General features: G+C 44.8%; 1 protein-coding gene across 1 annotated transcript; it reads left to right on the top strand.

Annotated features, from left to right (window-relative positions):
- The first annotated feature begins 32,108 nt into the window (after positions 1–32,108).
- On the top strand, positions 32,109–123,004 carry MECR (mitochondrial trans-2-enoyl-CoA reductase). Its single transcript, XM_069224185.1, has 10 exons — positions 32,109–32,263; positions 43,965–44,062; positions 44,321–44,452; positions 61,159–61,302; positions 87,550–87,652; positions 100,922–101,024; positions 101,667–101,740; positions 120,227–120,287; positions 120,757–120,829; positions 121,980–123,004. The coding sequence occupies exons 1-10, from the start codon at positions 32,133–32,135 to the stop codon at positions 122,141–122,143; spliced, it is 1,083 nt and encodes a 360-aa protein (XP_069080286.1). The 5' UTR covers positions 32,109–32,132; the 3' UTR covers positions 122,144–123,004.
- Positions 123,005–144,179: the final 21,175 nt, after the last annotated feature.

Genomic DNA, 144,179 nt, shown 5'->3' with positions numbered 1-144,179 from the left:
GTGATTCTTATCCAGCGTGCACGCAGACGCAGAGCCCAGCAGCAACAACAGCAGCTACAACAACACCAGCAGGGACCCCAAAGGCAGCGCAGAAGGCAGGAGAGGATATTCCGCCCAAGAACAACCCTTGAGGGCCTCAGGGAACACAACATCATACAGAGGTACCCATTGAACTGGCAGGCCATCCAGCAGCTGCTGTGAAACATTGAACAGCAGTTGGCCCCCACTTTGGTGACACCCGCACCATACCAACAGAAACAAAGCTGCTTGCCGTACTTCACATGCTGGCAAGTGGCTCATTTCAAACAACTGGTGCCCTGGTTGGCGGAATATCACAACCATCATTCTCTGCATTTCTGCCAAAAGTACTGTATGCCATCATTCAACTGACACCCCGCCACATCTGCTTCCCTAACACACTGCAGAAGCAGCAGGAAACTAAACAGGGGTTCTACGCAATCAGTGGCTTCCCACACGTCCTTGGTGCAATCGACTGCACACATGTACGCCTTGTGCCACCTGCTGCGACTGAACACCTCTACCGCAACAGGAAGCACACACATTCAATCAACGTGCAGGCCATAGTCGATCACCAGGGATTGATCACCAACATCGTGGCTAAATATCCTGGGAGTGTACATGACTCCTTCATCTTCCGTCACTCTACCATCAACCAGCACTTCCAGGATGGACGGTATGGCAATGGACTACTTGTTGGTAAGTACAAAAACCTACTTATATATACACTGCACAGCAACCCTCTAGGACACACAACACATACACCACAACTGCAACATCTAGACAGGAACACACTGAGGTCCTGACATCACTAGCCATGTTTCTTAACTCACCATTGAACCTGTCACACATCGGACATTACTGTACAGCCTAATGTGAAGATGTCAATGAGTGTGGTTGCCGAAATGTCACCTTGCAAATTGTAAGTCTCACAATGACCTTTACATTATTACATTGCCTAAGTCTAAAGGTATGGGATGTCCAGGGTACTTCCATATGAACGTGCTAACAACACTTATAAATTAAACTCTACATTGAACTATCTACTCACCCCAAGTGAAGACACAAGGGTACCTGTATCACCTGTATCACAAGTCACAATGTTAGGGAGGGCACACTGCACTGAAAATCACCAAACATACTGATGACAAACGGTTAGCAGACAAACATGTGCTCAGCCAAGGTAAAAACACAATGCAGATGGTATAGCCTACAAGTATAGGATGTCACATCAGTACACAAAAGAGTCACAGACAACACAAGACAACTACTGCCGTGGACGGTCTTTTCAATAATGCAAGCTACATCAACATGATCCCATTCTGTTTTTTTCTTTCAGCTGATCAGGGGTATGGCATCCAGCCATGGCTAATGACACCATTTGGGAACCCGAGTACTGCTGCAGAGCGGGCATACAACGACGCCCATAAGAGGACACGCAGCATTGTCGAGCGGACCTTCGGGATCCTCAAGTCAAGGTTCCGCTGCCTCGACATCACTGGTGGTAGCCTACTATATTCCCCCAAGATGGTCTGTAGGATCATACTCACATGTGCAATATTGCACAACATTTGTGTCAAAAGGAACATTCCCCTCCTCGAACCAGACCCATACATGCCTGAAGACGAGGAAGAGGAGGATGCTGGCCTGCAACAGGAGGGGGAACAACCAAACACGGCTGCTGGAGTGCGTAGGCGCCAACAGATTGTAAATAATGTCTTTTCATAATTATCACCATCACCACTTAATTCACTATTGTAAATAAACACTGATAACAAACACCACATTATGGTTTGGCCTATTCATTTCTGCCCACCTTTAGCTTGAAATATCAGAAGAAGAATGTCGTCTCATTGAGCAATAATGATATAACAATCAGGACACAGAAAAATACGCTACAAATGTAATGGCCACCATACAATGGTCACATACACACACAATGTAAATGACAGACATCCTGTACAGTTCACCTTTGAAGGGCAATAGCTGAGGACCACACATATGACACACATACATGTAGGAAACATGGATCATCGCAGCAGATGGCACACAACTAAAAAAACATCACTCAAGTAGGGGAAAACAGGCCTCATACATCAGCCAGTTCACATGCTTATGCTTCAGGAACAGGAATGTATTACCAGACTCTTGTCAACAGTAATTCCAACTAGTTACTATCTTTGCAATGACTATCTGTCACTAGAGTTACACATAAGCAGAACATACACAGCACAAGTGCTACACCAATGACAAGCATCCAGCACATCACTACCCATCTACATGTCAGCCCTTTTCTAAAAACATTACACACACCTGCGGCTGGTCACACCCCACCTGTCTGAAGAGGTCCCTGGAATGTTGATATGTGTACACTGAGATTCCCTCATCTACACACATACACTCACAAGAGTCATCCAGTGTGCCACACCCTTTCCTATGCCTACCATTGTCATAGTACCATCTCACTGCATGGAACTCAGCTCATATAATACACTGGCTTGGAGTTTTTAAGGCCCTGTATCACCTGTAGATTGAACCTCGTGTGAAAGGTACTGTAGGCTAATTTTCAGCAAATCTCATCTGACAGGACTAGTGAGACACTGATGGAGGCCACACCAGTGATCCCCTCCATGCACACCACCCAAATGTACATGCCCCGTCCCTGCTGATGCCTCCTACAGCATAGATATTGACATTTGGGCAATTACATCATTAAGCATTGCTTCTAATGTTGCCGTGTAACACTGTATATGGTTTCATGTGTCACCCTCAAAACAACACAGGACATACACAGTGTGACATGTCAACTGTCTACTGCTCCCTCTGACCAGTCCCAGTCAGAACACTGATCATGTAATTACTGAAAGAACTTGCTCCTGATTGACCCAGCATCCTGTCAGCCTGACTGGCACCTGTCCGTGGGTCACCCTAAAGATACCTGTGGTCCACCTATGGACCACACGTGCTGTCCAAAACCTCTTGTACCTCAGACACTAATTTGTCATTAGCCTCATCAATGTATACTCAAATACATAGTATTGCATCATCTGACTGTTATTTGTATCAGATTTGTGACAGTGCCCTTGAATAGCTAAATCATGGCCCTTCCGTTGTCTGGCCCTCATTAATGCCTAAACTACAAAGTGTGACAGTGGACCTGGACCATAGCGTTTGATGGTGTAAGTGGCCTCCATCCGAACCAGCAACCTCAGATAATGTCCATGAAAAGTCAACACATATGAGGACCCTGACAGTTCACACGCAGAGTTATATTGTTCAAATAATAAAGATGAGTCGTGTGTGCTGAATACCAGCCATTTACTTCTGCACAGAGGCTATGATGTTTCCCGATATATTACCATCCACAGAGGCCAACTGGAGTACAAATGTTGCAATGACACATGCCGGATCCAGACACCTGAGACATTCTCTCACTCAGCACACCAAGGTTGCCCAGTTGAAAGTCTCATTACACGTCTTCAGTGACAGGGTGGGACCATCCACGTGTAGGTGACCATGTCCTCAATGACTTTTCTCAAATTTTGCTACAAACGATACTCATTAGATACACGATTAGCTGCCAATAACTCATGAGGAGACCTGGACGTTACAGTGACAACATACACCTTGACAGTTGATACTGGATCAATATTGGACCACACACATGTACATGTACCATCCAATCAACAAAATGGTTGCAAGCAGCCGATCACAGTAGTGTCCCAGTTGTAACCTAGCAGGAAGAATGAAACATGCCTCTAAACCAGGTAATGCATAAAGGGCCACATACATCAACAACCTATTTGCTATCATGACATAAGGAACGTTGAGATTTTTCAAAAAAATCAATGCAAAATGGTATCTCAGAATTCTCCAAAGAATCAATAGGGCAAACGTCAAATGGGCAAATGGGATTACAGATTAGCAAACAGTGAATCATACCCAATTTGCTTCCATGGGCCTGCTGCTGATGGTTTTGCATTACTGAATTTGGGAAACCCTTGGATAAAGTTGCAAGTCTGGAAGAGCAAACCCTAGGGTGCTGGGGGGCCGAAGTCCACCTCTGCTGCCCCCCAAATATAAATTTTTTATGCACATGTGAAGCACACACATGCATAAGGCGCATGTGTGCCCTACATGTCAAAAGTGAAACACATTATAGATTAATTAACTAGTAAATAGGACATGGTTACCCCCCAAAAAAGTTTAGGCGACAATTGCACTACCGAATTGGCCTTTATTTAATTTTGAATAGCTTGATACATGTGGACACAATTTTTCTAAGGATTACATCCTGGTATCTCATTCATATTTTGAAATTAGCAATCAGCAATTACCTACATATGTGTACAATTATGAGTAATATCCATTCTGGCCAATCATTACTATTGCACTGTAATTACCTTCTATACATCCTATAAGGGACATTTGCTATAGCTAACCCCAAAGTTTATCACTTAGCACCGTTTGGTCATGACAAAATTCATTTCTCAATTTGACAAATGAAAGACATATTTGTCATAATGCGTCATATTTCCACGCATACAGCTTGTGCGTCATACTTTTTGACGCACAGGAGTGCAGATAATGCAGAGTCAAAAATATATTTCATAAATAGATATCATAATATCCTGCATAACATGGCCTCCGTTTTTTTCCATTATGCATCATATTTCCACGCATACAGATTGTGCGTCATTATTTCTGACGCACATGAGTGCATATAATGCAGAGTCAAATATATTTTTCAGAAATAGATATCATATTTAGCTGCGGCTTAATTTTCAACTCCAGAACTGTAAAATATGCCTCAAACAAATATTATCTACCAATGATGACAAAAATTTTGACTCTGCATTATTTGCACTCCTGTGCGTCAAAAAATATGACGCACAAGCTGTATGCGTGAAAATATGACGCATAGTGGAAAAAAATGGCGCCCATTTTATGCAGGATCTGATGTAATAGGATATCCTGTTTACAGAATCTGTACAGTGGGTGTACTTTCACTTTCACTTTGCAGTCTCAAGTTATTCTAGACTGTGTGGCTGTGTGCAAAGTGTTGTCCTGTGTATTAGTGCTTTTGTGTCCAGTGTGCCATTTCACTTGTGCTTTTGTCATCATTGTCTTGTTGTAGAATACTGTCTGAGTCTGTGTTGTCATAATTTGTCAAGTCCAGTGTTTTCTTTATTGTCTGTGGGAGTCTGTTGTGGGTACTGTAATATAGGGGATAGTTGGGCTCTTCTTCTTAAGTTTTCTTTGTATTTCCCCACTCTACCTTTCCCCATTTCCCCCTTTTCCATTTTCTACTACTTTTTCCCCTTTTTCAGTGCTGACATGTCTGGTAGGCCACGGCTTTCCAGGATGGGTGAGGAGGAATTGGGGGGGTTTATATGGCTTGTTTGCCATTTCCTCCCACTCATGCTGGAGGCTGGGGGTAGGGTGATACAAGGGTATCACACGGAGGCCCGTAAAGTCCAGTGGGGGAAGGTGTGCCATCACTTGGTTCGTCTATATGGCAGCCAAAGGAATGACCATCAATTGAAGCACCGCTGAGCTGATCTGATCTGCAGGGAGCAAGATCTGCTGGACCACCTGGGAATCAGTATTGGTGACCTGTTGGTGAGTACAGATCAATTAAATGTGCACAATTTAAAGCTGTGTAGTGACATGTGATGATTGTTACCCAATCTGCCAGATAAGTAGCTGACTGTGTGTAATGCTAGGGAAACATACTGGGTAATTGATACACAATGTGAACGATGACAAATGCTAGCAGTCAGGTAGTTCATGTTTTCTACACATACCGGTTGCCTGTAGCAGAATGTAATGTAGTTCCGCCTTTGTGTCAGACAAGCAACACTTTAATGACGCAATTAGGACTCTACAGGTCACAATAGCCAGTGAAAAATGGATGTTGAAACATCATACCTACATATGTAGACGCCATAGCTAGACTGACATTTGTAAACCCTACATGATGCTGAAAATGAGTGCTGCCTTCACGTCAATTGAAGTTAGCAATGTTGTCCACACATATGTCACATGTGTGTCTGGTTGGTGTGTAGGGAACATTTTCTTGGAAGTGCCATGCCTTGTTGTGATAAATATGCTCCTTCACATTTAATTGTTACATGCCTGATCTGAGCATGAACCATATTTGTTAAGGACTCAGGTGCCCTCAGCTAACATTTTAGACAGGTATTTATTGTCACTTGTGCCCAAATCAGAATAAGGATGGCAGTCCAAAGGTGTGGACTAGGGTATAAACATCTATGTTTGGTGCCAATCACTATTGTTTGGACACATCAATGTATAAAACTGTAACAACATGAGGTATTGCCAAAGTACCTGGCCCTCTGTACCATGTACCTATCAGTCACATATGTGTCATGACCACATAGGCTGTTTGAGAGGTCAGGCAGTCCTCAAGTAACCAGCTTTTGGATGTCTCTCTTGGATGCACATGATGAGATGAATGCACACCTATATTGTTGGTGCATACTAATGGAGGTGCATCTTTGCCACCACATGACTGTCCGGGCCACTGCATGTGTGTAGTAGGGTGTGTTACTGTAGCAGGAGACTCATCCGATGTAAATGTTGCGCATTAATAATTCCATGCAGTGTGGGCATGTGTGAAAGTGTTTCATTACTCATGTCATATTCTCACATTGTCTTTGTATTTGCAATTGTTCATCAGTGCACGGATTCTGAGTATATTCTTCCTTCCATGCTTTACAGGTGGACCTGCACCGTACACAGTGGGAGAGGCGGCTCATTTTGAGGACCCCGACACCTACAGTGAGTGTTGCATGTGTGGTATTTTTAATGATTGCTGGTGATGCATTATAGACTACTGTGTGTTCAACAGATTGCAAGGTTTGATGCGCTGCCCAATCATTAGTATTGTTCCATTATTGGGATTTCAGTTATCACTTCATTTTGAGTTGACCTATGCTTATCCATTTGTCCGATTTTGGGTCTGTACGTCATTCCTGTAGGGCCCGCTATGGGGAATGGGGTGAGTCATGTGGAATACACTAGTTAATGTAAGAGTTGCTCTGGGACTCATATCGGACTGAGTCTGCATTTCAGACTGACATTCTCCCAGATAGCTTCTGCAAATGGCTTGTCTGAAATCTGCTGCTTACCTAGTAAACGATGTACTGAGTACACTGTAGGTTGGATGTTCCGGGGGCATGTACTTCCACAAGTTGTACTAGAAGTGTGTGGGACTAGAGTGCAACGGCCTAGGTATACATGCTATTCATGATCATGGGTGTTCTTGCTCCTCTGTGTCTGTAGAAAAATATGCCTCACTGTTAGTATGTAATGTTGGCCTAGGTCAGTACTTTTTGACATGTGTGGACCTTGGATAAGACAAGGTTTAGCTGACTCCGATTTGTTGATAGCCCTTCACTGGTGGTGTGTGTGTGGAGGCAAAAACATGTTGAGCTTTCTATACACTCCTGGGTGTGCATCGATTTTGGGATTGTTGGATGTTCTTCCCACCCCCCCTCAAAGTCAGCCATGTGTTTGGGAATAGGGTACCTAGGACTGTAGCAACCAGTATGTTACACATACTTGTGACCATTTGAAACTTTGTTTTGAACCTAGTGTACACACTCGGTTATGGCACATGAGTTCTATACTAGCAAATCCAATTACAAATTGCAGATATTGAGGGTTGTGATTGTTATCACATACACTGACATATGGAGTCCAGGCAATAGGCGGAGGAGGTGCAGCATTAATGTAGGCTGCATTTGTAATTTTTATGATGAGAAGTTTAGGCTGATGTCACCCATGATGTAGATAATTGTATATGCTATGTGTGAGATGACCTTTGTATGCAGGCTTCCCATGTACTTCCTCTGAGACTTTCAATGATCTATATGGTGATATGAGCTGTTACAACTACAGTAAAAGTAATTTCCAATTGACCCATTGTGCTATTCCACACAATGCATTTCCTATGGTAAATAGTTGCCCTTTCTCTTCACAGCTGCAAACATGAGTGCCGCACAGAGGCATGAATTTGAGAGGCGGGCCATGAGGTACCGACACATCCTGCAGGTGCAGTCGGGGTTCCGACGGATGGCCCGAAAATACCAGGCGGATCGGGCCTCCGGAGCATGGTGGGCCTCACCACAGGGTGGCCCAACGTTGTCCACTACAGCCACCACCACCACAACCACCAGTTCTCCCCAAGTGGCCCCAGCAACGGCGGGGACAGTTGTCCCTGCCTCTGCAGCATGATCAGGACCCAGCAATATAAGAGCTGCAGGACACTCCAGTGGGCTACGCTCAACACCCACACAGAGCACCTCTGCCGGCACACAGACAGCAGCAGCACCTCCAATTGACCCTGCGGCATTCCAGGCTTTGGACCGCAAAATGGACAAGTTCATTAGGAAGGTGGACAAGCTGAGCCAGGATGTGGCCTACATAAAGAAGCGGGTCAGGTCCATCAGGCGGACCCTACGGAGGGCCAACCTCTAGGACTGATATGGTCTATTTAAATGTATCCCTCTCCTCTTTCCTTGTTATCCTGATTAGTGGGCTTGGGGGATTAGTGTTAGGTTAGTATAGGTTGTTAGCTTAGTTAGTGTTAGGGAGGAGGGTGGGGGGTCCTTATTCTTTCTACTTTTCATTATTAAGTGTGTCGGTGGGTGGGGATCAATGTCGAGGTCCCTGTCTGTTTAGAAAAAAAAAAAAAGAAAAAAAAAAAACACAAAAATATATGATTGTTTAGGATAGTATAGTATGTGTGTAGGTTAGTATGTGTTGTCCTGCATGGGTCCTGTCTCATAATGGTGGGTGGGGGGTTGATGTTTAGATCAATTCGTTATATGTGTAGAGTAAGTTTAGCTTAGGTTAGTTAGGGACAGTTGTGGGTTAAGAGTAGTCAGGTTAGATTAGTGTAGGTATGACTTTTCCCTTAGTTGCCTCTGGTGTGATTACTTATGAATAAATATATAGTTAACCCTTTGCATTATGTGTTAACTGCTACTTGATCATGGCCTTGCCATCAGTGTAGTGATTGTTGTTCTATGACATTTGTGTCCTATGCTACAAACCAAAGAAAAAAGAGGTTTCAAATGGCAGCTACCCCTGTGCTAACTTGGTAAGTATCCACTATTTGATAGAACCACCATTTGGAGTTTACATGGATCACAAAGGATTTGTGTTGATGAGTATGTTTTCTACATCACAAAGTGTGCTTCCAGAATTGGTATTGTGGGGAATTTTTTAGGTCGGACTGCAGTGTGATGTTCAGGGACATCTTTGTAGATGAGGTGTTGTTAACACTCTTGTGTTCTTGTCTTCATTACTGACATTGATCATGTGTGCAAAAAATCAGCATGAGTACCTATTTGGAAGTTTACTCAGAAAGGTTGATTGATGCTGTGTTTAGTTGTGTTTGCTTAGATTAGACTGCATAATTCAATGTATGAGTATTGCATGGTGACCACATTTATCAGCCACCATTAGTTGACTTTGATTTCTATTGATGGAGCATTATTCTGTCCAACACAGCATGATTGTGTGTGGTTTCTCCCTTCATCAGTTATTCTCCTCAGGATGGGCAGGCTATGATGCAATCATACTACATGATGTCAGGACAGTTGTATTGACAAGCTGCATGGTTGTCACACAGGCACTTTTGAGTTATCTACTGCACAGTTGATGTGTCAAATTACACAGAGACATATTAGGTGTTCAAGTGCTATTTATTGATAGGTGCTGTAGTGCAATATGTACATTGTCCAGGTTTGCCGAGTCAGTTCTAGTGCAATCTTACATGGTGATCCTACAGAAGGGGTGTGGATGATACTCCTCACATGCTGGGGTGATGTTACCGACAGTGCAGAGGGACAGGATTTGCCAATTAGTAGAAGAGAGACATTCACTGGCAATGCTGACAAGTTATACAGTGGTTAGCAGAACAGTCATTGAGTATAGTTGTAGTGAGACTGACAATTGACAAAACGTAGGACCTTGGTCAAAGTAGGCCATGGTGCAGGGACTAGTGCTTCTGGGTACTCTTCCGTATGAATGTGATCTATTCCATGTCTTCTTCTTCTGATGTGTGTGTTGCCTGCTTTGTCCTTGTTGTTGTTGGTTGTGAAGGGGCAACACACACCTCAGTGTTAGAAGACGTGGAGTCAGACATCCCGGTGGCTGCTCCCTGTGAAGGTCTTAAGGGCAGTACTGCAGCAAGGAGGGCCTGCTGGTTTTTGAGAATAGCAGCTACATCACGATGGTAGGCAGACAGGTCAGCCCTGAGGGAGTCATGATTGCATTTGTGCATGCAGTGGAAAGTTTGGGGTGCGAGGTGTTGTGGCAACTCCCTTACTGCAGTGGTAAATTCCTTTACAGTTTCTTGTAGTCCTTGCAGTATGGATGTTAGGGCTTGCATAGCTGCTGCCTGATCTGCAGATGACATCATGCACGAGCGCACCCCCTCAAGGCTGGCTGCCATAGTTTGCTTCCCCACCCGCACCTCCTTGGCCAGCTCCCGCTGTACTCCAACTACAGTTCTTTCAAAGCTGGTGCCAGTGTCGTCAGAGTCCTCAGCTGTGTAGGAGCTGGCAGGTCTTGCAATTGGGGTGGTGGGTGGTTCTTCTGTGATGGCTGCTTGTTCTGTGCTCCTCCTTGTGACTGAAGGTGGGGTCTGGAGGGTTTCAAGGGCCTTTTGGATGGTCTCCTGGGGAATGTTTATGGGCTCGTCATCCACGTCATCAGGGAAATCTGGGACAGGCATATCGGCAGGAGATCCATGTTCCTCTGCAATGAAACAGGGTACAATTAGTGTGTCTGTGTTGTGACAATTTTGACGTAACATGCCAGCCTTTTGATGAATTCACTTTGTGATCTTGTTTGGTATTGGTATCTGCTGTCCTTCATATGGGCATTGTTATAGGCCTATGGCCCACCTGTGTGTCACATGTATGATATTGAGTTATCAGACTTGTCTGCCTACTTGCCTCTAGGTGTTGCTTTATACCAAATAGAGAATAGCCAGCTTTTTGTCCTACTCAACCCTCCGTGTATATCCATTCTCATGGTGAGACCTTTCACTGGCTGTGGGTGTTCTGATGGTCCTGGCAGCACAATTGCCTCTCAGGACCTGCCCCAATCCCTGATTGTTCACATTGACTTAAATGTAATTGACATGTGGCATATCCTATGCATGGCAATGTTATGATGTGATATGGATGTAGACATTGTTAATGTGTCCTGCTGATGTTGGGTAATGTGTGTTACATCGGATTGCCCTGATTATCGTATCAGTGTCCTATTTGGTCCTCTGACTGTGCAGGTGTATTTCAGTGACCAGTTGCATGTGTCCCCTCCTCAATGCTGTTGTCTGAGCAGTATGACATTTGTGATGTTGCCTTGTTTGCCAGGCACGGGAAGGACCCTGACATATACAGCATGGGTGTGTCCTTAGTGCTGTGTCGCTCCTATTGCTGTTTACTTTGGCTGATGTATGTGACAACTATGGGCATTGACATATGAGTGTACTGGGGCCTTTGTCTTGTTTCAGGGGATTGTTGCAGATGTCATCCTCACCCCCTAATTTAGGTAGGTATGTTCCATGGGGAGGTTACTGCCATTGGCTACTATAGCTGCACAGAGATCAGAGGTGGTAGTGTCAACTGTTGTTGCAGTTACATTGCAGTTGTTGTTTTGGCTAGAGAATTGCTGATAGGGCCCTAGTTAATGTAGGAGATATTTTGGCTGACGAGTGACAGGATGTAAGTTTGACGTAGTGGCCTTCCCTCCTGTCGAGGCTTTCCCTTTGCTCCATTGTTGGCATGACAGGATGCCCCCATGGGACTGTTGTTGGTGTAGTGTTATGTTGTGCCCCAGCTTCTGTCTGTGCAGGCCATGCCCCTATGCCATACCCCTTTACCCATGCCACTCCATGTATATGATGACTTACATGCAATGTGCAATAGGTATTTCCCCCCCTGCTTACAGTCAACATTATTGTATTTTAAATCCCCATGCGACTTACCCTGCATGTGCGTTGTCTCGTGGTAGTCTGCACTGTCCTGTCCTTGAATCCCTGTGACGATCTCCTCGGGGATGACGGCTGCAACCATCTCCTCCATGTGGTCCAGGGCCTCCTGGTGTGCTGGACTCCCCCCTCCAGTCTGCAATGCTGCCTTCCTGTTCCTGGCCATTTTTTCCTTTGTCCTGCGTTTGCAGTCATGCCAGCGTTTCTTACACTCGGTGACTGTTCTGCGTACTTCAGCCACACTGTGGATCTTGTCAACAATTTGTTGCCATATGGCCTCTCTCCTACTGATTGGCAACTTAGAGGTGATGCACAATTGGTGCTGGTGTTCCGTCACCTCTTTAACCAGGATTTCCTGCTCCTCTGCACTGAAGCGATACTTTCTTTTTTTTCTACATATGTCCTGGTTCTTGTATGGATGATCCTGGCTGGTTCCTGGTCTGCTGTCATCTTCCTGGGGTCTGTAGTGGCATCTGGGATCCATTTTGGCTCTCCTCTGCTGAAGGGGCAGTGTTCGCGGGTATTTTTGACGCTATTGCGTTAAAAAAAACTGCGCATATCCAGGTTGCGGTGTCGTAAATCGACCCACAGTCATTTACGCCGCGTTAACGTCGTTTTCCTTTACGACTTGACGCCGCGATGTGCGTAAAAAAAAATTACTCCCACCTGTTGATTGCGCCACCGTGCGTCAAAGTATAAATTTGACGCCCGCACGGCGCAACGAAATGGCGTTAGCCGGCAGTAAACTTTTTGATGCAAAAGTCAAAAAGTATAAATATGGCCCTTAAAGCCTCTCTGTGGATTTATGTTGATGCTGCTGCCCTCTAGTAATGTTATATGGCAACTGCAGCATAATCACAGGATTAAGAAAGGGGCAGTCCTATGCAAATAATCTCCTCCCATGATTACTTCTCTGAGCTTCCGTAGTGGTACGATGATAGAACCTTCAACAAATGGTCTTCAGCAGATTTCTAAAGTTTCCAAATTGTCTTAGGCTAAGGATTGTTCCAGTCGAAGGCCTTCAGATAAGGACACCACCCTCACTTAGCAGGGTCCAGAATTACCTGCAGTAATCCTCTACACAGAACATGGGCGTTCATGGGCCTATTATTAAGGTTGCATGCTAAAACTGGGATGTTTAAAGTTCCAATCCTGATCTCACTGTGAGAGGCACAGTATAACATAGCATGCCAGACATGGCTATGCAATGCCATGCCAAACCAACTGCCCCTTCCCCCACACTTGCTGTATCATACATTTTCAAGGCATAGTCAATCAGAGGCCTGACTTTGTCCTTTTCTATCACTTCAGAATTGAACATGCTACCTTCTGACTGCAGCTAATAAGGGCTCTTTCACCTCCACAAAATTTTACTCTGCATTAAATCAACACCATTCAACCTATTTTATTATCTGCATGGCACCTTCCTCACATAATACAGCTCAATTCTGGCCCCCCTTAGGCCATATTTGTGGTCTCCAGAACACCAATTTGAAGAAAAAACAAATACATTCATAAATGAAGATAAGACAGTGCTCCTATTTAAAATACTTGAGCAAAAGGAGGGAGGTGGCAGGTGGTGGTGGGGGTGGCAAGATTTGTAAATGTGCCCAACTAATGCAATCAAAAAATGACTTAAATTGTTCCTGTATTTTATTTAAGTAAAAATAATCTCTTTACGTGCAAAAAATCAAATACTGGATTTTTTTTAATCTAAACATACTTTGATGGCAGTAGTTGGATTCAAACCACTGTCCAGGGGTATCTTCCTGCACCAAAGGAACTAGACTTTGCCACTGAGGTATAGGCTCTTGATGGGGTTCAGTTGTGCAAGAGACCCTATCAGCATCTGACAGGCCTTGGTGTCATTGATAATGGCTGCCTCTGCACAGGACACATCATAGCCATGATATAGGGAAGATTTGACGAACTAAAGGTAGGGAGTATCACCTGGTCCAGTGGGTAACTTCCTGCTTTTCACCCAAACAAGCAGGGTTCAATTCCTTGGCCTGACAGATGACACACTCAATCTCTCAGCAATCATCTGTGCGTTAACCACTTTTTTCTTGCAGTTTTCCTTCCAAATCCTGCAACCCCTTCACCACAAATACAGTACAATCATTCCTCGATACTCATTCACTCAGTCATTCCACTCCTCCATTCTACAGGCTCAACAAAAACCAACAAGAACAAGAGCTAGTTCAGCAAGCAGATTTAAAGCCTCTCTTTAGATTTATGTTGATGCTGCTGCCCTCTTGTAATGTTATATGGCAACTGCAGCATAATCACAGGATTGAGAAAGGGGCAATCCTATGCAAATAATCTCCTCCCATGATTACTTCTCTGAGCTTCCGTAGTGGTACGATGATAGGACCTTCAACAAATGGTCTTCAGCAGATTTCTAAAGTTGCCAAATTGTCTTAGGCTAAGGATTGTTCGAGTCGAAGGCCTCCAGATAAGGACCCCACCCTCACTTAGCAGAGTCCAGAATTACCTGCAGTAATTGTCTATACAGAACATGGGCGTTTGTGGGCCTACTGTAAAGGCTACATGCTAGAACTGGGATGTCTAAAGTCCCAGTTCTGGTCTCACGGTCAAAAGCACAGCACAGCACAGCACAGCACAGCACAGCACAGCATAGCACAGCATAACATAGCATACCAGACATGACCATGCAATGCCTTGCCAAGCCAAATGTTTCTTCCCCACCCTTGCTGCATCATGCATTTTCAAGACATAGTCAATCAGAGGCTTGACTTTGTTCTTTTCTATCACTTCAAAATTCAACATATTACCTTCTGACTCCAGCTAATAAGGGCTCTTTCACCTGCACAAACTTTTACCCTGCATTAAATCAACACCATTCAACCTATTTTATTATCTGCATGGCACCTTCCTCACATAATACAGCTCAATTCTGGCCCTCCTTAGGCCATATTTGTGCTCTCCAGAACACCAATTTGAAGAAAAAACGAAAACATTCATAAAAGAAGATAAGACATTGCTCCTATTTAATCTACTTGAGCAAAAGGGGGGAGGTGGCAGGTGGTGGGGGGGGGGGGGGGTGGCAAGATTTGTAAATGTGCCCAAATAATGCAATCAAAAAATGACTTAAATTGTTCATGTATTTTTTTTAAGTAAAAATAATTTTTTTACGTGTAAAAAATCAAATGCTGGATTTTTTTCCATCTAAACACAATTTAATAGCGGTGGCTGGATTCAAACCCCTGTCCAGGGGTAGCTTTCTGCACTTAATGTGCTAGATTTTGACACTGAGCTATAGGGTCTTCATGGAATTTAGTTGTGCAAGAGACCCTATCAGCTTCTGACAGGCCTTGGTGTCATTGCTAATGGCTGCCACTGCACAGGACACATCATAGCCATGATATAGGGAAGATTATTTCACAAGCTAGAGATAGGGAAGACTGTCGGGTCCAGTGGGTAAGTTCCTGACTTTCACCCAGACAAGCAGGGTTTTATTCCCGGGCCCGACAGATGACACACTCAATCTCTCAGCAATCATCTGTGCATTAACCACTTTTTTCTTGCAGTTTTCCTTCCAAATCCTGCAACCCCTTCACCACAAATACAGTCCAATCATTCTTCGAAACTCATTCACTCAGTCATTCCACTCCTCCATTCTACAGGCTCAACAAAAACCAACAAGAACAAGAGCTAGTTCAGCAGGCAGATTTAAAGTCTCTCTTTGGATTTATGTTGATGCTGCTGCCCTCTAGTAATGTTATAGGGCAACTGCAGCATAATCACAGGATTGAGAAAGGGGCAGTCCTATGAAAATAATCTCCTCCCATGATTACTTCTCTGAGCTTCCGTAGTGGTACGATGATAGGACCTTCAACAAATGGTCTTCAGAAGATTTCTAAAGTTGCCAAATTGTCTTAGGCTAAGGATTGTTCCAGTCGAAGGCCTCCAGATAAGGACCCCACCCTCACTTAGCAGGGGCCAGAATTACCTGCAGTAATCCTCTAAACAGAACATGGGCGTTCGTGGGCCTACTGTAAAAGCTGCATGCTTAAACTGGGATGTTTAAAGTCCCAGTCCTGGTCTCACTGTCAGAGGAACAGCATAACATAGCATGCCAGACATGGCCATTCAATGCCATGCAAAACCAAATGTCCCTTCCCCACACTTGCTACATCATGCATTTTCAAGACATAGACAATGGGAGGCCTGACTTTGTCCTTTTCTATCACTTCAAAATTCAACATACTACCTTCTGACTGCAGCTAGTAAGGGCTCTTTCACCTGCACAAAATTTTACCCTGCATTAAATCAACACCATTCAACCTATTTTATTATCTGCATGGCACCTTCCTCACATAATACAGCTCAATTCTTGCCCCCCTTAGGCCATATTTGTGTTCTCCAGAACACCAGTTTGAAGAACAAACGAATACATTCATAAATGAAGATAAGACCTTGCTCCTATTTAAACTACTTGAGCAAAAGGAGGGAGGTGGCAAGATCTGTAAATGTGCCCAACTAATGCAATCAAAAAATGACTTAAATTGTTCCTGTATTTTTTTTAAGTAAAAATAATCTTTTTACGTGCAAAAAATCAAATACTGGACTTTTTTCCATCTAAACATACTTTAATGGAAGTGGTAGGATTTGAACCCCTGTCTAGAGGAAGCTTCCTGTACCAAAGACACAAGACTTTGCCACAGAGCTATAGGATCTTGATGTGGTTCACTTGTGCAAGAGACCCTATCAGCATCTGACAGGCCTTGGTGTCACTGCTAATGGCTGCCACTGCACAGGACACATCATAGCCATGACATATAGAAGATTTGACAAGCTAGAGATCGGGAAGCCTGTCTGGTCCAGTGGGTAAGTTTCTGCCTTCCACCCAAACAAGCAGGGTTCAATTGCCAGGCCAGACAAATGACACACTTAATCTCTTAGCAAGCATCTGTCTATTAACCAATTTTTTCATGCAGTTTTCCTTCCAAATCCTGCAACCCCTTCACCACAAATACAGTCCAATCATTCCTCGATACTTGCTAACGCATCCTTTATGTTAAGACATTTATTAAAACTGTCGGCGCAACCATGACCTTCCAGTCATGAATAACCACACCTTATTGAAGTTTTGTGAATTTTATTCCCTATTGATTACAATCTAATAGCAGATGTATTAATCTCAAAACCAAGAAGCAAAAGAGCATAGTCACAGTATGGCAATTATAATCGGATTTAAACAATGTGAAGATGACAAACATTAAGCCACAAATCAAATGTGTTAAACAGCATATACGACGCAGTTCAGCATTTCACCATGTCAGTCGCGTTCGTCACTGCGGGTCAAAGTGAATCCTAACCTAACCACTAATTAGCATTGGCATGTTGGTCTTCATGCAAAAACAATTTAGAACATCAATTTAGAAAACATCTAGCTAAGGTCTCTAATCAAATTACACTGCAGTTGGTACCTAGAAAGGAAAAGCAAATAAGTGAGTTTCAATAGCATCTAATAATTACCTTCCTCGGGACAGGTCAGCATACAGGATCAGTCTTCGTCTTCAGGACATCATTTAGTTCGTCGTCAGACTATCTAATGTAGGAGCGGGGACACTTCCCTCATAAGGAGGAAACTGAGATTGGGCAACTAGGAATTTTATTAAGTCTCAAGTCACTAAACAGAGTGACAGAGTTTCTGGATGCAATCGATATCATTCCCTACCTAGGTCTCTCGAGTCTTCTGTGTCATGAGTTTTTATCCCTTTTTCATAATACATACCCCCAAAATTCTATTGGATGATCACTTCGCCCCACTATCTGTAACCTATCAAATTATACATTAAGTAATGCTCTTGTCATACTCCGATAATTCTCCAAACTTTGATTGGTTTTCATAATTAACATTTTTCGTAGGTGGCACATCCGGGGTTACTTCATTTTCTGGCACGTTCTTCGGGTCAAGAGTTCTCTTCACCGCGATTCAATGTCCTTGAAAGTATCTGTACTCTTGTTACAAGCTTACGATTTTATACTAAAGGCAACTAACATGCGGATGAGAACGCATTGGTTAAAGATACATTAAGCGGAGAAGAAAGAACAAATGCTGGGTCATGGCCTTTACGAATCAGCACACTGAAGAGACAAAAATATGCTTTAATATGAGAGTTACACAGCTAGTTTTCAACTCACGCTAACTTAAGGTCTATGAATTCTAATAAATGGAATCTTCGTATGTGTTAACACATTTAATTCGTAACTCAAACAATTATTTCTTATGTCGACATTAGTTTATGCATACATTTTCTTCTGTATAAAGCACGATTCTATGAATAAGTGTTGTTAATATAACGTCGCTAATATGAACATTTCACATCTAAATAGGTAACGTTTAAACTACACTCTCTCAGTCCCTCCTCTGATGACGCAAGTCATCACACAATTTTCTCTTTGTTTTCAATTCTTTACCTTGCGCATAATGCGCATTTCAACATCTTGTCCTTTATGTGAGCTTTCCCATATTTCATTAAACATTTTCTCTCTTTCACTTTCTTCATTTCTTCTGGTTCTTTTGGACCAATTTCTTTTCCCTTTGTCATGAATTTTACATGCCCCCCATAATCCTAATAGACAAATCAAAACAATTAATAGACCCATCATTATTTTTGCCAATACCCCATTCCAAATGTTGGTAAACCAGCTTCCCACTCGGGCAATTCCTTTCCCAAATTTCTCCCAAACACCAGATTCTTTCAGATCCTTCAAGTCTGCACTATCTCTAGTAAGGTTAGTAAGCATACTTCTAATTTTCTTACTATTATCAGGTATAAATGAACAACAATGACGTTCATTAAGCATTTTGCAGACACCTCCACTTTTTGCTAAAAGAATGTCTAAAGCAAGTCAATTTTGAAGAGTCATAGCTCTTTCTGCAGCAAGTTCAGTATCCATTAGGAGTATTGCTCCTGTAAAATTTGTCAACATGTTATCCACAATAGTAGACAACTTTTGAATTTTCATAGAATTTAAAATAACCCCTACTGACGGGATTATAGCCCCAAATATATCACCAATGACAGCCGCCACTGATTCTCGTTTTTGTCTAGGATGTTGTAATTCAGACGTTTTGAGTATTTGTTTTAAGTCATCAATCTGGTATATCTTTGGGAATACTATTCCCAAATAACATGTTCCATACCATCCCTTAGGGAGGAGGTAATATGCATTTAATCCACAAATGTAATAGATTCCAGGAATCGCTGGGTCTTGTCCATTCAACATAAAGGTCCATTTACTCTGAAACAAAAACACATGTCTACATTCACTCGTACCCACAAACAAATTGTCTTGATCAGACTTTGGCCTATATACACAAAGTTTTCCTACGTGTAGTGCATCTATAGCTAGTTTGCCTTGTGTTTTGATTAAGGTATAAGTATAATCATTTGCATAAGTGCGTTTCTCTAGTCCTTTTTCTAATCTTTCTTTCAGTGCTTTGCGTCTATAATCTGTGTGATCTAAGAAGCTTTTCTCTACAGGAGACAGTAAGCAAGTCAAAATTGTGATGTGCATAAGCAGTTCCAAATGTGAGTGTTGGCTCAAAAAATCCCCTAACTATCTTTATATCATGTTCTTTAGCTAATTTATTTAGGAATTCAATCACAGGCACAAAAGAGAACACAACATCTAAGTTTGATTAAAAGTATTGCATATGCTCTTGATTATAGAATCTTGTTAATAGTAAACTGCAACTGATGCCATAAGTAAGAGGGAGGCTATGATAAGTAACTCCCTCCTGCACAGATGAAGGAGTTTTAGTACACACATAACAATCTTTCGCATCCATAGTTTCCACATACTCATTTAATAAGCGATAGAAAACATTAGTAGAAAGTTCCCCCTTTGCATTAGTTCCCTCATGCATATGTCTTGCATCCTGCTCAAATTTCTCCCAAGGTGATAGTTTATTAGTAGTGGTAGTTTCAGGTTTTGCGGTTGTATTAATTGTTTCTTTCTCTCTCCATGGCATTCCCACGATCACTCCCACAATCATTACTGCACACACGACACCTATTATAAGACCTAACCAACCACACACTTTACTTCCTTTGCTACTGTAAGCCATGTTTGTATAGAATCAGAACAGTGGATTAACAATCAACTTGAGGAGAGAAAAAGAAAAAGGAAAGAAAAAAAAAAAACTTTTGCGTATATCACAGCGTATTCAATCACTTCCAGGACCCTTTTTCGTCAGATCAGGTTAGCAGCTTGTCACACTCAGGTTTCTTTTTAAATCAAATCCGGTTTTAATGTCACTTTCAGTAAGTTTCTAGAGTCTCTTTTCTTTAGTTTATAAGATTTTATAAATTTAGCCAAGTCTTCCTTGAGTTTTGTTCCGGTACCGTAGTACTGGCCTGGTACTTCTCGATCAAAGCAGAATGCTAAAAATTCTTGTTGCCATTCAGAGGTGGTAGCATATGCCCATTCAGGACCTGTATATCTTCTGTTTGCTATTCTCTTTCTTTTTAACCTTTGCTCACCTTGCTGCTCTCCTTCACTCAAATCATCAGCTTGTGAGGTATCACTTTCTTCTATTATTGTGTCATTTGATACTTCTCTTAATTTAAGATGTGACTTGTCTGGCCAATTGTCGCCTCTATGTGACCTTATTTGGCGATTTCCTTCAGGACGTTGGACAGCACCCTCCTCTTGTAATACAGTGTTTTCTCTTGACGAACCTACGACTGGTTCAGGAGATTCCAACACTCTTTGATTTGTATCTACGGTTCCTCCTTCCCTTTCGTCTTCTGGTTCTGTGTTGAGTTCGGACTCCAACCCGTACTCGTCTATTTCTGGGAGAACCTCTCCTTTACTTAGTTCTCCTGCTGCTTCAACTGAGATAGGCACTCTGTCACCTCTCTCGAACTCATTGACAGCTTGAGGGACAAGGCTGTTCTCAGTAGGCCCTTCAACAGCTTCAGTCCCGTTTTGACTGATCTCTGACTCTGTGACTTCTCTTCCTGAAGTTGCTGTACCGGAAGCTTCAAGTTCCTCTTCAACCGGACACGTTACCTTTTTCGTGTGACTGGCATGTATCCAGTTGGGAACCCCGGCACACTTCACTGCAGTGGTGGTCGTCAATATTACTTGATACGGCCCCTTCCAACGTGGCTCAAGACACGATTTTCTCACGTGCTTCTTGACAACCACCCAATCTCCAGCTTGCAGAGAGTGACCTGGTTCGCCAATCTGTGGCAATGTATTAGCTTCCACCTGGTGAGAGAAAGAGCGAAGCACGTCAGCCAAACCTTTGCAGTAATCCAACACCATATCATCTGTAATATTCACTAGTGCATTTGCAGGTACTGCTGGTAATCTCATTGCTCTGCCCATGAGGATTTCATGGGGCGATAGTCCCGTTTTCTTATCTGGGGTGTTTCTCATAGACATCAGTACTAGAGGCAAGGCATCTGGCCACTTCATGTTTGTTGCAGCACACATCTTTGCTATTCTTGATTTTAAGGTACCATTCATCTGTTCAACTAGTCCTGATGCTTCGGGGTGATAGCTACAATGCAGCTTTTGTTCAATGTTGAGTGCGGCACACAAAAGTTTAATCACCTCATTGTCGAAGTGTCTTCCCCTATCTGATTCTATAGAAACCGGAAACCCGAATCTTGGTATCAGCTCCCTGAGTAGTAATTTTGCAACGGTAAGACTGTCATTTCTACGTGTGGGATATGCCTCAATCCAGTGACTGAAAACACACACAATCACCAACACGTACTTCAATCCTCCACAAACAGGCATTTCAATAAAATCCATTTGCATTTTGTTGAATGGACCTCCAGCTCTCCCAATGTGGCTCAAAGTTACCACAGTTCCTTTTCCAGCGTTCATCTGTTGACAGATGACGCATCTGTGGCAAGTAATTTCTGCGGCATGTCTGAATTTTGGATTAAACCAATCAATCTTAAAAGATCTGATCATTGCATCTCTTCCCAGATGTGCCTGTCCATGATATAATCGAGCAAATTGTGATAAGAGACTATTTGGCAAGACCAATTTCCCTTCTTCCGAAACCCATATATCATCTTCCCTTTGTACGCACTGCATTCTCTGCCAGGAGCGTTTTTCTTCCTTGCTAGCACGTCCTTGTAATGTTTTCAGCTCGTCTAAGGTATCAACCACCCGTAATGCTAGAGTTAAACTCATGTCATTTTCAGGCTGTGGTAACAATTCCCACTTTTCCTTGAATGATATACAGTTCAATGCACAAAATCTTGCAACCTGATCGGCATAGCTATTTCCCATAGATACAAAATCTTGTGATCTGGTGTGAGCACTGCATTTCACCACAGCAATTTCAAGAGGTAACTGAATCGCATGTAACAAATCTCCTATTTGTTCACCATTTTTCACAGGAGAACCAGAGGAAGTCATGAAACCCCTCTGTGACCAAAGTTGGCCAAAATCATGCACGATTCCAAATCCATATCTGCTGTCAGTATAGATAGTAACTCTCAGATTTACAGCTGCGTGGCATACTTTTGTAAGAGCTACTAATTCTGCCACTTGTGCAGAAAAAACTTTATCGAGCCAGGAGGCTTCGACAATGCCAGTTATGGTACATACAGCGTAACCAGCTCTCAATGTTCCTGCTGAATCTCTTAGACAGGACCCATCAACGAACATAATGCAATCGTTTTCTTTCAGCTGGGTATCCTGTATGTTTTTGCGAGGTTTGGTACAGAGTTCAGTCACCTCAAGACAGTCATGCTCAAATTCTTCCACATCTTTGATCTCAGCATTTTCATTGGGAAGTAATGTTGCTGGGTTTAGCACTGTACATCTCTTTAGTGTGACATTTGGTGACCCCAGTATAATCGTTTCATATTTAGTGAGTCGTGCATTTGTCATGTGTTGTGTCTTGGTTCGAGTCAACAGGATTTCGACTGAATGTGGAACCATTACTGTCAGAGGGTATCCCATCACTATGCCTTCACATTGTGAAAGGCTTTGACCAACTGCTGCAACTGCTCGCAAACAACCCGGTAAGGCTGCTACGACAGGGTCCAAAGTAGCTGAAAAATATGCTACAGGGCGATTTGCATCCCCGTGGACCTGTGTCAAAACAGACAAAGAACAAGCATCACGTTCATGACAGAACAACAGAAAAGGTTTCTCATAATCAGGCATTCCTAAGGCTGGTGCCCTGCACATACATTCCTTCAGTTCCACAAATGATTCAAGCTCATCTTTTTTCAACGTTATTGTGTATGGCTCGTCCTTCACTTCCTTTCCTGTCAATTTTATTAAGGGCTTTGCGATGATTGAGAAGTTGGGTACCCACTGTCGACAATAACCCACCATTCCCAAAAACATCCTAATATCTCTTTTTGTTGTGGGAGGATTCATCTGCAAAACAGCTGTTATTCTTTCCTTTGATATTCTCCAGGATCCTTTCTCAATCAAATGCCCTAGGTATTTTACTTCTTTTTGACAGTATTGTAATTTTCTGGGTGACACCTTATGTCAATTCATTCCCAGATGATTCAACAATGCAATTGTATCATATCTACAACTGTCTCTGGTTTTGGATGCGATCAGCAAATCATCAATGTACTGCACTAGAGTTGAATTAAAAGGCAGCACAAGAGGTTCCAAATCCTTTTTCAATATCTGATTGAAGATGGATGGTGACTCAGAAAACCCTTGAGGAATTCTGCACCAACTGTACACCTTATCCAGGAATTTGAAACTGAACAAAAATTGGCTGTCTTCATGAAGGGGTATTGAAAAGAATGCCTGCGACAGATCTATCACAGTAAACCATTCAGCATCGCAAGGAACTTGGAACATTATCACTGCTGGATTAGGCACTACAGGGCAGCATTTTATCACAATTTCATTTATTTTTCTCAAATCCTGCACAATTCGAACTTTTCCACAGGGCTTCTTTAAACCCATTATGGGAGAATTGCACGGACTGCTCAAAACTTCTTTTAAGACTCCCTGTCTTAAAAAGTCTGCAATTATTTGTGACACCTCGATGAGGACATCCTGGGTCATGTGGTATTGCGGTACTTGTGGAAACACCGCATTTGGCTTTATCTGTACCTTGACTGGTTCTACCCCTTTTATCAACCCTACTTCTTTTCCAGTCAAATCCCACACTTTCTCTGTCACAGTTCCTCGTAGGTCGACAGGTAGATCGATCAAAGTATGCATTGGGAATAGAGTAATTAAAGGGTAATCTTCATTTGTTTCTGCTTCTTCCACTGCAAATTGACTCTCATCTCCCTCATTGTCACTGTTTGTGTGTACTTCTATTCCATCATTGGAACAGGTAATTTAATATTTTGTCTTACACAGTAAGTCCCTTCCTAGTAAGGATACTGGACTTGAATCACACACCACGAATCTATGCAGGCCTTGAAAGTTGCCAATTTCGACCTGTACCGGATCAGTAATTGGATTAGTCAGGTACTGGTTTGCTATCCCAACTACTCGTATAGTAAGTCCTGAGAGAGGCAATCTCGGGACTTCTGCACTTCGAACTGTAGATCGCGTAGCTCCTGTATCAACCAAAAATAAAACCTTATAGCCCATTACTTTACCCACTACATATGGGCCTCTTTGATCAACCTCTAAGGATGCTGCAAGCCTGCACTCCTCACTATCTGAACTGTCATCTGACCAATCCTCATTCATGCCACTTTCACCGCGCAATGGGAATTGTTGCACAGTGTTATTTTGATTGGTTACCTGACCTGTGACCTGCTGAGGAAGCATCACCTGTTGCTGTCCCATCGGAGCCATCGGTAATTGCATTTGCTGTCTAGGCACCATAGGAATCTGCTGCTGTACTGGTTGCATTGGTACTGACTGAAAACGCGGCATTTGCATCTGCTGCACGGGCTGTACCCCCTGCATTTGTACCGAATTATTCTGAAAATTCAGGTTCTGATGTCTTACTTTCGGACCTCGTGAATTTTGTAGTGGACAGACATTGATGCTCTGCTGAACTGCACCATCCTGCACCATATTTGGACAATCCCGTTTCCAATGCCCTACGCCTCCGCATGCGTGACATGGTGACATCTTTTTAACTCCTTGGCCGTCATTTTGAATAACAACACTATTCATGGCCAAACCGCGGTTCACAAACCCTCGGCCCCTGCCTCTCGGCTGTGCCTGAAACACACCATTCATTTGCGGTTGTTGTTGTATCATTTGCTGAACTCCGTTTCCCTGCATTCCAGCTTGTGCAGCTCTTATCTGCATCACCATCACTTTCTCCTTCAACTTTTTCTGCTTCAATTCAATCTCGTCACTACAGTATTTCGCATACTGTAACACCTCATCTATTGGTTTAGCTTGCCAACAAATCAAATGATTCTTAATCATCTGGCTTACCTCTGGTCTCAACCCTTCAACGAATCTAAACACAAGGTGATTCATGTCCTTCGGCTCGATAGTCTCTGTACCACTGTAATGTTTAAATGCTTTCAACAATCTCTCATAATAAGCATGTATTGATTCCTTAACCTCCTGCGAGGTCCGGTCTATTTTCTGCCAATCCGTCACCTTCGGCGACACCTTTTGTTTCAAAAACTCAATCACTTTATGATAATATTTCATCACCTCTTCTGAAGGTGCTCCGGTTACCTTATCTCTTGCTGGCTCCTTTGTCGGCCAATCTACCCCTCTTTTACACTCAAGCCACAAATCCGGCAGAACAATAATCTCAAACAAAGTATTTAGGTCTTCCCAGAGACACTTTGCAAGTTTTACGAATCTATCCGTTTGTTGATACTGAGAGAGTGTAGTTTAAACGTTACCTATTTAGATGTGAAATGTTCATATTAGCGACGTTATATTAATAACACTTATTCATAGAATCGTGCTTAATACAGAAGAAAATGTATGCATAAACTAATGTCGACATAAGAAATAATTGTTTGAGTTACGAATTAAATGTGTTAATACATACGAAGATTCCATTTATTAGAATTCATAGGTCTTAAGTTAGCGTGAGTTGAAAACTAGCTGTTTAACTCTCATATTAAAGCATATTTTTGTCTCTTCAGTGTGCTGATTCGTAAAGGCCATGACCCAGCATTTGTTCTTTCTTCTCCGCTTAATGTATCTTTAACCGATGCGTTCTCATCCGCATGTTAGTTGCCTTTAGTATAAAATCGTAGGCTTGTAACAAGAGTACAGATACTTTCAAGGACATTGAATCGCGGTGAATAGAACACTTGACCCGAAGAATGTGCCAGAAAATGAAGTAAACCCGGATGTGCCACCTACGAAAAATGTTAATTATGAAAACCAATCAAAGTTTGGAGAATTATCGTAGTATGACAAGAGCATTACTTAATGTATAATTTGATAGGTTACAGATAGTGGGGCGAAGTGATCATCCAATAGAATTTTGGGGGTATGTATTATGAAAAAGGGATAAAAACTCATGACACAGAAGACTCGAGAGACCTAGGTAGGGAATGATATTGATTGCATCCAGAAACTCTGTCACTCTGTTTAGTGACTTGAGCTTAATAAAATTCCTAGTTGCCCAATCTCACTTTCCTCCTTATGAGTGGAGTGTCCCCGCTCCTACATTAGATAGTCTGACGACGAACTAACTGATGTCCTGAAGACGAAGACTGATCCTGTATGCTGACCTGTCCCGAGGAGGGTAATTATTAGATGCTATTGAAACTCACTTATTTGCTTTTCCTTTCTAGGTACCAACTGCAGTGTAATTTGATTAGAGACCTTAGCTAGATGTTTTCTAAATTGATGTTCTAAATTGTTTTTGCATGAAGACCAACATGCCAATGCTAATTAGTGGTTAGGTTAGGATTCACTTTGACTGACGTGACGAACGCGACTGACATGGTGAAATGCTGAACTGCGTTGTATATGCTGTTTAACACATTTGATTTGTGGCTTAATGTTTGTCATCTTCACATTGTTTAAATCCGATTATAATTGCCACACCGTGACTATGCTCTTTTGCTTCTTGGTTTTGAGATTAATACATCTGCTATTAGATTGTAATCAATAGGGAATAAAATTCATAAAACTTCAATAAGGTGTGGTTATTCATGACTGAAAGTGCCTCACCACTGGGTCAAAAGATTCATCGGCCTAAAACGAGTCCTAAGTGTATAAATTAACATAAAGGACGCGTTAGCAGTTCTGGTAGCAGAGCGACGGTTTGGCCCTTGGGGGCCCTAAGACGGAGTTTCATTGTTTAATTTGTTTCTCTGTGAAAATGCAATTCGAAGAGATGATGGGTTGCTAAGTTTGCCATGGCTTTCCCGGGATCTCGGAGCCTGCCTATATGAGTTGGGAATGTTCTTGGCGCCATAGTATGTATAGTTAGGGATTTTGCTCTTGCCTTAGCTTATGCATTTTGCAACTGATTGTGAAAATTTGTGTGTGTATAGGTCAAATTAAGTGTTGTTTAGCAGGAGTGGGCGTACTCCACAGTATGAGAGTAGGGAAGTCGGCGTACTTCATGTGAATGTGGCGCTTGTTGCTCAAAATTATCCACGTGGTTGATTATTGTGTACGGACCTGTTGAGGTCTGAGACTCCGGAGTATGATGATAAATGTGGTTTATGTTGTAATCTGTGCGGTTTGATAGGTCAATCGGGCGTGGTTGACAAGTCGAGTTTGAGTCATGATGTATAAGTGAAAACCTTCGATGGAGATTTGACAAATTCTAAAGTGCACTAGAAGGAGTCATTGACAAGTCGAGAGTAGAATTTGCGGGTTGAATTCTGCTTGCGTATGCGGGAACTGAGAAGGAGCGAGTAGTGGCCGAGGCTTCAAGTGAAATCTCTGTAAAGTTCTGAAGCGAATGTGTTACCCTTCCTGTAGTAAACCGACAGATTTGTATTGTCATTTTAAGGTGCTCGCAATAATTTGCATTAGTTTGTGTGAATTGTAAGGATCGGTGAGGAGCGGACAAGCCGCAAGACTTTGTCAGCTGCTGTGTGTGAGGGTGTGATGTCAGTGGTGCCGCGCTGAGATAGGTCAGATGTCGAGAGGGGTCGCGCACGGATTGGCTGCCGTCCGTAAGAGGCAATAGGTTGAGAAAGGGCAGGTGAAGAGTGTCCTGGGAACCAAGCCATTTCTGATTAAACACGAAATAAGAAAATCGTAAAAATGAATTTTATCAAAGCATTCAAGAGCGCTCTAAAGGGAGATGTATATATTGTAGCTACCGATGGGGGACCTACACCACCTGAGGGTACTCCAGCTTACACAGTAATGGAAGAGAAAGGTGTTGCGCCTTGCTTATGGATGAAACAGTGGCGCAAATTGACTGAGAAAGTGGGATGTTTAGCGTTTCCAGAACATGGGACGTTCAATCCAAAAGTACTAGAGAATCTAAGGTGGATGTTAAGTACCCAACAACCACCTCCCAGACCGGCACAATACGAGGCTTTGGCGATCTGGGACCTAATGGGTCTTAAACATAGACAAGAAAGGTTTCAAAGAAGGCTGAAAAGGGCAGAAAAATCTTATGCAGAGGCTAGGTGGGACAATGAGAGCAAAATGTGGAGAAGGGGAATTGTAGACGGGTTGAAGTTATTCCCAGCAATAACTCAGGGAGAGGAGACACAGGGAAAGAAAGCTTCTTGCAAAACTGATAAAGACACAGGCAAGTCTAAGGAAAATAAAAGGTCCTGGGAAGAAGATGATGATTCAGACGACGAGGAGTTTATGGACAGATTGTTACACGATCGCCCGCCACCATATGCGGTGAGCAATAGCGCTCCAAGTACTAGCTTGGATCCTGGGAACCAGACACAGGAGAAGGGAGTTACTGATACGGTACAGACTAGCGACACGGCTTTGACACAAAACGGTGTCAGCGTACCCACTGCACCCGAGACGCCGATACAGTTGCAACCTCCTCCACAGATAAAAAGAATCTACCCTGATGTTCCCGTGCTTGAGACTACTACAAACTTGATAGTGCCGAAAGACCCGATATACACGAAGTCAAAGTTAATACAGATTGAATCGACTCCAAAACTAATGTCTCAACCTCCACAGTTAATACCAGGGTACAATCCTGTAGCAGGACCACCACTAGAACCTGTTCCGGGAGCGTTGGAACAGACCTATGGTGTTGCTGCTCCAAGAAGTCTAGGACCAGGTCAAACACCTGCTGCTATATCGTTACCTATTACTGTTGGTCCTCCAGTACCATTGTATGCGCAGGATAAAACAAGGATGTGTGATCAGGGAGTTATGACTCAGGAAGCGACAAGAGGAGGGCCTATGAGACTGCCACAGATAATGGCCCCGGGAGAACAAGTAAATGAACAAACGAGACCCTTGATGGACCTTAGTCCATTAGGGGCACCTCTTGAAGCGATGCGTCAAGCAGGATTGGGGGTTTTAACTCCTCAAACCATGAGTACAAATACCTCACTCACCCCAATGACACATGAAGGGAATACCTCACTACAAGGTTTCACCGTACAGCAGTTAAATGAGTGGTTAGAGAAAACCTATACTTCACAAAAGACTACAGTGGCCACAACAGTTGAACCTGAGAAAGAGAAACAAGATGAATATTTGAACTTTGTACGATTAGGGGCAGAAGCTGCCGAGTTAGTAGAAGGGACAATGGGAGTAAATAGATTGGAGTCATACACAGAAGCAGAATTAAGATACCTGTGTCCCAAAATTACTAAGGAGGTAGGAAAGGTACATCAGAGATTGGCAGACAGATACAATATCGATATCGGAAATACTAAACATTTGAAAAGAAGTTACAGATTAGATTTTGATTCCAAGGATTTTGAACACATGAGATCTGCAGGCATGAAGGCACATTTGAAAGAGCTGTTGCAAAGTGCACAGATTTGGGGTGCGTTAGAGAAGTGGGAAGGCCGATGGACAAAGAAAAGAGATAAGGGAAAGGGAAAGAGTCCAGTGACCAATGAAGTAAATACCTCACCTAATCTAGATTCAGTGAAAATCTTGCCTATGAGGGAGACAGCTGGTGGCGTTTTGGTACATGTGCCATGGTCCAGAGGAGATATTTTGTCCTTTACGAATGATTACCCTAGGCTAAGAGAGAAACCGATTGAGTGGTATTGCTAACGCGTCCTTTATGTTAATTTATACACATTAGGACTCGTTTTAGGCCGATGAATCTTTTGACCCAGTGGTGAGACACCGTAAGACGAGGTAACTGATCAATATGTCAAGCAATATGTCAATAATGTCATCAACATATATCACCACATATAATTCAGTTTAGACATTTATTAAAACTGTCGGCACAACCATGACCTTTCAGTCATGAATAACCACACCTTATTGAAGTTTTGTGAATTGTATTCCCTATTGATTACAATCTAATAGCAGATGTATTAATCTCAAAACCAAGAAGCAAAAGAGCATAGTCACGGTATGGCAATTATAATCGGATTTAAACAATGTGAAGATGACAAACATTAAGCCACAAATCAAATGTGTTAAACAGCATATACGATGCAGTTCAGCATTTCACCATGTCAGTCGCGTTCGCCACGTCAGTCAAAGTGAATCCTAACCTAACCACTAATTAGCATTGGCATGTTGGTCTTCATGCAAAAACAATTTAGAACATCAATTTAGAAAACATCTATCTAAGGTCTCTAATCAAATTACACAGCAGTTGGTACCTAGAAAGGAAAAGTAAATAAGTGAGTTTCAATAGCATCTAATAATTACCCTCCTCGGGACAGGTCAGCAAACAGGATCAGTCTTCGTCTTCAGGACATCAGTTAGTTCGTTGTCAGACTATCTAATGTAGGAGCGGGGACACTTCCCTCATAAGGAGGAAAGTGAGATTGGGCAACTAGGATTATTATTAAGTCTCAAGTCACTAAACAGAGTGACAGAGTTTCTGGATGCAATCGATATCATTCCCTACCTAGGTCTCTCGAGTCTTCTGTGTCATGAGTTTTTATCCCTTTTTCATAATACATACCCCCAAAATTCTATTGGATGATCACTTCGCCCCACTATCTGTAATCTATCAAATTATACATTAAGTAATGCTCTTGTCATACTACGATAATTCTCCAAACTTTGATTGGTTTTCATAATTAACATTTTTCGTAGGTGGCACATCCGGGGTTACTTCATTTTCTGGCACGTTCTTCGGGTCAAGAGTTCTCTTCACCGCGATTCAATGTCCTTGAAAGTATCTGTACTCGTTACAAGCCTACGATTTTATACTAAAGGCAACTAACATGCGGATGAGAACGCATCGGTTAAAGATATACGAATCAGCACACTGAAGAGACAAAAATATGCTTTAATATGAGAGTTAAACAGCTAGTTTTCAACTCACGCTAACTTAAGACCTATGAATTCTAATAAATGGAATCTTCGTATGTGTTAACACATTTAATTCGTAACTCAAACAATTATTTCTTATGTCGACATTAGTTTATGCATACATTTTCTTCTGTATTAAGCACGATTCTATGAATAAGTGTTGTTAATATAACGTCGCTAATATGAACATTTCACATCTAAATACGTAACGTTTAAACTACACTCTCTCACCAGCAAATGGTGTGAGTTACAATCTACAAAGTTAAAGAAAGGTAAGCAATGGGTTGAATGAATTCCCGGGGAAGCTTTCAGAATGCCCCCGAGAAGTCTTTACAAGCCAAAGCCACCTGAAAAGAGAAAGCCCCCTGCAGAAGGCAGGCAACGTGAGGGTGCTGCAGAATTATGTCCTGGAGTCGGAAAATAACACGAAGGCAAATTCATCATATTACACTTGGTAGACCGTATCCTAGACAGGGCCCAGAAATAGCGACCGGAACAGTATGATCCTCATACTTTCCAGCACTAAAATGAAGGGTGGGGCATAGGCCAATATGAGTCACTAACCCCAAATTAAACTAGCTGGCGAATTTACAACGTTTCTTCAATCTACCACCAGATGACGCCCGCTATCTACAAATGAAACGAACTACAAAAAAACACGTCGCACGTCACTTAACTGCCCGCCTCCTTCTACCTCTATGGTCTGACGTATTAGTGGCGCGTCGGCGAGAGTATGCGGTGGCTCGCAGTTGTGTCCTCAGGGAAATGGGGCCGTGTACCCGGGGGCTTAAAACGGCGCGGCCTGAGCAGCTGGTGCCAGGCACTTGTGTACGAGAAGCATGGGGACCCGCGGCTCAGTCTGCGGTGAGGGATACATTTTGATTCAGTCCACAAAACTTAGCGAGCTAAGAGGCGCCTTCAACTCACTTTGAGTCGATGTGTTTTTAGTGACAAGTGGTAAATGTTCCCGATCCAAGGTGGCCGCTGAGCCCAGCGTAGACATAGAAAATAGACTAGGCAGGACAAACAAATAGAACAATAGGCCTGAGCCTGATATGCTTTTTCATCCAATCAGAAACTTGATTTCATTCATATGGTCTGCATAGAATTCTAGTTGTCTGTGCCTTTAGAAATAAAACTTCGCTGTTGTTGCATGACTCATGGAGTTAAAAGTGACAAGTCCGAAATGTAACCACATAAATCCAGTAATAGGACTCAATGTGTCATGTGTGATGCCTTCTTACCCTGTCTTATCAAGAAAATGTTTCATTCTGAGGCGTGTGGTTTGTCTTTTACCACTGTAAGTTTTGATTTAAAAACTCCTGAGACCCAATCCAGTACTGTCTGGAGGAGGCAGAGGGAGCGGAGTCATTTAGAAAGTTTGGAATAGGACTACAATATCATTCAACGAGAGCTAAATCATCATACCATCAGCAATGGACTGTACTGCCACATTACAAATTGGACCGAACGGAATGCATGTAGGGAGATATGCAGGTAGTGGTGTGAGTTAACTAGTCATGGCAAGGTAAACTGCCAGGTGGGTGAGGCACTTTATCTAATTGTGAGGAAAAGTGAGAGGGTGTTGCATAGCGTTGTCAGATCATCACAAGTCATCAGTGACATGTTCCAATCCTTGGCGTTTCTTGTACAAATCATTGTTTTCAAGTGTTTAAGGTAAACTGAACCTCCCAGAACGCACTATGTTGTTACATTAAATATAAGGTGGATCATTGCGTCCTTGTTGACATGCAGTCATCTTGTAACCTGGTGATGCAGATCTGGATTGTGGGCTTTTGGCACTATATAAGAGGATACTGCATGTTAAGATTGCAGCACTTTGCTCATGGAACTTAATAACGAAAGGTTAGCTGTGTAGGTCAAGATTTTTTTTTAAATAGTTGTGAATATATGAGGTAATATTAAAACTACTGACTTGCCGTTAGATTCTACCCCAAAGTCTCTTCTATGGTAGCATGCGTCCTTGTTTACTTTTATCATAGAAAATGTTTGTACAAATATTTATATATTTGTATAGCACACCCTGCAAAAGTTCTTTTCATCTAGACGCAGTGCTGGCTGCCACCAATCTAAAGTGTTGGGGTGGGGGTTTTAGGGGCATAATATTTTTTTTTTAAATGTGCCGATCCCAGTATCGCTGCCGGCTGCCTCGGTGCTCCTTTCTGCAAGGCAGTCACTGGGGCATAAAGCACAGGCTCCCAATCCAGATGTTGCTCTCATGCTATACCAAGCATGAGAGAAGGGCTGGGATTCGCCTACGCGGGCTGGTCTGATGCTCACTCAGGCACAGGGAGCCTGTGTTGTTTCTCTTACGGGCTGTGTAACAGAGCTGGTTGTAGAAATGTAAGTGCACCTGTCAGTCTGGCAATCCTAACATGGCCGGCCAAACAGACATGCACAATTACAGTGCCCACCAGTCCTCCTTGCTATGGCCAGTCCCACCCTAGATTCTGTGGCTCAGTCAGACAGTGATTAAAATGATAATAACATTTTTTTATTATAATTTTCTTTTTCACTAACTGACTCTGAGCATGGGCTGGGAACGTTCCTCTGCTATTATGGAGGAGCAGTCGCTGTCTAGAAGCAATAGGTTTTCAAGTAATAAGGTGCAGGTCATTGTTGTGGGATTACAATTATGATGGCAGGTGATGTTGGTTACAATGACCACACAAATTCACGCAAAAATAGCCACAAAAGTCACAAGGTTTTTCTTAGTGTTGCATGTCAGAGTAACAAAGAGATATTGCTTACGTTTGGGATGCTCATGCTCCAGCAATGGAGCACTCAGAAAAGACGAGTTTTTAATCTTGCTTTGAATAGCATGAGGCTTGTAGCATTGCTGATATTCAGTAGGGTGTTATTCCAGAGGTAGGAGGCAGTAGTGAAGAAGCATCTATCTTTTTTTTTGTCTTCAAGGGTCATTTAGGAGGGTTGCTTTGTCGTAACAGAGTGAAAGGACTGATAGTGCTGACTCTTATCCTGAAGGTATGTGGATGCAGAGCGTTCTAAGCATTTGTATGAGATATATAGGCTTGAAAAAGATTACAGTTTCTGTGAGAAAATAAACAAATCTTATTCATTTCTCCATTATGAAGGCTTTGGTCCAGGCATCCCCAAGGGGTAGACGGTTAACTTGGCCCTAAGTAGTCTTGTTTTATTTTAAAGTGATTGTTGGACAGCTACACATTTTTACAGATCCTCATGGATCCTTATTTTTCAGCCCATTGAGACTTTTCACCCAAATACGAGATGAAGACTGTTCTAAATCTTTGTGATGCTACTTGAAGATTTGCAAGCAAAAGGCACGCTGTCTTGTTGATTATGGCAGCCCTTTGGCAACTTTTAGCTCTGGTCTTTATTATCCTAATCAATAAGTTGGCCAGTAGGGGTCACCCCCCCCCCCCGCTTAGTTGTTTGCTTCCTTGGAGTCGAGGTTCTATTTTTTATAGTCTCTCAAAGTTACTCCTCTAATTATATATAACTAAAGCAGTAGCAACATAAAGCTGTTTCCTTTTCCGTGTCAGTGATAAGAGTATCAGTTACTAAACATAGCTGTAAACCCTTCTATTAGAGATTAAAGACATTTAAAAGAAGTTTAAATATGGATGCATGAACTCTAGCTGCAACTCACCATATCCAAAGCAAAGGTATATTGTTATTTAAAAGGAGGGTGACCCCAAGGAGATTCGATTTTTAAAAAAAATATATATTAAAGGGTCAGCAAGTAAGCATGTAACTTTTTTGCATGTACCTTTGCTGTATTGAAAAAAGCTAACATCAGCTGGAAAATGCCTTAGAGAAACAAAATAGAGCACTGCTGAGTGACATAAGTCTTCATAAGGATAAATATGATACAGTAGCACAGTGAGACTGGACCAAATGCCCCATCCTGGCGGTGCATGATTCCGAGAACCACAATTCCCAAGTGATGGGAGAGGCTCACTATCTCAGTGAACACACTGAAAGAACCAGGAAACTGGCCCTCTGGTGGCAGAGGTGCTGATGCCTAGCAGTGGTGATTTTCCATCCTTCCTGATCAGCGGACTGCCCTGACTGCTGGAGGATCAGTGACCAGACTGACCCATTGCCAGAGGTGGAGGCAACGTTTTGTGGACCCCAGACTGGGGGATGAACCGAGTATAAGGTGTCTCTGGCCTCATTCTGAATCCCAGAGTGGGAGCACTGGTCCACTGATTCAACAGGGATTGCTGGACGCACTGGCCCTGTAGGGAAGGAGAGCCAAGCTGAAGGACATCTGGAGAGGCATGGAAAAGGTGCGAGAGCACTCACCTCAAAGCAGATGAAGTGTCTGATAGTGACAAGAAGATTCAAGGTGAGCAGGGGTTGCTCGTGCTGGCTGGGAGTGCGTGGTAAGCCCGTTGCAGGGGGTTTGGTTGGCACGGCAGCCCGAGCGTTGTCCCCTCTGCTCCTCCCCGCTGGGATGAGGGGGAGCCGGGGTGCTGCACGGCCGGCTCCACCCAGGGTTGGTGGTGACCCTTGAGTGCTAGGTGGCCCCCTGCATTCTTCATCGCTGCAACATGACATCCTGCAAACACCTGCTACTGCCTCTACATACATGATGGTGCACAACAAACACTTGTGGCCTGGTCCACAACCAGCGTAACAAGGGAATTCCGAGACTGTGGGAAAGGCCGCCGGTCCTGGGATGAGTGAGGGACTGGAGGCACTTACGGCGACAATGCTAGTTGCCATAGAGGATACCAAGGCAGCATGTGAGGGCAAGATCGACACAGTGGCCATAAACCACTTCACTCATGAGAGCGGGACACTGCAAATTGACAAGAGTGGGAGGAATTGAGAAAATAGTGCAAAAGATTCAACCCACACTATTGCACATGAATTTTCAAAATATCTAGAACAGCTCTACTAAAGCTGTGGCACCCATGGCCGAGGGGACCTAGAGGCTTTTGTGGGTGATCGCCTGACTCCATGACTGGATCCGGACCAGGTTCAGGCCCCGGAAGAAAAGATTACTGTGTGTGAGGTGTCGCTGGCTATCACACAGATGAACGGTGGTAAAACTGGCGGTCTAAACGGCTTCCCGGTAGAATTCTATAAATGTTTCACTTCGAAAGTGGTCATGCTGATGCTGACCATGTTTAATATGGCTAGGGAAGCTGCCATCTGACGTTTGAGAAGCCACAATTGTCTTGATTCATAATGAGGGAAAAGCGGCTGAAAATTGTGCCTCATACTGGCCAATCTCCCTGATCAATACAAAGACTAACATTTTCGCCAAGATTCTTACAAATCATCTAATACAAGTGATCGATTGCCTTGTTGCTCCAGACCAGTCCAAATTTATGCCATATAGAGCTACGGGCATAATCTGAGGAGATTGATGGGCTGTCTGGTGCATTGTGGGCGTCTGCAGGAGTTTGAGGTCCTCTTGGCCCTGGATGCTGAGAAGGCCTTCGACTCCCTAGAATGGGTGTAAATGATGGCCATCCTCCGGAAGATGAGCTTTGGTCTGTATTTTCTGTCTTGGATCAGCCTACTATAAACAGACCCATTGACGCAGGTCCAAGTGAATGGGGTAATATCAGATTGATTCGGCCTGTCCTGGGGTACCAGGCACGGCTGCCCGCTCTCCTCCCTACTATTTGCAGTGGCCCTCAAACCCTTGTCATCGTGGATCAGAGAGGACTCACAAATTAGGGGTCTTCGATGGGATCCTGGGTGAGATGACATCATCTCCCTTTACGCCGACGATGTACTCCTTTATCTGGCGGACTCCGAACACTCAGTACTGAGAATCATTAACATTTTAACATTTTTTGACTCCTATGCAGGTTTCCGAATCAGTTGACATAAGTCCGTCGCCTTTCCACTGGGGACTGATGCCCCGGCAATGGTGGGGAACTGCCCATTTAGCTGGGCAACCAATGGCTTCCGATATCTGGGCATTTTGTAACACCAAATGTAGCCCTGTTTATACTGGATAACCTTGAGAGCGTTTTGGAGGCCTACTGAAGGGATGTAGAGAGATGAAGAAAGCTGACACTTTCACTTTTAGGCACTGTGGCCCTCTTTAAGATGAAATACTTACCCAAATTCCTATACATCCTGCAGGATACTCCTATTCGATCCCAGATGCATTCCTCCACAAGGTTAATAAAACAACAAGAGTGTTGCTCTGGGATGGTGGGATACCCAGAATAGCCCTCTAAACAATGACCAGATGCCAAACAGATGAAGGCATTGCCCTGCTGAATCTCCAGCTCTACTACTGGGCTTCACAGTTTTTGATGGTCAATGACAAGGTCCTCACAGGAATGTTCCCTGTGTGCTGATCGCACAGCAATGGTCTCACAGGGATACTTCCGCAGACTTTATGGAGGGAATGCCCTCCCTGCTCTCCCCATCCCGACACAGACAGTGGTCCACATTTGGAGGAGGGCGATGGGTGTGCTGAGGTAGCGGAGCAGGGTGACACTGCAGGCTCTGCTTTAGGACACAGATCTTTTCCAGGGTTTAAGGAACATAGAGGGTTATTAAAAATGGGACCTGCTAGGGATCTCCCACTTGGAGGATGTTTGGAAGGACAGCGAAGTAATCCCATTCGATAAACTGTAGTCTGCGTATAAATGATCCGGTAGTCAGTTTTTGAGATACCAATAAATATGTTTTTTGCTCAGCAAATGTGAAGCACTACAGGCTGAGGTAGATAAGGAATCCCCCTTGTAGTGTAGGGTCTTGGGTTCCCCCGACAGAACACGCTGTGACCCAAATCTACTCCACGCACCTGAACAACAGATTTCCTCTCCTAGACCACTTGAACGAAAGGTGGGAGAGAGATACAGGTACCCTGGAGGATGACTGGAGCCAGGCATGGGTATATCCCAGAGAAGTTGCGATCCGGGGTTGTTTCTGCCAATACAACTGAAACTTCTGCATAGCGCCTACTACACCAGAACTAGGCTGTTCAGTATGGGTCGGACTTCTGACGACTGATGCCTCCAGGGCTGTGACATGAAGGGCACCTTGATCCACATGCTTTGGGGGTGCTCGAAGTTGCATACTGGAAAAGAGTGGGTGAAAAAAGTTCGGAGACAAGGTGAAGCTCACACCCCAGCTGGTGTCCCTGGGGATCTGGGGGTGACCAAATCTTGGACCGCTATAACTTGCTGTTCTGCAGCCTGGCCCTAATGGTGGCCCGCAGGGATATCCTGAAATACTGGGGGACTCCCACTTTGCCAACTATGAGAGAATAGGAGGAGGGTCTTGACTGGTTTATGAGGGCAGAGAAATTGGTATATCGGGCGCTGGGCTGTCCATGCAAATTTGAGAAAATCTGGGGCACATGGAGAGAGATTAGAGAACAAAAGGAGTCGGGGCAACTAGTGGAAGCCTGCCACACAGACAGATGGCTGAGGCCTCAACAGTGGATCGACTGAGCGGATCCCCCTGGCATGCTGGGACTATTGACTGGAAAGCATCTTATTTGTCCCATTATTATCCGGTCCTACCCACCCCTGGGTGGTTAATTGAAATTCTGAATGTATTATCTGCATGTCCTCGAAGTTGGGGGGTTGTGTTATGTTGTTTACCTTTATGTAAAACTCAATAAAGAGATTAAAAAAAAAAAGATTGGCATACACATAGCTGTGCAATATTCAAAACCAAACTGCATGTTTACAAGTGCCCCATTAATTTACGATCATTATGCAAACACCTGTTTGTGCAGGCATCTCAATTATGGGTGGTTTGTTCTTTGGCGTACCTGGTAATTGATTTATGGGATAATGTTTGCACACCTCATCCCATTTCAGCAGCTCAATCCTTCTGGAATTTAATAGGTTAACCCCTTCGTTGCTAGGCCTTTTACCCCTCAGGTGCCAGGCATATTTTTTGGCTTTTTCGGGCAGTTCACGCCTAGGCCCTCATAACTTTTTGTCCACATAAGCTACCCATGCCAAATTTGCGTCTTTTTTTTCCCAACATGCTAGAGATGCTAGAGGTACCCGGTGTTTGTGGGTTCCCCTGGAGGAGACCAAGAAATTAGCCAAAATACAGCGAAAAGTTTGTTTTTTTCAAAAGAATGAGGGGGAAAGAGCTGCAGAAGAAGGCTTGTGGTTTTTCCCTGAAAATGGCACCAACGAAGGGGTTGTGGGGCTCAAATCTCCATCTTCCCAGCTTTCAGGAACAGGTAGACTTGAATCAGAAAACCACATTTTTCAACATAATTTTGGCATTTTACTGGGACATACCCCATTTATACTATTTGTGTGCTTTTAGCCTCCTTCCAGTTAGTGACAGAAATGGGTGTGAAACCAATGCTGGATACCAGACAACTAAACATTTCAGAAAAGTAGAAAACAAAATTGAATTCAGCAAGGGGTCATTTGTACAGATCCTACAAGGTTTTCCTACAGAAAATAACAGCATAAATAACAAAAATATTGAAATTGAGGTGAAAAAAACAGCCATTTCTCTCCACGTTTTACTCTGTTACTTTTTCCTTCGATGTCAGATTTACGTCAGCTGGACTCTTCTGTTTCAGGGATATATGGAGCTTGTAGGTTCATCAAGAACCCTAGTTACCCAGAGCCAATAAAGGAGCTGCAACTTGCAATGGGTTTTCATTGTGTACAGGGTATACAGCAATTCATTTGCTGAAATATAAAGAGTGAAAAATAGGCATCAAGGAAACCTTTGTATTTCCAGAATGGGCACAAGATAAGGTGTGGTTATTTGCACATCTCTGAATTCTGGGGTCCGCATAATAGCATGTGAATTACAGGGCATTTCTCAAATAGTCGTCTTTTTTACACACTGTCTTACATTTGGAGGGAAAAAATGTAGAGAAAAACAAGGGGCAATAACACGTTTACATCACGTTTTTATATTGCAAAAAACACATCGGATTTCAAAGTGCCTAGCTGTGGATTTTGGTCTGTAACTCAGCCGGCACCCAGGAAAACCTACCAAACCTGTGCATTTTTCAGAACTAGACACCTAGGAGAATCCAGGATGGGGTGACTTGTGGGGCTCTCACCAGGGTCTGTTACCAATTAATCCTGTGCAAACCTCACAATTTGGCATAAAAACACTTTCCCCTCATATTTCGCTAACAGAAAGTTCTGAAATCTGAGAGGAGCCACCGATTTCCTTCCACCCAGCATTCCCCCATTCCTCCCGATGAAAATGGTACCTCACTTGTGTGTGTAGGCCTAGTGCTTGCTACAGGAAATGCCCCTAAGCAGAACATGGACACATCACATTTCCCCAAAGAAAATTTACCTGTTTTTTGCAAAGTGCCTAGCTGATGATTTTGGCCTCTAGCTCAGCCACCAAACCTGTGCATTTATGAAAACTAGACACCTAAGGGAATCCAAGATGGAGTGACTTGTGGGGCTCTCACCAGGATCTGTTACCCAGAATCCTTTGCAAACTTCAAAATTGGGCCAAAAAACACTTTTTCTCACATTTCTGTGACAGAAACCTCTGGAATCTGAGAGGAGCCACAAAGTTCCTTCCACCCAGCATCCCCCCCAAGACTCCCGAAAAAAATGGTACCACACTTGTGTGAGTAGGCCTAGTGCCAGTGACAGGAAATGCCCCAAAACACAACATGGACACATCACTTTTTCCCAAAGAAAACTGACCTGTTTTTTGCAAAGTGCCTCGCTGTGGGTTTTGGCTTCTAGCTCAGCCGGCACCTAAGGGAAACCTACCAAACCTGTGCATTTTTTTAAACTAGACACCTAGGGGAACCCAGAACGGGGTAACTTGTGGCGCTCTCACCAGGTTTTGTTACCCAGAATCCTTTGCAACCCTCAAGATTTGGCAAAAAACACTTTTCCCTCACATTTCGATGATAGAAAGTTCTGGAATCTGAGAGGAGCCACACATTTCCTTCCACCCAGCATTCCCCCAAGTCTCCTGATAAAAAAAGGTACCTCACTTGTGTGGGTAGGCCTAGTGCCCGCAACAGGATATACCCCACAACACTACGTAGGCACCTCAAAATTATCAAATACTAAACTACCTGTTTTTGCGGGGGCACCTGCGTTGTTGGTCCTAGGCTCAGCAGCCATCTAGGGAAACCCACCAAACCCAAACATTTCTGAAACCTAGACACCTGGGGGAGTCCAAGGAGGTGTGACTTGCGTGGATCCCCCAGTGTTTTCTTACCCAGAATCCTCAGCAAACCTCAAATCTAGCTAAAAAACAAACACATTTTTCCCACATTTCTGTGTGGGATCACTGCATGGGCACAAACTTCCTACCACCCAATGTTCCCTTCAGTCTCCTGATAAAAATGACACCTCACTTTTGTAGATGTTCCAAGTGCCTGTGACAGGGAAGAGCCAAAAGCATGTCGAAATTGAGGTGGAACCAAAGCAGTTCCAAAAGGGCAGTTGAAAAAAAAAATGTTTAAGCTAACAAGTGGGGCAGAATTGTTATCAGTATAGATGCAACTATGCTGGATGGTAGGAATTTTGTGGATTCCTGCAGATTCCAGAAGGTTCCATCACAAAAATGTAGGGAAAATGTGTGATTTCAAGCAAAGTTGGAGGTTTGCAGGGCACTGTGGGTAAGAAAATGGTGCAGGTGCATGTGAAGCACACCACCCTGGACTCACTCAGATGTTTAGTTTTCAGATGTGTCTAGGGCTCGTAGATTTTTCTACACAGCAGCATCCCAAAGTCCAAAAAGTACAGCCCTCACCATTCCAAGTGGGAAGATTTTGAGAGTTAGCCAAGCTCTCATGGCCTAAATGTAAAATCAAAACCCACAATCATCAAATGTCCTCTTGCTTGCCGTTGGGATAAGATCTTTTAGTGTGCCCAGGGAGAGCTGAAAGACTGTTACCCCCTTCAGTTGGGATGGGGCATAACCATGCTCATACTGGTTAGTAGCCACCACCCCACAATTTGTTTAATTCCCTTGCATCTAGAAGACTTTCTGCTTCCCCCCCCACCGGGAGTGGATTGGGGGTAATTGCCCCATCTACTCACCAGCGGGCAGAATAACTTTGTCCCCATTTATTTGGGGTAGGGGTATGGCCATACCCCTACCCTCTTTTTTTGAAAAAAATCTTCGCTGGTGTCTGGTGGGCTTTCTGCCCCCCTTGGGGGCAGATGGGCTTTACAGAAATAGGCCAATCTGCCTCCAAGGGAGCCCTGGAATTTGAGCTTCCAGCGAGATGGGGGCAACCTCTGATTAGGTCAGCGCGCGACATCAGACATCACTGGGGGGGTTGAGGGGGTCAGGTGGAAGGGGAAGCGATTCCCTGCTCTCAGGATCTTGGGGGGACAGTTACGTCCTTGGCGCCTCAGTGCTGCAGCCAAGGGCGTAACCATTACGTCCGTGGCAACCAAGCGGTTAAAATGACCGATGAATACTGCAACTTGTTGATTTTGATACAGTATTATGCCTCATTTGCAGGCCAAAATTTTGAACAGGCAATATTTATTGCACCCAATAAAATCCAAACACCTTGGTGTCATATTTTATTAGGTGCAATAATTATCATTTGTGACACCGGGGAACTTGTAAGTCGGCCTTTAAAGGTAACTGCCTATAGATCTACAGAGGATAGACTAAGAATCATTATAATTTATTGAATATGTTACTTCAAAAAGCTGTGAGAGGCAAGGTGCAGTTTACTCCTGGAAATAAAGGTGAATGTCAAGAGTAAATCACAACGAATCTCAGAAAAATACTTGTGAAACTGGCCCTATCCAATCAAGTAAGAGTTGAGGAGGGACCATAGTCAGTCCTAAGCAGAGCTGAACATTGTGCGTTGGTGCTCAGTAGTGGAAAATCAGTGGCTGCAGTAAGTCAGTACCTAAGTGCATTGAGAAAGTTATGTGTGGATCCCAATACTGGCATAGCAGTGTACGCTGCATTTCAAGCTCTGAGGTGCATTGACTGTGTAATTCTTAGCCTTGGAATAGCAGGGTGATGCAAGTCTAGATTGTAGTGTATTTACAGAACTTTGTTTGGCATCCTGCATTCCAAAAGTGAGTGCTGGGAGACTGGATTGGAGTGCTTTGGGAGAGATGTATGCAGGGAGCACATTATTTTTCAGGCATGTTATATGGGCATTTCTGGATAAAGGAACACAGAATAGTGCATGCAAAAAAGGAGTCCCTATCTGAGTCAGGTAAACCCCTTTTTTATTCCTAATGATATACTCCAATTGTTGGTTATCTGTGGAACCCATTTGACTTTGGTGATTTCTGTTTGATGGTGGCCGCTGAAGCTGAACTACAAGACTTAAGGTTCAGGCTTAAGTGGAAAGGCACCTAAAGTAGTAGTGAGCAGTATACCAAGGGATCAAATTGTGAAGGGTGCATCTGTTCTAGTGTAGATCATGAGATAAAGACAGAGCGTAACAAAAACAAGACCATGAACCAAAAGATTCAGGAGAACAATAAAGGTGATACTCTATGATGAATATCATCAATTGACACCATTTTGTCTATAGTAATACGCCTTCCAGGGAGTGGCACAACAAGTTGCATGAACACAGAAAAGTTATTAACTCTTACACCCACCATATGTTCATTAGATTGGAACGCTGGAAACTTCCGGATCTAGGGAATGCTGATGTTCATGTGAAAATGCTGGCCGCGCCCATCAACCCGTCTGACCTCAACATGATCCAAGGTGACCTTCCTTCCGCAGAATGCATGGCTTAACTTTTTAATTTGAAATGTGTACTGTTTTTGGAATAATCTTGTCTCATGCTGCTCAGAGAGATCAATTTGGGAGATCTATTGATGAGGAAGAGAATCTGTTTTAGAGGAGTAGTATGTAAGCCTGCCCCAATTCGATTTAGTTTTAATTGTATTTTGTGAATGGGCTGCATGAGGACCGTTCTCCCAAATTCTTTGTATCAGCTAACAGTACATCTTTTATATGCAGGTACCTATGCTCTGCTCCCTGATCTGCCAGCTGTTGGAGGCAATGAAGGGGTCGGACAGGTACTGGCGGTTGGCAGTCATGTGACTGGCCTGCATCCTGGTGACTGGGTTATACCGACAGATTCAGGCCTTGGTGAGTATTGGTGCATCCTTGGCTAACATTTTTCACCTATAGTGCTGCATCTTTAAAACAATGAATCATTGGATGTTTTGAAGTTGTTCAGTGCACATTTTACAAATCTGATGAGCGTTTTTTCAACAAAATGTCATTTTTTATGCATCACTACTTTGCTATCACCTTATTCATGCTCTGCTGATAAATTAACAGTGACCTCACCTTGTGAGCATGCTTGGTTGTTAGGGTGGTAGGTAACTTCAGATATCAGGTGGCATAATTGTTTAGTAGTTGTAAGGACCTTATGACAGGATATTATGAAAGCCTCGGGTTAGGCAGGCCTGGATGGTGGCTTGATGGTTGAGGTGACATTGTCACTGTGACATTGGAGGGGCCCAGCAGCTTGATGGTTATAAACAGATTGACTTGATTGTTAACCTAGGGTTGGGGCTTGCCTGATGTTTGTGATGGTATGATGAAATGGTATTTATACTTGTCAGGAGTCTTAGTGTTTGTATTGGCTGGTTTATGTGTTTAGCCTGAGCTTACGACTCAATGGATAGAATGGCATGACAACTCAGTGGTTTTATGGTTGAACTGGCCAGAGGCTTTGGTGGTTGCAATGACTTAAGTACTTAGGTATTAGTTAATCTGTTGCCATGTTTTTTGAGTGGGCCACACAACCTGGTAGCTAGGTTGGCCAAAAGCTATGTTGGTAAGCTAAATCTTATTGCCTGGTGCATGGAGGGACCTGAAGACTTGTTTGTTAGTCTGGCTGGAAGACGTGATAAATTGACTAGTTTGATGACTTTGGTCCTGATTTAGAGTTTGGCGAAGGGGTTACTCTGTCACTAATGTGACCGATATCATGTCCTCTGTATTACAATTTTCATTGGCTATAATAGAATTATAATACAGCAGACTGGATATCCGTCACGTTTGTGACGGAGTAATGCCCTCAACCAACTCTAAATCAAGCCCTTAATTCCTAGGTGGTCTGAGGACATAGGGGGTCATTACAACATTGGCGGTATAAGGCGCTTACCGCCGTGCAGAAGACCGCCAATACACCGCCGCGGTAGACCGCCACAGCTATTATGACACACATCACGGAATCCGCCGAAATTCAGACACCCACACAATACCGCCACACCAAAGGTCAGCGAGAAACTGACGGAAACACATCCTCCACCTCCACGCCAACAGAAACACGCCCATGCCATTACGACCCACGAATCCACGCGGCGGTCTTTCAACCGCAGTATTCCATTGGCGGTACACACCTCCGCGCTCAAAATACACACACATCTCCAAATTACCGCCACATTGGACAATTCCAAATACACACACCTGACACACATACACACACCACTCCCACACACCCAATACTATATAAAACACACACCCACATCACCCACAAACCCCTACTACCAGAAATTCAGAGAGAAGGCCAGAGAGACAGCACAGAACAGACAACCCCATCACACAGAGGCACACAACACCATCATCCACGCAACATCCAAGCACAAAACACCACATACCACTATACTCACCACACTCATCAACACATACACCACCCCACACATCACCTACACCACCCCATGTCACGCCAAAGACACCCCTGCTTCTCCGAGGAGGAGCTCAGGGTCATGGTGGAGGAAATCATCCAGGTAGAGCCACAGCTATTTGGCTCACAGGTACAGCACACATCCATAGCCAGGAAGATGGAGCTATGGCAAAGAATAGTGGACAGGGTCAACGCTGTGGGAAAGCACCCAAGAAATAGGGAGGACATCAGGAAGAGGTGGAACGACCTACGGGGGAAGGTGCGTTCCACGGTATCCAGGCACCACATCACGGAACAGCGGACTGGTGGCGGACCCCCACCTCCTCCCCCACAACTAACAACATGGGAGGAGCAAGTCTTGTCCATCTTGCATCCTGAGGGCATCAGAGGAGTCGTTGGAGGAACGGACACTGGTAAGACTAATCTTAACCATCATACCCCCCACCCTACCTGCATGATATCACACACCCCACCATCACACCCTCCCCTATCACCCCAAATCCTCACCTATCTACCCATGACACCAACCACCCATCCCAAGACCTGCATGACATAACTAAGCATGGACACCCATCACCAAAGCATGCCCACTGCACAGACCCACAACACCCCCAACCATCAGCACACAAGCCCCCACACAGGAATGCCTGCACTGGGGTTCACAAACACCCAACCATTGCACTCCATGGAACACACATATGCAATAATCATGTACTTATACCCCCGCAGGAACCCGAAGGAACGTCACCACACCAGAGGGTCCAGACAACACCACTCCTCCCCAGAAGAGGCCCACAGTGACAACAGCAGCTCTGCCCCACTGGATCTTGATGACCAGTCCGGACCATCGTGGGCCTCAGGACAGTCGTTCCCCTTGCCCAGCCACAGCCCAACACCGTGCTTACACCCTCTGGTAACACCAGCACAGCACCCACCCAGCGGGCCCAAAGCTCCCTACCCAGGACAGGTCAATCAGCGGTGTGTCCACCACTACAGGGCACCCAGGCGAACCCACCACCCCAACAACAACAGGGACCTGGGGGCAGTGGTAGCGGGCACACGGTCCAGGGGACGGAGGCACAGGAACACAGAGGAACTGGGAGGGCTGCTGTGTGACAGAGGGAGGACAGGCCAAGGGAACCAACTCTCAACGAGGCCCTCTCCTCCATCATGGGAGCATACCACCACTCCCAGGAGACGATGGCCACGGTCCTGGACACGTTGCAGGAGACCCTGCGTCTGCAGGAGGAACAATATTTGGGGTTCAGGGAGGAGCTCAGGACCATCGGCTCCGCCCTGGGCACCATCGTAGGGGTGCTGACGGACATTCAAAAGACCTTGAGGGACACCGTGGCACTCCAAGGGGCCCCTGACACTAGCCACGACGATGAAATGCCCACCACCTCCGCCGGCGCTAGTGGACAGGATGCCCCGCCACAGGACCAACACACCAGCACCCCATCCCCTGCAGATGGACAACCACCACGCAAGCGGGCCCTGAGATCCAGGAACAGGACAGAGCAAGATGGCAAGACCCCCGCCAGGAAATAAGACCACCCTGATTGTCCCCCCACTGTCCCACTTTGTTACCCTGTCCAAATCGGAACGGACCTAGCTCCACTTCCAATGCCCAGATATGCAATGTACCTGTGAGACTAATAGACTGGACTCTACCATGGACATTCCTCCACCATCACCCATCACCAGTTTACAACCCCCCATCATTTTTTGAGTACTTAAATAAACACCCTTGAAACACTAAAAACAAATGGAGTAAGTCTATGATTTGTATCAATTACAGTTTCATAATGGGTTACCCATTGGAAGGCTAACATACCTATGTCACACATCACAAGCCCTTCAAGGATGCAAACAGTTGACACGTAGGTTACCACATTTGTGAAACTGAAATGGAAGGGGACAACTCAGTTAACAAACAGTGAGTGAAATGTCGGTACAGGATAGAGGTAGATGTGTGAAAGTTAATGTAATGGTAAAAATGAAAATGTTCTCACCTGTGTCTCACTGGAAATATTGCTGCATGACTGACTCGCTGTTGTCGTTTTCGTCTTCCTCAGCTTCATCCTCATCACTGTCCACAGGCTCCACAGCTGCCACAACACCGTCATCTGGATCATCCTCCTGCAGAAAAGGCACCTGGCGTCGCAATGCCAAGTTATGGAGCATGGAGCAGGCGATGATGATGTCGCACACCTTCTTCGGTGAGTAGAATAGGGACCCACCTGTCATATGGAGGCACCGGAACCTGTCCTTAAGGAGGCCGAAGGTGCGTTCGATAACCCTCCTAGTCCGCCCATGGGCCTCATTGTAGCGTTCCTCTGCCCTGGTCCTGGGATTCCTCACTGGGGTCAATAGCCAGGAAAGGTTGGGGTAACCAGAGTCCCCCAATAGCCATACACTGTGCCTCTGGAGTTCACCCATCATATCAGGGATGCTGCTATTCCACAGGATGTAGGCGTCATGCACTGAGCCAGGGAACATAGCATTTACCTGCGAGATGTACTGGTCTGCCAAACAGACCATCTGTACATTCATGGAATGATAACTCTTCCTGTTCCTGTACACCTGTTCAGTCCTGCGGGGGGGACCAGAGCTACATGGGTCCCATCAATGGCACCTATGACGTTGGGGATATGTCTAAGGGCATAGAAGTCACCATTCACTGTAGGCAAATCCTCCACCTCAGGGAATATGATGTATCTCCTTACGTGTTTCAGCAGGGCAGACAACACTCTGGACAACACGTTGGAAAACATAGGCTGGGACATCCCTGATGCCATGGCCACTGTTGTTTGAAATGACCCACTTGCAAGGAAATGGAGCACTGACAGCACCTGCACGTCAGGGGGGGATTCCAGTCGGATGGCGGATTGGTGACGATTAAATGTCTCTCTTCCATTGTCAACAGGTCCACCAGCGGTCGGTACACCGGAGGATTCCACCATCTTCTCATATGTCCCAGCTGACGGTGCCTAAGAAGGACAGCAGCGAAGAACCAGTCACTATTCCTCCAGGTATGTACCCACAGTTACACATAAGACTACAGCAGACACAAAACCCTTCCTGTATGTGTGCTGAGTGTAGGCCTCAGTATGTGTGACGCAGTTGAAAATGAATCCATGTGGGCCCCTGAAATGGCGGCTACCTGACCTCTAAACTGGGACAATGGGATTGTGGGGTAACAGCGCTGGCGTTGCACACCGTCGCGGTAGGCGGTCGTAGACCGCGGCGCAATGCTGCATTGGTTAACATTGGACCCTATGGGTCCCAGGAGCCAATGAACAGGTGCGCCGGCGGTGATGATGCGCCCGCCGCGGACGTCACCACCATTTTCTATCTGTTCAATCACTAGATACCTGACCTTCGACAGGAGAGGACCTACACTGCTAGTGCTGTTGTGACCTCGGTCTGGAAGCGACAATGGCTGCTGCGTCTGGGGAAAGGGCCCCTGCCTTCACTGCACAAGAGTTGGAGAAACTTGTGGATGGGGTCCTCCCCCAGTACATGCTACTCTACGGTCCTCCAGACCAACAGGTTAGTACACAGGGAGCACGTTGTAGGGGCTAGGCCTGGGTGGACAGGGCTGGGTGGAAGAGGGAAGTGGGCAGAAGTCATACTACAGTAAAGCATGTGAATAAATGGGCCACATGGTCAGAGTAGGGAGGGGGCCACTCACATTGATGGTGCAGTTGGTAATGACTGTTCCTCTTTCCTTGTGCATGTCATGTAGGTCAGCGCCCACGAGAAGAGGGACATTTGGCGTGCCATCGCCAAGGAGGTCCGGACCCTGGGGGCCCACCAGAGACGGGGCACCCACTGCCGTAAGAGATGGGAGGACATTCGCCGCTGCAGCAAGAAGACGGCGGAGGCTCAGCTGGGGATGGCCTCCCAACGTGGGAGGGGTGCCCGACGTACCATGACCCCCCTGATGTTCCGGATCCTGGCGGTGGCCTACCCGGAGTTGGGTGGGCGCTTAAGGACATCACAGCAGACACAAGGGGGTGAGTACACTCTCATTCTGCGGACTTTGCGTGCAGTGGAGGTGTCTGAGTGGGGGAGGTGGGCTCTGGGTGTCCCTAGGCCAGGGCGAGTTAGGTAGGCAAGGCCCCTCCGTAATGTAGGCCAAGTGGCACTCTACCCCACCTCAGTAAATTAGCAAGTTGAGGTATAGTTGCCCCTGTGGCATCCATGTGCGCAGATTTCCACCAATGCCATGTAGGCCATATCCCAGAAATTGCAAGAGAGCGCGGCGTTGTGCATGGGGCTGTTGCGTCTGTCTTGTCCGCCAACGGTAGCGGTATGCCATGCACTAAAACTCTCTTAATTCTGTCTCTCCCCCTTTTCCGGCTCTCCCTGTCCTTTTGTACATCAGCATCAACAGGCGGAGGTACAGTGGCACCGGAGCACGAGGGAGCTGCATCCCACATGGCCATGGAGGGCCACACCACAGACTCTGAATACACCAGTGGGACGGAGGGTGAGGGGAGCTTCACGTCGGCCACCGGATCACCAACCAGCGACACAGACTCGTCCGCCGATGTGAGCACCCCTGTGGTGGCGGCACCATCTGTGCGCCCCACTTCTACAGGTACAGCCGCCACCCCCCCTACCAGCACCGCCCTCCCAGCAGCCCCTCAGCGTTCCCCCGTGCCCGCTCACCCAGGAGGGTGGGCATCACCTTCGCCTCAGGCCCTGCCCCAGTCACCCCTGCTGCCCTCAGTGAGGAGGCCATTGACCTCCTCAGGTCACTCACTGTTGGGCAGTCTACCATTGTGAATGCCATCCAGGGTGTAGAAAGGGCGTTGCAACACAGTAATGCATTCCTGGAGGGCATTCATTCTGGTCAGGCTGTCCTTCAGCGAACCCTGCAATCTCTGGCCTCAGCACTGATGGCAGCAATTGTCCCTGTGTCCAGCCTCCCCCCTCCAACTTCCTCCACCCAGACCCAATCCCCTGTACCCCAGCCCATCCCAAGCACACCTACAGACCAGCATGCACACAAGTCAACACACAAAAGTAGCTCAGGCAAACATGGGCACCACACATCCCACAGGCACTCACACAAGCATCACACCCATACAGACACAGCAACATCCACTGTCTCCACTGTGTCCCCCTCCTCCTCTTCTCCCTCCTCCCTCCCAGTCTCGTCTACACACACACCTGCATGCACCACATCTACAGGCACTAGGACTCCACCAGGACACCCAGCACCACACGCCGCTCACCTGCACTCACCACCTCCACTGCCATTTACACGTCCCCTGTGTCCTCTCCCAGTGTGTCTGTGACGCCCCCTCCCAAAGTACCCAAACGCCGGCAATCACTCACCCAACATCCACCTCACGACAGCCTCCAGTACCTGCACCTGCACCCAAAACAGCTAAAGTGACACCTCCTACAACCACATCCTCTTCCTCCACTCCCAGACCCCCTCCAGCTACCCATCCCAGTGTTCGTCAGAAACTGTCCCTCTGTCAAATTTACCTTTTTGCCCCCACCTCCCCACTCCAATTCATCAGTCCCATCGTAGCGCCTCAGCCAAAAAGCCACCAGTACCAGTGGTGCGTGTTCCAGGTTTTTGGAGTGCACCGTCCACCAGGGCAGGCAGTAGGACCCAGAGCCAAGGCACTGGCAGCCCACCCCCTGTAAAGGCTCCGAAATTGGAGAGTGGACGACGGGACCGTGTCAAGACTCCTGGTGGGACAAAAAGTGAAATGGGATCGAAGGCGATTGGTGAGTCAGCTGTAACTCCAAAAAAGGTGGGGAAGGTCCTGAGGAAGTCTGCCCAGCCTGTTGTGAGTGTCACAGCGGAGAAGTGCGCCATCATTTCCGGCGGTCCAGACACAACCACCAGCACCGTCGTCACTGGTCCAGAGCCCACCGCCAGAGTCAGTGCCCAGGAGGGCCCAAGTATCGTCACTGGTCCAGAGACCACCGCACAAGACACAGCCCAGGAGGGCCCAAGTATCATCACTGGTCCTGAGACCACCACACAAGACACAGCCCAGGAGGGCCCAAGTATCGTCACAGGTCCAGAGACCACCGCACAAGACACAGCCCAGGAGGGCCCAAGTATCGTCATTGGTCCTGAGACCACCGCACAAGACACAGCCCAGGAGAGCCCAAGTATCGTCATTGGTCCAGAGACCACCGCACAAGACACAGCCCAGGAGGGCCCAAGTATCGTCACTGGTCCTGAGACCACCGCACAAGACACAGCCCAGGCGGGCCCAGGATGCCACAGCCCCGCTTGGCAATGATGGAACGTCATGCCACACACCAATGTCCAGTGTGGAGTTCGTCATGCCACACACCAATGTCCAGTGTGGAGTTCGTCATGCCACACACCAATGTCCAGTGTGGAAATCGTCATGCCACACACCAATGTCCAGTATGGAGATCGTCATTCCACACACCAATGTCCAGTGTGGAAATCGTCATGCCACACACCAATGTCCAGTATGGAGATCGTCATGCCACACACCAATGTCCAGTGTGGAGATCGTCATGCCACACACCAGTGTCCAGTGTGGAGTTCGTCATGCCACACACCAATGTCCATATCAGAACCGCCATGTCAAAGCACAGCTGAACAGTCCAGAGACCGCCATGTCAAAGCACTGCTGAACAGGGCAAAGACCGCCATGGCAAAGCACCGCTGAACAGTCCAGAACCGCCATGGCAAAGCACCGCTGAACAGTCCAGAGACCGCCATGTCAAAGCACCGCTGAACAGGGCAAAGACCGCCATGGCAAAGCACCGTTGAACAGTCCAGAACCGCCATGGCAAAGCACCGCTGAACAGTGCAAAGACCGCCATGGCAAAGCACCGCTGAACAGTCCAGAGACTGCCATGGCAAAGCACCGCTGAACAGTCCAGAGACCGCCATGTCAAAGCACCGCTGAACAGGGCAAAGACCGCCATGGCAAAGCACCGCTGAACAGTCCAGAACCGTCATGGCAAAGCACCGCTGAACAGTCCAGAGACTGCCATGGCAAAGCACCGCTGAACAGGGCAAAGACCGCCATGGCAAAGCACCGCTGAACAGTCCAGAACCACCATGGCAAAGCACCGCTGAACAGTCCAGAGACCGCCATCGCAAAGCACTGCTGAGCTGCGCAATGCTCCGGGTAGGAATGAATGGCCCACCACATCAGGCATCCTTATCCCATGTGCAGCTTGGACAGTGACAGGACACTACCTTTCACGGGGAGACTCATCCAGTCTGGGCACCAGTCACCCCCCAGTACCAGTATGGACCTGCATCGACTTGAGAGACTGTGGCTTTGCACTCCCCAGGATGTAAAAGTGGGCAACCCACCCACTTGTTAGACTTGAGAGACTGTGGCTTTGCACTCCCCAGGATTGAACAGTGGGCAAGCCACCCACTTTAGAGACTTGAGAGACTGTGGCTTTGCACTCCCCAGGATGGTAGAGTGGGCAAGCCACCCACTGTAGAGACTTGAGAGACTGTGGCTTTGCACTCCCCAGGATTGAACAGTGGGCAAGCCAACCACTGTAGAGACTTGAGAGACTGTGGCTTTGCACTCCCCAGGATTGAACAGTGGGCAAGCCATCCACTGTAGAGACTTGGGAGTCTGTGGCTTTGCACTCCCCAGGATACATCAATGGGCATGGAGCCCCGTCGTGGATCTGGCTTTGCATTCATGTGGCTGAGGTGCCCCCCCTTCCCTTCCCCCTGAGGTGCCTGTAGTGTTTCTATCTGATGCCCCGGCAGTGTTCTCTCGGATTTTGGTCAGGTATCTATTGTGGGCCTTGCCCATGCATTTTTGGACTGTTTGTGCACGGACATTGTTGTGTACATATCTGCAATACTTATCGGATTATTTATGTAAATATGAGTGATTTTGGAATACATATATTTGTATATTTTAGTATGACATGTATATTGGCACATTATAATGTTTGCCCGAAATTCGCATTGTCTTTGCATTCTTCCGGGGGGAGTGTGGGTTGTTACTGTTCTTTTTGTGACTGCATTGGTGTGTATGTTGTACTATGCGAGGGTGGGGGTGTTTGATGGGTGTCCCCCTAACTTTTGCCTCCCCCCCCCTCCCCGTGTCGTAGGTGCAGTACTCACCGGTATCTTCTGCGCCTACGTCGCTGTTGGTGTGAAGGAGCAGAAAGACAAGGGCAGGTAGTATTTGGAGTTCCGGCTCCATGGAGTCATCGTTCCTCGTGGGATGTGTAGAAGGTGAGCGTTTTCCCATAGCAAAAGCTGTTTCCGCTGTGTTTTTATCCACAGTGAATCCGCCCCGGAAAAGGTGGCGGATTGGCCTGTTGTGATACTGTGGGTGGTACATTGTCTCCCGCCTGTCTGTTGGCGGTGACCGCCACGTTGCTTGTCTGTACCGCCGTGGCGGGCGGTGTGTTAAAGTGTCTGTCTTTGTTGGCGGTTTCCGCCAGGGTCATAATTCCCTTTTTTTGTCCGTCTGACTGTTTGCGGTATTACCACATCTTTAACACCGTCCGCCAGGGTTGTAATGACCACCATAGTAATTAGGCTGACACAACAGCTTGGAAAATTGGTCTCTTTTCTTGGAGGTTGAACTGGACTAATTAGTTGCTAGTTCTGACTCGGTTACATGGTGGCTGGGCCTGGCCGATGACTTAGTGCTGGGTGGACATGACATAATGTGAAAGCTGGCTCCATACCTTGTCTTTTGGGAGTGAAGTGGTGGAGAGGGTGGCATAGTGTCTTTGTATTTGGGCTGTGTAGGAAAGTACCATCTTGCCTGGCATGTTACCCCCATATTTCACTGTATATATGTTGTTTTAGTCTATGTGTCACTGGGACCCTGCCAGGCAGGGCCCCAGTGCTCATAAGTATGTGCCCTGTATGTGTTCTTTGTGTGATGCCTAACTGTCTCACTGAGGCTCTGCTAAACAGAACCTCAGTGGTTATGCTCTTTCTGCTTTCAAAATTTGTCACTAACAGGCTAGTGACTAAATTTACGCTTTCACATTGGCATACTGGTACACCCATATAATTCCCTAGTATATGGTACTGAGCTACCCAGGGTATTGGGGTTCCAGGAGATCCCTATGGGCTGCAGCATTTCTTTTGCCACCCATAGGGAGCTCTGACAATTCTTACACAGGCCTGCCAGTGCAGCCTGAGTGAAATAACGTCCACGTTATTTCACAGCCATTTACCACTGCACTTAAGTAACTTATAAGTCACCTATATGTCTAACCTTCACCTGGTGAAGGTTGGGTGCAAAGTTACTTAGTGTGTAGGCACCCTGGCACTAGCCAAGGTGCCCCCACATTGTTCAGGGCAAATTACCCGGACTTTGTGAGTGCGGGGACACCATTACACACGTGCACTGTACATAGGTCACTACCTATGTACAGCGTCACAATGGTAACTCCGAACATGGCCATGTAACATGTCTAAGATCATGGAATTTGGGGGGGACAATTCCATGATCCCCCGGGTCTCTAGCACAGAACCCGGGTACTGCCAAACTGCCTTTCCGGGGTCTCCACTGCAGCTGCTGCCAACCCCTCAGACAGGTTTCTGCCCTCCTGGGGTCCAGGCAGCCCTGGCCCAGGAAGGCAGAACAAAGGACTTCCTCTGAGAGAGGGTCTAACACCCTCTCCCTTTGGAAATAGGTGTGAAGGCTGGGGAGGAGTAGCCTCCCCCAGCCTCTGGAAATGCTTTGATGGGCACAGATGGTGCCCATCTCTGCATAAGCCAGTCTACACCGGTTCAGGGATCACCCAGCCCTGCTCTGGCGCGAAACTGGACAAAGGAAAGGGGAGTGACCACTCCCCTGAGCTGCACCTCCATGGGGAGGTGCCCAGAGCTCCTCCAGTATGTCCCAGACCTCTGCCATCTTGGAAACAGAGGTGTTTGTGGCACACTGGACTGCTCTGAGTGGCCAGTGCCAGCAGGTGACGTCAGAGGCTCCTTCTGATAGGCTCTTACCTCTCTTGGTAGCCAATCCTCCTTCCTAAGTAGCCAAACCTCCTTTTCTGGCTATTTAGGGTCTCTGCTTTGGGGATCTCACCAGATAACGAATGCAAGAGCTCACCAGAGTTCCTCTGCATCTCCCTCTTCACCTTCTGCCAAAGGATCGACTGCTGACTGCTCAGGACGCCTGCAAAACCGCAACAAAGTAGCAAGACGACTACTAGCAACCTTGTATCGCTTCATCCTGCCGGCTTTCTCAACTGTTTCCAGGTGGTGCATGCTCTGGGGGTAGCCTGCCTCCTCTCTGCACCAGGAGCTCTGAAGAAATCTCCCGTGGGTCGACGGAATCTTCCCCCTTCAACCACAAGCAACAAAAGACTGCATCACCGGTCCTCTGGGTCCCCTCTCAGCACGACGAGCATGGTCCCTGGAACTCCGCAACTCTGTCCAAGTGACTCCCACAGTCCAGTGACTCTTCAGTCCAAGTTTGGTGGAGGTAAGTCCTTGCCTCCCCACGCGAGACTGCATTGCTGGGTACCGCGTGATTTGCAGCTGCTCAGGCTCCTGTGCACTCTTCCAGGATTTCCTTCGTGCACAGCCAAGCCTGGGTCCCCGACACTCTAACCTGCAGTGCACAACCTTCTAAGTTGTCCTCTGGCGTCGTGGGACTCCCTTTTGTGACTTCGGGTGGACTCCGGTTCACTTTTCTTCTAAATGCCTGTTCAGGTACTTCTGCGGGTGCTGCCTGCTTCTGTGAGGGCTCCCTTACTTGCTGGGCGCCCCCTCTGTCTCCTCATCTAAGTGGCGACATCCTGGTCCCTCCTGGGCCACAGCAGCATCCAAAAACCTTAACCGCGACCCTTGTAGCTAGCCAGGCTTGTTTGTGGTCTTTCTGTGTGGGAACACCTCTGCAAGCTTCTTCACAATGTGGGACATCCATTCTCCAAAGGGGAAGTTCCTAGTCCTCTTCGTTCTTGCTGAACACCAAGCTTCTTCCAACAGGTGGCAGCTTCCTTGCACCCTCAGCTGGCATTTCTTGGGCTCCTACCCACTCTCGACACTGTCGCGACTCTTGGACTTGGCCCCTTGTCTTACAGGTACTCAGGTCCGGAAATCCACTGTTGTTGCATTGCTGGTGTTTGTTCTTCCTGCAGAATCCCCCTATCACGACTTCTGTGCTCTCGGGTAGTAGGTGCACTTTACACCTACCTTTCAGGGTCTTGGGGTGGGCTGTTTTTCTAAGCCTCACTGTTTTCTTACAGTCCCAGCGACCCTCTACAAGCTTACATAGGTTTGGGGTCCATTTGTGGTTCGCATTCCACTTTTGGAGTATATGGTTTGTGTTGCCCCTATACCTATGTGCTCCTATTGCAATCTACTGTAACTTTACATTGCTTGCATTACTTCCTTTTGCTATTATCTGCATAATTTTGTTTTGTGTACATATATCTTGTGTATATAACGTATCCTCATACTGAGGGTACTCACTTAGATACTTTTGGCATATTGTCATAAAAATAAAGTACCTTTATTTTTAGTACTTCTGTGTATTGTGTTTTCTTATGATATTGTACATATGACACCAGTGGTATAGTAGGAGCTTTACATGTCTCCTAGTTCAGCCTAAGCTGCTTTGCCATAGCTACCTTCCATCAGCCTAAGCTGCTAGAAACACCTCTTCTACACTAATAAGGGATAACTGGACCTGTCACAAGGTGTAAGTACCCCTGGTTCCCACTACAAGCCAGGCCAGCCTCCTACAGGCTGGCCTTGTGACGTCACATTTGGACAAACCTGATAGTTTCTTAGTTTAAATGGCCTGATGACTTGGTATTGCCCTGAACTGATCATTAGGGATTTGGCCTGCCATGATAGCATGGTGTTTGCTATGGCTGCTCAACTGGTGAATGGGCTGGCTACATAATCTGGTGCTTAGCAGGCATAAGGAGTTGGAAGTTTATGGGCCACAGTCACTTTATGATTAGCCTGGGTCGATGGCTTGATGGTGGGCCTGGCATTAAAGCTTAGCCATGGGTTAGCTTTATGGGTTGGTTGTTCCAGCCCATTGACCTTGTGGTTCATATGGTCTGATCACCTGTTAATTAGGTTGGCCTCATGGTTGGATGACCTGATTGCTTGGTGACTGGTTTGATTCAGTGATGTGGAGGTTAGTGCTACCTCTTTGGTGGTTGAGATGACCTAATGACTTGAAGGTTGGATTGGCCCCGTCAGCTGGCTTTTGGGTTGGGGTTATTACTTTGCAGTTTGTCTTAACCTCTTGGTAGCTTATCTAGACTGTTATGGTGGAGTGGGTTGTGCAACTTGGTTGAGTGATCCATGGTGACTAGGATTGAATGATACTTGAGCTGGCCTAATGACCTGATGGTGAGTTTAGCTCAGTCAGTTCCTCATTGTTCCACCCTTTCCTTATAGGTTGTGCTGACCTTATGGGATGTGGTGGTGGATCTGGCATGATCACTTAATTGTTGTGCTGCCGTGTTGATGGAGTGGTTAGGCTGGCCTAATGGATTTCATGTGATTTTCCTCTGGTGGAAAAAAACATTGTGGTGACTCCCTGGAACAAAAATTTCAGAGTCCTATTCTTTCATTGTTTCTTAAAATATATCATATCTTTTTTTCGAATTCTAGGTTTAATCATAGTTTTATCATTCACCACACCCCCACACACACATCTAATCCTAAATCTATTCTTCTTTATAACTACACCTTCCTTAAGTCCATCAATCATACTTACACTATTTTCACAGTAAGCCATGCCCTATCCTTATAACTAGCCCTAAAAGTAAGCCTTAGCTATGCTCTAAATCTAAAACATACCCTAACACTTACTCTAATCATGTCCTTTACCCTAACACTAAATCTTAAAAGCTTCCTTAACCTTGCAGTAGCCCTAACAACAAATCTGATACTCCCATCTGTGTCCCTACCCCAGTACCTCACCAAAACACCAATTCAGGCCCTAACACTATCACTTATCTGTACACTTCTCCAAAGATTTTTACCTTAGTGTTTCTAGAACTGTAATTTCCTTACCTTTAGATTTTTGTTCCCCAAGGGTTTTCAACCAAGCAAATTAAATTTCACCAACTTAATGGCTTGGTGGAGGAGGCAGCCTGGTGACACAATTACCCATATCTTATGATTTGTCTGCTGGACTGACCTGATAGCATGGCCATTGGTCTGCATTTTTTATTGATCTTCTTGGTAGGAATTTAAAGTTGGCTTTAAATAGCTGTGTATTATGGCTTAGGGACCGCATATAGGTTACGTTTAAGAGATTTCAGTTTGGCATAGTAATTCTGAAGGATTTCCAATGTAGTGAAGACACTGAGATCAAAAGGAGAGTCTGGTAGATTAATGGCACATGGCAGACAGACAGATAAATAGAGAGGGAGAAAGGTGGGCCTTGCAATGAGAGCAAGAGGGTCCATGGCCTGATATGAACAGAGATTCCATTCTCTCTCTCTTGGCAAACAGTAAATGAACATCCTGTTTCCACCTATAGCCCTCTCTGTGTAAACTACCCCTGATATTTGCATGTCACTGTGCAGAGCATAGGCTAAACACAAGAGTGGCAGAAAGCAAGCCGTGGTCAGTAAAGGTAAGTGAGCAGAACTGCTGGGCTGTCCTCTCTTTCCCAATATACAAGTTGTTCTGGCATCAGAGAAACTTTGGAATCCAGGAATAGTCATGTCAGGATGCCGAATAAAAGACCCCAGAATTCTTGTTGTCCATGTTTGCCTGACACAGGCAAATATTTTTCTGTGGTTAACCTCTTTATTTGGTTCCATAAGATTTATTGTTTGTTTTGGTCACCTTGGAGTTTATGGCAATATGAACAACTATGAAAGAGGAGCTGAAGAGACAAATATGTGGTTTTAGCATTTTGCAAAACCGAATAATTTAGTTCCACTGAAAAGGGCAAGAGTTAAGCTAGCCCAGAATGTTGGGGCAGCTACTGATAAAGATCTCACACATTTCCATTGCCTTCACTCTGTGGGAACAAATATGTATGATCGGGTGATTAGAATGGGGAGTTTGAGCATGGATGTATCTTCAAAGTTTTGTCTACAGGAATAAAGGTTTCTTGCTGTACTGTTCACAATTAACATAGCTAAACATTTCAGTGTGTATTGTTTTGGCAATTGGGAGCCAATGTAGATTCATCAATTGATCAGAGCAGTGATTATATTTCACTTTCACTGTCATTCTTATCAAATGTGTTATTCGCCAGCTGCAATTGGTTTGGAAGATACGCTTGGACCCTCCGGGTAGGGACAATTCCCTTTTTCTAAGCATGAACAAATTGGTTTCAAGTCACTGGTAACACAATTATATTATTACAGAACTTGGGCAATCTGCTGGAAGATGTGTAGTTGGTAGAAGTTGGAAAAGGTAAAGAATTTCACTCTTGGATCCAAGGAAAAGTCATGCTGAGAGTTGGCACAAGTCTTGGCCAAACACATGCTTTTTCATCATATAGGTGAAACTTTACAGGGTGTACAGAGGTCACAAAACACTGACAGAATTTCTTCTTGAAAAAGAGTCAATCAGGCAGAAGTCCAAAGCCTAACTGTTGGTTGTGGTTTATCCCACTGGAAGTTACCATGCAACAGGGCCAAGGTGCCACATTCCAGCCAGAGAACAAGGGTGAAAGAGGATTTAGCATATTTGCGAGGGTACTGCTACAGAGAGACAGACAGCTCCCTGATGATTCACTGGCCTTGCACAGTGGGGCAGATTAAAGGATAGGACCAAACCCACTCACATTGCCACAGAGATGGAGAGACTGGGCTAATTTTTACAAGGGGCAGAGGGCAGATGGAATATTAAACCTGAGGGCACTCAGTAATGAAAACCCCTCTGATTTCTAAAAGCAGTGCTAAATTCTGTGGTAAATCTATGTTCCACCGAAAAGATAATGTGGTGGAAAATATTCCTTTGAAGATTTTACCCCAGTTTTTGGTGGCCATGAAGCAATTTTCCCAAGAATGTGACCGACCCCAAACTCGAAGTGAGAGCCAAAGCTGAATAATGACACTTAGTTCTACTCTTATTGCATTTACATTATGAAAGGAAAATGGAGGGCCTTTGTAAAAAAAATGTTTTTATTTGATTCTGCCTCCTAAATTACATTTCTCTACATTTTCCCTATATTTATGCTTTCACCAGGGACCTGGCGAACCGAAATGGTGGCAGGTGAGGACCTGCTACTTCGAGTGCCAAAGGACATCCCACTGGAGAGTGCGGCCACCCTGAGTGTCAACCCCTGCACAGCCTACAGGATGCTGTTGGATTTCGAGAAACTGAGGCCAGGTAAGAGAAGGGGTGTCTTCTTTACCCCAGGCCACTCATTTACCTCATCATACACAGTGCATTCAATTCTGAGTAATTAAGTGCATTTAAGAATGATTGCTAATTAGGGATCTTCTAGCAACCAGCAGTAGTCCTACCTGACATTCTCCCTGCAAATTCAGTGTGCAGACAACCACCTTCTCTGCCCATAGCATTACATCTAAATACAGCACTGACCTTCTTCGTACCTATACACAATACAGCACTGGGGCCCACTGCTAAGTGTTCTGCTCTTCTACTAACCCTCAATCTTGGCCTGTGGCATTCTCGACAAATACACCTCTCACAAGCACAAGTAGGTCTGCCGATCCAGTCTTCATCACAAAACCACAGGTTAATAAAGCTTATGCAGCTTATACATTAAAAAAAAAGACTCTTTTTATGTACCTCAGTCATGCCTTGCAGCATTCCGTCTAATAAAGTCCTCAATATGGGGAATTTAGGAAGTGCTCCCACTCTGTATTCACTCGTCACATGAATGCCCTGAACAGAAAAAGTGAGACATATTTGCTAAAGGCATGACATCTGTTATAAAGACGTGCTTAGTGGTATAGACATGATCTTGGTGAGTAATGTAGTGGTCTTAGTGGTTAAGGCATGATCCTAATTGTGAAAGTGATACCTTGTTAGTTAAAGTGTGTCCTTAATAGCAAAGGCTTTACATTAGTGGTGACAGCTTACTGCTGAATGTGAGACATTATTCTTGAGTTTGAGTCCCTAGTGGTAAGTTGTTATCTTTGTAGTAAAGGTGTGATGTCCCAGATGGTGAAAGTATGACTGGTGTGACAGGGACTTTATGTATTTTTCATGCTGCATGCAGTGCATAATTTGAAGAAAAAAAATAAGTTTCTGATGGATACAACTACCTGTGGATTCCTCACCTAATGAATACTCCCATGGTGCCAGCATTCGACGGAAATCTTCTTCCTAGTCTCTGCACGTCGACGAGGACGTCACTCTAGCCCACGCGACGCCGTCTGACGTCATACAGGCAATAAGAGGTCCTCGACGACGTGCCGACGTCAGTTCCCTTTTTTCCGTGCATTCGAAACGGTTATCTTCGAGGGAGCAACTGTTACTTTCGTGGTTACAGTGTATTTTTTGCTGCGTAGTCCTTCGCTGCAGTAATAATGTCGCAGAGAAAGTCGGGTTTTAAGCCTTGTCGTGAGTGTGGGGGCAAGATGTCAGTTACGGATCCTCACTCCGACTGTCTTTGGTGTTTAAGCTCCGACCACGACGTCTCGACTTGCGATTCATGCCAGCACATGAATCCAAAGGCCCTCAAGGAACGTGAGGCGAAGTTGTTTATGGCGAAGTCGAAGAAAGAAAAACATCATAAGAAGTCTTCTTCGCCAAGGCATCGGCGTCATCGAGACTCCCGGTGCCGTAGAGAATCACGGCGCCATTCGAGCAAGGAGACTCGTTCCAGGTCTTCGAATCGGCGCCGGAGGACTTGGGAGGTCAGTCCCACGGTCACACCGCATCCATCGACGCCGTTGCCCTCTCTGGCGTCACCGACTTCACCTGGACAGGCGTCGGTGATTGAAGTGGTGCAGCCTCTGGTGTTGTCCCCGGCGTCGCAGACGTCGAGGCCGGCGTCGGGGTCGCCTTCGATACAGGCACCCCAGTATCCGGCTTTTCCCACCCCTGGAGCCGATAGTACCGCATTCCTAAATGCGATGTATACCATCTTCCAACAGATGGCTCCAGGGGGGTGCTCCGGCTGGCCCTTTGGCCTTTTCATTGGGTGATCCTGCGCCTCTACGGCCGGCACCCTTTATGCCCTTTCTCCCTTTTGGGAACGTGGGCTCGGCGCCGGTGGCCGCTCCGGTGGCTTCGGAGGGATTGGCCCCGGAGATTTCCATCCCGTCGACGTCGGTATTTCGTCCTGTGACTCCGGTGGGTCCATCCGCTCCGAGTGCTCTTTCATCGGCGCCGAAGTTACCTGTGGCGCCGGACGCGGCGTCGGTGGCTTCTGAAGATCGGCGCCGATCTTCGGCTTCGGCGGAGGCATTGTCGACTCCGCGTATCGAGCAGAGGCTTCATTCGAGGAGACGTGCTCTCCGTTTATTAGAGGAGCAGGAGTACCAACGAGTCCTGGAAGAAGGAGAACTAGAGGACTCGCGTGATGGACTGCATGGCCTAGATACAGCCAGTGGGCTGGACACTTCCCCTGAGTGGGATCTTTCGTCTCCAGGGGAATACACGGAGGAGGCTGCTTCCTTTCACGCAGTGGTACGGAAGGCAGCTAGTTTTCTGGACCTGCCTTTGCCGGTGGCAGAGACAAAACAGAACCTTCTGACAGAGGTGCTTCATCCGGCCTCAGCTGCGGCAGAGCCTCTATTGCCCTTTAATGACGCTTTGCTGGATCCGGTGCTAGAGGTGTGGAAGAGACCAGTATCTTCCCCAGCGGTTCATAGAGCCGTAGCCAGGAGGTATCGAGCTGCACCAACTGACCCTGGCTTTCTTTCTAGGCAACCTACACCGGAGAGCTTGGTGGTGCAGGCCTCCTGTTCATCCAAATCAGCGCCTGGTTCTTTCCCAACGGTGCCTGGGGACAGAGACTCGAAGAAACTGGATGCGCAGTCCAAGAAAATCTTTTCGTCCTGCAGTCTGGCGTTGAAGGCCACCAACGCAACTTGTATCCTGGGGAGATATATTTATGCTCTTATGGATGACATTTCCTCATCATTTACGGAGCTTCCCCAGGGTCTTTTGGATGTTGTTTCAGATGCCCAGGCTGCTGCGACCCAGATTATTCAGGCTGGGCTGGATACGACCGACTCGGTGGCCAGAGCAATGGGCACGACTGTGGTGGCAAGGAGACAGGCCCCGTAATTCGGGGTTTTCTGCAGATGTGCAGTCAACCCTATTGGATCTCCCTTTTGATGGGGACAAGCTGTTTGGCGCCAAGGCAGATTCGGCCTTGGAACGTTTTAAGGAGAGCAGGGCCACAGCCAAATCGCTAGGACTCCAAGCTCCTTCTTCCTCTGCCTCTTCCAGGATTTTCAGGAGGTTTCGGGGATTTGGGCGTGGCTCTTCCTCCTCTTCCTTTCGGGGGAGATTCCAGCAACCTGCCTCTTCCCATCCCTATAGATCTTTTAGAGGGAGAGGGAGGGCCCGCACCAGAGGAGCCTCTCAGCAGCACTCTGCCTCTTCCTCGTCCTCTGGAGGGGTGCAGCAGGGAAAGCAGCCTTAGGCTTCCACCATTTCCCACTCACTCCTCTCCTGTAGGGGGAAGATTACAGCATTTTCTCCGCAAGTGGAAGACTATTACAACGGACACTTGGGTTCTCAGTATTGTGGGAAAAGGCTACACCCTTCCCTTTCGGGAGTTCCCGCCCCGCCCATCTTATTGTTCAGAAGAACACCTCCTGTTGCTAGAACAGGAGGTACAAGTCCTCCTTTCAAAGGGCGCGGTAGAGTTGGTCCCAGAGCAGGAAAGGGGTCGAGGTTGTTACTCAAGGTATTTCCTGATTCCCAAGAAGGATGGTCGGTTGAGACCAATCCTGGACCTGAGGATCTTGAATTGGTTCCTCAAACAGGAAAAGTTCAAGATGCTGACCCTAGCTCAGGTGCTTTTGGCGTTGAACAAGGAAGATTGAATGGTGTCTGTCGACTTGCAGGATGCTTACTTTCATATCCCGATACTCAAGTCACACAGGAAGTATCTCCGGTTTATGGTGGGATCGCAGCACTATCAGTTTGCGGTCCTTCCGTTTGGTCTTACTTCAGCACCTCGAGTCTTCACGAAGGTGATGTCGGTGGTTGCGGCAGAGCTCAGAAGGAAGGGGATAGCAGTATTCCCTTACTTGGACGACTGGTTGATCAAAGCCAAGTCGCCGGAGCTTGTGTCGCATCATCTGCAGTCAACGACTCAGTTGTTGTTCGACCTGGGTTTTTCGGTGAACGAGCCCAAATCTCACCTGGAGCCCTCTCAGCGCCTCCTGTTCATAGGGGCAGTACTGGATACAACATTGAGTCGAGCCTTTCCTCCGCCTCAGCGGATTCAAGATATTCAGGAATTGGTTCCAATGTTTCGAAATGGAGCGGTAGTTCCAGTCCTCAAGGTCCTTCGTCTGCTCGGTCTGTTTGCCTCCTGCATTCTGTTGGTCACGCATGCTCGCTGGCACATGAGGGCTCTTCAGTGGTGCCTCCGAAGGCAGTGGTCTCAACACAAAGGAGATCTAGAAGGTGCTGTCAAGATCTCCAGAGATGCTGCTGTGGACTTGAAGTGGTGGATTGCGAGCAACAATCTTTCACAAGGAAAGCCGTTCGCGCAGTCGCCACCAGTGGCCACGGTCATAACGGATGCTTCCACTCTAGGGTGGGGAGCTCATCTGGGGGATCTGGAGATCAAAGGCCTTTGGTCTCCAGAGGAGCAGATGTTTCATATCAATCTGTTAGAGTTACGGGCTGTACGTCTGGCTCTCAAGGCCTTCCTCCCTTCCCTTCGTGGTCAGTCGGTACAGGTCCTGACAGACAATACTACCACGATGTGGTACATAAACAAACAGGGAGGAGTAGGGTCGTACCTTCTCTGCAGAGAAGCTCTTCGACTATGGTCCTGGGCAAAGGACCATCAGATTTGCTTGGTAGCAAATCATCTGGCCGGGGTCTTGAATGTACGTGCGGACGGTCTCAGTCGCCAATTCTCGGCAGACCACGAGTGGCGTCTCCATCCAGATCAAGCCCGTTTGATCTTCCAAAGGTGGGGGTTTCCTCGGGTAGATCTGTTTGCCACTCTGGAGAACGCGCATTGTCCGTTATTCTGCAGCCTCCAGTATCCGATGCAGGGAGCGTTAGGGGACGCGTTTCAAATAACCTGGTGCGGCCAGTTGCTTTACGCGTTTCCTCCCATACCCTTGATTCCTCGAGTATTGAGGAAGATTCGCCAAGACCGGGCGCTAGTCATCTTAATAGCTCCGGATTGGCCAAGGAGGGTGTGGTACTCCGACCTTCTCCAACTCTCAATGTGCCCTCCGCTCCGTCTCCCTTTCAGGGCAGACCTCCTCTCGCAGTCGCAGGGGCAGGTTTTACACCCCAACCTCCAGAGTCTGCACCTACATGCCTGGAGATTGAACGGGGCAACCTGAGTTCCTTCTCTCTCCCGCCTGATGTAGTGGATGTTATATTAGCGGCCAGGCGACACTCCACTAAATCTATCTACGCTAATAGGTGGTCTAAATTTGTTGCGTGGTGTGGAGAGAGGCAGATTGATCCCTTACATCCTCATCTATCGGACTTTTTGTCTTTTGCTCTCTCTCTAGCGCAGAAAGGTTGTGCAGTGGCTACCATTAAGGGTTATTTGTCGGCCTTGTCAGCCTTCATTTGTCTTCCAGACCAACCATCGTTATTTAAATCCCCTATTGTTATCAGATTCTTGAAAGGTCTTCTAAATAAATATCCTCCAAAACCATTCGTTATGCCGCAATGGGATTTGTCCTTGGTCCTGACTTTCCTGATGGGGTCCCCTTTTGAGCCTATGCATTCTTGCCCCTTAAGGTATTTGGTTATAAAAACAGTTTTCCTGGTAGCTATAACATCTGCAAGGAGAGTGAGTGAGTTGCAGGCCTTATCGGTAAAGCCCCCTTATACAACTTTTTATGGGGATAAGGTGGTGTTGAGGACCAAGGCTGCTTTCCTCCCGAAGGTTGTTTCACCCTTCCATTTGGCTCAGACAATTACTTTGTCCACGTTCTATCCTCCGCCTCATCCTTCTAAAGAGGAAGAAAGACTGCACCGTCTGGACCCAAAGAGGGCGTTGAGCTTCTTTATTGATAGAACAAAGGATTTCAGGCTGGAGGATCAGCTGTTCATCGGGTACGTGGGCAAGAGGAGAGGAAAGGCAGTCCACAAGAGAACACTCCAGGTGGGTGATTCTTTGCATTAAAATCGGTTACTCTTTGGCAAAGAAGGACCCTCCTGAGGGCATTAGAGCTCATTCCACCAGAGCTAAGTCGGCCACTTCGGCCTTGGCCAGGGGTGTTCCTGTGGTTGACATCTGCAAGGCCGCAACTTGGTCGTCCCTTCACACTTTTGCGAAACATTACTGTTTGGACTCTGAGGTCAGAAGGGACGGCCATTTTGCACGGTCAGTGCTGCAGGATTTCTTGGTTTGACCATTTAGGCACCCGCCACCGGGCGTGGTACTGCTTTGGGACTCTATCCATTAGGTGAGGAATCCACAGGTAGTTGTATCCATCAGAAGAACGAGTTACTTACCTTCGGTAACGACTTTTCTGGTGGATACATTAGCTACCTGTGGATTCCTCACGGTCCCACCCGCCTCCCCGTTGCCTTTCTGGTCTTACCAAGTAATCCTTGAGTGCGCTCCTCTTGGTCTTCAAGGTTGCAATAGACGTTGTATATATGGATACGTGTGTATATTATCTGTATATATATATATATATATGTATATATCTTTGTGTACATACATGATTTGCATATATTCGTTATATTAAATTTACAGCTATTCATTGCAATATTGTGTATTTTACAAGGTTATGGGATGTTGCCTTGCTCTTTCATTGCATTGGGTGGTTGTTCTCATGCACGTAAAAAATGTTGGTACTGACGTCGGCACGTCGTCGAGGACCTCTTATTGCCTGTATGACGTCAGACGGCGTCGCGTGGGCTAGAGTGACGTCCTCGTCGACGTGCAGAGACTAGGAAGAAGATTTCCGTTGAATGCTGGCGCCATGGGAGTATTCATTAGGTGAGGAATCCACAGGTAGCTAATGTATCCACCAGAAAAGTCGTTACCGAAGGTAAGTAACTCGTTCGTCAGGTCCCTTGTCAGGAGGCCATTGCAGCTTGCACCACCCATTGCCCCTACCAGCACTGCCACTTGCATTACCAGTCCAAACCATCACACTCCTACTAGTATGACAATTCAGACTATTCCAGGACCCCAAAGCGGTAAGAATAGCTTAAACAGCAGTTATTAGTCATTTGTATTGTATATTGAATTAGTAAACAACTGTTGTTATGTTTACACTAAATCAGACAAACAGTGCCACCATGTGGCAGACTGTCATAGGTGCTGGTGAAACCACCAGCTCAAATTAAGCACTGGTTGCAGGCAATACTGGCCTGGTAGCGTGTAAAGCTTCCTGCCTTAATATTGCCTTTTGCATTCAGATTCTGTGCATGTGGGGTGGGGAGGGGGGACGGAAAGACCTAGAAGCACAAATCATGCTAGCATTTGGCTTTATTTTACTCAAGTAATAAATGTGTGCTCGGTTTGCTATGCTTTTTCTAACTCTGGCTAACAAGACAGAAGGGACATGTCCCTTTCTCTTGTGCATGAATGGTTTGTGATCCCAACAGCTGAAGATAGTTATGAGGGGGTGACCATACGTGTTCCGTCCTGTAGAAAGAAAGATGGAGAATAGCAGTAAGCTTCTGCATATACACTTGAGCAAAATGTTCAAGTATCATGTACAATGATACAGGTGCAGCACATGACCCAATCCTTTCTCACTCCATTGAATACCATTCCTAGAAAAGGTATAGCAGGTTTTGGTACAGGGGTGGCATTAGTAAAACCGTCTGTTTCCTGGAGTGGGTGTTGAGCCATGGATTTTTAACTTCGAACTTGAGGGCACCATAAGGTTTGCAGTGTGTGTAACCCCTCAGAGCAAACCCAGAGACTGGCTGCAGTTAGTTCTACCTTGAGGCTGCATTCCATTGGGCATTCTCACGCGGCTCGGGAGTTGCTCCCTTGAGCTGATTGTCTTGTGCCCATCCACTCCAGCGTTAAACACTCTTCTGTTAAAAAGGCCTGAAGACTACGACTTGAAAGTAGACATGAATTTAAGTGACCTAGGTAAATTTATAATTTGTGCTAAACCATTCTTAAATACCTTCTAGAAAGTCCCAAAACCGTCCTTTAGTTTCCAATCCAAGTTGGAAGAACTTGCTGTTGACAGTAATATAGAACTTACTGTTGATAACCTCTTTTTTCCTGTTTCATCTCTATATAAGATTCAGAGCTGCTCCTCCTTGCGTCTCAGTGCAATCAAAGTCCTGTGCTGTACAGTTCCTTTGCCTTCTTCCAGTGTTCCGATTGGAAATATGCTCTCCAGTTTGCTGTGTTTTTTCATTCCATCCTTAACTACCTTTCTGCCAACAACCAGTAGTGCTTGCCTGCTTTCGTCCAAGATCCATATTGCTCTCTGGCTTTTTCTCTCTTTTGGTATTCCTTTTCGCAGGTACTGCACACCTCTATGTTCTATATTGTGCCAAGCAAAAGTGGCTACTGGAGGTCTTCGGACAGGCCAAAGCCATGTAGAAGAACACTCTACAACTGCCAGCCATTGGCACAGGGAGGCATTGTGTGACTTGCCATTTTTCTTACTAATGTATAAATAAACTTACTCAAATATGCCTTTAGAGGGCTAATTGCAACCAGTTTAGGTAAAAACTATTAGTGTACGGATGTGTCATCATACATGCTTGTGGCATATTTTAGTTTAGACCTAATTTGCATAATTCTCACTTAACTGATTATAATATCTACAATAATTTTAATGTACACAATTTCTAGATAATAGAGAATAATAATCATATACTAAATACAAGCTATTATATGTGCATACTGTTTTGGGGATGAGGGGCTCAGTGTATATACTCCTGTGAATGAAAGATTCTCTGGCGGGTTTGTGTGACTATAGACACTTTTTTCCACTTTAACTTACCTCAGCAAAGACTGATTGAGAGACACCTGCCAGTTTTGTTCTTCAAGTAGGCTGTATTTACCTTTCGGGACTTAATGGACCTAACAGCCATGTCCCGTAATAATCATGATCTTGGTGGTAAAGGTGTGACCTCAGTAATAAATATCTGACATTCATGGTGAGGGCCTATCCTAGGCATTGATGAGATGGCGGTAGTAGTTAAAGTGTGATGTTAGCATTGACGAGGTGACCCTGGTTGTGATGTGTAATGACAAATTTCCTAGCAATCGTAACAGAAAGTTTCAATTCTATTAAGGACACAGAGGCAAGGATTAGGCTTTTCTTTCCTCACTTTTAATGCACCAGCAGCCATATTTTACAAACAAACAACGTCAGAAACTACATTTCCCATGAACAGCTGGGAAATAAAAACAGAGAAAGCAATAATGTCCAATGATGATTCAGCATTCCTCCTATAATAGGCCCTGGAAATCCTCTTTCTTCATGCATCACTTCTTGGTTCTTCAGGGAGCTGGAGTCCAGAGTTAGAGAGTTTATCTGGAATAAAAGCTGCAATAGAGTGGCACTGACAAAAATGTACCTGCGACTGTTAAAGGGTGGCCTGGCGGCACCAAACATGGAACAGTACTATTCGGCCTCCCAGTTGCAATGGGCGACAAGGTGGCTTTCTGGACTCCAACTATCGGACACGTCAACGTTGACACCCCCTTGGACGTTATCAGCGGTGTTGTATCTGTTCCACCCAAACGCGCATCCTTAGACACCAGACTCGCTCCTAGTTAAGGTGGCACACTACTGTTACTGCCCATTACGCATGCACTTACTCCATACGCGCCGGCTCTGACTCTCCTGGGCACGTCGCACAACACACAACCTAGATTGAGTTAGAACGCCGCAGGGTTGTATACATTGGAAGACTTATACACTGAGGGTGAGTTAACCCCGTTTGCTACTCTAGCAGAGGGGACTGGCCTGCCGCCAGGACTTTACTTATTGTATTACTCCCTAGTGGCATTGCTGTCCCTGTGCTGGGGAGACATTTCCGTCGAACTACTAATACATCTCCTGGTGCAGTATACGCACGTTATGGGGCAAGGTAAACATCTGGTATGTTGGCTTTCAGAGGCGCTGCAAATGCACACAACTCACACCTGCACCGCCTTGCAAGCTGCTTGGAGGGCGACATGGCCAGACACTGTACAGATAAGGAATGAGAAGATGCCCTGGGGAGCCACATCAACATCCCACACAATGCACGGTTTCAATTGATTCAACTCTACATATTCCATTGGGCATATCTCACGCCAGCAAAAATTAATCAGTATTTTCATCGCATGGACGCAGCTTGCCCCCGCTGCGCCTTGGATGCGGCGAACCTGTTACACATGCTTTGGTCCTATCCCTCACTATGTCCTTGCTGGAGGGCAGTGTCGGAGCAACTTTCGATCTGCACGGCACGTCTGCGGCTGACCACATAGGAAGCATGTATCCTGGGCCTTTTCCCTAGAGCAAAAAGGCTTCCACGAGGTTCTTGGGCCTAGGCCTCCTGACGGCAAAGCCTCTCATCACCAAGAGATGGAAGTCTGCATAGCCTCCTCTGATAGAAGCATGGAAAAGATCATTTATGGTATGGGCCGAGGAAGAGGGGTAGACAGATTGGGACTGCGTATTATTCCCCTGGCCTCTAGCTGGGATGCAATGCTGCTAGAACTGCGGGAACAAGAACAGGGGCCCAAGATGGATGCAGAAAATGTGGACACTGCGCTGATGGCAGAGAGAATGTAGTTCCCTTCAGATGATGGGCTTGGCTTCCCCCCACCCCACCGGAAGGGGAGGAGTGCCTAGCAGAATAAACCAATCGGAGACCTGGGGCCGCATGTTGATGGGCCACAACCTGGTGACTGGGAACTGAAATAGGGTGGGGCAGGGGCAGTTGTGGATTGGATTCCGGACAGAGTTACTGTTACATTGTTATATAGTTGTATATGAGAAGTATGCTGAATTTTATTCGCTTCAATGTATGATATATGACAGCCGCCTTCTGCGTAAATATGTAGATGTAATATGCCTTCCAGTCTGACAAAACCCCAGATGTTAGAGTTGAGGTTATTATACAGTCCTAACAGGTAATTTCCTTGGTGCCGCTTGTACACCCGTTAACTGATGCAAATTTCCTTGTTATCTAACATGGTTGACTTGAGTACTATGCCATGGACGATGCAATTCCTAGTCCTCCAATTAAGATTGTTGAATACGAATTGTATGTCTGTCTCTCTGTTTAAAAAATAAATACAAAGATTCAAGCAAAAAAATGAATGCGAGATCAATGTTACATAAACCCTAATGTAATAAAACATCATCATAAATGCATTATAAACACTGCAGTAAAGAGATTGTCTACAATTAGTCTTAACTATACATCTTGAACTGTATAGTGTTCCAAATCTATGCTGTGGGTAGGGATCTTCCCCATGTTGGAAGAGGGTGGGCTAATCTTCGCCTCTGTGTCCCTAATAGAATTTAAACTTCTGTTACGATAGCTAGGAAATTTTTCATTCTATGTCAGGACACGGAGGTGAGGATTAGGCTAGTCCAAAGCTTATCCACCACTATAGTTGCCCGATTAGGTTTGAAGTAAAATCTTTTGAAAGTAGAGTCAGAGGACCAGTCCGCAGAATTAAGAATGTCCTCTAATCTCGCCCCCAAAGACAAAGACTTGGATGCCATGGCACCCCTCACTGAATGAGCTCCAAAGTGGGAGACATCTATACCTGCTCCCTGCATAGTCCATCTCACCCGTCTGGCAATGTTAGAGGAGGAGACTGATTTATGGGGCTTGGTCAGGGCGATCAATAGCTGCCTTTCACCTGGTGGACGGAGCTCTTCCGCATAGCTTAATACACCTTCAACGTTCTGACCACACACAATTTAGGACTCTCACAAGAACTTAAGACACCAGCTTAGAATTACATTTGGTTTGTTGAGAAATATGGAAAGTAACCCCCTCTTGGGCGAACACTCTACCTGTGATAGCCAGATCTCTCACATCTGAAACCCTTTGGCAAAAAATAGGACATAACAGATTAGCCAATTTAGAGGATGCTGTTTCCGCAAGAGATATTTGTTAGAAGGCCATGCCTTGAACAAGTGGAGGACCTGATTAACGTAACCACAATTTGTAGTAACGTGGCTCCGGGGGAATCGATAGCCTGATACCACATAGGGGGTTTACATACCAAGGGGTGTTCGCCCATGGGTTGACCGTTAATCGGCAGATAACTCGGTGAGCATAAGGTATTGATGGATCTGTAGGCCCAGTTCTCTGAAGCAAGGGCCGCCAGGAAATTCATGATATGGACAATGTCATGTCATGGGGTTTAACTGTTGTTGTAGACACCAACATAACCACAGAGACCAGGCGGATCGTTATCTCTTACTTGTCAGCCTAAGCTCTAGCAAGTATGGAAGCAGCTTCTTTGAAAATGCCTGGGACTTTCCACCATTCCATGTAATCTGCCAGGCCATGAGACGTAGAGACCCGGGTAGGACTATGGGATGAAGGTTGCCCTGGGGATCCCAATGAGATGCGGAGCCAGGGGTAGAGAGATTGGAAAATCCCAAGAAAATTCCATCAGAGCTGGAAACAAAACTTGAGATCTCCACGTTGGAGTGATGATGACCAGGTCCGCCCTCTGTCTCTGGACCTGAACGGATAGCCGCATTATCAATGGGAATAGGGGAAATGCTTACCCCCAACTACATGCTCCAATCCAGCAGGAACACATAGGTAAATGTCGCTTTGGGATCCGGTATCCAGCTGCAGTATCTGGGCATTTGTGACTCCTGACGAGAGGCAAAAAGGTCTATGCAGAAAGAAACCCAGCGATTCGAGGTCTGCCTGAACACTTCCGGGTGCAGAATCCAAAGGCTGGTGTCCCTCCAGTGACAGGGATGCCAGTCTGCTAACTGATTGGTCTTCCCTGGTAGATGCTCCACTGATAGCGATTTGATTCGCCAGGCAGCAATCCCAAAACAAACAAGCTATGTCTGACAGGGCCTTGGAATGGGTTCCCCCTAGGTGATTGACGTAGGGGACCACCGCCACGTAGTCCATCTTGAAGAAGATGAAACATTGCACTTTGTTCTTCGTCCAGACTTCACAGCAAAAAAAAACGCCATGAGTTCTAGACAATTTATGTGCAGAGACTGTTCTGCAAAAGACCACCTTTCTCCTGGGGGAAATTCCCCACAACGAGCCCCTCAGTCCAAACCGCTGGCATCCGATTCAATCACCAAGTCCAGTTGAGAGCCGAAGATAACCCATCCGTTCCAGGCTTCCACGTGGGAGGTCCACCACTGCAGTTCTTCCCTTGCTTCCACTGAGAGGGGAATGTGCTGGGAGTAAGTGAGACCCCTCCTGGGGTGTAAATGTTTATGTGCTGCAGCTCCCAGTAATGCAGAGGACCCGGAAAGATTGCCTGTATAGAAGAAGATAGAAGGCCTACAATCTGGGCCACATGACGCAGACATATCTGCACTTTTGCTAGGGTCCTCATGAGTTCATGCCAAATTTTGGCCAATTTCTGTGGAGGGAGACATAGGACTGCCTTGACGGAGTCCACTCCAAACCCCAAGGACTTTAGGGATTAGGACAGGATGAGAGATTTCTTCCCGTTGATCACAAAGCCAAGAGATTCCGGAAGATGAACTGTCCACTGCAGCTGCTGGACCAAATGCAGCAGACACTGGTTCATGAGGAGGACATTGTCTAGATAGACAATGAGGTGTACCCCCCGGGATCTTAGATACTTCATGACTGGTTTCAATAGCTTGGTGAAACACCAAGGAGCGGAAGACAGTTCGAAAGGAAGAGAGGTGCACGCCATTAGAGCGTCCCCTACCACACCCGGCTGCAGTAAAAACATCTTCATTGAAGACTGAGCCTTGTGAAGGGAAGTAAAGGTATTCACAAATTTGCCTAGCTCCCTGACAAAAGGGTCGCCAAACAAGTTCCCCTGAGCCACTGGGCCTGCTTCTGAATTGGCTTGCTCCCCAAGCTTCAGGTCAATCTTGATTAATAGGGACCTGCTGCGTTCAGTTGAAATTGTGCAATTGGCGTTGCCCAGGAGTATGACAGCCCTTTGGGCCCAGTTAGAGAGAATGTCTGGGGAGATTAAGGATCCGGACGCCTTAGCATCTTCTGGTATGTCCAGGATTTCGGCAAGGGGTCTGGCCACATCCAAATGTTTGTCCTGGCAGGATCGCCAGGTCCGGTCAGTTCCCTTCTTGGGATCGCAGACAAATTTCGCCAGGAAGGTGGTCATTTTGGAATCGATCTCTAGAGTGTGCACCACTTTGCCCTCCAGGGAAGGTCTAGGGCTCTCTGCCCGGATGCAGCTCCTGACCTCCTTGTCCAAGGATTTGCTCAGATGACCTTCCATATATGAAGCAACTTTCGGGGCAAGGCACCAGTCCGATGACCATGGACGTTGGAGATCTTCTGGGTCCAACATGTCGCTACACGGAGCGTCTTTGGCCCAGTTAGAGTCCTACCCTGTCCCAGGTCCTTGGCTCAGGCACGCCATGGCCTACTAGGGCATGCATTGCCGTCAGAGGCATTGGGAGAAACCCAGAGCGGTGTCCAGGGGATGAGCTTGGGACTTTATAAAGGCCCTTTTTAAGCTTGCAAACGCGTCTGGGTCCACCCCTGCATCATCTGGAACTAGCCCCTAGCCTCTTAGGTGCTAGGCTGCCCTGGGGGTTCTGAGACCTGAGGCCCTGAAGTTTCTTCCCTCAAACCGAGCGGTTTTTGACATTGAGCCTGAAGTTGCCCAATCTTCCTGTCCAAGGGCCCCATGATTTGAGTCACCACCTTAAAGAAGGAGGCATCCATTACCTGCAGAAGTTATTGTCTATGGGGAGGTAGAGTATGCCTTCCTCTTCCATATAGGACTCTGCCTCTTCAAAATCTCCCACCCTGCTCAGAGTAAATAGACAGGCAGTCTCTTGCAAAAGATAGTAAGTCTGAGGATCTGAGCCTTAGATATTGAGGAGTGACACAAGGCAGTGCCCCTTTGGTTATTAGTGGAGGATCTACGCCTCAAAGCGTGATAATGCAGGGCGCAGGCTCAAATTAAAAGCAGGTGACATTATTTTTTTTTCAGAGACTTCTGCCCATTATTTGGGGCTGGAAGCTGCCTGGGATGAGTCACAATCATTAACACTCACAATTAGCTCTGCCACGTAGCAGGTATTGAGTTTCCAGGCGGAGGCTCAGGTTTACGGTGAATAGACTTGATCTGCAACGATCTTGACAGCCTCCGCTCGCAGGTGCGGACGGACACAATTCACCCGTGTCAGAGAGTGAAACTGATGCGCCGACCGAACCGGGGGTAGAGCACGCAAAGTGAACTAAATTGAGCGTGGGCCCCCTAGCTGTCAGAGACCACATCACGCAACTGAGCCAAGCCAACAGCAGCCATGTAGGAGACGTTTGGAACGTTCCCACCGCCGCTAAACATAAAATCTCAAGACAAACAAACGATGTACATGTGATGTCTGTTTCTCCCGCAGCGAATGCCGAAGCGATGGTAGAACTATTGCTCAGTGAAGCCCCAGGCGCCAGAAGTCAGTAACCAGAAAAGAAAAAGAAAAAGGGCCCTTATCCTTAGAGCTGCTGGAGCAGCGAAGGAAGAGGAAGAAAGAGGGCTTATTATAGAAGGAATGCTGAATTGTCTTTGAACATTATTCCTTTCTCTGTTTTTATTTCCCAGGTGTTCATGGGAAATGCAGTCTCTGGTGTTTGTTTGTAAATATGGCTGCTGGTGCATTTAAAGTGAGGAACGAAAAGCCTACTCCTCGCCTCTGTGTCCTGACATAGAATCTTAGTGGCATGGGTGTGGTCTTATTCATGAAGCCATGTCCTTTTTGCAGAAATGGCCTCAGTGGTGGAGACATGACTCCATTGGTCAGGATGTGGCATCAGTGGTATAGATGTATATGACCTAAGTGGTAAAAGCCTGACGGAAGGTGTAAAGGTGTGACCTTAATAATAGCATTGTCCAGTGGCAAAGACATGACTTTAGCAAATGATTGGTAGACCTCAGTGTCGAAGACGTGACTTTAGTGGTCTGTGCATTAATGCACTAGTTAAGTCATAACATAGTTCAAAATACGGTGGTAAAAACATGATCTCAGTATTAAAGTTGCAACTTTAAAGTTGAAGGAGCAACTTACCTGAGTTGCAAAGATATCATCATAGTCATAATGGGGAGGTCATAAAGGCATAGCCTGTGTGCAACAGGCTTTACCTGATTGGTAAAGGTGTGTCCTCAATGATGAAGGTTTGACTTCAGTGGTAAACATGTGACTACAGTTAATGGGTCTGCCCGGCTGAGAGTCAATGGGACTATTTCTGACCTCTTTTCGATTGCTAGGGGCACTCGTCAGGGATGCCCACTCTCTCCGCTGCTTTTTGCTGTTGCAATGGAACCACTTGCGGCACATCTGAGACAGCACCATAACCACAGGGGATCTGCATTCCGACAGCGTCCAATATTGATTTCTATGTATGCGGATGATGTTGCCCTATACGTTCGTGATCCGCAGCTGCACCTAGACGCTCTGCTAGATGAGATAGTTTGCTATGGGCAGATTTCTGGGATCACCATCAACTGGTCCAAGTCGGTGGTGCTGCCCTTGTCCGAGGCTATGGTGTGGTGCCCCTCTAGATATCCCCTCAGCTGGGATGATGGACCTGTGTGTTATTTAGGTGCCTGGTTGAGTAGGGACATTAATACGCTTTGGTCAGCAAATTACGGCAAAGCCATTGCATGGTTGGAAGATAAGTTGGAGGTAGGGCATTCATTGCCGCTCTCGTTGATGGGTCGTATAGCGATAGCGAAGATGGTTATTCTGCCCAAATTTCTGTATTTATTTATCAACTTTCCTCTTGTCCTTACTGTGAGCTTTCTGAATCGACTTAGGTCTGCGCTTGTGACTCTGGCCGGGGCTGATCGGCAGCCCAGAATTTCCTGGGAAAACTGACACTCCCATTTGAACTGGGTGGTTTGGCAGCCCCGGATCTAGAACTTTATTATCGTTGCGTACATGCTCATTTTGCACATTTTTGGGTGCACCCTATACGATATCTGTCACATTTGGTGCCTGAGCGTGATGCAATCGGGCCGGATAGGCTGTCGCGAGTGCTCAGTGGCCCGATCAGACTCCGACCGTGATGGGTCGACATTGTGGCTTGTACGGCGAGGGTCTGGACTGCGCTGTTGCGCTGCGCTGCTGTGCGAGAACCCTTTGCGACTTCGATGCCATTGCGAGATGTTGCAGACGTGACTTTATCGGAGGATGTCCGAGTCTGTGAGTTTCTTCGAGAGTCCAACTTATTACCTTAGGATCTTAGGCCCGTATTTATACTTTTTTTGCGCTGCATTTGCGTCGTTTTTTGACGCAAAAACGGCGCAAACTTGCAAAATACCATTGTATCTTGTAGGTTTGCGCCGTTTTGCGTCAAAAAGCGGTGCAAATGCGGCGCTAAAAAAAGTATAAATACGGGCCTTAGTTTTCAGATGGGATGTTTATCTCCTTGGGGGCTGCACTTGGTGATGTGCAAGACTCTGCACAGATTATTCTTTCTCAGAATTCTTGCCATGCTCCGAGCTCTTTACCCTTGCTTTCCTGGTGCACCTTGCTTTTCCAAGCGTTGGAACTTCTATATCAAACGCGATCCCCGTAAAGGCTTATCATGAGTTCATATGTTTGCATGCAGAATGCGGTGTCTGATACTGAGATTAAAGCCAAGGCCCAATGGGAAGCGGACATTGGCTAACCCATTTCCGATTAAGCGTGGCAACGATGCTGCGCGCATATGAGAGAGCTGTCCCCTAACTATAGACTGGATCTTATTCACTTCAATTTTTTGCACCACTGGTACTACACGCCCCGTAGACTGAAGAGTATGGGTATTTGAGCTGATGTGGGCTGCAAGAGGTGTCTGGCTCCTGAGGTGTACTTCTTTCATCTCGCGTGGAGTTGTACATCGCTGCAAGAATACTGGATGGCGGGGTTGCGGGCGACTGAGGAGATGACTGGACTCCTGTTGCTGCACACCCCTAAGCTTGCTCTTTTGGGATATGTCAAGGGGACTCCCCCCACGCATCAGAGGCTGGTGGGACTGGTGCAGCTAGCTAAGCGTAGGGTCGTTATATGCTGAGGGCGATGGCAGGCTCCCTGTTGTTGTGACTGGTTGTAGGACACTACGTACTGTCAGGAGCTACTAATGATATACTGGGAGCTTATGCCTGAGGGTTCCCGGCCTAGAGATATATGGGTCCTCCTGCAATCTGATTTGGAGTCCTGTGCATTGAACAACATGTGGTTGCCAAATGTTTACCACTAATTATGCAATAGTTACGCTCCCCTTCCATGCCATTCAATTACAGCTTGCACTCCAGTTGGCGATTTGAAGGCTGTGGTGTTCCTCTATCCCCTCCCCTTTTTTCGTTTTTCTCTTTTTCTTATGCATTCTCTTGCTCTTTGCTCTCCCTCCTTTCTATCTCTCCCCTCTTCTTTCATTGTTTACATCTGGATACTTCTGATGGTTCATATGTCTCCAGTTGTGACTTGTACTCTACGCTGACTTTCATCTGTACCGGTTGGCCGCAGAGCTTTGTTCTATCTGGGTTCTGCCAATAAATGCAACAAAAAAAAAATGTTCTGACTAAATCTATCTAAAGGCGGGAAGAGGGAAACCAGTGCACCCTCACTATCTCCAGCAGTTAATCCTTGGGAGCCCTGAATCCAGCTGCAGCCTGGATTCTGCTTCAGCTTTTGCTTCAGTTGCCCATGGTGATACCACTCGATTGCAAACACAACTGAGTGAGTACATTTTATCTATCACTTTTTGGGTGTCCCTGGCACTCTTTCACATCCTGGTTCCTTTGTCCTGTCACGACCTAGTGACTACCCTTTAATGAGGCGTCTCTGATATCTTGTTGTCCTGAAGAAAACTCAACATTGCTAAAGAATTCAAAACACCGTTGACACCAAAGTACAATAATTACGTTGGCTTAAAAGAATTTGTCATTTTCATTGATTGTCATATGTCTGCATTTATAAAAACATAATAAAAGCTGTTGTCTGTCCATAAAATTGCCTGCATATTGCCTACTATTTCAATTCTATGTGTTTTTTCACCTACGGACACAGCACTCACTTGTAGATTTGTCTGCTTATTGCACCTTGTATGTGACATTTGTACAATTTCTAAGTTGTCTTCAAATTGCTACACTACATGCGTAGTTACTATACTTTTCTGATTTAGTTATAAGACCACAGTGTATTAATGATATTACTGCATTAATTATATGCTAAGGATTCACTTTCATGGAAAAGGTATGAACTTCTTGTTAAAGTCATGACATTAGTAAAGATGTCACTTTCCAAGTGAAGATATCACTTCCTTAGTAATGGTGTATTCAGTTTTTTGGATAGCATGTCACTCTGTTGTTAAAGGAGGCACCTTCTTGTTAAAGGCTTCACCTTTGTGAGAACTTTGCCTTCTTTATATAGGCATGACTTTGGTGAAAGTGGGACCTTCCTGATAAAGGTGTTGCTTTCCTGGCAAGGCATCATTTTCTTGTTATGCGTAAGCTCCTTCATAAAGGTTTTGCCTTCTTCAAAAAGTATCACCTTTTAGGCAAAGCATGACCTTTGTAAGACTTCACCTTCTTTGTAAATGTACCATTTTCTTGTAAAGCTGTGACCTTGATGGAGGTATCTTGATAAAGATATCACTTTTGTAATAAGACTCCGTTTTTGTGTTAGAGCAGGTGCCTGTGTGGTAAAGCCTTGATGTGTTTAACAGGATTGTTGGACTATAGTGGAGAGAGAGGCTTCTGGTTGATATCAGCTAGGACTTCCATACAGTCAAAAGAATCTAGTGCCAAATGTACGACCCTCAGTGTTTGCGACTTGCAATTTGCATTTTTTGCGACTCACAAACACTGATTTACGACAGTGTCTGACACACTGTCTGCGATTTCCAAATGGGGCACAAGGGACCTGCCTCATTAATATTCATGAGGCAGGTCGCAATTTGCGACCCATTGAGAATGGCCTGCACTCACAGGGATGGTGGCCTGCTGGGGTCAGCAGACCACCATGTCTGAAGCAGTTGTTTTGCATTTCAAAAATAAAAATGAAAAGTTTTCTTTTCATTTTTTTAAAGTGGTCCATGGAACCACTACCTGCTCTAAGAAAATGTTGGTGCCCCAATTCACAAAGGGGAAGGGGTTCCTTGGGGAAAACCCTTCTTCAAGGAGTTGGTAAAATATGAATGTTTTGCAACCGCACTCCTGGTTGCGAAACATTCATACGTACCAGTGTGACTCGCTATTAGTAAGGGACGCCCTTTACACGCTCCTTCCTAATAGCGACTCGCAAATCCTATTTTCTGAGTCAGTAATAGCTACCGACTTGCAAAATAGGTTTGGCACATAGGGAAATACATTTTGCCGGTCGGAAACAGCCCAATGGGCCGTTTGCAACAAGTAAAATTACTCGTACATCTGGCCCCTAATGCCTAGAAGTAAATATTTCCTGATTTTGCATATAGTAGCTTGGCACAAGAAGCAAGGCCTTCCCTAGACAACACTGCATGCAATACATGTACAGTAACACCACAACATTACAGCTCAAAAGTACACAATCCAAAATCCCCAAGCCGATTTAGAAAAATATAAATCACTATAATGATTCAACTCACACAGAAATCACTCCAGTGGTTTGACTTTTGTTCTTCAAAACACAAAAACGGCCACTCAAGGGCAGCCACAAGGGTAATTGTTTGTGGTACTAAGCTAAACAATACCTCCAGTTTACAATTAATAGTTTTTGGAAAATGATAGTCCTTTAAATTAAAAATATCTGTACGGCATAGCAGCTCTTCTAGTTTAGAACATAGTTAACAGATTGAAGTCCACATCTTCAGAGGGGGATCTCCAGACACCATACTGAAGTCCTCAGTTGCAGGAATTTCCCACAAGTTCGTTTGTGCTCAGACCATCTCCTAAACCTCCAAGGACTGCCCATAGGACATAGGTCCTTTCATTCAAGTTGGGAAAAGGGTTTCCTCACTTCCAGTCAGGAGCACAACCAACTGTGTGCTCGTAGCTGATCTTTTTTGTTTTCTTCCCTGAAGATGCAGCTGACATTGATCCCTAAAATTGTGGGGGGGGGAGGCATGGTATTGTTTTGGGTGGGTGGCATTGTTTCGGAGGAGTTACTGGACTCTTTTAGTCTTGCAAGGCTGCAAAAGACCAGCTCCCCTGACACTCAGATTAGCTTTTAGCAGTTTGTCATTCAAGAGGAAGCAAGATTTATACACATTTCAGTCCTTCTCAACATACATAGGAATTGTTCCAACAGGAAGTTGTCTGATGTCATCACAGTCCAAGTTTGGCATCTTTTATAATGTTAACACAGCAGTAGGTATTGCTAAGGTTCCCTTTGGAAAAAGTGACCTAATTCCAATGCATGTGTCTCCTTTGTTGTTAAACACTATGACCCACCTCCAGGATGCAAAGGATGCCTTTTCAAAAATAAGTCACAGAATTTCTTGTACCCCAGATTTACAGTATAATAGAGTACAGCATGATAGAGTACAGCCTTGTTTAGGTTTCTCTTTCCATCACCAAGCTCCTTTAGAAGCCAGTCTGATTGGCCCCCACTATTATTAATACCAGACAGACTCAGCCCGGCTTGTATGCTCCCTTGCTTTCTCACTGACATGGAGTATGGCTGTGTGACAGCTGTGTCTAAAAAAAGCCATCATTGTAACTTCCATTTCATCCATAGTTGGTTAATTATAATTTGAGTCAGATAAGATGCCATTGTTGGACTTGTAAACTAAAGAATGCTTACCTTATTATGTCAGTGGTTTGCCAAAGTAGGAGGCAGTACCAAGCTGGCAGACCTTTGAGCATGGCTTTGATCAAAGCAGAAGAGGTGGCTGGAATAGAGAAAGCCTTTTGTTTCTGGCAAGGCTAAGATCTGTGGCAATTTTACTCCTGCCCTAGGCTGAGCGGAGGAGTGAGAGATACTCATTACTGGTGAACTACAGAGGAAGAACAGAAAGGTGGCTATGTTATAAAAGTAACATTTATTTGGCGTCTCAGCTTCACCTACCTAGGTATCAGAGTGGCCCTAGAGACGTCCCTGACTTGGGCACTGAATATCACCCCTCTTACTCGTAAGGTGAAGTCTAATCTTGGGAAGTAGCAAGTCCTGCCCCCGAATGTCATGGGCTGCATTGCGCTTTATAAGATGTTAATCCTTTCCGCTTCCTTTATATCTTCCAAAACCTCCTCATTCAGCTTTTACGTCAGTGTATCCGAGAAATGGATGCAATGGCCCATAGATTCATCTGGCATAATGGCAGATGACGCCTCTCCTGGGACACATGTCAAACAGGTACATTCGAGGGTGGTCTAGGAATGTCCAACTTATATTTATACCATTTGGCCATGCAGATACTAATCATTCACGATTGGTTTACGTGGGGTCGGGACAATCCGGCATATCGCCTAGAGCTCTTGCAGATAGGCTTCCCATGCATCATGGACATGTTGAATGGCAGTCCCATCCCCAGGGCCACTCTGGAGGTGCAGGCCAGGTCCTTGGTGGATGGTACTCAGCCCAAAGACTTACAAGGTGGTCGGGCCATATCACCTAATACACCCCCTTATGGCTTGGCACGTGCCTATGCAAAGTAGTGGCACTAGAGGGATTATCATACATGGAGCCTATAAGCCTCACGTTGGTGGGCGATGTCTGGGAGGGTTTCCATATGATATCCTTTCAAAAGCTCCAGCAGACCTACGCATTGGCCAGGTCACAATTTTACAAATTCTTACATTTGAGGCATGCACTAAAGGTACACCTTCCTAAGGAGGCTCCTATATCTGTATTCAGTCCCCTGGAGGCCACTGGGCGTGTGGGGGTGGTATCACAAATATATTGTTCCCTAGTATTGAATGCCTCTCCAGCTCCTTACCCCTTACACTCCTGATGGGAGGCCATTGGACAATGAAGACTGGCGGGATGCATTGATGGCACCACGTGCTCTCACAGTTTCTGCGAGGCTACGCTTAGTACAAACGTTCTATTTACACTGCACATATCTAACCCCTGCCAGACTCCAGCGGGCAGGGCTCAGATCTACCTCGCGATGTAAAAGGTGCTCCCACTCATCTGCTGATTTCTTCCACGTCGTATGGGCCTGCCCTGTCATTACGAGATATTGGATGCAAATCATGAATGAACTCTCCATTGTGCTGGAGCTTGCCCTGGAGCCTTGTCCGTTGATGGTCCTCTTGGGGGTGATGGAGGGAGTGGGAGTTTCATGAGCACTAAAAACACTACTGGTCACGGCGTTGCTCATAGCCAAAAGAGATGTTGCCGCACAGTGGGTGATGAGCACTCCCCTCTTGTCAAAATGGAGGCGAGGAATGGACTGGTGTGCTCACATGGAACGGCGGGTGTACCAAGCGAGGGGCTACTTGAAAATATATGATAAGGTTTGGTCCAAATGGTTGGGGGCTGCATGCTCAGAAATCTAAATTATAATTTGGTTTGGGATCTGACATGTAGGGGTTAACTGCTGATTTATTTGATATGACTAAGTTGGTCCACAGTGGACTTGTGAAATGTTGTAATAATTTGATTTGCTCTAATCTGCTCAGTGGCGTGTTATTGTACAAATAAAACAATAAAGTTGGTTATAAAAAAAAAAGACAATTTTTTAACATAAAATAACTCAATGTTTACTAATGGTCTTTATTTTATTACTATTAGTTACTTGCCACAACAATGAGATTCCTATATTTTTCTAACACATTTTTGGAAATTGACAACTGTATTGGTTTACTAATGTGTAAAGTGCTGTGGCCTCACTTTGTAACAGAGCGCTGTGTTTCTCGTAACTCTTTTCCATATGAAAGAGTGCTGCAACTTACATTTTACATGTAAAAATAATGCAGCTGGATCCCACTTTTGTAAAGCACGCTGACAGCTGCTTATTCAGTGTAAACACTGCAATCCAAATGCAAAAAGAGATTCACTTTGGAATTCCATGCTCAGGCCCGCGCAGAGTTTTACAGGACTGCTATCCAACTTACTTGTTAGGAACAAATGATTGAATTGAGTTGCGAAAGCTTTGCTGTAGCCGCACATATAGTATTTCATTTTAAAGCGCCCTGACGAGCTTTTTCGCACTTCTGAATGACTTGTGAAAACAAATGCAAATATTCCTATTAGGGCCTAATTACAAGTTAGAAGGATGTATATGTCGAAACACCGAGTGACCAGAATTAACAATTCCAGCCAGTATCTACTCACATGTTCTCCTATTACGAGTTAAGACGCACGGAATGGGAAATAATTGAGTGCACCTTTTTTTAAGTTCTGAATTCCCATTTTTGTGGGGATTAGCCCACCAATTTGTTACTTGGTCTAAGCAGGTGGTAACTGTGTGTGAGGGGGATGGTGAATGGTGGGAAGTGGGGAAGGAGGTTTTGAGAGTGGGAACTGGAAGGTAAGGAAGTTGCCTGGCAGTTGGATGGTTATATGCTCCCCTTGTGGCTTTGAAGCAGGTCAGTGGGGGCTGAGGCCCGTTCTTCAATTCAGCCCCTTCAAAACTCAATTTAACCTGCCGCAGTTTGTGGCCGATAAAATAAAGTCTGGTGTTCCCACTCCCAGGAACAGAGCCCACTTATATTGGAGCAGAGCCGAATTCCACCGAGGAATTTTGCTCCACTCATTTCTAAATCAGAGCCTACATAGCAAAAATGGCTACCATATTTTAAGGAAAGGCACATGAGCGAGGAACTGTTTGGCAGTTCTTCCCTGTCCAGAGGTCAAAACACCAGCTAACCAGAACCAGAAGAATCAATTAATCTAGGACGAACAGCCCAAAAAAGGATGCATTTCCTAAACTTAGTATTTGTGCTAGAAGCCTCAGTGACCTTAATAGTATAGGCTTGACCTCAATGGAAAGATCATTAATGTTAAAGGAGAGACCTAATTTGTAAAGGGAGTGATTAGTGGTGAATTTGTAACCTTAGTGGTTTTGAAATTAACATAATGGTGAAGATGTCACTTAGTTGGTTAAGGCATGATTTGAGTGGTATATGTGAAAGCAAAGTAACTAATTTGAGTCTTCCATGGTAAACATAAAGGTAATGGATACATTTTTTGTCTTAGCCACTGGCAATTAATTGGGGGAGCATTCCAGTCCATCATTTTTCACCCCTTACACCACTCTGCATAGAGACTTGCTATATTAAAATTAGCCGAAGGGCTGTTCTAGCAAGAACACACCTGCCCTAACTGCAAGCTAAGTCCTCTCTGAATTTCAACACAAGCAATGCCAGAGTGGCTTTGACCACCTACTTAAGCACCATCAGTAAGATGTAGCTAAAACCCTGTGCTTAATTTGAAAAAGAATAAGTGACTGGCCGTAAGTTTTGCTTAAAGCCCATGACTTGTGCTATTGAAGGTCAGCATGCAATTTACCAAGGCTGCAGGTCTTGATTGCACCTCATGCCTCTAATGAACTACAAGACTCCTCCTCCCTTTTTATCTCACTCTTGCCAGTTCTTTATCATTCTGCTTTCTCACTTTGTCTTTTTTGTAATTTACTTCCTCCTTCTTACCCGACTTTTGTGTTTTAATTTTTGTTGCACTGGATCAAAATCGGTTGAGCAAAAAATAAGTTTAGGTGGGCCCCACCTGCAACCACCAGCTCAAATTAAGCACTGCCTGTAGGACGGTAAGCACAAGACCAACGCCTGAGCAGGCCTGTCACCCTTACAACATTGCACTAAGGAAAACATAAAGGTGATGAGAGGAGTGCTTGCTAATTGGCTGCTAATCTGTCAATCACTCAAGTCTATATTTCACTCACAATGCCACTCCAGAGAGAGGCCAGCTATAGAAAAAAAAAAACAGATTCCATCCTACCCCAATAGGAACAAACCACTGCAAACTGCCAAGACATGTCTCCTCTGGAATAAGCAACCCTAGAAAAGTTTGGCCTACTAAGGTCTCTTCTATAAGTTATAGCTTGAGTGCTCTGGCTTTATAGGCATGGGACCTCCATCTGGACATGTCTGTCCGTGGTATGTCATGATTTCAGTGATAAAGGCAATGTTAGAAGCATAGTCTCAGTGGGAAAGATGTTTTGAAAGACAAATGTATGATCACAGTGTTAAATGTATTACTTTGGTGGTAAAGGCATGATATCTGGGATGTAAGCTTTAGTGCAGTGTATAAGTGTTGAAAACATGACTTTGGTACAAAATTCGTGAACTTGATGATCTGATCGGTGAAAATATGTTATTAGCACCAATGGTGTGACTTTAGAGGTGAAAGTGTGACCAAAGTTTAAAGAGATGACAATATTTTAAAACATATGATTTATCTCACTCTTCAGGAGATTCTGTCATTCAGAATGCAGCCAACAGTGGTGTAGGGCAGGCTGTGATCCAGATTGCAGCAGCCCTGGGGATCCGGACGATAAACATTGTACGAGACAGGTATGTATGTAACCCTTAAGCCATCTGTTCACATTCATAATCCTTTGCTCAGGTTCCTCCTGCACATTTTTACCTTTTATCTCATCCTCCGACATTGTAGCCTATTAAAGTATTTTTTGAAGACGTGATTAAGTTATTAGAGTATACTTCCTGTAAGAAGTTGCATTATTATAGGGATAGTTGACTACCCACCTCAAGGAATAATCACAACCCTTCTCAGGGTAAAACCTCAAGATCACGACACTAACCTGAGTTTAACCCCAGGCAGCTATGTCACAGAGCAACATGCTGTACTAAGGATAATGTGTAAAGAATTTATGCAGTACCAAAACAGTAAAAATTTTGAAATGCAAAAATCCCAAACTGAATTGGAAAAATAAAGTAAGATTTTATAAACAGAATGACACCAAGTTGACGAAAAACCAAAAAGGGTAACCTGAGATATGGATTTTTAAGTGGGTTTAGCGCTAAGAAGCATAAAGTGCAAATGACTGACGGTGGTCACAGTAGAACTAAACCTAGATGCAATTTGACTCTGACCACAATGGAGCACCGGTTTGATACACCAACCAGATTCATGCTGGTCAAAATTTTATAATCTTACTTTAGTCCTTTTAGTCCCAATCTGAAGCTTAACACAATAGAGCGCGGGTCTGATAGACCTACCAGTTTCATCCTTGTAAAAGATCTTACCTTTGGGCTTTAGTCCTTTAAGTCCCAATCCACCACAGGATTACACTTCCAAATCCCCCAGGACTTCGGGGGAGGCACTTAGAGACTTGCAGGGTGTCAGGCAGAGGACAAACAGTAGAATCTAGTTTATGCCCAGTTTCTACTGATCTGCTAGGTAGTTGCAGAAAATGCCTCTTGTACATTGTTGTGTCTATATAGCTTTAACAGAAGGTCAGTTGTATGACACTTGGAGTCAATTTCCTTGTCCTGGGTAAAAGGTAGAGCAGGTCCAGTCCTTCAGGGCTCTTCGCAGGCCGCAGAAGCAGGTTTAGTCCTCTTCTGACCTTCCTCAGGTCCAGGAGTCTTCTGTGGTGGGTTCCCGGAGATGCCACATTTATGCCTGGCACAGGCTACTCAGTGGGGATTGACTCCTGAACACCCCAAACGAGTGGGATAAAAGTTCCCAGTGCCATCCCTACCGACTTTAGGCATTTTCAAGATTGCAGAAGTCTTCAGGCACATTAAACGTGGACCCTGAGAGCTGGGGTTATGTGTTGAGAGTGTACTATGATACCTCTAGTGTCTTCCCATATGTAACAATAAAATCCACTTTGGGGAAGTATATATCATACAGCTGGAGGGGCACCGACAAATCTTGGAATAACTTTAAACATCCTATCAAGTCGCTCTAATATGTCCTTTATTTTCTTTCACTTTAAAAAAGGAAACAGCAAACGCGTTTCGTTCACCACATGTGAACTTCCTCGGGCTGTGAAACAGACACATAACACATATATTTTCGGTTTTCAATGTAACATATAAATCCATATTTCACAACAATAAAACATATAATGAGAAAGAAAAAAAAAGAAAAATAAATATGTAAGAACAGAAAAGAAACAAAACACAGTACCCAACATCACACGATGCTTTGACAATAAAAAACATTCAATTTGCATGAGTTCCCCTTTAGAGATGTACATTACTGCTAAAAACATACACCAACTTAAAAAACCTAACATCAAAAAAACTTAACCGTGGCGTCATCAGTATCACGTAATCATCACCCTTTCCTCACATTAGGTAAGGACCAGTTTGCACTTCCATTTCATAGTCTAAAGTCAATGATGACACATGTATAACAACATATTCCACAATTCATTAATATTTACTAACCCTTGATTCTTATGTACATAAATATATACTAACATGCATACAAACTAAACCAGGGAACCGCGAGTGGAGACATTATGACGCGTCATACACCCCAGTAAAATAGATAATGTGGGGGCACCTAACAACATGTCCCCATGTAAGACTTGCATCCCCAATAAAATAAATTGGGTGCATGTAACATCATTGCCCTCGATATATCACCCCCAGATTTAGTTTAAACAATCCAATTTAGATTACATACCATTTATGTTTTCTAATAATAAAGAACGCTACAGTCATCAAATGTGTCAACCTCTGCAAATTATGCAGATCGTGTCCCATTATGGTGTTTATGTACCCTTCACATCACACAAAATGGCTCCTAAAATTGTCAAGAAGCATCATATGAGTGATCGCCATAGATACCATTTCCCCATCAACTATCAACATATTTTGACTTTTAATCAACTAAGTTGTTCCTAAGAGCATAGCAATAAACTCAACTTAATCCCAATAATGAGAGAATAATATAATATAAATAGCACATGCTTGACAGACCACGTTGCGCATGGTGAATGGAGTAAGAAATGAAGATAGTAAAACTGCCAGGAACAAAATGGGTGTGATAAGTATTAAGTTTATAGCAATACATGCATCTGTTGAACTAATTCACAAAATGTTATAACAGTTCAACAGAGGACACACCCCTCTATCTCTATTTCCCTCCATCTGTGGGCGAGTACTAAGTCAGTTCAACATACCGAAACATTCTCCTTAAGGTTCATGCAGAACAAAGTCATACAATGAAATTGTTCCTAATACCAAGCAAGATTGAAATATGGCGCTACCTTATCAAACCTAATTAGCAGGTTGTGCACGTTAACCTGCTAACAATAACACTGTATTGGAAACAGAAAACTGTAACAAACTTCATTGCTACATAGCGCATGTTAATATCAAAGCAATAACATAATATCAAAAGCGGAATAACTGAGTCCTTCTTATGACCACAGAGCCTTAAAGACATAAGCTGAGATGTCACTTAGGGGCATATTTATACTCCGTTTGCGCCGAATTTGCGTCGTTTTTTTCGACGCAAATTCAGCGCAAAACTAACGCCATATTTATACTTTGGCGTTAGACGCGTCTAGCGCCAAAGTATGAGGAAAGAGCGTCATTTTTTTGCGTGAACGCCTTCCTTGCGTTAATGAGATGCAAGGTAGGCGTTCCCGTCTAAAAAAATGACTGCGACGCAAATGCGTCGTATTTATACTCCAGGCCAAAAATCACGCCCGGGAGTGGGCGGGGCAAAAAAACCCGCATTTGCGCCGGATTTTAGCGCCTGGGTCAGGGCAGGCGTTAAGGGACCTGTGGGCTCAAAATGAGCCCACAGCTGCCCTCCCATGCCCCCAGGGATCCCCCCTGCCACCCTTGCCCACCCCAGGAGGACACCCAAGGATGGAGGGACCCATCCCAGGGACATTCAGGTAAGTTCAGGTAAGTATAATTTTTTATTTTTTTTATATTTATTTTTGGCATAGGGGGGCCTGATTTGTGCCCCCCTACATGCCTCAATGCCCAATGACCATGCCCAGGGGAGATAAGTCCCCTGGGCATGGCCATTGGGCAAGGGGGCATGACTCCTGTCTTTACTAAGACAGGAGTCATGTAAATGGCGTCTGGGCGTCGTTAAAAATGGCGCAAATCGGGTGGAGGCGATTTTTTGGCGTCAACCTGACTTGCACCATTTTAAGACGCCCTAACGCCATTTTCCCCAACGCCGGCGCTGCCTGGTGTACGTGGTTTTTTTCCACACACACCAGGCAGCGCCGGTCTGTTAGTGCCGGCTAACGCCATTCAATAAATACGGCGCCCGCATGGCGCTTCAGAATGGCGTTAGCCGGCGCAAAACTTTTTGACGCTAAACTGCGTTAGCGCAATTTAGCGTCAAAAAGTATAAATACGGGCCTTAATGAGCTTAATCACCCCCATACACATGCCACAGCCATAGCATATATAATCAAACTCACATTTCAGACGAGGATAATTCTACCATTTAAAGACCACCCACGTTATGTTAAGCAACTTAGAAATAAACCTCCTGAGGGGTCATTGCACATTAAAACTTCATGCTCATGATAAGAGGACCTATATAACCTGCCTCGCCAATTAGTGTCTTATCCAGCTACATCCCGCCATGATAAGCCTCTTCTGATAGTTTGGTAAAACACAATGGTAAAGCTCCCCGCCTGCCAATTTCTCTCCTACTTATACGTATTATAACAGTCACATGATTTAAAGCGTTAAAGTGAAATGTGCAAGTAATCCACAATCACAATATATACACTAAAGTGGACCCAAATTAAACTAGCATCAAAATCACAACAAACTATACTAATCTGGCTTATTTGGGCTTCAGTCCCAATATCAACAGATGTGGTACAATAACACACGGGCAGGACCACCATAAATATTAACCTGCCCGATTTCAAACATACAAACAATCATCACAACCACTCTGATGGTTTGTTAAATTCCAATTGGTGTCTTTCATCCAAAATAGAAACACAAACAAATAAAATAAAGGGAAAAAAGATTTTTATATAATAAAAGCAACAAATTCAAACATAATTATAATGAGGATTCAAACCCTAGTCTAGTCATGTGAGTTCACACAGCCCAAGGGGTGTTTATATCACCTCTTTACAGAGTCTATTCTCAAGGTCCAAAGTCACTGAGGGTACCTTAGCCACATATATAGCTGGGCTGCTCTCTAATGAATCCCTTAAAAAAGAAGAAGGAAGATAGAAAGGAAACTTTGGGGAAGTCACTGTACCCAGATTAAACACAGAGACACAAGTCTGGTAGAACAAAAGTAGGGTTTCCGGCAACCAGGCAGTGGGAACACAAGAATTGTTTTGACATCCTGTTGCTCTTCCTTTCAAGTGTGCTCCCAGTCTTATGTGTACAATCCAGCAGACTTGTCAAGCAGGATTTGATATTCACGCAGGATTTGACACTGTTACGTTGAAAGGGATGCTCACAGCCACTATCCTCCATATTCTGGGAGTTTTAGAGGAGTTACTCTGCTCATTCAGATCAGTCTTTTGTTTGCCCTGGGGGAGGCATTGTATACTAATTTCACACCTATTCAAATGCTAATTACAAGCTGGCAAAAGTGGGAAAGCAAATGCAAATTAGCCTCCAGGAACTTCAGGTATGTCAAAGCTAACTTATTAAAAGTTACATTTCCCAAATATTTATTAACAATCCACCTTAACCATTAAAATTGGATTTTTAATAACTAATAAAAAATAGTTGTTTATTTATTTTTCCAGTTATTCTTATTCCAGAGAGACAGTATTAGGATTTTAATCTTTCCTCTGGTTTTCCACAAAGGACAGCTAGCCCTTCCACATGGACAAATAGCTTTTGGGTGCTACTCACTGTAAGGACATATTAATATTCCATTTCTATCTGCCCTTCTTTTAAATACCATGCACCCTTCTTTGTGGGTGACAAGGGCTAAATAGGGGTGACTTACTGACATTTAAAAGGGAGCTTTGACTTGTCAAAAAGGTTTGTTTTGTTATGCCGGATTGCAGTTTTTACACTTCTACAGCCAGGCTCCACAGGTAGGCCTGAAGCCATGTTTGCACTTCCACTGTAGTGGAAGGCAAAATAGGTGCTGCAGTTGCATTTACCTTCCAGGCCCTGAGTAAATTTTTTACTATAAATTTGGACTTACAAGCAGGTTAAATATACCAATTAGGAGTATGCCAATTTGGCCATGTTTAAATTGAGAGCAACGAGATTTTACTACTGGTTAGCAGGAGTAAAGTGGCAGGGTTCGAAAACCAAAACCAGCAGAAATTCAGGGTCCAGCAAAAGGTGATAAATCTGGGAATACCCCCCCTCCCCCCGCCTCCCCCCAGAAAAGGAGGATTTCCTACACTTGCCCACCCATGCACCAAATCGTGCTTGACTGTCTCATGTCTTTTGCTGTCATAGTCTGTGATTGGCAGCTTGTTTTAATTTTGGTAGGGATCCCAGTGAGTATTTAAAACCCTATATAGCAGAGACCTAGATTACACAATTTCTTGCCACCTCCTAGATACTTATCTTTTTTTCTTTTTCATCACCATGGCACTTGGTTCTCTGAAATATAGAACAGTGCCAACAAGTGGTTCATTTTGTGGTGGGACATTCATGTTTCATGATTTCAGTCACACACTCGTACACATTTCCAAACTACTAAAAGGTCAAAATTGTAACGTCTATCCATTTCCTGCCTCCTGCTTACACACACACATCACAGGGTCACCTGCATTGCCCTTGCTTGTACATTGCCATTCTCTTCCAGGGGATCCTCATCAAAGTCATAAACATTGAATATTCCCGCCCTTGTGCGGGGACCCCGGAGCATATATATATAAAATACATACATATTATCATGTGTAAAACAGCAATGCAGGCTATAATCATAAATAGGCTAAAATGCTTTATTTCTATGCAAGTTTTTTTATATTTTTTTTTTTATATTATATTATAAAATCACAATAGATCATAAATATCTACCTAAGCCCCAAAAACTGGACTTAGGGAAGTAAACAGCAGTAAATAGCAGAGAAAAATAGAAAAAACCACATTGAAAAACAATGAAGCATTCTTAGCCAATAGGCTGCATGCAGGTTAACACAGGAGAACCATAAAAACTTTGGCACCGTGCCTTTAAGACCCTGAGCACCTCCAGTATCCCACCATGCCTCAGGGGTGAAGGGAAGGTGACAGTTGGTTCACAGTTAGGTCAGTTCTTTTTTCCGGCTTCTTCTGAGAGGATCCTGGAGCATTGAGCTCTCAGTTTTTCTGAGTTTTCCTCAGAAAAATTCTTTAAAAAAGCGTTTTTCACTTTTCACTCGACAAGTAATATCTTTGTCTGAGCTAGGAAGGTTTTTTCTGACAGAAAAATGCCTTCTCTTTTTGTAAAATGTCCCTCTTGTGGGAAGAAGAAAGCCCAGTCAGACCCACACTCTCTGTGTATTGTCTGCCTGCCACAGAGTCACTGTCCTGACACCTGCAAGTATTGTAAGAACATGTCAAGGAGGACTCTCAAAGACAGAGAGAAGATCAGGCTACATGGGCTTCAGGAGAGGAAAAAGTCAACATCCTCTTCACTTCCCAGACCTACAGCAGAAGGAATGGCCCGTTCGACGTCGACAGGTAGGATTGTACCTGTTTGTTCTCCATCGACGTCATCGGCACCACCGTCTCACCGGCATAGATCGCCGTCGACGGCGACCAGACCGACGTCGAGGGACAAAACGTCGAAGCATGGACACAGGGGTACATCTCCGTCGACGGCAGGCCGCCGTTCGGCGTCGAGTCATCTCCGGCGCTCCCGTTCGCCGTTGAGAACGTCTCACCCCTTGGCGTCGAAGGACACGACACCAAAAACACCTCGACGGCATGAACATCCGCCGTAGACCACTCGCCACTCAACGTCGAGACACACGACGGCGAGTAGGTCCAGGTCCCGTGATAGGCGATCGGCATCAAGACACTCGACGGCAAGACCTCCGACGTCAGGACATTCGACGTCGAGAGCAGACCAGCCAGCGCAACCTTCGACGTCGAGGATACAATCGACGTCGACACAACCTTCAGCGGTGTCACAGGCAGTGGAGTCAGCGGACAAAGCTCCCTCACCGGTGGTCTCTATAAGGAGTGCATCATCCCATTCCAGAGCATCGGGGCATGTTTCTCCCATCACAGCATCCCCGGATTCACAATACTCGAGGATGTATTCTCCTACTGCCTCATTACCGAGAACGCCATCGCCTACAGCTAGAGCAGGACGGGCTCGTTCTGCTTCTCGTCAGCCGACCACAAGACCTGCACACTCTGCTACAGCCTCTCGGAGCAGGTCCCGTTCCCGAAGGAGAACCAGGTCACGAACACCACGCAGAAGATCACCTTCTTGGTCTTCTTCAGGATCGTCTGTGGGGCGCTACTCCCCCACACTCACAGATTCTCCACCTGCTAGGATTTCCCCGGTGGATGATATCACCACTTTTAATGAGGTTCTTCTAAGGGGAGCGCAGAAGCTAAATATTGAGGTACCAGAGCCGGCCACCTCATCCTCAGTTATCTTTGAGACCCTACAACACAGATCAGTCTCGAGAAAACTGCTGCCACTAGTACCGGGTTTGCTGCAACCGACTATGGACACTTTTCTGTCTCCAGCCACTCTCAAGTCTGCCCCGGCTAGGATTCAAAAGAAATACAAAGCTCCGGAACAAGATCCTTTATTCCTGCGGAAGGATCCGCCACCGGACTCTGTGATCTTAGCCGCAGCCAGAAAAACACACTCTGTGGCATCATCTTCCACAGTCCCCCCGGATAAGGAGAGCAGACACCTAGACTCTCTGGGGAGAAAGATGTGCGGTACGGCGGCATCTGCTATGAAGGTCTCCAGCGCCTCAGCACTTCTGGGCAGATATGACCACTCTCTGTGGGACTCACTCCACAGATTTACAGAAAAGTTGCCCAGGGAAGATAGACAGGACTTCCAGGAAATCTTGCAGGAAGGGGGCCTAGTATCTAACCAGGTCATCAGCGCGGCGGCGGACGGGGCGGATTTGGCTGCGCATGGGTATGCGCACGGAATCTGCGCTAGGAGGTCTTCCTGGCTACGGCTCACGGGTCTGAAGCAGGAAGCACAGCAGCGCATTTTGAACCTCCCATTCAGCGGGAGTTCGTTGTTCGGTACCCACGCGGATGAAGAGATGGCCCGAATGAAAACGGAAGTCGACACGATGAGGGCAGTGGGCCTGGAACGTAAAAAAGACTTCAGGCGGAGGTACAGGCCGTATGACAGACGACCATTCCAGCAGAGGGTTCAAACCCCTCACTGGTCTCAAAGGCCACAACAACGACAGGGACGTCCCCTGTTTCAGGCACGTAGACCCACAAGAGACAGAGGGTCAAGTAGACCTCAACAGTCTACAGCAAAGACGCCATCAAAGCAATGAGGCATTGCTTCCCTCAGCACTGTGCACCACTCCGGTGGGGGGAAGTGTTACGCATCATCTTCGCGAGTGGCACTCAATCACAAAAGACAAATGGGTGCTCAATATTGTCGAACATGGCTATTCTCTCCTTTTCAAAAAACCTCCTCCACACTTGCCGCCAGCAAGGTGTTTTCCTTCTCATCTCAGCCTGCTACGCAAGGAAGTTCTCGCACTCCTACAAAAGAAAGCTGTAGAAAAGGTTCCTCCGGCACAAAAAGGAAAAGGGGTGTACTCCCGTTACTTTCTGGTGGCGAAAAAAGGTCAACAGGGCCTCTTCAGACCAATTCTGGACTTACGGCTCCTGAACAAGTACATAAGAAAACAAAAGTTCAGGATGCTAGCCCTTCACCAGATTGTCCCGCAACTGCATCAGGGAGACTGGATGTGCTCCATCGATCTACAGGATGCATATTTTCACATCCCAATAGCAACCAAACATCGGAAATTTTTACGTTTCCAGATAGCGTCACAGCACTACCAATTCAGAGTCCTTCCATTCGGCCTGAAGTCTGCACCCCGAGTCTTTTCAAAATGTGTAGCAGTGGTAGCGGCACACCTTCGAAGACAAAAAATATTCGTCTATCCCTACCTGGACGACTGGCTAGTGAAGGCCTCATCTCCGGATCAGGCGAGAAAACATCGAGATATCGTTCTAAGAACTTTCGAGTCTCTAGGTCTTCAAATCAACCACGACAAGTCAACCTTGATTCCAACACAAAACCTCCGCTACCTGGGAGCGATACTAAACACAGAGCTCCAAAGAGTGTATCCTTCGGAGGAACGACTTTTATCAATCCACAGGAAGTGTCAACATCTATTAACAGCCGATGCACCTACAGCTCGTCAGGTGACATCGCTTCTGGGCTCCATGGCTTCATGCATCTTCATTGTCCCGAATGCCAGGCTACGCATGAGGCCCCTTCAGGAGGCATTAGAGAACAATTGGAGCCAAAAGACTGGTCACTGGGAGGACAGAGTTCGACTACCAACAGTGGCTTTTCAATCACTACAATGGTGGATGCACAGACCTCACCTGTCGATAGGTTCTCCGTTTCACCAGACAATTCCAGTCGACACTCTGGTGACGGATGCGTCTCTTCAGGGTTGGGGTGCTCATCTGGGTTCCTTCCAAGCTCAGGGTCTGTGGTCCGACAAGGAAAAGAACTATCACATAAATCTACTGGAACTCAGAGCAGTCCATCTGGCTCTCAAATCTTTCTCTCCATTGGTTCAGGGGAAATCTATCCTAGTTCAGACAGACAATACAACCACAATGTATTACCTGAACAAACAGGGGGGAACAAGATCACTACCTCTGTCTCGAGAATCCCAAACGATATGGCATTGGCTCCTGGCCAGGGGAATGTCTATCACAGCGGTACACCTGCCAGGTCAGCAAAACGTAGAGGCAGATTTCCTGAGCAGACATCTGGAAGACGCGCACGACTGGGTGCTACACGACGAAGTCGTCGAGGACATCTTCGGTCAATGGGGTCGACCTCAGTTGGATCTCTTTGCAGACGAAACAAACAAAAAATGCCCAGACTTCGCGTCCAGGTTCTGCCGTCCGGGATCTCAAGGGAATGCCCTGTTGATCAACTGGTCAGGGACATTTCTCTACGCCTTTCCACCGATTCCCCTCATACCGGCAGTAATCAACAAATTTTACAAATCCAGAACCAGAATGATTCTGATAGCGCCACAATGGCCCCGCCAATTCTGGTACACGGACCTACTCAACTTATCGGAAAGACCTCACAGGAGGTTGCCGTGCAGACCGGATCTCCTGAGCAGGATGGAAGGCAGAATCCTACATCCCAACCTTCCCTCTCTGAGCTTGACAGCATGGCTCCTGAATTCCTACAGTATGGGCACCTAGGGCTCTCACAGGAGTGCATGAGCATCTTGAAAGAGTCAAAACGACCTTCCACGCGGCGTTCTTACGCTTTTAAGTGGAAGAGATTTTACATCTGGTGCTCTCAACAAGGTATAAATCCCATACGAGCTCAGGAGGACGTCATACTATCCTATTTACTTCATCTGGCGAAGTCTGGTCTGCAGGTATCTTCTATTAAGGTTCATTTATCTGCAATTACAGCGTATCGTAAGTCGCCTTCTCAGGAATCCTTCTTTACGATACCTGTAGTCAAGGATTTTTTAGAAGGCTTGAAAAAGGTTTTTCCTCCCATTCGGAGACCTTCTCCTCCATGGGAACTGAATGTAGTCCTGTCAAAACTTATGGGCCCTCCCTTTGAACCTATCCACAAGGCCTCTTTACAGCACCTTACGTGGAAGACGGCTTTTTTGGTGGCCATTACTTCAGCGAGGAGGGTCAGCGAAATTCAGGCTCTGTCTTGTAGAGAACCGTACACGGTTTTTCACGATAATAGAGTGGTTCTGCGAACTCACCCATCTTTCCTTCCGAAGGTGGTGTCAGAATTCCATATCAATCAGACTATATCTTTACCGACTTTCTTTCCCAATCCGGAGACTCCGGCTGAGAAAGCATTGCATTCTTTAGACTTAAAAAGAGTGCTGAAATTCTATTTGGACAAAACAAAACCGATTAGACATTCTAACCATTTGTTTCTGAATTATGGTCATTTAAGAACAGGAGAGGCAGCGTCTAAACGAACTATATCAAGATGGATTGTGTCTTGTATTGTTAACACTTACCAACTGGCTAATAAGCAATTACTGGCTAGGCCAAAAGCGCATTCCACAAGGGGAAAAGCGGCTACTGCTGCCCTCCTTAACAATGTACCAATTTCCGAGATTTGTAAGGCTGCTACATGGAAGTCTGTGCATACCTTTACTAAGCATTACTGTTTAGACTCGGATGCAAGAGCGGATGCCCAGGTGGGGCAGGCCTCTCTTAGAAATCTATTTGCATGAATATGTATTCTTTCCTGCACTTCTTTCGGACAGTCCGCAGAGTTTAGGGATGGGCTTGCTAATCTATTCAATGTTTATGACTATTGATGAGGATCCCCTGGAAGAGAAGGATTAGTTACTTACCTGTAAATCCTAGTTCTCTTCCAGGGGTATCCTCATCAAAGTCATAAACAACCCACCCTCCTCCCCGGACTTAAGTCTCCTAGAAGTGCAGGACAGATTATCTTTCTGATCAGTTACACAGATTGTCACCGTAAAAAAGTACTGACCTAACTGTGAACCAACTGTCACCTTCCCTTCACCCCTGAGGCATGGTGGGATACTGGAGGTGCTCAGGGTCTTAAAGGCACGGTGCCAAAGTTTTTATGGTTCTCCTGTGTTAACCTGCATGCAGCCTATTGGCTAAGAATGCTTCATTGTTTTTCAATGTGGTTTTTTCTATTTTTCTCTGCTATTTACTGCTGTTTACTTCCCTAAGTCCAGTTTTTGGGGCTTAGGTAGATATTTATGATCTATTGTGATTTTATAATATAATATACAAAATAAAAAATAAAAAAACTTGCATAGAAATAAAGCATTTTAGCCTATTTATGATTATAGCCTGCATTGCTGTTTTACACATGATAATATGTATGTATTTTATATATATATGCTCCGGGGTCCCCGCACAAGGGCGGGAATATTCAATGTTTATGACTTTGATGAGGATACCCCTGGAAGAGAACTAGGATTTACAGGTAAGTAACTAATCCTTGTTACCCTCTCATCTGTAACAGGGCATTCTAAATTCACTTACTATTTTTATCTGTATGCTTTTGTTGCACTAACTAGCACTCACAAACAGATTGGGTGTTCTGCTACTATGTATTTATGTAATTATGTTTCCATGTAGGGTGTGGGCTTGTACAGCCCATGAACTTAGCAACAGAACACCGTCAAGAGGACGACTGTTGCTGAAGGCATATCATTTGTAACATCTGTATAGCAGGATCTAGATAAAAGAGCTGCTGCTTTTGTTACCTCTGGGTGTTAGTTGAAGTGATCACATAAAATGTATCAGACGTCAACATTCACATATCCCAACGTGGACTTATCCTATTAAGAAAACCTGAAAAATTTCAACAGGCTGTTGCACCTGATAAGCTGTTAAGACTGGGGTAAGTTCAGTCACGTGTCATGCTAGCATAACTGCTTTCACTAACTTTGCTGTACCACGTTGTCAGTGACACTGCCCTGTCACAGCATTTTCATTGTTTCCAGGACCCCTCAGCGACGTAAAACTAGCAAAAGCCAGTTGCAGGATAACACATACTACTCTGCAGGGGGGTCCTTACATAGAACAATGAGGATTCCTGAAACTTGAGGGTTTCTTTGAATTAAAGTGTTCCCACACATGCATTACAGAGCCAGGTCTAGTGGGCTGATAGGTGGCTAGAATATCTCATCCAAGTGCTTGTTGCCTGTGTCTCCTGTCCAGGCCAGACCTGCAGACGTTGGTGGAGAAACTGAAAGTCATGGGAGCCAACCACGTCATCCCAGAGGAACAGCTGAGGAAGCCTGAGATGAAGGATCTTTTCAAGGTATGCCCATCTTACCTTTTTCCTATGGTTGAAAGATGGCTGTTTACTTTACATGAAAACATCTGTTCTACACTGTGACCTAGTAATGCCTACTCATATACCAAGTTGACTATTTAAGTTGTGGCATGATCAACCCTGTCATTACTTTTTATTGTGGTATCTGTAACTTTTAATTCCCATTACAAGTAGAGGTCTGCAAAAATGGAATGTAAAATGGTATGAGCAAAAATGCTATGGCAAAATGAGCCTTTCACAACTGACATGGCACAATGTTACCCCTCTGGTATGAAAGCTCACAGGCTGCCAAACAAAGCCATGATTGTTAACATCTTTGTCTTTACATGTTTTAGTAGTGTGTCCTCAAGCCATGCTGTCTAATAACCCTCCTTTTTTGTAGGGTGACCCCCAAACACTCTTCAGTCCCTTAAGGCCTCTTGTCTTCCCGTCTATTCGAGAAATGCCACCAAATGGTCTTCCGTAAGCTAGTACCTAATCTTCAAACTCTCATTAGTGCTATCACCTACTTCTTTAACTTTTTTCCCATTTTTAAATGGTCACCTTTTTTCTCCTTGTTGAGTGCCCCAAACATTTCTGAGTCACCTAGATCTTTTTTAGAACCATCACCTCCTCTTTCTCTTGCAGAGTGTCTCAAGGCCTCGGTTGGCTCTGGATTGTGTTGGAGGAAAAAGCACCACAGAGATGTTACGTCACTTAGAGTAAGTTTTAAAGTGGAGTGTGCCTTTTTTAATTCTAGTTGCAGCAAGATCCTCGGTGAGCTGGATTGACACTTCCAAACTTGCAAGCTAGTTCTTTGTGACAGAGATATAAGAGCTTTCTTAAACGTCTCTTGCTTCCCTTTGAACAGACAAAGGAAGTGTGTACAGTCAACTAGGCTATGTATGCATGTTGTAAGGAATGGAAAATAAGGGCTGATTAACCTAGAGATCATCAGTGTGTTCACATGTAGCCACTCCTGAAAAGCAGGCTGCCTTGGTAAGAAGTGGTTTCTGGGACTCTTTAAGATGGATTGCTTAGGAGGAGCAGTATAGTTGTGTTATGTATTCTTTATATCTGTGCTCAAATTATTAACCAATATCCACAAATGTTGCAGGAGTATCTCAGCAGAATAATCCCAATCTTTGATACTTGTGGTGATATGTTTGTACCAGTAAAACACTGATTATTACTAAATGTGTGCCTAGAATCAGATAAAGAACAAAAAGGGAGTCTACTCAATTAACCCTACTATACCTGGGTAAAGTAAAACAAAAAAATAACAAGTGGTAAAATAGTAGGGAAAAATACAATTCTTAATATCAAAAAATGAAGCTATAAATCAATAATTGAAACTGTAATTTAATTATATATTCTTAATTCATTATATTTTGCTCAAACGTAAAAATAGCCTATAGACTGTATAAAACATATAATATACATAGATCAAAGTACAAACAAACAAATGCTTAAATTCATAAAAGAAGTAGTCCTTCAATCATCTCCTCATTTCAAAGCAGTGTGGTTATCACCAATACTTTCAATATAAATCCACAGCAAAGAGATGGTTGCATTATCTACATATCTCTATATCATCCTTATTTTCATACATGTTTGAAGAAAGATGTGTTAAGAAATCCTTATAGGGCATATTTAGTTTCCTCACAACCTCTCTTTAAATACAAAAGGGTGATGCGTTTCGGCCCACTTTAAATACAAGCCTCATCAGGACTAGCGGAGAGAGAAGTACCCAATAAATACAAACAAATAAATTACCAAAAGAACAACTTTGAACCATTGAAACCTCCACCGTGAGGGATTCCTGTAGGAGGCTGGACTGGCTTGTAGTGAGTACCTAGGGGTACTTGCACCTTGCACCAGGCCCAGTTATCCCTTATTAGTGTATAGGGTGTCTAGCAGCATAGGCTGATAGATAATGGTAGCTTAGCAGAGCAGCTTAGGCTGAACTAGGAGACGAGTGAAGCTCCTACAGTACCACTTAGTGTCATATGCACAATATCATAAGAAAACACAATACACAGTTATACTAAAAATAAAGGTACTTTATTTTTATGACAATATGCCAAAGTATCTCAGAGTGTACCCTCAGTGAGAGGATAGGAAATATACACAAGATATATATACACAATACCAGAAATATGCAGTATCGTCTTAGAAAACAGTGCAAACAATGTATAGTTACAATAGGATGCAATGGAGACACATAGGGATAGGGGCAACACAAAACATATACTCCAAAAGTGGAATGCGAACCACGAATGGACCCCAAACCTATGTGACCTTGTAGAGGGTCGCTGGGACTATTAGAAAATAGTGAGGGTTAGAAAAATAGCCCACCCCAAGACCCTGAAAAGTGAGTGCAAAGTGCACTAAAGTTCCCCAAAGGACAAAGAAGTCGTGATAGGGGAATACTGCAGGAAATACACAAACCAGCAATGCAACAACAATGGATTTCCAGTCGAGGGTACCTGTGGAACAAGGGGACCAAGTCCAAAAGTCACAAGCAAGTCGGAGATGGGCAGATGCCCAGGAAATGCCAGCTGTGGGTGCAAAGAAGCTTCTACTGGACAGAAGAAGCTGAGGTTTCTGCAGGAACGAAAAGGGCTAGAGACTTCCCCTTTGGTGGACGGATCCCTCTTGCCTTGGAGAGTCGTGCAGAAGTGTTTTCCTGCCGAAAGACCGCCAACAAGCCTTGCTAGCTGCAAATCGTGCGGTAAGCGTTTTTGGATGCTGCTGTGGCCCAGGAAGGACCAGGATGTCGCAAATTGCGTCAGGAGAGAGAGGGGACGTCGAGCAAGACAAGGAGCCCTCTCAGCAGCAGGTAGCACCCGGAGAAGTGCCAGAAACAGGCACTACGAGGATGCGTGAAACGGTGCTCACCCGAAGTCGCACAAAGGAGTCCCACGTCGCCGGAGAACAACTTAGGAGGTCGTGCAATGCAGGTTAGAGTGCCGTGGACCCAGGCTGGACTGTGCACAAAGGATTTCCGCCGGAAGTGCACGGAGGCCGGAGTAGCTGCAAAAGTCGCGGTTCCCAGCAATGCAGTCTGGCGTGGGGAGGCAAGGACTTACCTCCACCAAACTTGGACTGAAGAGTCACTGGACTGTGGGAGTCACTTGGACAGAGTTGCTGGATTCGAGGGACCTCGCTCGTCGTGCTGAAAGGAGACCCAAGGGACCAGTAATGCAGCTTTTTGGTGCCTGCGGTTGCAGGGGGAAGATTCCGTCGACCCACGGGAGATTTCTTCGGAGCTTCTAGTGCAGAGAGGAGGCAGACTACCCCCACAGCATGCACCACCAGGAAAACAGTCGAGAAGGCGGCAGGATCAGCGTTACAGAGTTGCAGTAGTCGTCTTAGCTACTTTGTTGCATTTTTGCAGGCTTCCAGCGCGGTCAGCAGTCGATTCCTTGGCAGAAGGTGAAGAGAGAGATGCAGAGGAACTCGGATGAGCTCTTGCATTCGTTATCTAAAGTTTCCCCAGAGACAGAGACCCTAAATAGCCAGAAAAGAGGGTTTGGCTACCTAGGAGAGAGGATAGGCTAGCAACACCTGAAGGAGCCTATCAGAAGGAGTCTCTGACGTCACCTGGTGGCACTGGCCACTCAGAGCATTCCAGTGTGCCAGCAGCACCTCTGTTTCCAAGATGGCAGAGGTCTGGAGCACACTGGAGGAGCTCTGGACACCTCCCAGGGGAGGTGCAGGTCAGGGGAGTGGTCACTCCCCTTTCCTTTGTCCAGTTTCGCGCCAGAGCAGGGCTAAGGGGTCCCTGAACCGGTGTAGACTGGCTTATGCAGAATTTGGCACATCTGTGCCCAAGAAAGCATTTCCAGAGGCTGGGGGAGGCTACTCCTCCCCTGCCTTCACACCATTTTCCAAAGGGAGAGGGTGTAACACCCTCTCTCAGAGGAAGTCCTTTGTTCTGCCATCCTGGGACAAGCCTGGCTTGACTCCAGGGGGGCAGAAACCTGTCTGAGGGGTTGGCAGCAGCTGCAGTGAAACCCCAAGAAAGGCAGTTTGGCAGTACCAGGGTCTGTGCTACAGACCACTGGGATCATGGGATTGTGCCAACTATGCCAGGATGGCATAGAGGGGGCAATTCCATGATCATAGACATGTTACATGGCCATATTCGGAGTTACCATTGTGAAGCTACATATAGGTAGTGACCTATATGTAGTGCACGCGTGTAATGGTGTCCCCGCACTCACAAAGTCCGGGGAATTGGCCCTGAACAATGTGGGGGCACCTTGGCTAGTGCCAGGGTGCCCTCACACTAAGTAACTTTGCACCTAACCTTTACCAGGTAAAGATTAGACATATAGGTGACTTATAAATTACTTAAGTGCAGTGTAAAATGGCTGTGAAATAACGTGGACGTTATTTCACTCAGGCTGTAGTGGCAGGCCTGTGTAAGAATTGTCAGAGCTCCCTATGGGTGGCAAAAGAAATGCTGCAGCCCATAGGGATCTCCTGGAACCCCAATACCCTGGGTACCTCAGTACCATATACTAGGGAATTATAAGGGTGTTCCAGTAAGCCAATGTAAATTGGTAAAATTGGTCACTAGCCTGTTAGTGACAATTTGAAAGAAATGAGAGAGCATAACCACTGAGGTTCTGGTTAGCAGAGCCTCAGTGAGACAGTTAGGCATCACACAGGGAACACATACCTATAGGTCACAAACTTATGAGCACTGGGGTCCTGACTAGCAGGGTCCCAGTGACACATAACAAACATACTGAAAACATAGGGTTTTCACTATGAGCACTGGGCCCTGGCTGGCAGGATCCCAGTGAGACAGTGAAAACACCCTGACATACACTCACAAACAGGCCCAAAGTGGGGGTAACAAGGCTAGAAAGAGGCTACTTTCTCACAATTCCATTAAAACTTAAAACCACAAATGGTGTCTCCACAAACTGACCTCATTAGTAACTTAGTGACCCTCTGAGTGCCTGATCTCTTGTACGGGTGCTACAATTCATGTGAAAGCAATTTGCAGTGCTACCGCATCAGGCACCACCATTCCTAAAAACCTCGATTTATGTACCTGTTTGCATTAACTATGGTCATACAAAAACTTGATCACGATCATCTCCTTCCTAAAGGGCAAACCAAATGTGGAAACAAAGTTAGGACAGCTGCTTTCCTCTAGGTAAACGCCATAGCGTTCATGTTCACGATCCCAAGGCTGTAGGGGACTTACTTGCATATAAGTCAGGCATCGCGTCACAGCTCCTCTTGAATGCATTTGCATAAATTACGTCTTATTTACAGAAACCTCAGGTCCTTCGACTGTGTATTGGGGCCCCTTTGGTGGCCTCCGTGTATCTCGGAGTCTGCTCTCGTTTCTACGAGGGTCCCTATGGGGCAGCCACCTTAGACAAGGATTAAATATCCTTTCTCAATCGAGCGCCCCTACAGCCTTGGGATTTTAAACATGAACGTTTTGGCGTTTAGCTAGAGGAAAGCAACTGTTGTAACTTTGTTTCCGCATCTGGTTTGCCCTTTAAGAAGGAGAAGTTTTTGTATGACAATAGTTAATGAAAACAGTTACATAAATCGAGGTTTATTGGCATGGTGGTGTCAGATTCGGTAGCACTGCAAATTGCTTTCACATGGATTGTAGCGCATGTACAACAGATCAGGCACTCAGACGGCCTCCGCACTTAATGATTATCACTGAGCCATGCATTAGAATCACTAAGTTACTAATGAGGTCAGTTTGTGGAGACACTATTTGTGTTTTAAGTTTCAATAGAATCCCTCACGGTGAAGGTTTCAATGCTTCAAAGTTGTTCTTTTGGTGATTTATTTGTTTGTATTTATTAGGTACTTCTCTCTATGCTACACCTGGTTAGGCCCATATTTAAAGTGGGCTGAAACGCGTCAACCTTTTGTATTTAAAGAGAGGTTGCAAGGAAACTAAATACGCCCTATAAGGATTTCTTAACACATTTTTCTTCAAACGTATGAAAATAAGAATGATATAGAGATGTGTAGACAATGCAACCATCTCTTTGCTGTGGATTTATATTGAAAGTATTGGTGATAACCACACTGCTTTGAAATGAGGAGATGATTGAAGGACTATTTGTTTTATACATTTCATCATTTGTTTGTTTGTTTGTACTTTGATCTATGTGCATTATATGTTTTGTACAGTCATTAGGCTATACTTAGGTGTGAGAAAAATATAATGAATTAAGAATATGTATTAAAATGCAGTTTCAATGATTGATTTATAGTTTCATTTTTTGATATCAAGAATTGTATTTTTCCCTACTATTTTACCACTTATTATTTTTTTGCTAGAGTCAGGTAAAGAACAACAGGCATGCTTTCACCCACTCTGAGATTGTGGTCATACATGCTGACACTAAGGACTGCAACCAATAAGAATAGTAGCCTTCAGCATGAAAAGACAGTACACAATTGTAGAACACACATTGATTTAAATGATAACAACATATGAATTATAAAAAATCTTAATTAAAAGTACTTAAAGTTATGGAGTTGAAGTACTACCAATGACATGCTTTCTGCCCTGATATCTTGGACATATTTTGGGCATATTTCAGATGACTGTAGAGCAAGGGCCTTCAAACCGGGGGGGGGGGGGGCCCGTAGGGTGGCCTCAAGTGATCCTGGGGGGGGGCGCCAGGCTCTGCCCAAAAGAAGTATTACACAGATGACAGTGCTTTGTTTTAAACAGAAACATGTTTTTGCATTTTTAAAAGGGAACAGTACTTAACTGCATTGCTTAAATATGTCTAGACATATTTAAACATTGCCATCTTTATAAAATATTTGTGAACAATTCTGAGGGGGGCAATGATTTAAATTTTTCAACTGTAGGGGCGCAGCATTAAAAAGTTTGGAGACCACTGCTGCAGAGGATTACAAAACATACATATAAAAAACAATCCGACAGAACAATGCTATTTAATAATCATTTTGCTACATGGATCTAGAGTTAGGGGAGTGAAAAGTAAGTACACTAATAAAGTACAATAGGCCTTTTTACCTTAGGCCTTGAGACCTGAAGGAAAGGAGAATCTCCATCTTCAAATTCACAAGAAAAATAGCATCCTTCAATATTTCTTGGTCCTATTTCCTCCCAAGGGAAACTCTGGATTTTTCACTTTAATTTATTAATACATTGAGTGTGGAACATCATTCAGAGCATTGTGAAGTGACAAAAGTAATCTAGGAAGTAGATGCATCTTTATGATATATATCTACTGTCCAGCAAATTGTAGGGCAGTGCCACCTCTCAGGATCTCCTTTTAGTGGCTTGTTGAGGGGAGAGTGATTTCAGCATACAGTCAAGTGACGTTAGCAGCATATCCCAAAATATTTTTTCTTCTTCCCATTGTCCCATGGGTCAGGTCTGTCTTGTCAGTTTATTCAGAATCGTTAACAATGATTTACACTTCTTAACTTTTAGGTTAGTCATCTTACCATGGCAGTCAATTACTTTAAATATTCTTGGCACTGAATGGATTGTCTGCAACAGAGAGTAAAATATTGTCTCCAAACAGTGTTAACTTAAACTGGTTCTCTTCACAGGTGAGATCAATGATTTCCTTCTGATCCCATAGAGCACAAGCAAATTACTTCACTTAACTAATGCAACTATGAAAAGAGGAACTGTCATCCCCGCCTCATGCCAGGATAAACCTATCTGAGCTAATACCTGCTACTTTGCTATAGCAAACTCATTGGGTGTCTACCCAAAGTAGAAATCCTTCTTCCATCCCCACCTTCTAGACCTTTATTTGCCATTTAACAAAAAATCCTTTTCTGCACCTAGAGACTGAACAGCCAGATTGTTTCTGTCTCAGTGAGGCAAATGTACAAGATTTAGGGAGTAATTCTATATAATCTGTTCACTGTAGTCTTCATTAGTATTTTTGCATCCACATTTAGATGCAACATTGATCAATAGGCACTTCAGTCACTAACCTTTCCTTCTTACAGTGATCAAGACTTACAACAATGCCTACAGCAATGAGGCTCCTAGCTTTACATTATCAAAGAGGTCCTCCAATAGGGTTCAAAGGAGAGCCCAAAAAACACTTATAGAGTTGAATGATAAACCAATTGTTTCCCAGAGTCATACCTACCCGCATGTTCTGTATTGCGCTGCCACCTCACCCCAAGTAGTTAGTAGTTCCCCAAAGTCCTTACCCTCTCACACTATTTCCAGTAGTTTCACCTTCTCTATGTAGGCATTTGCTGCTTCCTTTCCTACCACTGTTTTACTTGGTATATAGTTGCTTGTTATGCTTATGAAACTGTTGTACAGTACAAGTTCTTTCTCTTTGAGCTTAGCCACCGCTAATTGGTAACAAATCTACTTCTCTCCACTGTTATTGTAACCCACGTTTTATAACCAAAGGACAGTCTGCCTTTTTACTATTTTCATAATACCACAGCAGTCTCAAGTTGCCTCCATCATAGCCAGCCAGCAGCACTTTAAATTCACTCCTGAAATAGTAAGCATTCAAACATAAAATGCCTACTACTGATTTTTCCAACTCTATTTCTAGTGATTTACTACTTGACCTGACAGTCCTATCTTTTGATGCCTTTCACCACTTCCTTTCTACTCCCCTTATTATTTTAAGAAAAATTACACTCACTGGCTTCCTGGATCGCCTCCAATAGCACCATGACTACGAGGAGGGAATCGTTAGGGAGCCGCCCCTTTTCATTCATGTAATTGGGCCATGCTGTCATGTTTTTTTTTTTTTTTTTTTTTTTTTAAATCTCTTTATTATTTCGACAGTAACACACAAGATAAAACACTCCTGCATCTACTGTTTAGGTACCCTAGAGCTGGTACATTCCATACATCGTAAAAACAGAGATACAATTTAAAACAACAGTCAATTATGCCACTTGTCGAGAATTACATTGCCACTCTACAGAATGGAGGAGGTGCCAGGCAGAGAGCTTCAGGGAGAGGAGGAGCTCAGGGTGCCTAAACGCGTTAAAAGGGCGCAGTGTTTTTGTGGAGCGGCGTCGAGCAACAGCAGTATGGCCTAAAGAGCTGGATGGGCCGAGACTTCATGGAAAGGGATGATGAGTGTGTCCAGGACTCCCACGCACTACCCCTCCACCAGTGCCACATCAAGCAAGAGGGCCACAACAACCCCATCTCCCAACCACAAAAAGCATACCATCCTGAAAGAGCACAATTTTATCGTATGCATCAATGTCTGCGATAATTCTAAGGCGGACGTGTGTCGTCCTTGGCCTCCATGCCAACGATGAAGGCGTCCCAAATGTCCGACCCACCCTGAACCAAGCCTCTGCTGTAAATTGTGCAGTGTCTGAGCCTCCGCATGGGACTGCTGTAACAAGACTCGCAATCAACTGACGTGATTGGGGGGGTGTGGTGCCTTCCAGTGGGTGGCTATTTGACGTTTGAATACAATGAATGCTAAATCAATGAACCTATGCAGTTGCTTGTCCTTACTGGCTCGATGTCGCAGACCTAGCAGACAGGACGCAGGTGTCGCCTGTAGGGCGTGAGCAGTGATATCAGATACCACATCAATAATGCGCTGCCAAGCCACAGATAATGGAGGGCAACTCCACACCATATGCTAGAAGTCTGCCAGAGGGTCCGCACAGCGGGGCACACCGGGTCCGATGCCGGAAACATACGTTTTATACGGGTGGGAGACAGTTAAGAGTGGCGCAGATAATTACATTGGGTGTATCGGAGTCTAGCATTCCGAGAGACATTCCTAACAGAGGAAAGCGCAGACAACCACGCCGCTGAGGACAGAGGCGTGGGTAACGTCCTGTCCCAGTGGGATTTAACATGGTCCAAGTCCCAGAGCGCACCCGGCAACTATACGGAATACAACCCTGTTATCGATCTTCTTGTGCCACCCATCGAAAGGACCAGTGTAAGGATCTGTGACGTCGAAGGCTCAACATCGCCCATGCCCCATGTTGAATGAAGTAGGTGTCACATTGCGCAATATGCTAAAAAAGTTACCAGCCTGTATCCCTGCGCTCACCAACAGTTCGTCAAAAGTCAGTAATGTATTATCTGAATAAAAGTCCCCAACAGTAACAAGGCCCGCTTCCCTCCATGGAGACATATCATGATGTATTAGCAATGTTCGCGCTGCAGGTAGAAGTGTCAGAGGATATAAAGGAGAATATGGTGTGCGGGGGCACCTTCCATTAACATACCGTAGCCAGCATGACTTCGCAGCAGCTAGTATAACATTGCCGCGTAGAAAAGGGAGAGATTTATCTGACAACCAAGTCAACAATGGCAGCGGTGCTAACGCGTCAGCCAGGATTGCTTTTTCTGCCTTACGATGTTCGCCCAACCAATCGGCTGGCCATTGTAATTGGGCAGCTGCATAATACATTTCAAAATTGTGAACACCCAAGCGGTCAATGGATATTGCGTCGTGGACGAGGCTGCATGGCGTCTGTCTTTATCCCACACAAAGTCTATCACCATGCCCTGTAGTGTCTTAAAGAATGTGCGCTGTAAGACAATTGGAAGCGCTGCAAAGTAATAAAGTAGGCGAGGCAGGATAAGCATCTTAGTAATCGAAACTCTACCCATGGGAGACGGGGGAGTGCCCCCCAGAAGGGCAGAGAGCCCCATATGGAGCAAAGAACTCTGCTCAAATTGCCCTCTCTGAGGTCCTCCAAAGAGTGATATATCTGTATGCTCAAGTATTTAAAGGTGGTAGTGCCGACTGGAGCTCCGGGGGGGACAGGAGACAGTGGGAAAATGCAAGATTTAGACCTTTTTACACACAGGCCGGAGATGTCGGCATAAGAGTCCAAGGACTCCAAGTCTCGACTCACGGATGTCGTGTGGTCGCGCAAATAGATCAGAGCATCATCTGCATACAAGGATATTATGTAATGAGTGTGCAATTCTGGTATACGCCATTGCTCTGCATGTGTTCTGAGGTGGGCGGCCAAGGGCTCCATAGCTGTGGCAAACAACAGGGGAGAAAGCGGGCATCCCTGTCTAGTGCCCCTGGAGATAGGGAATGGGTTATAGACAATATGCCCTGTCTTGACGCGGGCCGACGGTCTAGAGTATAATGTTCTAATCCATGTTATGAATCCATCCCCGAAGCCCATTGCAGAAAGCGTTTGAAAAAAAGAAGTCCCAGCTCAACATGTCAAACGCCTTTTCTATGTCTAATGACAAGGCGACTCCATTATGGTTTGGTACGGGTGCGGTGTTATGCAGTATGCAGATCAACCTCCTAATGTTCAGAAAAGTGTTCCTGCCAGGTATGAAGCCTGATTGACCCTCGTGTATCAAATGTGGAATATACGGGAGGAGCCTATTGGCTAATATTTTCCCAAGCACTTTACAATCTGTGTTTAACAGTGAGAGAGGGCGGTATGAGCGTATATCTAGGGAGTCGCAGCCAGGCTTCGGGAGTGCCACTATAAAGGCCTTGCGCATGGAGGTCGACAACTGCCCACAGGTCTGCGCTTCATTAAACACCTGGAGCATGGGTTGTAGGAGATGGGGTGCCAGAGATGCAAAGTACTCGACTGGAAGATCATCTGAGCCAGGGGCCTTGTTCTGGGACAAGGCGTATCTCTTCCAGGTCAATAGGGCCTTCCAGTGTATCCGCCTGTTCCGGGAGCAGGCATCTCAGCTGTAGAGAGCTCAAGAAGCCATCCATTTGTCCCGGCAAGTGGGTGGGTGGGGGCGCGTATAATTCACAGTAATAGGCAAAAAAAGGTTTGTTAATTGACTCTTGGGTGTTTACTATCTCTCCATTATCCATTCGGATCACCCCAATGGGCGAGAATTGAGGATTAGCGTGTATTAACCAAGCCAGTAAACGTCCAGCTCTGTCCCCCTCTGTCGTGTAATATAATGCCGTTAATCGTGTTTACTCAGCCGATCGTCAGCTTCCCTGTGGCTTGCACGCAAAGGTGCAAGCATGTCTGCTGATTCCTCACCTCTAGCCACCACAACTTCCAGCCCGTGCAATTTAGACTCCAGTTCCGACAACTCTTTGACTAGTACGCAACGGACCCCGATGGAGGCAGTCATGCAATGGCCCCTTATCACTACTTTGTGAGCATCCCACTCTGTTGCCCTATGCAGTGTTGAGTTCTGATTTTGTACAAAGTAAGTGGTTAGGCATTGATCGAGTTCTGCGCTACCAGCTGGGGACAGTGATCTGACTTGGTACGGGGCAGATAATCAGAGGCGTGAATCTTATGAATCATGGAGGGCGGGGTGAAAATCATGTCTATCCTGGTGTGTAGGTCATGCACTGGGGAGTAGAATGAGTATTCACGGTCCGCCGGGTGCCGCAAGCACCAGGCATCACACAAACCATTCTTCACTCTCCGTGCTTCAAACTCATGCAAGATCTGCCTGCTCAAGGCAGAAGGCAGTGGAGGAAAGGAACGATCCAAATGGACATCCAAAACACAATTAAAATCTCCACCCCAGATACTCTCCACGGAAGGTACATCAAATAATCCAGCCGACATTGCATGACGAAAACCTTTTTAGGCGGAATTGGGTGTGTAAAGCGCCACAAGAGCCAAGGGAGCGCTGTCTAGGGAGCCCTCTATCACCACATGGCGAACATCTGGGTCTCTCCGTGTATGGGAAATCATGTATGGCACTCCCGGTGCAATCCAAACTGCTACGCCCGAGCAAAGGATGAGGAGGTAGTACCCACCAATTGACCCCTCCATCTAGTGCGCATGTTCTCTAACGTGGTAGAGGATAAGTGCGTTTCCTGCAGCATTGCAATGTGGACCAGGTGACGCCTCAAGAAAGCATAAATGCGTTGTCGCCTGCGCGGAGTGGACATGCCCCTAACGTTCCAGGTAATCATGTTATAGTGGAGGATATGTACCTGAGATTGTACAACCATTAGTCTACGGTGATATAAGGCAGTGAGTGAGCCCCAGAGTTCCTCCCCCCAACACTTCAGGCAATCGCAGCAAACCCATGCCCCCGGTCAAATGTCTCGGCACCTAGACACCAGCATTCTTCCTCCTCCGTGGCTACAAATCATGGCAAAAACAAGAATAACCGATGGGGATATAAGAAGAGAGGAAGTCCCCAATGAAATAGGTATAGAAACAACAACACAAAGCATAAAAAAACAACACGAAAAACTAGAACAAGGCCTGCAAGCAGGCACGAAAGATAACTGGTCCATATGGAGTGGGGCGCAGTGGCAGGTATTAGACTGCGAAAGTCTCACTCCCGGCCACCCAGACAGCAGCGCAGGCCACTCCACTCCAAAGCCCAGTCGGAGCATACCGGTGATGTAACCCGAACTCGGGCACTTCCATTCCATGATTCATCAAGACGCTTACTGAGCAGGCAAGAGTAGGAAAGGTGCCGGGGGACGCTCCTAATAAACAAGTGGTAGTATAAAGTATATAAGTCAAATGTCGTCTGCGGAGCGAGGAGTGAGCCTCGGGCCTTGATGGGAGTCCCCGGCATCAGAGGAGTCTGCATGATCGGCCTCGACATCGGCTAGTTCACTCAAGGTCGAACAAGAGTTGGATACAAACTGCGTGGCATCGTGCAGTAGTCGGGAGCGCTCTGCCATCGACTGCGCCTTGGTAGGTTTAATTCCAGAGCGAGCCAGATGACCGTGTCTTTCTTTAGGGAGGGGCCATGACTCCTCTGCTTCCCTCTGTTGCGCGGGCTGGGCAATCACCTGAGCGTGCAGCCAGGTCCAAACATCATCCGAGGAGGAGAAAACGTGCACTGCCGAACCATCCTGTACTCGCAGTTTCACAGGGAAGAGAAGGGCATATTTGATATTATGCTTGCGGAGACGTTTTTCGCTGTGTAGAAGGAACCACGTGTTTTTTGGACCTCGGCAGTGAAGTCAGGGTAGGCAGATATTGATGCGTTGTCAAACTTTTGCGGGCCCTCCTTACGGAACAGCTGCAGCACCAAGTCTCTATCATGGTAGTTGAGGAAGCAGGCAATGAATGGTCGAGGATGAGCACCCGGCGGCAGAGGCTTGCCCGGCACTCTGTGAGCACGTTCTACTAAAAAGAATTTTGGGACCTTGTTCCGTAGAATGGTATCTGTCAGCCAACCTTCTAAAAACAATTCCGCACTGGGGCCCTCGGCTCTCTCCAGAAACCCTACCAGGCGTATATTATTTCGCCTTGATCTCCCTTCCACATCTTCAGCCCTGCGTCTGAGTACGTCCACCTCTGTGGTTAGTTGAGTCATCTTCTCCTGAAGGGCCTCCAGGCTAGGGGACAGCGTCGCCATGCCGCTCTCCGTTTCCGCCACTCTCTTCGCTAGCGCCCAGTGGTCGGACCGCAAGAGGTTGACATCCAGTGTTACGGTATCAATCTTCTTCTCAAGAGTGGTTTTGGTATCCAGTATGGCCTGTAACACCCCTTCAAATTGTGATGTGTGATTTCCATCTGGCGCAACGCCTGGGAGGTCGAGTCCGGGGTCACAGCCGGCGTCCAATTCGTCTCCATGGTCGACGTAGGGCACTTGGTGGGTCTCGGTTTACCCATCCGGCCTGGCCACAAGTGGACTCCCGAAAGTAGCACCCAGTCGGGTACTCACCCCACTGGTCAGCACTCAAGGGGGAGGAGGTAGACGCTATATCAAGTAGCCAAGAGACCTCCAGTAGTTGAACCCCTATGCACGGTGCCAGATCGCTGATTTGTACAATATATTGTCCCCGTGAAGTAGCCCAATGTGAATTTGGGGGGGAAGCCCGCCTTAACGCGGTATGTAGGCAACTCAGGGTAGTGCTGGAAGGAGAAATCAAGTCACAGAGGAAGTGCCACATTAATATTGCCAAGTAGCTCGTATATCGACTGCCACGATCTGGGGGGCGCAGTCCCAGTGACCCCTCGAGTCTGGCAGCTGTTAGTGAGTCCAAGAAGGCAGTCTGTGACGAATATCGCAATGTGGCTGCCAAATCAAAGCCCCAAGGTGGCCGGTGTAGGACAAAAGTCGTCAATCCGGTCCCATATCTGCTGAAATGGGATGCGGCAACAGCAGGAGAGCGGATGGCGTCCACACGGACGCGGGCGGAAGCCCGTGTGAAGCTGTAGGCTGGCAGGAGCCCCACGGGCCCTGCGCGGTCCGAGCCTTGGCTCGAGGAGTGCCGCTGAGTCACTGCCTCACTTTATCGGAGCTCACGTGCTCCCAGCTGTTAGTTCTCCTCTCGCCCCCGATTTCTCGCGCCTCAGGGGTCATGGCACTCATGTTCCAATACCTTTAGGTGGAGGGGCTTCCGGATCCACGCAACACGCTCTCTCCCAACGTCCAGGAGGTGTAGGCCCTCACACAGGGCGCGCTGGTCGGGGCGCCACTCTCATCGCAGCGAGGGTGCCGCTCAAGCAGCGCGACCTCACCACTCAGTTCTAGCGCTGAGTCGTTCCCTGGGGCTCTGCAGGGGTGCCGGGGCACATGGCAATCCCACAGTTGGTCAGGGGATGCCTGGATGACGGATGATTAGGTGGCCGGGAGCAGAGCCGCAGATTATGCTGCCGCTTCAGTCGCCATCTTGGACACGCCCCCCTTGGGCCATGCTGTCATATAAATGTTTTTGTTGTGGTCTAACGGTGCTACAGATAGTGCACCTCCACCTTTATCTTAGAAGGCATAATCTGTTTGTGCATAGAAATCATGTGAGGTGGGTAGAAGTGAAAATGCTTTCTACTAGGTGACACTGCCCACACATCCACCAGATGTCCTACATGATTAATGATTTCAGAGGCAGCTATTCCATTCTTCAGAGTTTCCAGCCATTTGTCTCTCAATCTCCCTTGTCAGTCTAGTTTCAGGGATCTGATTAGCGTTTTATTCACCTCCCAAAACGAGTTCCTTTTGCCCCAAAAGGTCCAGTTTATTTGATGTATCTTCACATAATTCAAATTGTTTCTTCTTTGGACTATATTCTGAGACTAACTTTGAGCAATCATCCCTGGAAATGCCTTTTACAAATAGGTACCTCCAGCATTCTGCCTGCTCACTTGCTTTCACCTCCAAGGGAAAGATTGAACACAGGAAAATCTCACCTCTACAATTCTTGACCGATCCCAACAGTGGGAACACCTGGAGGATCCTTCCCTTTACACAATTAAACTCTAATTTTGGTGGAGTGGGTCTTCCAAGCAAAGAGGATTGCTAAGGATTCAGTAGAAAATTCTCTTTTCATGATGGTTCTTTTGTCAGGGGATTAAGGACTTTAACAGTCAAAGTACCTAATTTGATTTTATCTTTCATGATACCTCATTTAGCAAACATAATAGTTGCCATATTTACTTTGCTGATATAGCCCAGGGCATTCAGTGTGGCACCATATGGCCAGCTACAGAGAATCATGGTGGCTAGCGACATCCCAGAGCAACCTGCTACGTCCAAAGAAGTGAGGAAAAGAAAAAAGTATCCCGCTGAAAATAAGTTTATAGAGTGAAAAATCTGCAGTATACCAGTTACTTTTGATTATATCAAAAATTAAACGTCGCTATTAAATCACCCCAAAAGAAACTGCAGCTGCATCCCAACAAAGATGAAGGACCTGCTTTCAGCAGCATATGACATAGAACCGCACCCTAAAGGCTACTTAGGAAAGTTAAAATTCCAATCACATCCCCATCATTTGGTTACCATTTCATATTATAATAAAGTATTAGTTCCCCACACAAGGACTCCCCAGGCGTGCAGCCTGCCCTCTCCTTTTCTGCCATCAAGAACTGTACCTTAGTAACAACTGTGACCTGCTTGTAGTAAGGATAATAAAATGAGCTGTGATTTCTCCGTGTGGGATAATATGTAAGAACCTTGTCAAACAAACCAGTAGAAATTATGTCAAGATTAAAATTTGGTAGGGTCATGTGGGCAACCCCAAAAGTCATTACTATCAGACATGTTCATGTAAATAGTAAGTCAGTAATCTCCCTTTACTATCATAATACAAGTTATACTTTCTACCACTATGGCACTGATATCCCTATGCCCAACTGGGTCCCATAACGTTTACCTAGCTGTTTCAGTGTTGGGCCTAAAATAATTTCTAGCCCCTTGAGCCCCTCTCCTCAGGTCTCCATTTCTTCCTTCTTCTCTCCAGGATTCCTGCAAAAGTGGGTACGAAGCCCACCCTTCAAGTAAGATGATTACTTTGCCTGGGGAGATGGACAGACTGATGCTGTAGGAGAACAGGAACCTTACCCTGTATTTAATCTGCTTTTACCTCAGCCATTGGGTCAAGTGTCTGTACTCGAGATGTTTTGCAAGAATGTACATACATCAGTCCTGGAAGACTTTCACTCAGGAGCCCTTATATTTAACCAAACTTTTATTGTGGACAACATTCTTACATCTCCAATTTAAAAAAGGAATCTAATGACTGTGTTCCTGGGGTTACTGGACATCTTAACTCCTTTGACTGTGTCTAGTCCATTCATAAGCAAAAATAGGATTTACAATATCTTTAACTATAATTTACACCTCCCTTGGGACTCTTCCTTCTATCCAGTACCCCCAAAGAAGCACAAGTTACAGTGTCTTTCTCTGTCTTCACATCTTCCTGTTCTCTCCCCTACAAATTCGAGACTCTTCGAGCCGTAATGGGAAAGGGTGTCTCTCATGTCCTATGACCGCTGGGCTTCCTCAAAGTTTCTGATTCTTCCTTCTACTGTACTCCATCATGGCAGTTCTACAACTCTGTTATTGAGCACGTCACCTTTAGTTGCATCAAATGGAACTGTTAAAACAAGTTTTATACATTTCCTTTGGTATCCACCTCATTCAAGCCATCCACCGGAACGTATGCTCTTGTCTTCATCAGGAGTTCACGCTTAGATTTGAGTTAGGTGTCAGGTCTCTGAATTAATGTTTACTTCCCTTTCCAGCATATGGAAGTCTGACTGACCTGATTTCCAGAGAAGGTAAGGCCCGCACCCCTAGACTACATTCTCCACTGCACAGGCAAGATGATGTAATGTGCGATCCAGAACCACAGAATGTGACTTCACATTGCCGTCAGTCAGCTGAAGTGTAAGGCAGGAAGAGCTTTATTCTTCTGCACCCTAGCAGTAGCCATCCGCTGTATTCAGAGATTTTTATGCCTCCAACACAGCAGCTCCCTTTACAGTATTGAAAAGTTGCCGAGCGGACACCATGCTTATACCACCTGCCTGGTACACTTTTTGTTTAGAGCAAACAATCCTCCCAAAGCAGGGGTTTGCTGTGAATAAAAGGTAAAGGGCCCTGATGCACCAGTAGCTTTTAATATTTTTGTGTCTGTTTCCGCCATGTCACACATGTTGGACATGGACAGGGAAATTGAGATGGTAGTCCAGCCCTCGATTGCCATTATCCAACCCAATCGCCCTGTGGCAGATATACTGCTGGGTCTGGGTTTCTTTCGGTTGAGCTAGTGGAGGGTCTACCAACTGTAACCTAGCAGGTCTGCTGACTGTAAATAGAGCAGACAATCCACAGGTCTGGCGAGGCAGGGCAAGAGTAACGCTAATTTATGGCATTATCACTCTACCAAACCGTAAATAATACCCTAAGTTGTCTGCTCACTTTTAGAAGACCTCAGTGGAAATTAAGTCACTGAGTGGGGAGCAATAGCAAAAGGCTTTCGAGTGAGCAAGGTGTTTGTCTATAGCAGCGTTGATCTCAGTGGAGGATACTGTAGCCTATGGTTGCATGATCGTGATTGGCTTTATTTGTGGACACAAGTTGAAGGCTTTAATGTTCATTTAGCATTTGCTGCAGATTTGCATGGTGTTTATCGACGAAGAAACTGAATGGTTTCTACAAGTTGGTTAAGATTGATTTGGCTGGGGAGATCTAAGCAGAAGCAGAGCTTAGTCTAAAACTATTTTGAACAGTTCCCTGTCAGACCTTTTGCTTTTGGAACACTTATTATGAATTATGAAGGTATTGAGTGTGTTGAGCAACTCTTCTTTTGAGTTGTTGCAAGGCACTAGGTGATTTTGTGGAATGTTGTGTCTCTGGAGAGAGGTAATGCAATCCTTTTGTGATCTGGTCTTGGATGTGATTGTGAAAATATCATGTGGTGCCAAGTCATCAATCGTATTTGTTTTAAGCATCATTCAAATCATGGAATGGGAGACTTAATTAGTTTTACACTTTGTGGTTACCATCAGTCCTATTTTTTCTGCAGGCGTGGGGGGACGATGGTGACATATGGAGGAATGGCCAAGCAGCCCGTCACTGTCCCAGTGGTATGTATATATGTATAAGTGCAAGAGTACTTCAGGTAATTCAAAACACTCGTTGGGGAGGGGAGGGGGGTAGTAGCGGAATTTGTGTGAACACCTCCACCTTATCTCACCTCCACTTCGCCGAACCAGTCTAAGATTGACCGAAGACCAGTTCCAAAAAGCCCACATTCAATTTAAAGATCAATTAAAAAAAATAAAGGAACTGAAGAACAAGTAGACTGCTGTGTAAGGGTAGGTAGTATGCACCTGACATGTCACTGGCTCTCCTCCTCCTGAACAGATCTTTCAGAGTACGGAAATTGAGCGTATGACACAGATTTTCTATGGGCCTGTTTGCCTCACAAGTCCCCGGGAAAGTAGGGATCTCTGTCCCAGTTTTATAAAAAAGAAAATAGTGGTTCAAGTATTGAATTACATGAGTGTCTACAGTAAAAAAGAGTAACATCTCTCCTTCCCACTCCTTCCACAGAGTGCATTGATCTTCAATGATATCAGACTGCGAGGCTTCTGGATGACCCAGTGGAAGAAGAATCATGCTCTGAGTGAGTAAACCGATTGTGTGTTAACTTCTGGCAATAAATAATATTCTCTGAGTGCACTTACTGCACCTTGACAGTTAGTGTGATGCTCTGAGTTAGCACACCAGCTGAGCCCTAACTTCCTCATGGTCATAAATGTAATGTAATGTTCTGAGTAGCTACAGTGGAAAACCACATGCCCTTGGGCCCTTGCTTCCCCAAGTCTTTGTTCAAGGTGCAGTGCTGTGCCCTCCCACCTTGCGTGTGGAAAAGAAAATAAGAAGGTTTTTGATATATCTTAAAGACTTGCTTGCTTGCCCCTTATGTTTAGATTGATATTTAGAGAGTGTTTGTTGCTTCGGAAATCTTTCTATACATGTAAGTGAGTGATGCCAGTTGTTGAAAGATAGTCATTTGTTGTGTTTTAGGTCCCATAAAGCACCACTGTATGCTTTCTTCACACAAGAAACAGACACAATGCAAGTACTTAGGGGCGCAAGCTTTCCTCCCAAAGAGAACAGGCACAGCAAGGACAGCAGTTGTGTAATATTCCCATATGTACACTCTATAGGAATATCAGCGGATCCACAGAGAAGAGGATAGTTCACAAACTCATGCGTTTTCACACACACCCTTGAATCGCAGCTCCATGCCCCCAACAACTACAGTAAAACTCATCTGCTGTTGAGGCCTAATTCTCGCGAACAGAAGTAGTTGTTAGGATTCAGTGCTGTATAGCATTGTGTGTATACACATAACTGTTGCAGTGCCAGCATGGTACTCACAAAGTACAGTTGAGTGCTAACTTCTGTCACACACAAAACAGGTGCAGGGGGGAACTGGAAGGGCAGGTTTCACTAAAACACACAAAGTAGGTACAGGTACGGAAACAGCACACAACACACACATGAAATGTGTAAAAATGTAATCGGCCATTCACTGAGTATCCTTAATGGTCCTGAAATGTTATTGCCTGTCTCTGCATCCTATGAGTGTGTTATAGACATGGGCCTGCAAGAAATTATCTTGATTTTGCCATTTGCAAGTCCAACTTTGGGAACATTTGAAAGCCTGTGATTGATGTGAAATTATAAGCACAGCTAATTTCAAGTGTATATGAAATCACAATAGGAAACTATATCAGGTGAAAGTATTTTTTTATTTTGATGGACAGACAAAGAAGCACTGAATGAGATGATCGAAAGTCTGTGCCAGCTGATTCGTCAGGGGAAGCTGACACCTCCAGCCTTTACAACGAGCCCACTAGAGGAATACAGGGCAGCATTGGACGAGTCCATGAAGCCGTTCAGTTCTAGCAAGCAGATACTCGTCATATGATAGCAGGACGTAATGTTTGAAGATTGGAATCAGACCATTCCTTAGCCAAATATGTCAACTTATCCATTGTTACATCTGTTGAAGTTATGAGCTGATGGTTTGAGGAATATACTTTGTGTGTGTCAAGCTCTCTGCCCTTAATCTATCAGACCATTGTTTAACATCATCAGAAGGTCTCTTCCATCCTGTTTGTGGACTGCAGAAAACACTAATTAAAGTCAGCCAACCGAGCCTCTGTGATTGGCTTGCCTTCTTTCTTTTCCTAACAATGACCACAAGTTTGTCTAGCTCAGTTTTCTGTTTTTTGGATAGAAAATTGACTGACTTGCCAAGAATAGGTGAAAAAGATCTGCCACGTCCTGGGATTAATATGTGTGGAAGATGAAAGAAATGAAAGTAACACATGTTCCTGTTATAAGAAATACTCTCTCAGCGGTTTGCTACATTATGTGCTTGCTGTAGTCAGTTCTGTGGAATGGTACCTTATAATCAAAGCTTGCAGAAGCCACACCCATGTTGTACTTGCAATCCTGCCATTTACCAACACAAAGTCCGATATTGTTGTATTTGTCTAATTTAAAATATTTTACCTTAAAATCCTTAAAATTCGTTCTTGTTCTACCAACATTGTATTTCTCTAACCCTGGGAGTGCTGCTGTAATCAATTGTATCCCAATGAGTGCATAAGTTGGGGTGTTTAAATTCCATGATCAGAGTTGCTCAGCGTATTAATGTGCCTGCTCAAGTGTATAAAGGGAATAACAAGTTTAAATGCAAGTGTAGTGGACTCACTTTTTATTAATCTTGTTTCCATATTATTATTATCATTGATTTGAATGATATTAAAATTGTAACACAGCACTTTAAAACTCTGATGCTCCATGTGTAACATAAACATTTTGTTTACTTCTTATATTGCTGCTGTATATTTGTGTTGTTGACATTTGTTGTGTCCAGTAAGCTGCATCTGGCAGAATAATTTGAAGAAGAGTTTAATCCATAAGGGTTGATCACATACAAGCACACAATAGTGCAGATAAAGAGATTCAACTACAGTTCAGGCAACATCAGGGGAATGAACAACCATCACATTTGCTAGGTTGCTTCGTGACAAATAGGAACACAGAACGAAACATGACAAAATATGCATCTTATAACAGCATCACATTTGCTAGGTTGCTTCGTGACACCAGTGTTGCTATCTGGTTTCTTTGAATGACATCACATTTCCAATGGGGCTTTTCATTGATGAATGCTGAAAGGCCCTGGTCGTTGCTGACTTAGAGAGAAGACCGGTAGACAATTACAAGGAAAGGTTCCAATCAAGTCCGAGGATAAATTCTCTTTCTTTTTTTCACTTGCTGCAGTTTAAAAGGTTAATTTTCATTATGCATCTGTCATCCTATGGCTGGCATCTGATGTCTTCTCTGTGCATGTGTGAATCAGAAGGATGATGGGTCGTCACTGAGCCTTTCTCTTTTATTTTGTTTCCATTTTGGAGATCTCACCTCCCTGGATGGGTTGTAGGTAATGGTGGGGTGGTCTGGAAGGAGGCAGATCATTGTAGACGCTGTTGAGTTCATTCCACAGACATGTCAAGGGCGTTGCTAGATTTCTCTGGCCTACTCCAGGGATTCCGGAATTTGTGGGTGTGGGTTTTGGCTAATTAATATCTAGGGAACCTCAGGACTCTATGTACGTCACTGCAAGATTACAGATTGAGCTGGCTAATAAGAGCACAGAATGTAACAAAACAAAAATCTGCATCTTTCAACATTCCCTTTACCACAAAAACAAATAAAATGGATCAACAGAGTCAATGGCTAATTTCTGCCATGCACTTACAGGTGTAGAATTCAGACCCTTTCTTTCTTTATTTGTTGACCTTCCAATGCTTGTTTGACATCTGTTCACATATTCTTTGACATGCACATCCAGTAATGTTTCCTTAGTTGCTAATTAGTGGTCAAAATGCCAAGATGTCCACTGAGTGCAGTATCAATTAATTTGTTTTTTAAAAATTCGGAAGAAATAAATAAGCTTTGTCTAGGGCACATTCCATAATAGACAGTGCAGGTGTCACTTGTAGAACTGGAACTGATTAGGTTGAATCTCATACCCTAAAGATGCATTTACATTTTTTCCACAGCCTACACACACAGTGAGCCTCACGTTCAATAGTAGTGTAATATCGTTCTAACCTTTGAGTGTGCATGATATGAATGGGGTAGTGTATGCCTTACCCTTCTGCCACTGTTCCAACACAGCTCCCAAGCCAATGCAACAGAGCAGTTCGCCGGACTATTAAACCGTCACAGAGCTGAGGCCTGTATGATCATGCCTTTCTCCTTCTGGAAGGCATCATCCTGTTCATTGGAACACAAACACTTCTCTTTCTAACCCACAAAGTGTCTTAGATGTTCAATACCAATGATGTATTCCTCAACAAACCTAGTGTAATAATCACTCAGACCCAAAAATGATCTGAGCAAATATGTATTCACAGGTGGTATTGCACACTTCAGTGCATCAGTAAGATTATCCTTCCGTTTGATACCACTTGCTTATATTGCATGACCCCATCAGTTGCATCTTTTTTGTCTTTTTTTAACTTGAACTTGTTTTTCAACATATTCATGGCTCTGACACCTAAAATTTGAAGGCCCTGCTCTAAAATGTCATTATGTTCTTGAATGGCATCAACTTGAAATACCTGGACTCATTTGATACATTTAAATAATGCATCCATGTGTTCTGAAAAACATAGGCAGAGATATGACAATTGAGAGGAAGGTTCTAGTATCCGAAGGCACCAGACAGAGTGACAAAGATCAGGTCCTTTTACTTCTCCAACAGATACTTGGCGGTATGCAGACCTTACATCTGTTATTGAAAAACATGTTGAATCCACAATGTCCATCAGCATTTCCTGTATTTATGGCAGTCCGTGATGATGTTTTTATTTAACATGCACAAATCTGCACATAAATGTATATTGCAAGATTTTTCTTGCCAGAACCACTGTGGAAATATCGTTGATACTTTGTAGTGAAGATGAAGCACTTCTTTTATTTTAAAGTAAGTTCAATGCATATATAGAAAAGGGGCAGCAGGGGGAAAACCCTGCTTCATCAAACTTTCTTTAACTGCTCTCCCTCAGTGAGCCACTGTAACCTCACTAACCTTGTCAAATGGAATCTACATCAGAACCTAATGACAAGAGCAGGATAATACTTGGTTCATCTGAATAGTGTTTATATAATCTTGGCATAGCTTCTTTGTATCCATCCCAGTCTCCATCACCATCCACAGATTGACCTTGAGGTGGCGCTACCGTAGGCAGATTATCAAACACCTCCGGCGCAGCTTCACCCAAAGTACCAAATAGTAATGCCAATGTTCACGTGGCAAAATAACCACAAGCATCCATTGCCTCCAGATATTTCTCAAATAGCATGAATCACAGTTTCCATTTAATGAGTAGTTTCCCCCGGATGTTGTAAAAATGGTGGTGGCTATTTGGTGCAAAGCTGGTTCGTGCACAGCTGATGCTATAATGAACTGTATCCAAAATAGGCAATTTACTACTGTTAAAAACACCATTTAAAACTGTTAACTGCTTCTACTATTAATAAAGGACAACAGCACAAAACCTATTATCAAATGTCACTTGTAAAAGAGGAAAGCACTCTTTACAGAAATATCTTAGGACTTTTTTTTACAGTACCTCAGTTTTTATTCATGTTTCCAATTTCATAAATGATCGCAGCATCAGGTGTGCCTGTCACCGCAAGTGCAGGCCATCCATGTGCAAAGGCGCACAACAAAGGATAACTAGCTGCCGCCGCAGTGTTCTAGGGATCGGACCTGTGATGATGTGACAAGCTCTCTCCAATGCGTCGCGCCCCCTCTGACGTGCTAACTCAGCTCTTCTCACATGCACAAACATTGTATTGCTCTACACTCTTTCTCGTGCCGCTATCCCTTCCTCGTCGCCAATATGTAATGTTATTCTCCAACACGATCAGGTAGATTGAATAAATACTTTATTCATGCACAAGGCGCCCAAGACATGAACACAACTTGCCCTCCTAGGATCCTCCAAAAATGGGGTAACCTAGTAACCCTGGGACCTGGGTAAATTAATGATGTATCAGCAAACAATGGTACCCACGAAGAAAGTGTAATCCTCAACTTCCACAGCAGTGGTTGTACCACTAAGGCCCTCTAACTCAATAAGGTTAATTCAGCATTGCATCCAATTTATCAGGAAAAATATATTTAAATTGAACAACTAAAGAAGAAGAATAGATCAGGTGCTCCTAAATAGTGACAACGCAGTGCAAGTTGTGTCAATAAAGTGCACCGGTGCTATTTACAAGGCAATAAAAACAAATGTGGCTAAAAGTCTTGTAGTTTCCCTTCAACACCCCTGGTGTAGGTGTCCAGAATCTACTGGCCCTTTTCAAAGTCCAATCCACATTTAAATTTGATGTCGACGTTTCGACCCCAAAGACTGAAATTCATTTAAAAGGGTCATCAGGACAAATTATTATTGTAGGAAGCACTTAGAAAGAAAAAAAACATATGTCAATTCTCCAGAGTTGTCATACCTTAATATATGATTACTCAGCAAAGCAATCTACTATTCAATTATATTTTTATCACATATGTATAGCATTGGGTCAGTGCCCAAAATGTTGGCCCCCTTATTTTAACATAAGGTAATATTACTCATATATACCTCTCCTGGATTGAAACAATTATACTTCTTGTGAATCAAATCCAAAGTGGAGCCTTCCAATTAAAAAATGTCCAAACTTTGGCTCATCCATTAACAAACTCCTAGGTTTCTGTCAGCAAGTGACATACTTGTCACTGGCAGGACTCTAATCCGTTCACATTTTAAATGGAATTCATCTAGAACTAGTTTACCTCATAATACTACATGTCCATTCCTAGCCGCACCTGCTTCTGGCTTAGTTCTTGTTATGACCCAGACTTAGACTCATCAAACCCTCCAGAGAGAGGTCTATAGTTAATCTCGAGACAGTTCTAATCTTGCAGTGTCCTTTAATTACCGCTAGAGGTTCTTTCTCCGAAAGTAAGGATGCACTCCCCTCTATGCTTTTGTCCTTTTCCAGTTGATTGAAATTTGAACTGGCCTCTTGACTCTCTTCCAGTTCTCTCTTCACCAGGTCTTTGTAGTTTAGAGAAAAGAAGATACTCTCTCACCCTTGTTCCCTTATTTCATCACGTCTTATCAAATGCACATCTCTTCTGTGTGGATTGATCCACAACTTGTAGCTGGCAAAATTGTGTGCACCCTTATTTTTTGTTTATTGTGACGTGACAGGTAATTTGTGGCACATCAAAGTCACTCCCAGAAGAAAGATTCAGAGCATGAGCTGGCATTCATTCAAAATAAGCAGTATAAAAAGATACAGATTTACAAGCCCCTAGCACTTCATAGCGCGGCCTTAGCGTTTTTTTTTTTTACGATAAGGTGGCGCTAGGTAGGCTATTCCCCCTCGTCATATTTCAAAGTGACGCAATGCATGCATTGCGCCATTTTGCAAACCCCTTGCCCCACATTATTACTGTGCCAGGCATAATGTATACAAGGGGAACGTTCCCCGCAGGGAGGCCCTAAAAAATGGTGCAGTAAAATTTACAAGATTTCACTGCGCCATTTTTTCCGTCATTTTTAACATCTACCCAAGGCAGGGGTCAAAGTGACACTCCTGTATTAGCATATGGGCCTCCTTGTGCATTGCTGCACTAGAGACAAAACCTTTTGACGCTACTGCAGCAAAGTGCCATAATAGCATCAAAAAGTAGACGCTGTTGCGGTAATGACCATCCTGGTACGCTGTATTGTAAATATGGCACAACCATGGTGTCATGGTGGCGGGGGGGGTGCAAGCACAGTGGCGTATCAGGAGCGATGCACCACTTTCTTGTAAATATGCCCCAAAGGGCTGAATCTTCAAGGGGTATATACAATAATTCATGGTCCATGTACCTCTTGAAATTATCCTGTAAAGGTAGGCTTTCTTGCCATTGATGCTAACAGCTAAAGTTCTCTTGTCCTCAGTGGGCTTTGCGAAATCCAATCCATTAAACATGATGACGGGGAGCTTGAAACTCGTCGCCAAAATATCTTGTATGAAATAAGCTGCATCAGGTGGGATAGTTTGAATTAGTGTTTATTCCTTAAGAATTTGGCATACACAAACCCTACTATAGCGCAGAGAGAGAGAGATTCAACTACAGTCCAGGCAAGCTCAGAGGAATGAGCCCATGTTAAAAACTGAGGAATCTTAGAACTCTCCAAAAATCACTGCAAGGTTAGAGAGTGAGGTTTCTAAATAAGAATAGAGAATGAAACATAAAAAAATATGCATTTCACAACAACATCAGATTTGCTAGGTTGCTTTGTGACACTAGTGTTGCTATGTAGTTTCTTAATATGGCATCATATTTACTTTCGACTTTTCATTGATGACTGCTGAAAGGCCCTGGTGTCTTCCGATTTGAGAGAGAAGACTGTTAGAAAGTTACAAAGAAAGGTTCCAGTCACGTTGCTCTTGTCCAAGGATGTATTTTTTATTTTTTTACTTGCTGCAGTTTGAATGGATAGTGACTTATCCTGTATCTGTTATCTCACAGCTGGCATCAAGTGTCTTCCCGGCACATGCGTGATTCAGAAGAATGATGGATCACCACTGGGCCTTTTTCACTTGTGTGGTTTCCATTTTGGAGATCTCACCTTTCTGGCAGGGTTGTGGGGAGGGGTGGGGTGGTCTGGAAGGAGGCATATCGTTATAGATGCATGCTGATGAGACATGTGGAGTTTAGCCTCTGGAGTTCTTTCATCTCCTAGGATAGTCTATTGCATGGACATGTTGGTGGTGTTGCTAGATTTCTCTGACCTAATCCAGGGATTCCAGAATTTGTGGGTTTTATGTCCCTGACCTAATATTTGATGTTCTCTGAGTCTGTTTACTTCTCTGAGGGTCTTTTTCCATTTATGTATCCCAATCTCTGTGGACAGCGGTGAAATCATAATGATTCAAAGCAAAAGAAAAATAATTAATATTCATTGCTGCCCTGGTACTCCCACTTCCCTGCTCTAGACTCTTAATAACAGTGCTGACCACATTGGAAAAGAAATATTCCATTATAGAAAAACAGAACAATGCACACAAACACTCTTAGTGTATATAGTAGAAGTCTAGAATCCCCAACACCACAGAGATGGATGATGCTGTGCGTGAAGGGACTGGGAATCATGGTGGTGACGGAAATTGTCTGTAGTTAATACACTTGTTTTATCTGTCAGACATCTCTTTTAATGATGCTTTCCTGGTGCCCATAGTTTTTCACATTTTTCATTGAGAGTCCCTGAGGGAAGGAGTGTTCCTCAGCAGCCTCATATTATTCTGTGCCTAGGCTTGCCTATTGTGTGTGCGCTGGTTTAGAGCAGCTGGGCTCCTAAAGATCTGGGAGTTGGAGGGGAGTTGATGGGGTCTGTGGTACTGCTGCCTGCCCCCACGGTTAGCGTCCTAGACCTCAATGTGCAATTTCTGTTGGTGGGTGTTTCTGTTCTCCATGGGTGCAGGTAGGGAGACATTGGTAGTATTGGTGAGTCTTTCTAAATGGCATTGACATCTAAAAGGAGGAAGTCAAGCAAAGGGGGGCATGAATCAATCATAAAATGTCCCCTGGGCCACAATCAATATGGAGGGTTAAGGTACAGACAAAGAACATCTGTGCTGACCGAGATGACCAGTGAAAATTTAAGTATTGCAGCTCACAATATGCATTTAAAATTTAATTCTAAAACTGATGGACTCCATGATGCTTCTGTCTCCAAACCCAGCAGCAGCTACTCGTATTGTATTACAGTAATCCATTTGAAGCTGTGCCAATGCCTCTCATTCATTCATTAGAGGACAATTACTATTTCACCACTAACATATAAACAAAGTTCTATTGGTGCCTCTCCTCCTGACTTGATCAGTAGCATCACTGTTAATCTAGAAAAAGGCCCAAGCTACAGTCATCTTTTGGAACACCCCAGGTATCACAGTAATGAGCCCAACATTAATTATGTTGACGCAGATATCCTAATATAGAAAATTATTAATGATACATATGTGTTTACTTATGAGAAATGCGTAGAATCATAGGAAAAATAAAGCGCACGTTTGAAAATGTGCCCTCGGGGTGTGATCACCATGTGTACTAATAGAACTGAAACTGTATGAAATAATGAAAATATATGAAAAAAATGTAGTAACATGTCATAATGAGATATATAACCCATGTTTTGCATTAATTTGTAGTGCTAAATTAGCTGAACTAAAGGCCTAGTCTTCTTTGGCCTCACACACACGAAGAGCTGAAATACTGAATGCTTTGCAAAGGACTGGATGCATGAACTGACCCTGACATGCTCAATGTTAAAGTTGCTTAGCAAGAATTTTCTGCAATGTACCGGCCAACAGGAGATGATGAAGACAATTTGATACAATTATGTGTAGAGCAGGCTAAATGTACTTTCCCAGGACTTGAACAATAGAGGCACTGACTGAAGAGGAACATGCAACAATTTTGATACCTGAAGAGCCGGATGATGAGGACATCATATGGTGAACCAATCCACATCTTGTGAACCAACTGATATTGAAATTAGTTGATTCGGTAAACAACTACTATAGGTTAAAGTTATATCTGCTGACTGACTGACCAATTAGAAATTAAGGGGATGGACTGGGAGACCCTAATAAAAAGTCATGACAAGGGGCTGAATTGAGAGATGCGAGGGGAGAATTGATGACGTCAGGAGACGCTGTACGAGGTGCTGTCGTTGGGCTCATAATCTGGGAGCCTGATCCGTGGCTGACTAATTGAGGACCTGAAGACGGAGACTGACTTGTTGCTGATCCATCCTAGATAGGCAGCTATGAAAATGTGACGGAGAAATTTGTGCCTTTTCTTCTAGGTACCAACTGCGCTGATTATAGAAATTCTCACTTAGATAGATTTTTTCCAAATTAATGTTTTCTCTAAAAAGTTTTTCGCATGAAGACCCACATGCTGATGATAATCTTGGTTAGGTAGGCTGTTGAGGGTGACGTTGACAGTGACAAATTGACTGACAAACTTAATTGCTGAACTATGCTATTAATGCTGGTATTCTTGGCTTATGGATTTGCATTTTCGCACATGTTTTCTTCAAGTGATGATGTTTTCTATCAATGAATTAATAAATTGAGTGGATTGAATAAAGATTGAACTAACAGATGATTTAGAGTTGTATTCAATAGGGAAATAAAAATTGTTAACTCTTTACCGAGTTGTGGTTATTCATGAGTAGATGGTTTTAAGCTGTTTATCTATAGAATGTTTATTGTTTATTGATATTAGTTGTTGATTTATTAATCACTATATGACTAGGATACTCCATGCGATTCAAACGGTTCATCGGCCTATACGCGTCCCCTTGTAAGTTTACTTACTAAGGACAAGGCACGCTAGCAGTTTATGGTAGCAGCTAAATGGTTAGTTTCCTTGGAGAACTAGTTATATGGTGATTATTGGTTATGGGAGTAGTTTAAGTTAGGGTTAGTTGTTCGTATTTTATGAGGTTTGAATCTTGTTTTTCTGAAATGGCAATTGTAGCAAAAATGATGTCCCCTTAAGCCTAGAAATTACTTTCCCAGATCCTGGATCCTGCTAGTAAAGTTGGGTATGTTTTTGGCTTTTTTGTGATAGTGTGAAAGTGGTAGGTTGCGCTTGCAAAGGCTTAAGCAAACCGAAGGTGAATTGTGATGTATGTGAGGTAAAGTAGGGAGTCTGCGTACTCCAGTTGAGGTTAGTAGGAGTGTGCGTACTCCGCAGAATGAGAGTAGGGAAGTCATCGAACTTCACATGTGTGTGGCGCTTTGTGCTAAAAAATTATCCACGTGGTTGTTGGTGATGTACGGACCCTGCGTGGTCTAAGACTCCGGAGTATATTGACAAGCGTAGGAGACACTTGGTTATATGTTGTAATCTGTCTGGTTTACTAGATTGATCGGCCGTGGTCAACAAGTCGGTGTGTGAGATAGATGAATAAAATAAATTTTTCGACTGAGATTTGGCGAGTGGGGGAGCCGGCCCCACCGGAAAACTTTCCGGCTTATATTGTGATGGAGGAGCGAGGTGTAGCACTGTGTCTTTGGTTAAAGCAGTGGTGTAAGCTAACAAAGAAGCGAGGATCCTTAGCGTTTCCAGAGCATGGAACTTTTAATTTGAGAATTTTAGACTAATTGCGAATGCCATTATATGAGATGAAGCCGTTACCGAGACCAGCACAGTTTGAGGCTTTAGCGGTTTGGGAGCTGGTGGCCAGACAGCAACAAGAGATGAAATTCAAGAAGAGAATGAAACAAGTAGAAAAATCTTTAGCTGAAGCTAGGTGGGATTGGCAACAGAAAAGGTGGAGAGCAGAGATGCTACAAGGTATTAAATTGTTTCCTGCAATTACAGAGGAAGACGAAACAGAGAAGGAAGATAATGCTAAAGAGAGTGAAAGTGTAAGGACAAAGAAAAAGCCCTATGTAGACGATGAGGACTCTGATGTTGAGGACCTTATTATACAGCTATTGAGGGATCAACCACCACCCTTTGGGACTTATTCAGGAGGTCCAAGTACTAGTGCTGTTACAACTGCTCCAGCACAAGCATCGGGAACAGAGGGGGCAGTGCAGATAGACAGTGGACAGATACCAGGGGTAGTACAGAGTACACCTAATGCAGGAACTACTAATGTGGTCCAAGCACAGATGCATCCACCATCAGTACAGATAATTTATCCAGATGTGCCAGTCCTTGAGACAGTTTCGAACATAGTGGTGCCGACGGAGCAATTACTCCAGAGACCAATGCTAGTTCAATCCGAGCCAACTCTAATGTTATTGCCTGCGGCACAGCCACAGGGTTTGCCGAAGTTTACACCGATGACAGGAACACTGTCAGATATTACACCAGTCATGAACCAGGTGATGGGGGTAACATTTCCATAAGGTGCGAGTGTCAGGGCAGCTCCAGATGCAATATCACTGCCAATCACTGTTGGTCCAGCGGTACCCTTATTTGCACAAAAGAAAGCAAGTGTGGGAGAGCAGAACAAAATGTCACAGAGTCTTGTGAGAAGGGGAGTGAGTGATCCTGTGCAGATGATGTCATCTGCGGGTCAGACTTTCAATGGATCTAGACCTTTGATGGATCTTAGTCCACTTGTAGCACTTCCAGATGCAGTGAGTGGCCCGAATGCGTGTCAAAGTCTGAAACTTTTGATGACGCAAACTCCAGGTGCAGTGATGCAACAGGTACCAGTGCCAAATGCAAGTAACATCTCATTACAGGGACAGCAACTGATTGAATGGTTAGACAGTCTAAATACACCTCAAAATACATCCAAGGGTGAGGAGCAGGTAAATCGTGTGAGGTTAAACAAGAAAGTGACCGAGTTAGTTGAGGGAACAATGGGTGTGAACAGGTTAGAGTCCTACACCGAGTAAGAGCTTAGGTATTTGTGCCCAAAGATTACAAAAGAAGTGAGTAAAATACATCAGAAATGGGCAGAGCTAGCAGAGAAACATGACATTGAGATTGAGAAAACAAAGCATTTGAAACACAGTTACAGATTAGATTTCGAGGCAAAGGATTTTGAACACATGAGATCATCAGGAATGAAGGCTCACTTGAGAGAATTGCTGCAGAGTGCTCAGATCTGGGGAGCATTAGAAAAGTGGGACAGTAGATGGACAGAGAAGAAGGATAAGCAAAAGCGAGATTCACAAGAGGGGTTTGAAGATGCTCAGAAGGAAAGGGAATCAGTGAAGATGCTTCTGATGAGAGAGATTCCAGGTGAGCAGTTTGTCCATGTCCCATGGCGCAGGAGTGATATTTTGTCATTCACGAATGATTACCCAAAATTGAGAGAGAAACTGGTTGAGTGGTATCAGCAGACAGACAGATTTGTGAAACTTTCCAAATGTTTGTGGGAGGACTTAAACACATTGTTGGAGATAGTGGTTCCAGCCGACTTATGGGTTGAGTGTAAGAGAACAGTAGGTTGGCCAACAAGTGAACCGGAAAGGGATAGAGTAATGAGTGCACCTTCACCTGAGGTAATGAAACATTATTTATAAGGTGATTGAGTTTCTAAAGACAAGAATTTCTCCCCAAAACATTGACTGGCAGAGAATTGACAGAACGTTTCAAGAGTCTAAAGAATCAATACATACCTATTATGAAAGATTGTTAAAAGCATTCAAGGAGTACAGTGGTAAGGAAGCGATTGAGCCGAAAGACATGTTGCATTTTGTGTTCAGGTTCATCGAAGGTTTGAGACCAGAAGTAGGGCAGATGATTAAGAGTCATTTGATTTGCTGGCAGGCAAAGCTGATTGATGAGGTGTTGCAGTATGCAAAATACTGTAGTGACAAGATTGAATACAAACAGAAAAAGCTGAAGGAAAAAGCAATGGGGATGCAGATAAGGGCAGCTCAGACAGGAGTGCAAGGAGCTATACTACCCCCTATGCTGCCGCAGCAGAGAACAGTTATGTTCCAGCCTCAGATGAGAGGTAGATGTCGTGGGATTGACATGATGCGTGGTCCGTAGTTGGGTACTGTAGTGGTGCAGAATGACATGCAAGGGATGAAAAAGATGTTACTGTGTCATTTGTGCAGAAACGTGGCACACTGGAAGCGGGAGTGTCCGTTGATGGTGCAGGATGGTGTCGTTCAGCAAGGTGGTGATGTCAGTACATTTCAAACTGTGAAAGTCCCAAGAATGAAAGGATTTATTCCTAATGTTCAGAATCGAGTGCAGAATTTCTAACCCGTGCAGCAAATGCAAGTGCCACGTTCACAATTAACACAGTTGCAACCAATACAGCAGCAGATTCCCATGGTACCTAGACAGCAAATGCAGATACCTCAAGCCCTGATGGAGCAGCAACAGGCGAGGCTTACTCAGCAGGTCACAGGCCAGAGACAAGACAGAAGTAATGACACACTACACCAATTTCCATTTTACAGTGAGGATGGAATAAACGAAGAATGGATGAGTGAAAGTTCGGATGAAGGACTGTGTGTGCTTGCAGCATCCTTAGAAGTAGATCAGAGAGGTTCTTTTGTGAAAAGGAAAAGGTGATGGGTTATAAGGTCTCATTTTTGGTGGACACAGGATCTACACGCTCTACAGTGAGAAGTGTGGAAGTTCCAAATTTACCTCTTTCAGGCAGAACAGTTCAAGTTGTGGGAGTAGAGAATAGACAGTTGACAAACCCAATCACAGAACCAGTGCAGGTTGAGATTGGCAATTACCAGGGACTTAATAGGTTTGTAGTGTGTGATTCAAGTCCAGTATCCCTACTGGGAAGAGATTTACTGTGTAAGACAAAATGCTCCATTAATTGTTCAGACACTGAAATTGAAGTACAAACTAATAGCGATGATGAAGAAGAACAGGTGACTGAAATGGTGATTAACAATGCTAGTGAAGAATACCCATTGATTGAATTTTTTCCTATGTTTACTGTGAAAGAATTACATGCAGATTTACAGGGAACAGTGAAAGAAGAAGTCTGGGACCTGACAGGTAAAGAAGTAGGTCTGATTAAGGGAGTGGAGCCGATTAAGATTACTTTAAAGCCAAATGCAGTATTCCCGCAACTTCCACAGTATAACATGCCACAAGATGTTTTGATAAAGGTGGCACAAATAAGTGGAGATTTTCTAAAACAAGTTCTAAAGGAAGTGCTGAGCAGTCCATGTAATTCACCCATAATGGGATTAAAGAAGCCGTGTGGGAAAGTGCGTGTTGTGCAGGACTTGCGAAAAGTGAATGATTTGGTGGTCAAGTGTTGTCCAGTAGTGCCAAATCCAGCAGTGATACTGTTTCAGATTCCTTGTGAAGCAGAGTGGTTCACAGTGGTTGACTTGTCACAAGCTTTCTTTTCCGTGCCTCTTCATGAGGGTAGTCAGTTTCTTTTTAGTTTCAAATTCCTAGACAGAGTCTACAGCTGGTGCAGGCTTCCTCAAGGGTATACTGAGTCACCATCATTGTTTAATCAGATTTTGAAAAAGAACCTGGAGTCATTAGAATTACCATACCAATCGACTCTAGTGCAGCACATTGATGATTTGCTGATCGCATCCAGAACAAGGGACGAGTGTAAGTACAATTAAATTGCTCTGTTGAATCATTTGGGAAAGTTCGGGCATAAGGTGTCACCTGTAAAATTATAGTATTGCCAGAAATCAGTGAAATATCTGGGACTCCAGATTGAGAGGGGGTTAAGGAGAATCTCCGGAGAAAGAATTACCATGATTTTGCAGAGAAGTCCCCCGACTTCGCAGAGAGATGTCAGGATGTTCCTGGGAATGGTGGGGTACTGTAGACAGTGGATTCCAAATTTTGCTGAGATTGCCAAACCATTGCAGCAGCTGACACACAAAGATGTCACAGAACCCATTACCCTAGATGAAGATCAGATGAAAGCGTTCACTGAATTGAGAGAGAGTTTGTGCAGCGCTCCAGCGTTGGGAATGCCTGATTACACAAAGCCTTTCACATTGTTTTGTCATGAACGTGATGCTTGTTCTTTGTCTGTCTTGACACAGGTCCATGGAGGTGCTTATCGCCCAGTAGCCTATTTTTCAGCTACCTTGGACCCAGTCGCAGCAGCTTTACCAGGTTCCCTGCGTGCAGTAGCTGCAGTTGGTCAAAGTCTTTCCCAATGTGAGGGGGTAGTCTTGGGATAGCCTTTGACGGTAATGGTACCACACTGATGAAAATCTACTGACAAGTACCAAAACACAATATTTGACTGGTGCAAAACTGACAAGGTATGAGACGAGCATATTGGATGCTCCGAATGTAATATTGAAAAGATGCACAGTGCTGAATCCAGCGACTTTGCTTCCAAGTTATGCTGTTGAAATTGAAAAAGAAGAAGAAATTGAGCACAATTGTCTTGAGGTAACTGAGCTGTGTACAAAACCAAGGCCTGATATTAGAGACACGCGTTTGGAAGAAAATGACCAAATTGTCTTTGTTGATGGTTCATGTCTCAGAGATGGAAAAGGGACATTGAGAGCAGGATATGCAGTGTGCACAATTAAAGGCACGTTAGAAGCCTCATGGCTTCCAGGTGTATATTCTTCACAAGTAGCAGAATTGGTAGCTTTTACTAGAGCATGCTTTGTTTCTTCGAGACTAAGAGTCACAATTTATACAGATAGTCAATATGGATTTGGAATTGTTCATGATTTTGGTCAGTTATGGTCACAACCTCTACTTGAACACCAGTGAGAAATGGTGACAGAATAAAAGAGTTGTTGTGCGCAATACAGTTACCTGAAGAAATTGCAGTGGTAAAATGCAGTACACATCAAAATACGCAGGATTACATTTCATTGGGAAATGGATATGCAGATCAAGTCGCAAGGTTTTGAGCATTGAACTGTATATTGTTTAAAGATAAGTGGGAATTGATGCCTGAGGAAGAGAATAATTGCACAAGTTATGCTTTAAAAGTTATTGATACTCTAGAAGAATTGAAAACCTTGCAGGAGAATGCAGACAAAGAGGAGAAACTACTTTGGGTCAAGTTGAAATGCATCCAAAAACCTGATGAAGTTTGGGTTTCTGAGGATGGTCAGATGGTGTTGCCTAATAGTTTATTGTCTCAGATGGCCAGGTACTACCATGACCAAGCACATATTGGAAGGGATGCCATGGTCAGGTTGTTCAAAGTTGATTGGTTCAATCTTAGGTTCAGACAAGCAGCAGAGACAGTGTGTCACCGGTGTGTAATTTGTCAGCAACTAAATGTGGGAAAAGGGACAGTGGTGAATTTGTGCCACATTGGAAGAGCAGGAGGTCCATTCAGCAGAATGCAGTTGGATTTCATTGAGATTGGTGGTGGTTTGAAGTACGTGTTGGTGATTGTGTGTGTCTTTAGTCATTGGATTGAAGCATACCCCACACAAAGAAATGACAGTCTCACAGTAGCAAAGCTGTTGCTTAGAGAGTTAATACCACGGTTCGGATTTCCGATCTCTTTAGAATCAGAATGGGGAACTCACTTCAATAACAAAGTGATCAAACTCTTGTGTGCAGCACTAAACATTGAGCAGAAGTTGCATTGTAGCTATCGCCCTGAAGCATCAGCACTAGTGGAGCAAATGAATGGTACATTGAAATTAAGAAATGCCAAGATGTGTGCCGCAACCAATCTGAAATGGACAGATGCATTACCTTTGGTATTGACGTCAATGCGAAACACACCTGATAGAAAGACAGGACTGTCGCCCCATGAGATCCTCATAGGCAGAGCAATGAGATTGCCAGCAATTCCAGCCAATGTACTTGTCAATATTACAGATGATATGGTGTTGTACTACTGCAAGGGTCTGGCTGATGTAGTTCGCTCTTTCTCTCAGCAGGTGCAGGCTGCTACCCTGCCACCCATCCATGACCCAGGTCACAATCTGAGAGCTGGAGATTGGGTCGTTATTAAAAAGCACGTTCGCAAGACCTGTTTGGAGCCGCGTTGGAAAGGTCCCTACCAGGTGGTGCTAACAGCTACGACAGCTGTAAAGTGTGCAGGACTGCCGAACTGGATACATGCAAGCCATACAAAGAAAGCGGTGAGTCCGCAAGATCATGAAGAAGTGTTGTTGAGAGTACCAACAACAGCGTAAAAAGTGACTGTAAATGAGCCGGAACAAGAGCAAGCTAAACCTGAGGTTGAACCCAAGCTTGTGGAAGATGGGTCTATCACCCCTGTAAGAGACGCGAGTGAAGAATTACAGGAGGGTGAGCAAGAGCCTAACTCAACGGATAAAACAGGAGAACCGAGCATAGCAGAGGTTCTCCCAGAAGCAGACGGTCCTGAAAGGCAAGCAGAGCAAGTGCCAGACCAAGAGGGTGAAAGAGTTGAGACGGATCAAAGTCAAAGTTATTCGACTCCTCCTGAAGCCGTTGCAGGTCCATCAAGAGAAAACACCATAGAGAAAGAAAAGGAAAAGAGCCCAATCCTGAGGAGAATATTGACAGAAGAAACGAGAAAAGGAGATAATTGACCTGAATCGCAAATCAGGAAGAAGAAGGAATTGGTCATAAATGAAACAATAGAAGAAGAAGTGGATACTACAAGAAAGGAAGAACTGAGTGAAGGAGAATTAAGTAGTGATCGAAGGTTGAAAAGGAAGAGAGTAGCAAGTCGAAGATACGCAGGTCCTGAGTGGGCATATGCAGCCACAAGTGAACGGCAAAACGAGTTTATGTCTTTTGGTTTTGATAGAGAAGTTCTGAATCAGTACTTTGATGCAACCTGAAGGCGATCAATAGACTGAGTTGTTGAGCTGATCTAAAGAAAACTTAAAGAGAAAGACTCATAAATAAAACCAGAAAAGACATTGATAACCTGATATGACAATTGAAAACCGGATGTGACAAACTGCTAATCGATTTTTGACAAAGGAGAAAAGGGTTCCTGGGTGTGAAACTGAACTTCGAGAAAGAAAATATTATTTTTCATTTTTGAATTTTTCTGTTGCACTTTATCTAAGAGTTACGTCTACTTTCTGATTCTTTACAGATCATGGCTGAGTTAGATAACCCCATTGGGAATATTAGGTATTGTAGGTATTTGAGTGTTGGACTGGCAATTATGTCTGGGATAATGTTTGTAATATTGATTGTGGGAATTTCTATTCATGATATGAAGAGGGCTAATATTGTTTCTGTTCCTGAGACTACTACACTAACAGCTCTAGAAAGGTTTAAGTTAGATGAGAAATATTTGCATGACTATACTAATGCTCAGGGAGAGCTTTCTTCTAATGTATTCTATCGCTTGTTGAGTGAGTATGTTGAGACGATGGACGCAAGGAATTGTCTTGTGTGTACGCAAATTCCTTCCTCTGTGGAAGAGGGGGTTACGTACCATAGTCTGCCATTAACATATGGCATAAGCTATAGTCTGCTACTAACAAGATTCTATAACCAAGAGTAAATACAGTACTTTTATTCAAATTATGACGTTGTGTTTTCTTTTGTTCCTATTATTAGGTATCTGAGTAAAATAGCTAAAGAGCATGATATGGTATTAGTTAGAGGCTTCTTTGAACCACCATTAACGTTTGGCACCGCGTACGCTCACAAGAATAATCTGACATGTTTACTTACCCCGTTAGAAAAGAGCTTTATAGGGCATGCTGACGACAGGAGAAATGCATTCAAGGAGAAGTTAGAGAAGGGACTAGAGAAGAGGACTTATAAGAATGATTATGCTTACACTGCTATCAAAACACAAGGGAAATTAGCTTTAGATGCATTACATGTAGGGAAGCTTTGTATATATAGGCCAAAATCATGCACTGACACTTTATTTGTGGGAACGAGTGAATATAGGCATGTGTTTTTGTTTCAGAGTAAATGGACTTTCATGCTGAATGGTCAGGGCCCTGCGATTCCTGGGATCTACTATATTTGTGGACTTAATGCTTATTACCGTCTTCCTAGATGCTATTTGGGAATAGTTTTCCCTAAAATCTATCAGATAGATGATTTAAAGAAGTTTCCAAAAGTGACTGAATTACATCATAAGCGACAGAGGAGGGAAACCTCTTCTGCAATTGTTGGAGATATGTTTGGTGCAGTAATTCATTCTGTAGGAGTTATATTGAATGCAATGAAGATACGAAAGTTGTCTACTATTGTGGATAACATGCTGACAAATTTTACAGGGGCAATACTCCTGTTAGATACTAAATTAGCTGCGGATAGAGCTATGACGCTTCAAAATAGGCTTGCTTTAGACATACTTTTAGCGAAAGACGGCGGGGTCTGTAGGATGATTAGTGCTAGGCATTGTTGTTCTTACATACCCAATAATGATAAGGAGATAAAAGACTTACTTACTAACTTAACTAATTCGAGTAAGGATTTGAAGGAATTGAAGGAACCAGGGGTTTGGGAAAGGTTGGAAAAGGATTTGCTTCACTAGGCAATTGGTTTAGTCAAAATTGGAATGGGGTATTATTGAAAATTGTACAGGGAATATTAATTGTGATTGCTTGTATATTAGGATTATGGGGCACATGCAAATTATGGCAAATAATACAATTAAAAAGGTCTAAAAATAATCATAGGAGGGAAGAGCAACCCAGGGGAAGAATATATAGGGAAAATTTGAGAAGGAGGCAGAATACATCAGAGACTGAATTGTAAAATGATGGAAAAGAAAGGTGTGATGACATATTTAGTTATCAGAGGAGAAACTGTTGAAGCAGAGATGCTAATTTAGAAAATTATTAATGATACATATGTATATAATGAGAAATGCGTATAGAAATTAATCATAGAAAAAATAAAGCGCACGTTTGAAAATGTGCCCTCGGGGTGTGATCACCATGTGTACTAATAGAACTGAAACTGTATGAAATAATGAAAATATATCAGAAAAATGTAGTAATATGTCATAATGAGATGTACAACCCATGTTTTGCATTAATTTGGAGTGCTAAATTAGCTGAACTAAAGGCCTAGTCTTCCTTGGCCTCACACACACGAAGAACTGAAATACTGAACGCTTTGCAAAGGACTGGATGCATGAACTGACCCAGACCCGCTCGATGTTAAAGTTGCTTAGCTAGAATTTTCTGCAATGTACCTGCGGACCGGAGATGATGAAGACAATTTTATACAATTATGTGTAGAGCAGGCTAAATGTACTTTCCCAGGACTTGAACAATAGAGGCACTGACTGAAGAGGAACATGCAACAATTTTGATAACTGAAGAGCCGGATGATGAGGACATCAGATGGTGAACCAATCCACATCTTCTGAACCAAATGATATTGAAATTAGTAGATTCGGTAAACAAATACTATAGGATAAAGTTAAATCTGCTGACTGACTGACCAATTGGAAATTAAAGGAATGGACTGGGAGACCCTAATAAAAAGTCATGACAAGGGGCTGAATTGAGAGATGCAAGGGGAGAATTGATGACGCCAGGAGATGCTGTACGAGGTGCTGTGATTGGGCTCATAATCTTTGAGCCTGATCTGTGGCTGACTAATTGATGACCTGAAGACGAAGACTGACTTGTTGCTGATCCATCCTGGATAGGTAGTTATGAAAATATGACTGACAAATTTGTGCCTTTTCTTCTAGGTACCAACTGCGCTGATTATAGAAATTCTCACTTAGATAGATTTTTTCCAAATTAATGTTTTCTCTAAAGGGTTTTTTCGCATGAAGACCCACATGCTGATGCTAATCTTGGTTAGGTAGGCTGTTGAGGGTGATGTTGACAGTGACAAATTGACTGACTAACTTAATTGCTGAACTATGCTATTAATGCTGGTATTCTTGGCTTATGGACTTGCATTTTCGCACATGTTTTCTTCAAGTGATGATGTTTTCTATTAATGAATTAATAAATTGAGTGGATTGAATAAAGATTGAACTAACAGATGATTTAGAGTTGTAATCAATAGAGAAATACAAATTGTTAACTCTTTACCGAGTTGTGGTTATTCATGAGTAGATGGTTTTAAGCTGTTTATCTATAGAATGTTTATTGATTATTGATATTAGTTGTTGATTTATTAATCACTACATGACTAGGATACTCCAAGGTTAATCGGCCTATACGTGTCCCCTTCTAAGTTTACTTACTAAGGACAAGGCGCGCTAGCAATTAGCTGTGCAGTAAGAGGGCTGCCAGGTAAACCGCTTGTCACAGAGCTCTACTCAGATCAGATTGAAGCTGCCTGTTCTCCAACCAGGCACGTTTTTCTCTTGCCTTAATTTGTTTGACTTCACTTGCTTCTAATAATCCCTAAAACCAAGTATTGTATTTAATGTCATCTTGCGGGTCTTGCTGAACCCTTTTGGTGATTAACCCTTTCCACCATCTGTATTAAAAGTCTTGTGTTCTTCTCTGATGCACTCCTTCACATAGGTTCCTTTTGTCTGTCGCTTGGACTACCACTTTGCAGAGGTGGTGACATTTATCTTTAGGCCTTGAATCAATGCCAAATGCAGTGGTCTGCTTTACACTGCACCTCTCCCTGGGCCCACATGCTTTTCAGTCCTCACTCTTTAGCATGCCTCTGGACTGAATCTCCACCTCTTAAGATATTCTGGCAACAAGGTTAATTTTAGAGGTGGAGGGACCAAACTCCACTTCTTCACTCTTCTACACAAGTCCTAGTCTTAAGGAGCAAATGTATATGTGTGTGTGTGTGAGCATGCAGCTGATGTTGCATGAGTCGATTGAGGCACCTGTGTGTTGTGTTTATGTAGCTAGGGTTTATTGTGTAAAGGGATGCGCCTGTAGAATGTGGTGAGATCACTGAATCTGTGATCTCACATGGAATGTTGTTGGGGAGAGCTGCAGAGACGGTTGGAGGTGGACATGGGCAGTTTTGCCGATGTCAGGGTGTGAGGTTAGAAGAAATAAACAATGTTTTGGAAACATTGTGTTGTTGATGTGTACTTAATAAAATTGGCAACGGTTGACCCAAACCCGTTATCGAACCCACAGGGATACAATTCCATCTACAAATCCAGTAAGACTTTTGATTTATGGAAGATGAGCAGTACGTGTCAAGCTTTCTGAGGACAAAGCTTATTTTCGACATTACCAGCATCAGCAAAGAGTAAGGTATTGTGTGTGTAGAAATGAAGTTATGTACGAGCTCAGTATGAGGAAAGCACCAGTTTAGAAGATTTAGAAGACGCAGCATCATATTTGTTGTATTCAGCGCTAGCTTGTCTGTTATATTTCAGTGCCCATTCCACACTAAGACTTTGGCACCAATTTCAAGTGTGTCTTAAGCGCTAATTGAGCATAGTGAAAAAAAGGCTGTCAGACTCTAACGGCATTGCGCAGGTAACACTGGCCTTGTTGGTGCAAGTTGAAGATGCAGATATTAACATTCTCTTGAT

The sequence above is a fragment of the Pleurodeles waltl genome, chromosome 3_1 (genome assembly GCF_031143425.1).
Source record: "Pleurodeles waltl isolate 20211129_DDA chromosome 3_1, aPleWal1.hap1.20221129, whole genome shotgun sequence".
NCBI classification, from domain to species: Eukaryota; Metazoa; Chordata; class Amphibia; order Caudata; family Salamandridae; genus Pleurodeles; species Pleurodeles waltl.
Note: the sequence above shows the minus strand (reverse complement) of the source record. Positions and strands in the feature narration are given on the sequence as shown.

Bases quoted from the DNA above. Each gene is read 5' to 3' on its own strand.
- MECR (XM_069224185.1), top strand. From the start codon at position 32,133: ATGCGGTGGCTCGCAGTTGTGTCCTCAGGGAAATGGGGCCGTGTACCC. The intron at 101,741-120,226 runs GTAAGTTTTAAA...TTTTTTCTGCAG, and splicing joins GAGATGTTACGTCACTTAGA to GCGTGGGGGGACGATGGTGA. The intron at 120,288-120,756 runs GTATGTATATAT...CTCCTTCCACAG, and splicing joins AGCCCGTCACTGTCCCAGTG to AGTGCATTGATCTTCAATGA.